The sequence below is a fragment of the Oncorhynchus tshawytscha genome, linkage group LG16, assembly GCF_018296145.1.
Source record: "Oncorhynchus tshawytscha isolate Ot180627B linkage group LG16, Otsh_v2.0, whole genome shotgun sequence".
In the NCBI taxonomy this organism is placed as follows: domain Eukaryota; kingdom Metazoa; phylum Chordata; class Actinopteri; order Salmoniformes; family Salmonidae; genus Oncorhynchus; species Oncorhynchus tshawytscha.
Genome location: NC_056444.1, coordinates 73,666,892 through 73,809,038, shown reverse-complemented (window position 1 = coordinate 73,809,038; position 142,147 = coordinate 73,666,892). Strand labels below are relative to the sequence as shown.

General features: G+C 42.0%; 5 protein-coding genes, 2 long non-coding RNA genes and 1 pseudogene across 14 annotated transcripts; 5 read left to right on the top strand and 3 right to left on the bottom strand.

Annotated features, from left to right (window-relative positions):
• Positions 1–735: 735 nt before the first annotated feature.
• LOC112216336 (E3 ubiquitin-protein ligase MARCHF9-like) lies at positions 736–21,330 on the top strand. Its single transcript, XM_024376247.1, has 4 exons — positions 736–2,544; positions 18,600–18,755; positions 19,255–19,447; positions 19,893–21,330. Exons 1-4 carry the CDS (start codon positions 2,221–2,223, stop codon positions 20,219–20,221), a joined length of 1,002 nt encoding a protein of 333 aa, XP_024232015.1. The 5' UTR covers positions 736–2,220; the 3' UTR covers positions 20,222–21,330.
• A 3,816-nt stretch (positions 21,331–25,146) lies between these two features.
• On the top strand, positions 25,147–45,545 carry LOC112215231 (annotated as a pseudogene).
• Positions 45,546–50,995: 5,450 nt separating this feature from the next.
• LOC112216335 (carboxy-terminal domain RNA polymerase II polypeptide A small phosphatase 2) lies at positions 50,996–65,880 on the top strand. The gene is made up of 7 exons (XM_024376246.2): positions 50,996–51,574; positions 60,168–60,322; positions 62,089–62,193; positions 62,445–62,501; positions 63,149–63,241; positions 63,617–63,802; positions 64,036–65,880. Exons 1-7 carry the CDS (start codon positions 51,514–51,516, stop codon positions 64,159–64,161), a joined length of 783 nt encoding a protein of 260 aa, XP_024232014.1. The 5' UTR covers positions 50,996–51,513; the 3' UTR covers positions 64,162–65,880.
• A 214-nt stretch (positions 65,881–66,094) lies between these two features.
• On the top strand, positions 66,095–73,628 carry LOC112216334 (probable Bax inhibitor 1). Its single transcript, XM_024376245.2, has 10 exons — positions 66,095–66,227; positions 66,405–66,491; positions 67,087–67,195; positions 71,796–71,916; positions 72,192–72,240; positions 72,367–72,464; positions 72,680–72,759; positions 72,903–73,003; positions 73,122–73,197; positions 73,311–73,628. The coding sequence occupies exons 2-10, from the start codon at positions 66,436–66,438 to the stop codon at positions 73,332–73,334; spliced, it is 714 nt and encodes a 237-aa protein (XP_024232013.1). The 5' UTR covers positions 66,095–66,227; positions 66,405–66,435; the 3' UTR covers positions 73,335–73,628.
• LOC121839635 lies at positions 67,202–70,942 on the top strand. Its single transcript, XR_006079110.1, has 3 exons — positions 67,202–67,755; positions 67,924–68,097; positions 68,243–70,942. It is a non-coding gene; the product is annotated as an uncharacterized LOC121839635 (long non-coding RNA).
• A 618-nt stretch (positions 73,629–74,246) lies between the features above and the next one.
• On the bottom strand, positions 74,247–104,959 carry LOC112216333 (nck-associated protein 5-like). 6 transcript variants are annotated; one of them, XM_024376244.2, is made up of 13 exons: positions 104,789–104,959; positions 93,445–93,548; positions 85,205–85,361; positions 84,636–84,743; positions 84,384–84,503; positions 84,123–84,185; positions 81,123–83,786; positions 80,559–80,971; positions 80,073–80,187; positions 79,830–79,905; positions 79,392–79,685; positions 76,413–76,561; positions 74,247–76,267 (listed from the first exon to the last, which is right to left on the bottom strand). In XM_024376244.2, the coding sequence occupies exons 3-13, from the start codon at positions 85,340–85,342 to the stop codon at positions 76,004–76,006; spliced, it is 4,404 nt and encodes a 1,467-aa protein (XP_024232012.1). In that variant the 5' UTR covers positions 85,343–85,361; positions 93,445–93,548; positions 104,789–104,959; the 3' UTR covers positions 74,247–76,003. The 6 variants fall into 6 exon arrangements, with proteins under 6 accessions (XP_024232012.1, XP_024232008.1, XP_024232010.1 ...); XM_024376240.2 differs by having other exon boundaries at positions 84,087–84,185; positions 104,789–104,958; XM_024376242.2 differs by having other exon boundaries at positions 84,087–84,185; positions 85,205–85,334; positions 104,789–104,958.
• Positions 104,960–108,029: 3,070 nt separating this feature from the next.
• On the bottom strand, positions 108,030–121,775 carry LOC112216332. 2 transcript variants are annotated; one of them, XR_002948305.2, is made up of 5 exons: positions 120,948–121,775; positions 115,356–115,533; positions 113,316–113,505; positions 111,704–111,867; positions 108,030–108,201 (listed from the first exon to the last, which is right to left on the bottom strand). It is a non-coding gene; the product is annotated as an uncharacterized LOC112216332 (long non-coding RNA). The 2 variants fall into 2 exon arrangements; XR_002948304.2 differs by having other exon boundaries at positions 113,316–113,575; positions 115,437–115,533.
• Positions 121,776–126,319: 4,544 nt separating this feature from the next.
• Positions 126,320–138,508, bottom strand: LOC112216331 (cyclin-T1). 2 transcript variants are annotated; one of them, XM_024376238.2, is made up of 9 exons: positions 137,683–138,508; positions 136,216–136,297; positions 135,941–136,069; positions 132,337–132,397; positions 131,559–131,621; positions 131,322–131,367; positions 130,922–131,085; positions 130,694–130,764; positions 126,320–130,584 (listed from the first exon to the last, which is right to left on the bottom strand). In XM_024376238.2, exons 1-9 carry the CDS (start codon positions 137,850–137,852, stop codon positions 129,301–129,303), a joined length of 2,070 nt encoding a protein of 689 aa, XP_024232006.1. In that variant the 5' UTR covers positions 137,853–138,508; the 3' UTR covers positions 126,320–129,300. The 2 variants fall into 2 exon arrangements, with proteins under 2 accessions (XP_024232006.1, XP_024232005.1); XM_024376237.2 differs by having other exon boundaries at positions 131,322–131,376; positions 137,683–137,916.
• Positions 138,509–142,147: the final 3,639 nt, after the last annotated feature.

Here is a 142,147-nt window from a genome sequence, read left to right as displayed (position 1 = left end):
TGAGCATGGAGGAACTACCTGGACCAGAGCTAATATGATCTGTGAGAGGCAATGAGAATTATGGTAATAATGGTATGTAAAATAAACATCCACATATCATAAATACCTAACATAGTTCTAATACAGTATCAGCTTCCTCCACGATTTATGGAGACTTCACATAGTAGCCTACCCATGGCACTGCCTCTCAAGCCAGGCTCCATGTCGAAAAATGTACAAGTGCAAAGAGTATGTGTGAAAAATCCATTCCAATCAATTCTGTGCAGGGTGGCAGGGCATTGCTATGGGTTCAGAATGTTGAATGTGGGGGCCGGCCAGTGGTCAAACAACCACCAATAATTGAGTGTGTGTGTGTGTGTGGCTTTCTCAGTACTTTTTCCGTCACCATGACACTATGAATCTCAAATCAAATCAAATCAAATTGTATTTGTCACATACACATGGTTAGCAGATGTTAATGCGAATGTAGTGAAATGCTTGTGCTTCTAGTTTCCGACAGTGCAGTAATATTACAGAGAAAGAAAGAAAGAAAGAAAGAAAGAAAGAAAGAAAGAAAGAAAGAAAGAAAGAAAGAAAGAAAGAAAGAAAGAAAGAAAGAAAGAAAGAAAGAAAGAAACGCTCAGACAGGCATCGCCCTTTATATTTCCCGGGCGTGTAGTAGTCCATGTGGCACTGTGACTGTATACGTCACTAGGCGAGATCAGCACCTTGGACAGCGACAGCGTCTCCTGTCACTACAACAGCCGAACGAAATCTGCCCTCCCCATCCCTAACTACAGGGATACAGAGAGGGTGCATCCATATCATACAGAGGAAACAGACTAATAACTGTAGAGTAGAAAATGGGAAGTGTCATACAGTTTTTCATTCTAGAAGGCTAGAATTCATTCCGGAAGTATAGGTCCTGCGTTGATTCATTATCAAAGTCGACCATTTCGAGGAGAAATCAGGCAGCGAAATCGAGCAGTAGGCTATCATCCTCATCGTCACCATCTGAGAGGCTAGCCTACCATATCAACGGCATTACTGCTGTAATTGCCCTCTCGGATGTGTAGACATCTCTATCTATGCGTCTGTAATTAAAAGATTGCAGCAACTGTTGTTTTGAATTCTGGTCTGTTATTCTGAAATTTCGGTGCACCATATTTTCAACGCAAAGATAAAAGACACAGAAGAGAAATGCTGATGGGTATCGAATGAAGATGAGATGTATCGCTGTTTTGGGTGGCTGTATTTACAGCTACTTAACATGCAAATGCACTGGATTGTAAATTGGATCCACTCTGTGTGGACGTCGGGTGCAATGGGGTGGATCATTCTTGATGGCTCAATCCGAAACATTACCGAGGAATAGAATATAAAATAATTATCATGATCTGACCGCTGGGATGCTACTTAAGAACAATAAAAAGACGATATAATCACACGCCTTCACCTAACTTCCATTACATCGTCTTTCGGCACCCTTTTGGATTATGATTCTTGACAACAGTCTCAGATATGACTGTGTGACTGGTAATGGAATGTTTTTCACACCTCGCTCTACATTCTATTATGGCTCTACGTCACCCCGTTCTACATTTTATTATGGCTCTATGTTGCTCTCTCTTCCGCTAGTCATACTCTGTCTGTCTTCTGCTTTGGGTAGCAAAACATGGATTTTTGCTGCAAACCCCAAGTGCAATGCATTTGACGATGTGTAGAATTTAGATCGATAGTGCAAGCAATGGACTCTGACATTGTACGTTATAGGCCTGTCACGCAATTGTGGTGGTAGGGGTGGAGGAAACATCTCACTAGACTGCATTCGCAGAGTTGTTCGGTAATGAATATTGAGAGTGTCTCGAGCTTCTCAAGAGAAAAATCTCCCATCCGCATTGTTTTAGACACACATGCCATCAGAGACAACAACCAAGACGTGGTCATTTATGTCTTACCATTTGACAGCACATTTACAGTAGGGTAGGCCTAATCTACAAGTTTGTTAAGCTCATCGGCAATGTTATTCAGAAGATGTATTGGTGAAAATTTGTCAAAGTTTATGTAGTAAAATAATTGGCTAAAAATAATAATACCAAAATTAATAATACCAATAACCACAATAATATTATTATTAACAATAATAACATTTTTAAATCAACGGCATATTTTATATTTGATTGAGACCACATTATTGTCAAATAGGTTTCATTCCCTTCCTAAGAATTCATGTAGCCAAAAATGTTCAAATATCGGATCCGAATGTTTTTCAACGAACTGAAAGTGTTGGTTTTTATGCGAGACGATTCGAGACAGCCCGACAGATCCGAAGCAGATAGACCGTCCAGCATGCGGGGTCTAGGGATGGGCGGCTGCGGCTGGCCTCCCTTTGTGGACTGCTCTTCCCGGGATGACGAGGAGGAGTATTACGGGACGGAACCTCGACCTCGGAGCCTGGGCTTTGAGGAGAAGGACCCCAAACTGCAAGTGGGCATGGACACCGTGTCGCTCACCAGCACCGCAAGCAGCCTGCGTTGTCGTATCTGCTTCCAGGGCCCAGAACAGGTACTGTCCGAGATAGATACATGCTCCTTCACGTTGTCCTGCTTTTCGCGCCACAACACAACACTGCTCAATTGAACCATAGGCAATAGCCCTATGCTGTCCATGGTGCTGAATGTTAGTGCACCTATAGGCCTATAGTTAAACCTAAATGCCCTGGCTATATTTTGACCAGTTGCGAGTTGGTGTGTTCTGTGTTGACAAAATGATTTGGTTGAGAAAATACTGACAACTATTATTTGTATTGTAGTACTCACTGTGGATTATTGCATGACTGATGTCACGGTCCACGTGTGCACTTGAATAATAATTGGCCTGGCAATGAACTTGTAACGAATGGCAGAAGAGCATAAAAAGACTGGCACGCAGGCTTGTTTGTGGGCCTATAAGCCAAGGAAAGTATAGGCATGCAGAACAATGAACGAATCTTTGGTCCTCAGCCAAAACTTGACACAACAGATGTGCATAACCAGTACAGCCTGGCTGAGCTGGATAATCATGGTCTTGAGATAATTATATATGGTGTACGTGCCACTGGAGCACAGATGGAAATCACCACTTAATCACTTTATAAGATTTGATGTTTGCCATAGTGTTAATACAATATACAATAGGTGCTAATTTATAGCATCTGTAAATTCAATGGGATGTTGCAGAAATGAGAAACCATAGAAAAGAACAGGCCGTTTTTTTACACCTGTAATTTAACCTTAAAGGCCCAGTGATTTATATATAAACTGAGGGTACAAAACAGTAAGAACACCTGCTCTTTACATGACAGACTGACCAGGTGAATTCAATATTAGGAAGATGTTCCTAATGTTTTATACACTCAGTTTATTTCCACACTTATGATCATGCTCTTTTAGTGTAAGAGCTGTTTGAAAAGACTGCTTGAAATTTCCGTCTGTTTTGGTGGGATGAAATGTGGGCCTGCCTGTTGCCATCACCAGTCAATGAATTACTTAATGGACCAATAAGAAAGAGAGTTCCAAACCTCTCTGCCAATAACAGCACATTTTCTATTAACCCCTCCCCACTCAGACCCTTCCCAGACAGTCCTATAGCAAAATTATTGCTTGAGAAATTGCTCTTTGCTAAGAAGCTGTTTTTGTTTCTTTTCACCATTTTAATTGAAAACAATCACAGTAAGTACTATATTGTTACCCAAGAATGATTTGATATTGAGAAAAAAACATCTTTAATAAGTATTAAAGACACATTTATCTGTTACCTGACTCTGGCCAGTTGTACCACATTGTCTGGTTCTCAGGCTAGTTGATCGGGCCTTCAGTGAATAGACTATGAAGCACAGGCAAACAAACATATTCAGAAAACATTTAAACGTGATTTAAAAGTAGCATCAATCTTCTTTAGATTGACATGATATTAACCTCTCTTTCAGAACCGCTTTCTACCACTTCGATTGAATGATTACTTGGAGGATCACTGGAAAGTCCATGATCAGATGAATTGAGGCTTTTCTGAGAGCAAACTCCATATTAGGAAGGAGTATGTTAAAAGCACTGTGTGTCTAAGCACTGTGTGTTCCACTGCATTTTTTTAGTAAGATGCCCAAATAATAATTTCTAGGTGAATGAGACAAGATGAGCTAATATTAAGTTGAATTTTTGCCTACATTTTCTCCAAGTTAGAGATTGGGCCAACTATTTTTGTTGTTGTTCAGGTAACCGAAGTTGAGTAAACATTAAAAAAGGATGTGGAACCAGTTACTTAAAAATAATTAGTTGAAACAACTAGATCATTTTTTTTACAGTGATGACCTATTATCTTAGACCCAGCAACTTTGTCATTTAATTGTTATTTCATTATTTAAGTGGTCACAACAGGGGACAGAGTCATGTCCCTGTCAGATAGTCTGGGTAGCCATTTGATTAGATGTTCAGGAGTCTTATGGGTTGGGGTTAGAAGCTGTTTAGAAGCCTCTTGGACCTAGACATGGTGCTCCGGTACCACTTGCTATATGGTAGCAGAGAGAACAGTCTATGACTAGAGGGGCTGGAGTCTTTGACAATTTTTAGGGCCTTCTTCTGAAACCACCTGGTATAGAGGTCCTGGATAGGAGGAAGCTTAGCCCCTGTGATGTACTGGGCCGTACGCACTACCCTCTGTAGTGCCTTGCGGTCGGAGGCCGAGCAGTTGTCATACCAGGCAGTGATGCAACCAGTCAGGATGCTCTCGATGGTGCAGCTGTAGAACATTTTGAGGATCTGAGGACCCATGCCAGATCTTCTCAGCCTCCTGAGGGGGAATAGGTTTTGTCGTGCCCTCTTCACGACTGTCTTGGTGTGTTTGGACCATGTTAGTTTATTGGTGATGTGGACACCAAGGAACTTGAAGCTCTCAACCTGCTCCACTACAGCCCTGCCGATGAGAATGGGGGCATGCTTGGTCCTTCTTTTCCTGTAGTCCACAATCATCTCCTTAGTCTTGATCACGTTGAGGGGGAGGTTGTTGTCCTGGCACCACACGGCCAGGTCTCTGACCTCCTCCCTATAGACTGTTTCATTGTTGTCGGTGATCAGGCCTACCACTGTTGTGTCATTTGCAAACTTAATGATGGTGTTGGAGTTGTGCCTGGCCGTGCAGTCATGAGTGAAGGGGGCTGAGCACGTACCCCTGAGGGGCTCCCGTCTTGAGGATCAACGTGGCGGATGTGTTGTTACCTACCCTTACCACCTGGCAGCGACCCGTCAGGAAGTCCAGGATCCAGTTGCAGAGGGAGGTGTTTAGTCCCAGGGTCCTTAGCTTAGTAATGAACTTTGAGGGCACTATGGTGTTGAACGCTGAGCTGTAGTCAATGAATACCATTCTCTCGTAGAAATTCCCATTCAAGTCAATATGGGTGATGGGTGAAGGGGTATGAGGCAGAGAAATATAATCTAGTTCTGTGGTCTGAGGAGCTATGCCCGTTCTAGTAATTCTATTTCTATGTGTGCACCACCACCAACCATTCCACTTGACTCACTGGCGTACACAGCTAGCTTCAGTATTGGCTGTGTCAGAGTCTTATATTTTGAAAAGAAGCCAAATTTAAGGCTCTGGACAAAGCCTGGCAGCATTTACTTCAAACTGGATGGGTGCCTGGATGGATGGGTTGGGTGTGTGTGGGGGAGGATGGATGGATGGGTGGTTCGGCATACTGGATTACTTTTACCTGGATTGACGTTTTACTGTAAAACAAGTGTTTGTATAAGTTTTATTCAGTTCCTCATATTCTGCTGATATTATTTTAATGTCTTTATAATGTCAGCCCAGTTATTATAACTTCTTCATAATGTCAGCCCAGTTCTTATAACTTCTTCATAATGTCAGCCCAGTTCTTATAACGTATTTATAATGTCAGCCAAGTTATTATAACGTATTTATAATGTCAGCCAAGTTATTATAACTTCTTTATAATGTCAGACCAGTTATTATAACTTCTTTACCATGTCAGCCCAGTTATTATAACGTATTTATAATGTCAGCCAAGTTATTATAACGTATTTATAATGTCAGCCAAGTTATTATAACTTCTTTATAATGTCAGACCAGTTATTATAACTTCTTTACCATGTCAGCCCAGTTCTTATAACTTCTTTATAATGTCAGCCCAGTTATTATAACGTATTTATAATGTCAGCCATGTTATTATAACTTCTTTATAATGTCAGACCAGTTATTATAACTTCTTTACCAGGTCAGCCCAGTTCTTATAACTTCTTTATAATGTCATCCCAGTTATTATAACTTCTTTATAATGTCAGCCCAATTATTACAATGTATTTATAATGTCAGCCCAGTTATAATAATGTTTTTATAATGTCAGCCCAGTTATTATAACATCTTTATAATGTCAGCCCAGTTATTATAACTTCTTTAGCATGTCAGCCCAGTTCTTATAACTTCTTTATAATGTCATCCCAGTTATTATAATGTCTTAATAATGTCAGCCCAATTATTATAATGTATTTATAATGTCAGCCCAGTTATTACGTTTTTATAATGTCAGCCCAATTATTATAACATCTTTATAATGTCAGCCCAGTTATTAGAATGTCTTATAATGTCAACCCAGTTATTATAACGTCTTTATAATGTCAACCAAGTTATTATAACTTCTTTATAATGTCAGCCCAGTTATTATAACTTCTTTATAATGTAAACCAAGTTATTATAACTTCTTTATAATGTCAGCCCAGTCATTATAATGTTTTTATAATGGCAGCCCAGTTATTATAAATTCTTTATGATGTCAGCCCAGTTATTATAAGTTATTTATAATGTCAGCCCAGTTATTATAACTTCTTTATAATGTCAGACCAGTTATTATAACTTCTTTATCATGTCAGCCCAGTTATTATAACTTCTTTATAATGTCAACCCAGTTATTATAACTTCTTTATAATGTCTGCCCAGTTATTATAAGTTATTTATAATGTCAGCCCAGTTATTATACCTTCTTTATAATGTCAGCCCAGTTATTATAACTTCTTTATAATGTCTTCCCAGTTATTATAACTTCCTTATGATGTCAGCCCAGTTATTATAACTTCTTTATAGTGTCAACCCAGTTATTATAACTTCTTTATAGTGTCAACCCAGTTATTATAACTTCTTTATAATGTCAGCCCAGTTATTATAAGTTATTTATAATGTCAGTCCAGTTATTATAACTTCTTTATAATGTCAGCCCAGTTATAATAATGTTTTTATAATGTCAGCCCAGTTATTATTACTTTTTATAATGTCAGCCCAGTTATTATAACTTCTTTATAATGTCAGCCCAGTTATTATAACTTCTTTATAATGTCAGCCCAGTTATTATAACTTTATTCAGCCCTTTATAATGTCAGCCCAGTTATTATAACTTCTTTTAATGTCAGTTATTTATAATGTCAGCCCAGTTATTATAACTTCTTTATAATGTCAGCCCAGTTATTATAACTTTTTATAATGTCTTTATAATGTCCCAGTTTTATATTAGTTATTATAACTTCTTTATAATGTCAGCCCAGTTATTATAACAGTTATTTTTTTTTATAATGTCAGCCCAGTTATTATAACTTCTTTATAATGTCAGCCCCCTTTATAAGTTATTATAACTTTTTTATAATGTCAGCCCAGTTATTATAACTTCTTTATAATGTCAGCCCAGTTATTATAACTTCTTTATAATGTCAGCCCAGTTATTATAACTTCTTTATAATGTCAGCCCAGTTATTATAACTTCTTTATAATGTCAGCCCAGTTATTATAACTTCTTTATAATGTCAGCCCAGTTATTATAACTTCTTTATAATGTCAGCCCAGTTATTATAACTTATTTATAATGTCAGCCCAGTTATTATATGTCAGCCCAGTTATTATAACTTCTTTATAATGTCAGCCCAGTTATTATAACTTCTTTATAATGTCAGCCCAGTTATTATAACTTCTTTATAATGTCAGCCCAGTTATTATAACTTTTTTATAATGTCAGCCCAGTTATTATAACTTCTTTATAATGTCAGCCCAGTTATTATAACTTCTTTATAATGTCAGCCCAGTTATTATAATGTTTTTATAATGTCAGCCCAGTTATTATAACTTCTTTATAATGTCAGCCCAGTTATTATAACTTCTTTATAATGTCAGCCCAGTTATTATAACTTCTTTATAATGTCAGCCCAGTTATTATAACTTCTTTATAATGTCAGCCCAGTTATTATAACTTCTTTGTAATGTCAGCCCAGTTATTATAACTTCTTTATAATGTCAGCCCAGTTATTATGATGTTTTTATAATGTCATCCCAGTTATTAGGATGTTTTTATAATGTCACCCCAGTTATTATAACTTCTTCTTAATGTCAGCCCAGTTATTATATCTTCTTTATCATGTCAGCCCAGTTATTATAACATCTTTATAATGTCAGCCGAGTTAGTTTGACTTATTTATAATGTCAGCCCAGTTATTATAACTTCTTTATAATGTCAGGCCAGTTATTATAACTTCTTTATAATGTCAGCCCAGTTATTATAACTTCTTTATAATGTCAGCCCAGTTATTATAATGTTTTTATAATGTCAGCCCAGTTATTATAACTTCTTTATAATGTCAGCCCAGTTATTATAACTTCTTTATAATGTCAGCTCAGTTATTATAATGTTTTATAATGTCAGCCCAGTTCTTATAACTTCTTTATAATGTCAGCCCAGTTATTATAACTTCTTTATAATGTCAGCGCAGTTATTTTAAATTCTTTATAATGTCAGCCCAGTTATTATAACTTTTTGATAATGTCAGCCCAGTTATTATAACTTCTTTATAATGTCAGCCCCGTTATTATAACTTCTTTATAATGGCGGCCCAGTCATTATAACTTTTTGATAATGTCAGCCCAGTTCTTATAACTTCTTTATAATGTCAGCCCAGTTATTATAACTTCTTTATAATGTCAGCCCAGTTATTATAACTTCTTTATAATGTCAGACCAGTTATTATAACTTCTTTATAATGTCAGCCCAGTTATTATAACTTCTTTATAATGTCAGCCCAGTTATTATAACTTCTTTATAATGTCAGCCCAGTTATTATAACTTCTTTATAATGTCAGCCCAGTTATTATAACTTCTTTATAATGTCAGCCCAGTTATTATAACTTCTTTATAATGTCAGCCCAGTTATTATAACTTCTTTATAATGTCAGCCCAGTTATTATAATGTCTTTATAATGTCAGCCCAGTTATTATAACTTCTTTATAATGTCAGCCCAGTTATTATAACTTCTTTATAATGTCAGCCCAGTTATTATAACTTCTTTATAATGTCAGCCCAGTTATTATAACTTCTTTATAATGTCAGCCTTTATAATGTGGTTATTATAACTTATTTATAATGTCAGCCCAGTTATTATAACTTCTTTATATGTCAGCCCAGTTATTATAACTTCTTTATAATGTCAGCCCAGTTATTATAACTTGTTTTATAATGTCAGCCCAGTTATTATAACTTCTTTATAATGTCAGCCCAGTTATTATTACTTCTTTTTAATGTCAGCCCAGTTATTATAACTTCTTTATAATGTCAGCCCAGTTATTATAATGTCTTTATAATGTCAGCCCAGTTATTATAACTTCTTTATAATGTCAGCCCAGTTATTATAACTTCTTTATAATGTCAGCCCAGTTATTATAATGTCTTTATAATGTCAGCCCAGTTATTATAATGTTTTTATAATGTCAGCCCAGTTATTATAACATCTTTATAATGTCAGCCCAGTTATTATAACTTCTTTAGCATGTCAGCCCAGTTCTTATAACTTCTTTATAATGTCATCCCAGTTATTATAATGTCTTAATAATGTCAGCCCAATTATTATAATGTATTTATAATGTCAGCCCAGTTATTATAATGTTTTTATAATGTCAGCCCAATTATTATAACATCTTTATAATGTCAGCCCAGTTATTAGAATGTCTTATAATGTCAGCCCAGTTATTATAATGTATTTATAATGTCAGCCCAGTTATTATAATGTTTTTATAATGTCAGCCCAATTATTATAACATCTTTATAATGTCAGCCCAGTTATTAGAATGTCTTATAATGTCAACCCAGTTATTATAACGTCTTTATAATGTCAACCAAGTTATTATAACTTCTTTATAATGTCAGCCCAGTTATTATAACTTCTTTATAATGTAAACCAAGTTATTATAACTTCTTTATAATGTCAGCCCAGTCATTATAATGTTTTTATAATGTCAGCCCAGTTATTATAAATTCTTTATAATGTCAGCCCAGTTATTATAAGTTATTTATAATGTCAGCCCAGTTATTATAACTTCTTTATAATGTCAGACCAGTTATTATAACTTCTTTATCATGTCAGCCCAGTTATTATAACTTCTTTATAATGTCAACCCAGTTATTATAACTTCTTTATAATGTCTGCCCAGTTATTAGAAGTTATTGATAATGTCAGCCCAGTTATTATACCTTCTTTATAATGTCATCCCAGTTATTATAACTTCTTTATAATGTCTTCCCAGTTATTATAACTTCCTTATGATGTCAGCCCAGTTATTATAACTTCTTTATAGTGTCAACCCAGTTATTATAACTTCTTTATAGTGTCAACCCAGTTATTATAACTTCTTTATAATGTCAGCCCAGTTATTATAAGTTATTTATAATGTCAGTCCAGTTATTATAACTTCTTTATAATGTCAGCCCAGTTTTTATAACTTCTTTATAATGTCAGCCCAGTTATTATTACTTCTTTTTAAAGTCAGCCCAGTTATTATAACTTCTTTATAATGTCAGCCCAGTTATTATAACTTCTTTGTAATGTCAGCCCAGTTATTATAACTTCTTTATAATGTCAGCCCAGTTATTATGATGTTTTTATAATGTCATCCCAGTTATTAGGATGTTTTTATAATGTCACCCCAGTTATTATAACTTCTTCTTAATGTCAGCCCAGTTATTATAATGTTCTTTATAATGTCAGCCCAGTTATTATAACTTCTTTATAATGTCAGCCCAGTTATTATAAGTTATTAGTTATGTTTCTTTATAATGTCAGCCCAGTTATTATAACTTCTTTATAATGTCAGCCCAGTTATTTATAAGTTCTTTCTTTATAATGTTCAGTTATTATAATGTTTTATAATGTCAGCCCAGTTATTATAACTTCTTTATAATGTCAGCCCAGTTATTATAACTTCTTTATAATGTCAGCCCAGTTATTTTAATTCTTTATAATGTCAGCCCAGTTATTATAACTTTTTATAATGTCAGCCCAGTTATTATAACTTCTTTATAATGTCAGCCCAGTTATTATAACTTCTTTTTATAATGGCGGCCCAGTCATTATAACTTCTTTATAATGGCAGCCCAGTTATTTATGTTTTTATAATGGCAGCCCAGTTATTATAACTTCTTTATAATGTCAGACCAGTTATTATAACTTCTTTATCATGTCAGCCCAGTTATTATAACTTCTTTATAATGTCAACCCAGTTATTATAACTTCTTTATAATGTCAGCCTAGTTATTAGAAGTTATTTATAATGTCAGCCCAGTTATTATAACTTCTTTATAGTGTCAACCCAGTTATTATAACTTCTTTATAGTGTCAACCCAGTTATTGTAACTTCTTTATAATGTCAGCCCAGTTATTATAACTTTTTATAATGTCAGCCCAGTTATTATAACTTCTTTATAATGTCAGCCCAGTTATTATAACTTCTTTATAATGTCAGCCCAGTTATTATAAGTTATTTATAATGTCAGTCCAGTTATTATAACTTCTTTATAATGTCAGCCCAGTTTTTATAAATTCTTTATAATGTCAGCCCAGTTATTATTACTTCTTTTTAAAGTCAGCCCAGTTATTATAACTTCTTTATAATGTCAGCCCAGTTATTATAACTTCTTTGTAATGTCAGCCCAGTTATTATAACTTCTTTATAATGTCAGCCCAGTTATTATGATGTTTTTATAATGTCACCCCAGTTATTATAACTTCTTCTTAATGTCAGCCCAGTTATTATATCTTCTTTATCATGTCAGCCCAGTTATTATAACATCTTTATAATGTCAGCCGAGTTAGTTTGACTTATTTATAATGTCAGCCCAGTTATTATAACTTCTTTATAATGTCAGGCCAGTTATTATAACTTCTTTATATTGTCAGGCCAGTTATTATAACTTCTTTATAATGTCAGGCCAGTTATTATAATGTTTTTATAATGTCAGCCCAGTTATTATAACTTCTTTATAATGTCAGCCCAGTTATTTTAACTTCTTTATAATGTCAGCTCAGTTATTATAATGTTTTATAATGTCAGCCCAGTTCTTATAACTTCTTTATAATGTCAGCCCAGTTATTATAACTTCTTTATAATGTCAGCCCAGTTATTTTAAATTCTTTATAATGTCAGCCCAGTTATTATAACTTTTTATAATGTCAGCCCAGTTATTATAACTTCTTTATGATGTCAGCCCCGTTATTATAACTTCTTTATAATGGCGGCCCAGTCATTATAACTTCTTTATAATGGCAGCCCAGTTATTATAATGTTTTTATAATGGCAGCCCAGTTATTATAACTTCTTTATAATGTCAGACCAGTTATTATAACTTCTTTATCATGTCAGCCCAGTTATTATAACTTCTTTATAATGTCAACCCAGTTATTATAACTTCTTTATAATGTCAGCCCAGTTATTATAAGTTATTTATAATGTCAGCCCAGTTATTATAAGTTATTTATAATGTCAGCCCAGTTATTATAACTTCTTTATAATGTCAGCCCAGTTATTTTAAATTCTTTATAATGGCAGCCCAGTTATTATAACTTTTTGATAATGTCAGCCCAGTTATTATAACTTCTTTATAATGTCAGCCCAGTTATTATAACTTCTTTATAATGTCAGCCCAGTTATTATAACTTCTTTATAATGGCGGCCCAGTCATTATAACTTCTTTATAATGGCGGCCCAGTCATTATAACTTCTTTATAATGTCAGGCCAGTTATTATAACTTATTTTGAATGTCAGCCCAGTTATTATAACTTCTTTATAATGTCAACCCAGTTATTATAACTTCTTTATATTGTCAGGCCAGTTATTATAACTTCTTTATAATGTCAGGCCAGTTATTATAACTTATTTTGAATGTCGGCCCAGTTATTATAACTTCTTTGTAATGTCAGCCCAGTTATTATAACTTCTTTATAATGCCAGCCCAGTTATTATAACTTCTTTATAATGTCAGCCCAGTTATTATAATGTTTTTATAATGTCAGCCCAGTTATTATAACTTCTTTATAATGTCAGCCCAGTTATTATAACTTCTTCTTAATGTCAGCTCAGTTATTATAACTTCTTTATAATGTCAGCCCAGTTATTATAATGTTTTTATAATGTCACCCCAGTTATTATAACTTCTTTGTAATGTCAGCCCAGTTATTATAACTTCTTTGTAATGTCAGCCCAGTTATTATAACTTCTTCTTAATGTCAGCCCAGTTATTATATCTTCTTTTAATGTCAGCCCAGTTATTATATCTTCTTTATCATGTCAGCCCAGTTATTATAACATCTTTATAATGTCAGCCCAGTTAGTATAACTTATTTATAATGTCAGACCAGTTATTATAACTTCTTTATAATGTCAGGCCAGTTATTATAACTTCTTTATAATGTCAGGCCAGTTATTATAACTTATTTTGAATGTCGGCCCAGTTATTATAACTTCTTTGTAATGTCAGCCCAGTTATTATAACTTCTTTATAATGCCAGCCCAGTTATTATAACTTCTTTATAATGTCAGCCCAGTTATTATAATGTTTTTATAATGTCAGCCCAGTTATTATAACTTCTTTATAATGTCAGCCCAGTTATTATAACGTCTTTATAATGTCAGCTAAGTTATTATAATGTTTTATAATGTCAGCCCAGTTCTTATAACTTCTTTATAATGTCAGCGCAGTTATTTTAAATTCTTTATAATGTCAGCCCAGTTATTATAACTTTTTGATAATGTCAGCCCAGTTATTATAACTTCTTTATAATGCCAGCCCAGTTATTATAACTTCTTTATAATGGCGGCCCAGTTATTATAACTTCTTTATAATGGCAGCCCAGTTATTATAATGTTTTTATAATGGCAGCCCAGTTATTATAACTTCTTTATAATGTCAACCCAGTTATTATAACTTCTTTATAATGTCAACCCAGTTATTATAACTTCTTTATAATGTCAGCCCAGTTATTATAAGTTATTTATAATGTCAGCCCAGTTATTATACCTTCTTTATAATGTCAGCCTAGTTATTATAACTTCTTTATAATGTCTTCCCAGTTATTATAACTTCCTTATAATGTCAGCCCAGTTATTATAATGTTTTATAATGTCAGCCCAGTTCTTATAACTTCTTTATAATGTCATCCCAGTTATTATAACTTCTTTATAATGTCAGCGCAGTTATTTTAAATTCTTTATAATGTCAGCCCAGTTATTATAACCTTTTGATAATGTCAGCCCAGTTATTATAACTTCTTTATAATGTCAGCCCAGTTATTATAACTTCTTTATAATGGCGGCCCAGTTATTATAACTTCTTTATAATGTCAGCCCATTTATTATAATGTTTTTATAATGTCAGCCCATTTATTATAACGTCTTTGTAGTGTCAGACCAGTTATTATAATGTCTTTATAATGTCTGACCAGTTATTATTTCTTTACAAGGTCAGCCCAGTTACTATAATGTTTTTATAATGTCAGCCCAGTTATTATAACATCTTTATCATTTCAGCTCGTTTAATATAACGTTCATGACTGACGGGCAAGTAGCTCCTCTCCCCCACTCAAATCAGTATGTGGTTAGTCAATGAATGTATCTTATAATAACACGTTTTTAACAAGCGAGACAGGGGGGAATTCAATGTTGAAGGTACAATACAGCTGTTTTTATCTCAATATCAAATTATTTCTGGGTAACAATGAAGTACCTTACTGTGATTTTTTCCCCATTAAAATGGTCAAAAATATAGCTAGTACTGTCTGGGACAGTTGTGGCTGCTGAGGAGAGGATGGCTCATAATAATGGCTGGAACGGAGCAAATTGAAAGGCATCAAACACATAGAAGCCATGTGTCTAATGTGTTTGATACCATTCCACATGTACTGAAATTTCAGGTGGTCTTTCCAAGAGCTCTTACACTAAAAGGACATTATCATAATTTTCACAATTTCACAGTATTATTCCAACCTCCTCGTGTGGAAATATATACATCACACAGGAAAATCACTTATTTGATATCACTGGGCATTTAAAACTGGAAAATATTGTTTTGTCTCATTGTCGTTCTCCTGTCAAGAAACAGGGTTCCTGGTTACTTAGGGAGGAATAAACATGGTTTAAATGATCCACTGTGCTCCATTTGTGATTGGAAATAAAGAAAAGGATTTGGGATGTAATTATTTCTGCAGTGAGTGTAGTTTCTAATATTGCACTATTAAATATAATTTTCATGAGTCATCAGGGACTATGGCCTTATCTCAATTTAATTTGATCAACTCCTTACCGTCCTCTCTCGTCTCCTTTTGAAAAATGTCAAAGGTAATCGAGGAGAGGTGTTGAGGAGAGGGAAAGTGGACAAAATAGTGCTTGTATGAAATTAGACCGTCTCCACGCCTTATCCAAGAAGAATAGCTGCTGCCTCTGCAAAAGCTAGTGGGAAATCCAAATAAACAAATAACCACTCACACATCGTCAGGCAAATTACGTTTACAGGGGTGGATCCCAAAATAAGTGTGTAAAGTAATAAAAACACAGCCCTTCATGTGCTCGCCAGAGGTAGGCTGACTGCCATTAGGTACCGAGATGAGATCCTCAGACCCCTTGTGAGACCATATGCTGGTGCGGTTGGCCTTGGGTTCCTCATAATGCAAGACAATGCTAGACCTCATGTGGCTGGAGTGTGTCAGCAGTTCCTGCAAGAGGAAGGCATTGATGCTATGGACTGGCCCTCCCGTTCCCCAGACCTGAATCCAATTGAGCACATCTGGGACATCATGTCTCGCTCCATCCACCAACGCCACGTTGCACCACAGACTGTCCAGGAGTTGGCGGATGCTTTAGTCCAGGTCTGGGAGGATAACCCTCAGGAGACCATCCGCCACCTCATCAGGAGCATGCCCAGGCGTTGTAGGGAGGTCATACAGGCACGTGGAGGCCACACACACTACTGAGCCTCATTTTGACTTGTTTTAAGGACATTACATTAAAGTTGGATCAGCCTGTAGTGTGGTTTTCTACTTTCTTTTTGAGTGTGACTCCAAATCCAGACCTCCATTGGTTGATAAATTTGATTTATATTGATAATTCTTGTGTGATTTTGTTGTCAGCACATTCAACTATGTAAAGAAAAAAGTATTTACTAAGATTATTTCATTCATTCAGATCTAGGATGTGTTATTTTAGTGTTCCCTTTATTTTTCTGAGCAGTGAATAAAAAAGGAAAAACAGGGGAAACAGAATTTTGGCTGCACTGGGACTTTAACTTCAGCCCTTTTAGATGTGTGTAAATAGGCACATACATAACTGTTTAAACGTTTCTACAATGCTCAACATTCTCCCTATTCCTCAAGAGTCAGTCTGTTTAAAGGGCAATGTTTGCCGTAGGTGCTGCAGTAGGGCCTGTATTGATTGAGTTCACTGAGAGTCTGTCTCTGCATCCCAAATGGAAACCTATTCCCTACATAGTGCAATACTTTTGACCAGAATCCTATGTGTCCTAGTCAAAAGTTGTGTACTATAAAGGGAATAGACCGCCAATTTGAGACACGTTCTATGTTAACAGTAGGATTTGAATGGCTCACCTCCCATTCACCTGCCTGCACTTCAAATCTCTGTGCACCCCTGCCAATGTTGCTAGGTCCTAATAGGCTCGTTCTGGCCAACAGGCCACAATCAAGATGGGTGCATGCATTGATCTACTAATGATTCCTAGATATGAATCATTTTAGCACTAATGATTCCTAGACATGAATCATTTAGCAATAATGATTCCTAGATATGAATCATTTGAGAACTAATGATTCCTAGACATTCATAATTTTAGCACAAATTATTCCTAGACATTAATCATTTGGCCTCTAATGATTCCTAGACATTAATCGTTTGACCTCTAATGATTCCTAGACATTCATAATTTTAGCACTAATGATTCCTAGACATTCATAATTTTAGCACTAATGATTCCAAGACATTCATAATTTCAGCACTAATGATTCCTAGACATTCATCATTTTAGCACTAATGATTCCTAGATATGAATTGTTCTAGCATGAATGATTCCTAGACATGAATCATTTGTGCACTAGTGATTCCTAGACATTAATCATTTGACCTCTAATGATTCCTAGACATTCATCATTTTAGCACTAATGATTCCTAGACATGAATCATTTTAGCACAAATGATTCCTAGACATGAATCATTTGTGCACTAGTGATTCCTAGACATTAATCATTTGACCTTTAATGATTCCTAGACATTCATCATTTTAGCACTAATGATTCCTAGACATGCATAATTTTAGCTTAATGATTCCTAGACATCAATCATTTTAGCACTAATGATTCCTTCACAGGCATAATTTTAGCACTAATGATTCCTAGACATTAATCATTTGACCTCTAATGATTCCTAGACATTCATAATTTTAGCACTAATGATTCCTAGACATTCATAATTTTAGCACTAATGATTCCAAGACATTCATAATTTCAGCACTAATGATTCCTAGACATTCATCATTTTAGCACTAATGATTCCTAGACATGAATCATTTTAGCACAAATGATTCCTAGACATGAATCATTTGTGCACTAGTGATTCCTAGACATTAATCATTTGACCTCTAATGATTCCTAGACATTCATAATTTTAGCACTAATGATTCCTAGACATTGATAATTTTAGCACTAATGATTCCTAGACATGCATAATTTTAGCTTAATGATTCCTAGACACCAATCATTTTAGCACTATTGATTCCTTCACAGGCATAATTTTAGCACTAATGATTCCAAGACATTAATCATTTTAGCATTGATGAGGAGTAATAAAACAACCTTGGCATTTAGCTACAATACAGACGTTATCAGCATTTACAAGGAAGTTAGCCAACATTTACTAAGGTGGAAATCGTGGAAGAGGAGGAAGATACTCTATTTAATAATGAATAGGTCATTCATAGTTGCTTTCCGACAGTTTCAAAGTCTACATTAAGTGGGAGGATTGTGATGTTGAGTTAAGGTCCCACAACCTGTGTGGGACCATCGTCCTCTTCCTGAGTGTGCCAGACAGACATACACCAAACCAGTAGCTTCGGAGAGACATTGAAGGCTATCCATAATCCAATATTGTTTTTGTTTTTTTAATATTTTCAATTCAGAAATAACTTATGGTATGTTATGCCACGTCAGAACATTGACTTGAATAGGAATATCTGTTCTAGTAATTCTGTTTCTACCCCTCTGTCTCCTGCAGGGAGAGCTGCTGAGCCCGTGTCGCTGTAAGGGCTCTGTGCGCTGCACCCACCAGCCCTGCCTCATCCGCTGGATCAGCGAGAGAGGCTCCTGGAGCTGTGAGCTGTGCTACTTTAAGTACCATGTTCTGGCCATCAGCACCAAGAACCCACTGCAGGTACCTTTCCTCAGCCTGTCCAACCCCTCATTCTCTGGGACTTACGCTCTGGCCAGAATCAGAGCCTATCTCCTAGGTACTTCATGCGGTACAATACGGTAGTAGCTACACCTTGCCAACTGCATGATATTCGCCATATTGCTCACACCTATCCTTTCAGATCTACACAAGTGTCTAAGGGGTAGAGGCTAGGGGTCTGTCTCATCCACTCCAGTCGTATTTTCATTGTGCACAAGGTCTACTCTTATCTCAAATTAATTAATATTTTTTCTAGTAGCCACAGATCTTATCTCACAGTTTTCTGCTGATGCATCGATTTAAACAATGCACAATAAGGAGTATGCAGTGCTCTGCTCAGGTGCACCAGTCTAGGCATTACAGTTACTCACTTTGCTAGAACAAATCGTGGGCACTCACAATGATGGTGTGAGGACTGGACTTCACCATATTGTCCCTTTCTTACTGTCCCTGTCTTGGCCCTTGTGGCTGTTCTGTTCAGTGGCAGGCCATCTCCCTGACGGTGATTGAGAAGGTCCAGATTGCTGCCATCATCCTGGGCTCCCTGTTCCTCATCGCCAGCATCTCCTGGCTCATCTGGTCGTCCCTCAGCCCCTCGGCCAAGTGGCAGCGTCAGGACCTGCTCTTCCAGATCTGCTACGGCATGTACGGCTTCATGGACATCGTGTGCATCGGTGAGGGGGATGAATCATGTGAAACTGGACCGTTGGCATAGTCACACAAATTCTCATACACAGGCCCATGAACACATACACATGCACGCAGGCAGGCAGGCAGGCAGGTAGGCATGCACAAAGATGCATGCAGGCAGGCATGCACACACATGCACTCAGGCAGGCAGGCATGCATGCACAGGCACAGACACGCACACACATAAATCTTTGTAGATAGATTTGTTTTATGTAAAATGGTGCATTGCCAACCTGAAAGCAGATGGTACTAGCTTTGTATCTGCACTGTGTGGTTATGCCAAATGCCAGTTATATATACTAGTGCTATAGTATTTGGCTGATTCTTACATATTAGTTGCTGGAAGTATGTCATGCAAAAGCCTTTAAAATCATTAGATATCTTGCCTTTCCCATATCTGTAAAAAATAAAAACTCTCTCTCTTCCCAGGCCTTATAATCCACGAGGGCTCATCAGTGTACCGAATATTTAAGCGATGGCAGGCTGTCAATCAGCAGTGGAAAGTATTGAACTATATAAAAGCCAATGACTTGGGGGACCCGCTGAGTAGCAGTAAGGGTGGGGGTCGGGGCTCACGAAGTAACTCCCATGGCCTGGGTAGTGGCAGCAGTGGGAGACGGAACCGGAGGTTCAGGACTATTCTGGACCACCACTGTGGCTACACCATCCTGCACATCCTCAGCCAGCTACGGCCCCACAACCCACGCTTTGGCTCCACGGCCAACCGGGAGGTGGTGATGAGGGTGACAACGGTATGAGACTGAACGTGGAAGGGCTGGAAGAAAAGACTAAAGCTGGGTATCGTGTTTTCTTTTTTAATCTGGCCAGTTCTTTCAAGTGATTCTGTCAACACCATTGAGGAACTGGATTTCAATACCCAGCCCAGGGAAGGACATGTACAGACAAGACCATGTCTCGCACTGCAGTCAAGCTACTGTTATATTGTAATGACCATTGCCATGCTAGGCTCATCATGATTCCTCCCAAGTGGATTTATCCTACTGGAGCAGTGGTTTGCCCTGAAACAACAACAGACAGAACATGCTGAACTATGAGGATCTTTCCAGGAGTTTGTTTAGAGGTGCACATTTGTAATAATTGAAGAACTGATATTATGAGCTACGTTAAACATGCAAGGCTTTATAACAACGCAATCCAAGGTGAGAACAGAGAACAGATATTTTTCGGGACAATTTCAGGATGCACAAAGATTATTTTATCTTTAATGTATTTTCTCCTGCGTTTTTTGGTATGATTTCCATTTTACTCATTTCTATTTTTTTTGTGGCAGTATGATTTAAAGAGATACCTGAAACTCCTTATGCCACGCCAAACATTAACAAACTCTGAATAATAATTAATTTAGAAGTTTTGCAGTTCTGAAATATTGCTGTAGATAATGATGATTAGGCTACAGACCAGAGAACAACAAATACATCATATCGAAGACATCATATGAAAACAGCAGTTATTACTGCAAACAATAAATACAGGGATCAATGGATAGACTACAAAATGAAGATTATTTATTTATTAACATTAAAATTACTCCTAGTCCTATTTTCTCTGCAATAAGGATATCTGTACATTTCACGGTGAATTTTGCATGGGTATATAATTTTTTTATGCAGCATCATCATTACATAACATTTAAGCACTTCTTCAAATTTGCTCATTCAGAATGGTGCTTTTCAGAAAAGCTTTTTATTCATCTGGTTTCATTGCACCAAACTGTTTTTTGAATCTGTCAAATAGCAGTGTGTTATTTCAGCTAAAACAAAGATGACTGACTCGCTGCTGTGTGCTGATGATTCAGATTTGGATTAAAGATGGAGATCTATGTAATCTCTTGCTATTCACTATCTCACTCCTGTGTCATTGTTTTTCTTTATATCTACTTATACAGTTAGAAATGACTGCCTCATTCTTATTATTATTAAAACTGCCCTCTTGCAAGTTGTATCTTGCTTCATGGTGTAAATACAATTACATACACACTACCATTCAAAAGTTTGGGGTCACTTGGAAATGTCTTTGTTTTTATGAAGAAAAGCAATTTTTTTGTCCATTAAAATAACATGAAATGAATCAGAAATACAGTAGACATCGTAATTGCAAAAGGGTTTTCTAATGATCAATTAACTTTTTAAAATTATAAACTTTTATTAGCTAACACAACGTGCCATTGGAACGCAGGAGTGATGGTTGCTGATAATGGGCCTCTGTACGTCTATGTAGATATTCCATAAAATATCTGCCATTTCCAGTCATTTACAACATTAACAATGTCTACATTGTATTTTTGATCAATTTGATGTTATTTTAATGGACAAAAAAATGCTTTTCTTTCAAAAACAAGGATATTTCGAAAGGACCCCAAACTTTTGAATGGTAGTGTAGGTAGGTAATTTATGGACATTAGAAGTTTTGTCATCGGCCCATTATTACATTAGAAGTTCTATCAAAAGCCCATTATCACATTAGAAGTTCTGTCAAAGGCCATTTATTACATTAGAAGGTCTGTCAAAAGCCCATTATTACATTGAAGTTCTGTCGTAGGCCCATTATTACACTAGAATCTCTGTCATAGGCCCATTATTACAATGTAATAAACTGTAGTATGATCTCTGCATACTGTGGAAAGGACGCCTCCTAGACGGAAAGGACGCCTCCCTGAAAGGACGCCTCCTTTGTCACCTCCGAGAGACCTAACCACCTAATTCTCTCTTCATAATGTAGTCTAATTCAGGTGTATGGCCTAATCATTCTGCTAGATGGCGCCCCAATGCCATACATTCATTGTTACCTCAACGGCTCTAGTCCTAGGGTTTTGTCTAGAAGGGATACAGCTTTTGTCAAAATTGACTTTTTGGAGCAGGTTTAGGATAACTTAAGCAGCAGGTTAGGAGAATGAACGTAGCAAGTTAGGAGAATTAGGTTTAGGTTAGGAAAAGACTTAGGGTTAAGGTTAGCTAAAATGCTAAAATAAATAAACTTTTGACTTCAAATTTGACAAAAGCTGTAATCATACTAGACATGACCTAGTCCTAAGGTTCGGACAAAGCCAGCCAGGTAGGCCGGGCACGTGATATAAATACTGCACATTCAAATCAAACACTGCCAAATGTGACTTTGCCCTCTCTCTTTTGATCTTTTTTGACTAATTGATATTTTGACCAATCAGATCAGCTCTGAAAAAGAGCTGATGTAAAAAGATGTGATGTGATTGGTCAAAAGACCAATTAGTGGAAAAAAGATCAAAATGTGCATGCCTTTGTAAACACACCTTTACTGGCCTCCTCTCACCCTCAATGGCTCAGACACCAGTGGACTAGATAAGTTGCAACACGGTGCAACTATGATTTGAATGGATGGATGAGGTGTAAACTCACGAAGTTGGCTATTTTAAAACAGTAAGGCACACTATTTTCCTGAATACCTGATCGTGGATGAGGACTTATAAATGGACAGGTAGCCTACCTTTCGCTTTGAAGACGAGGATGAAGAGCTTCAGTTAAAACATCTTCTCTTTTCTGACGACAGGTAATGTGCCAGTAGGGTTGTAATATTGAGTGCTTTAGAGGAAAATGCAGACCTCTGTAGCGACACCATTTGATTTGTTACATTGACTATTAAAACGTGTGTACTGTACTGTACAGGTTGTGTTCAATGCATTATCATGCTATTTCCATATTCAGTGCATGAAGTATAAAACATATTTCCATTGTCACCATGTTTGAGGGCAATATGTATTAACTGGCACCATAATACAATGAATTGTTGACAGCTAAAATGTGCATGCTTATTATTTGACTCAGTCAGTTCAATTGTTTGTGTGTGGCCTTTTTCAGCAAGACCCTGTAATGTGCAGTTTGTGGAAAGTCCCAGTTCTCTTTACATGGGTTGGATTAGTTTTGTGTATACAGTAAGCTATGGTATCTTTTGTGTAGCCTACCACACCACAACCTACCCTACATTAACACTTTGTGTTTGCAGAGAGAAACCCCCAGCCTGAGAACATCCACATCTCTTCTCTACCTCCCAGTCTTCCCACAGGCCAGGAGCCAACGCATGGAGAAGGTAAGGGAGCACTAGAAATAGAACAGTAAAGTGTACTATGATAGGAGCAGGTTTGGTTACGTTGGCTGGTTGTTTCAGCTGGAGTCCAAAAGACAACACAGAAGTTAGGGTTTGCATGACAAACACATCTCAGAAACCAAACCAGTTATCATGTGCAGACTGTGTGAAGTAACAATGTTTATTGTAACCACAAGGGCAGGCAAAAGACAGGTCAAGGCAGGCAGGGGTCGACATTCCAGAACAGAGGTACAGGTACAGGACGGCCAAGGTACAGGACGCTGGGACTCAGAGATGAGGGCTGGGTCTAGTGGAGACCCAGGACCTCTCTTCCTGGCCATACCCCTCCCAGTCAACCATGTACCTCCTACCTCCTAATTGTCCCTAGAATTTTTAAGCAAACAGCTGGAGGCAGGGCTTTCTCCTATAGAGCTCCATTTTTATGGAACGGTCTGTCTACCCATGTCAGAGACGCAAACTCGGTCTCAACCTTTAAGTCTTTACTGAAGACCCATCTCTTCAGTGGGTCATATGATTGAGTGTAGTGTGTGGGAAGGTGAACGGAAAGGCTCTGGAGCAACGAACCGCCCTTGCTGTCTCTGCCTGGCCGGTTCCCCTCTTTCCACTGGGATTCTCTGCCTCTAACCCTATTACAGGGGCTGAGTCACTGGCTTACTGGGGCTCTCTCATGCCATCCCTGGAAGGGGTGCGTCACCTGAGTGGGTTGATTCACTGATGTGATCATCCTGTCTGGGTTGGCGCCCCCCCTTGGGTTGTGCCATGGCGGAGATCTTTGTGGGCTATACTCAGCCTTGTCTCAGGATGGTAAGTTGGTGGTTGAAGATATCCCTCTAGTGGTGTGGGGGCTGTGCTTTGGCAAAGTGGGTGGGGTTATATCCTTCCTGTTTGGCCCTGTCCGGGGTGTCCTCAGATGGGGCCACAGTGTCTCCTGACCCCTCCTGTCTCAGCCTCCAGTATTTATGCTGCAGTAGTTTATGTGTCGGGGGGCTAGGGTCAGTTTGTTATATCTGGAGTACTTCTCCTGTCCTATTCGGTGTCCTGTGTGAATCTAAGTGTGCATTCTCTAATTCTCTCCTTCTCTCTTTCTTTCTCTCTCTCGGAGGACCTGAGCCCTAGGACCATGCCCCAGGACTACCTGACATGATGACTCCTTGCTGTCCCCAGTCCACCTGGCCGTGCTGCTGCTCCAGTTTCAACTGTTCTGCCTTATTATTATTCGACCATGCTGGTCATTTATGAACATTTGAACATCTTGGCCATGTTCTGTTATAATCTCCACCCGGCACAGCCAGAAGAGGACTGGCCACCCCACATAGCCTGGTTCCTCTCTAGGTTTCTTCCTAGGTTTTGGCCTTTCTAGGGAGTTTTTCCTAGCCACCGTGCTTCTACACCTGCATTGCTTGCTGTTTGGGGTTTTAGGCTGGGTTTCTGTACAGCACTTTGAGATATCAGCTGATGTACGAAGGGCTATATAAATAAATTTGATTTGATGTACTGGAATCCCCTGCCCAGAGGTCGAACATTCTGGAGGCGTCTCACCATGTATGCCAGTCGGCCGTTGATGAGATGAGGGAGAGGCGTGGGCATGGAAACAGGAGACAAGGGGCAGTTAGACATGGTTTTAACTCCAGACACAGAAAAGGTAGGAAAAATACGGCGGGTACGGGGCAACAGAGGACGAACAGCAGAGGGGCTATTGATCTTGGAGCAGGGGGAAAAGGTCTCGGCTTCTGGGGTAGTAGCCACGGCACTATAGCTTGACCTTCTTGGATACCGGTCGGTGCTGCTGAAGAGAAGTGGCCCGGGCCTTACTGAACCCCTCCCGGAGGTCCTGGTACTCTGCGGAGCATGGTCCGGGGAAATTTCCAAGCCCCCAGGAAGTTGTCCTGGGGCAGGCAGAGCTGACTTCAGGCAATGAGAGTGGCAGGACAGGTTCCAGCCCATGTTGGCACCAGTAGCCCAGTCAATGGAGGGATTGTGTTGCTGGAGCCAAGAGAATCCCAATACCATGGGAACCTGCGGAGACTTAACCAGCAGGAATTGGATCGTCTCGCTGTGGTTCCCCGACACTCGTAGGTTTACGGGGGTGGTCTGGTGGGTGACCCGACCTATGGAGCCATCCAGGACTCTAACACCCATGGAAATGGAGAGGGGTTGAGTGGGGATGTCCAGCTCGGACACCCCGAGTCGATGAGTACCTGGAGAGACTTGGAATGGCCGCCCCACAGCAGGGTGGCATGGAGAGGTGGGCGAGTAAGGGGAGAAGAATAATTCTCTTTAAGACCCACCAGAGTACTCACTCCAATGAATGAGCTGGGTCTCTTGAAGGGACAGGTAGACACATAATGACTGAAAGTACCGCAATACAGACAACTCTAGGTGTTCAGTCTGCGTACGCATTCGGCTGGAGGCAGCCTAGCCCTTGCCGAGCTGCATCGGCTTGGGAAGAGGCAACTCGGCGGTCTTCGGAGTCTTTTGGAGGAACTCGGGTAAGCTCGGATCCTCTCGGGAATTCTGGAGTTCATCAGATGCAAGGTGGGATCCTTGAGTGAGCGATTGGGACCGTGATCAGACCACTTCTCCCTACTACATTCCCATAACCATTCATGGATCTGGAAGTTTAAGGGGATGAATGAGTTGAGATCCATCGGTAGTTCCCGGGCTGCAAGCTCGTCCTTTACCCCCGCCGATAATCTGTGCAGGAACGCGTCGAACAGCGCTTCTGGGTTCCAGGTACCCTCCGCTGCACCGCATAGAGCCTCAAACTTCTCACCTTCCTCACAAATACCTCCAGACTGAGCAGGCAACGTATTATTGCTCCCACACCGCCATGGCCCAGGCGAGTGCCCTACCGGACTTCAGCATAATAATGTACGCTATCTTTGAGCGGTACGAGGGGAACAAAGAAGGCTGCAGCTCGAAAAGGAGGGAGCATTGGGAGCGAAAGGCCTGGCAGGTTCTGGAATCTCCATCGTAGCACTCCGGGAAACCGGGGTGACGGCGCTGCTATCAGCCGGGTTACTGTGGGGCTTGGAGGTTCCCATCATTGTAAGCTGCCTAGTAGGCAAGCCAAGGAATTGCTCCCGCAAAGCATCTAATGCTAGGTCGTGACGTCCGGCCACGTCCTGGAACCCTTCCATCAGACCACGAAGCATCTCCTTGTGTCTACCAATGAGGGCTCCTTGCGAGGAGATGTCATTGCAGAGCTGGTCCAACACAGGTATAAATACACAAGGGACAATGGGGAAGATGGCCAACACCTGGAGGGGGGTGGAGACAAGCACAAGGACAATAATCACCAATCTTATGTACATTACAATGTAACCTGCCTGCCTTGTAGCAGTGATTATAAACTCAGCAAAAAAAGAAATGTCCTCTCACAGTCAACTGTGTTAATTTTCAGCAAACTTAACATGTGTAAATATTTGTATGAACATACAAGATTCAATAACTGAGACATAAACAGACATGTGACTAATAGAAATGGAAAAATGTGTCCCTGAACAAAGGGGGTGGGTCAAAATCAAAAGTTACAGTCAGTATCTGGTGTGGCCACTAGCTGCATTAAGCACTGCAGTGCCTCTCCTCCTCATGGACTGCACCAGATTTGCCAGTTCTTGCTGTGAGATGTTACCACATTCTTCCACCAAGGCACCTGCAAGTTCCTGGACATTTCTGGGGGGAATGGCCCTAGCCCTCACCCTCCGATCCAACAGGTCCCAGACGTGCTCAATGGGATTGAGATCCGGGGTCTTCGCTGGCCATGGTAGAACACTGACATTCCTGTCTTGCAGGAAATCACACACAGAACGAGCAGTATGGCTGGTGACATTATCATGCTGGAGGGTCATGTCAGGATGAGCCTGCAGGAAGGGTACCACATGAGGGAGGAGGATGTCTTCCCTGTAACGCACAGCGTTGAGATTGCCTGCAATGACAACATGCTCAGTCTGATGATGCTGTGACACACCGCCCCAGACCATGACGGACCCTCCACCTTCAAATCGATCCTGTTCCAGAGTACAGGCCTCGGTGTAACGCTCATTCCTTTGACAATAAACGCGAATCCGACCATCAACCTTGGTGAGACAAAACCGCGACTCGTCAGTGAAGAGCACTTTTTGCCAGCCCTGTCTGGTCCAGCGACGGTGGATTTGTGCCCATAGGCAACGTTGTTGCCGGTGATGTCTGGTAAGGACCATCCTTGCAACAGGCCTACAAGCCCTCAGTCCAGCCTCTCTCAGCCTATTGAGGACAGTCTGAGCACTGATTGAGGGACTGTGCATTCCTTGTGTAACTCGGGCAGTTGTTGCCATCCTGTGCCTGTCCCGCAGGTGTGATGTTCGGATATACTGATCCTGTGCAGGTGTTGTTACACGTGGTCTGCCACTGCAAGGATGATCAGCTGTCTGTCCTGTCTCCCTGTAGTGCTGTCTTAGGTGTCTCACAGTACGAACATTGCAATTTATTGCCCTGGCCACATCTGCAGTCCTCATGCCTCCTTGCAGCATGCCTAAGGCACGTTCACACAAATGAGCAGGGACTCTGGGCATCTTTCTTTTGGTGCTTTTCAGAGTCAGTAGATAGGCCTCTTTAGTGTCCCAAGTTTTCATAACTGTGACCTTAATTTCCTACCGTCTGTAATCTGTTTGTGTCTTAACAACCGTTCCACAGGTGCATGTTCATTCATTGTTTATGGTTCATTGAACAAGCATGGGAAACAGTGTTTAAACCCTTTACAATGAAGATCTGTGAAGTTATGTTTATTTGTATGAATATGAATGAATGAGTTCTTGCACAATCCTCCATGACAAACTATCCTGAGTAGGTCCCAGTCATGGTTGTCCTGAAAGACAGGGTCCTGAAAAAGGGATGTTTCTTTTTTTCTGAGTTTATATGTGCTCTCTGAGTGGATAAACATTGTAGTGCCCTCTGTTTGTTCAGGGACAAGTTGTAGTGCCCCCCCCCCTTTGTTCAGGGACACATTATTCAATTTATGTTGGTCACATGTGACACGCCCTGACCATAGAGAGCTGTTTATTCTCTGTGTTGGTTCGGGCGTGACAGTGACTAAGGCGGGTTATCTAGGTGATTATTGATCTATGTTGGCCTGGTATGGTTCCCAATCAGAGACAGCTGTTTATCGTTGTCTCTGATTGGGGATCATATTTTGGCAGCCATTTTCCCATTGTGCTTTGTGGGATCTTGTCTAGGTATACTTGCCAGTGAACATTATATCAGCGTCACGGTTCATTTGTGAGCTTTATTGTTTTTGTTCTTTGAGTTTTTCTCTTCCTAATTAAAAGGATGGAAACATACCACGCTGCATCTTGGTCCACTCCTTATAATGATCATGACGACATGTCTGTGGAACTTGTTCAGTTTATGTCTCAGTTGTTGAATATTGTTATGTTCATATAAATATTTACACATGTTAAGTTTGCTGAAAATAAACGCAGTTGACAGTGAGAGGATGTTTCTTTTTTTGCTGAGTTTATTTTATTTCAATGCTGTGTTGCTTCTAGACATTGTTGTTGACGTTATTATCATGTCTTGTGGCTCTTTATTTCAGCATGAAGTCTGTAAATCAACACACATTCCTCATCTAGATCTGTTCCTGTTGAACAATTAGACACTGCAGGTGAACATCTTCAAAGGGTTAAGGCTGCCCTTTCACCCTCAGGCGGAATGCCAACATTCGGGTTTTTCCTGGTGTAGGCACATTGTCTTAAGTCAGAGAGCGTGTTGATTCCACCTGCACTGATCGTTTAAGGGATGAGCGTCGCGTAGGAGTGACGCGATCTGATGTAAGACAATGAATGGGTGTAGGCTAGGTGTGTTCTAGCCTGGGACAACCATGACTGGGACCTACTCAGGATAGTTTGTCATGGAGGATTGTGCAAGAACTCATTCATTTATTAATTCAAGGTCAATTGAATTGAGAGATGAGATCCTCTTAGACTCACCTATAACTCTGCCCTATTTACAAGTCAACCCCTGGATCAATTAGATGTATTGATCTGTTAATTGCTTTAACTGTCTGTCGATGACTAAATAATACCAGGTATCAGTCTGTGGAGCGTTTGTGATGGTAAGAAGATCAAATGACAGTGGCTCAGCTCTCTCATCACCACTAACATCATATAAAACCTTACAGTAGCTAAATGAAAATCAGAGTTAAAGATTTTGAACCCAGTCTCGTCCCTACAGAGCTTTCTGAACCTACACTTGTCCCATTTCTCTCGGGTGTTGCTGACCCGCTCCATCGCCATCACGCCCACCCTTCTGGTAGCCATCTTCAAGGACGTCACCCATGAACAACTTCCTCAACGTGTTGCAGAGCATGCAGGTTGTTTTGTTTAAAAATAAATACATTTCTTTAAGCAGATGAGTCAGGTCAGACAGCAGATCCCCTTTATCTAGTTTCATGTCCACACCCCAGCTCAACCCTTACTCTATCCTCAACCCTAACCCTCAACCCTAACCCTAATCCTAACCCCCCCATGCTTACACTAGGGTGACCACATGTCCCACATTGTGTGGGGAAGTCCTGCATTTTGTCCCTTTGTCCTGTGTCCTGCAACCAAACAATCATATCCCGCATTTGATCAACATATTCAAACATCACTACTTTAGAAAAAAAGGTTGATTTGTCCCGTATTTCAGTCAGACATTCCAACCAGTCTCTTGCAGTCACGTTTGGCTTTATGAAAGGATATACACTGCTCAAAAAAATAAAGGGAACACTTAGCCAACACAATGTAAATCAAAGTCAATCACACTTCTGTTAAATCAAACTGTCCACTTAGGAAGCAACACTGATTGATAATACATTTCACATGCTGTTGTGCAAATGGAATAGACAACAGGTGGAAATTCTAGGCAATTAGCAAGACACCCCGAATAAAGGAGTGGTTCTGCAGGTGGTGACCACAGACCACTTCTCAGTTCCTTTGCTTCCTGGCTGATGTTTTGGTCACTTTTGAATGCTGGCGGTGCTTTCACTCTAGTGGTAGCATGAGACGGAGTCCCACACAAGTGGCTCAGGTAGTGCAGCTCATCCAGGATGGCACATCAATGCGAGCTGTGGCAAGAAGGTTTGCTGTGTCTGTCAGCGTAGTGTCCAGAGCTTGGAGGCGCTACCAGGAGACAGGCCAGTACATCAGGAGACGTGGAGGAGGCCGTAGGAGGGCAACAACCTAGCAGCAGGACCGCTACCTCCGCCTTTGTGCAAGGAGGAGCACGAGGAGCACTGCCAGAGCCCTGCAAAATGACCTCCAGCAGGCCACAAATGTGCATGTGTCTGCTCAAACGGTCAGAAACAGACTCCATGAGGGTGGAATGAGGGCCCGCCGTCCACAGGTGGGGGTTGTGCTTACAGCTCAACACCGTGCAGGACGTTTGGCATTTGCCAGAGAACACCAAGATTGGCAAATTCGCCACTGGCGCCCTGTGCTCTTCACAGATGAAAGCAGGTTCAAACTCAGCACATGTGACAGACGTGACAGAGTCTGGAGACGCCGTGGAGAATGTTCTGCTGCCTGCAACATCCTCCAGCATGACCGGTTTGGCAGTGGGTCAGTAATGGTGTGGGTTGGCATTTCTTTGGGGGGCCGCACAGCCCTTCATGTGCTCGCCAGAGGTAGGCTGACTGCCATTAGGTACCGAGATTAGATCCTCAGACCCCTTGTGAGACCATATGCTGGTGCGGTTGGCCCTGGGTTCCTCCTAATGCAAGACAATGCTAGACCTCATGTGGCTGGAGTGTGTTAGCAGTTCCTGCAAGAGGAAGGCATTGATGCTATGGACTGGCCCGCCCATTCCCCAGACCTGAATCCAATTGAGCACATCTGGGACATCATGTCTCGCTCCATCCACCAACGCCACGTTGCACCACAGACTGTCCAGGAGTTGGCGGATGCTTTAGTCCAGGTCTGGGAGGAGATCCCTCAGGAGACCATCCACCACCTCATCAGGAGCATGCCCAGGCATTGTAGGGAGGTCATACAGGCACGTGGAGGCCACACACACTACTGAGCCTCATTTTGACTTGTTTTAAGGACATTACATCAAAGTTGGATCAGCCTGTAGTGTGGTTTTCCACTTTAATTTTGAGTGTGACTCCAAATCCAGACCTCCATGGGTTGATAAATTTGATTTCCATTGATCATTTTTGTGTGATTTTGTTGTCAGCACATTCAACAAGTATTTAATAAGAATATTTCATTCATTCAGATCTAGGATGTGTTATTTTAGTGTTCCCTTAATTTTTTGGAGCAGTGTATATCATAAGGATATGGTACTGGTGATGTTAAACACTTCTTCAATCGTTGTTGAGATCTGACATTCTTCGCAGCGCAAGACGAGTTATGTCATAGACCTATCATCAACCAATCACGTTTCTCAAATCCTTTCTGGATAAATACCAGCTAAACTTGGAGAGGACAGTTATGCATAACTACTAAAAAAAGCGTGCTTCTGACGAGGAGCTAGAAAAGTAAGTAAATAGTCAGATTAGACTGAAAGATAGGTGATTTAGTCAAATTTGTGAGGCTCTCCAGACTCCATGCTCCATGATTTCTTCCGGCGCCGACAGAGATGGCCGCCTCGCTTTCTCGTTCCTAGGAAACTATGCAGTATTTTGTTTTTTACGTGTTCTTTCTTACATTGGTACCCCAGGTAATCTTAGGTTTCATTACATACAATCGGGAGGAAATACTGAATATAAGAGCAACGTCAACTCACCATCATTACGACCAGGAATATGACTCTCCCAAAGCGGATCCTGTGTTTTGCCTTCCACCCAGGACAATGGATTGGATCCCAGCCAGCGACCCTAAACAACGATGCCGTAAAAGGGGCAAACGAGGCGGTCTTCTGGCAAGGCTCCGGAGACAGGAACATCGCGCACCACTCTCTAGCATACTACTCGCCAATGTCCAGTCTCTTGACAACAAGATTGATGAAATCCGAGCAAGGGTAGCATTCCAGAGAGACATCAGAGACTGTAACGTTCTTTGCTTCACGGAAACATGGCTCACTCGAGAGACGCTAACGGAGTTGGTGCACCCAGCTGGTTTCTTCACTCATCGCGCCGACAGAAACAAGCATCTTTCTGGTAAGAAGAGGGGCGGGGGGTATACCTTATGATTAACGAGACGTGGCGTGATCATAACAACATACAGGAACTCAAGTCCTTCTGTTCACCTGATTTCGAATTCCTCACAATCAAATGTCGACCGCATTATCTACCAAGGGAATTCTATTTGATTATAATCACAGCCGTATGGAAACCACATTTCCTGAGGCTGCATTCATTGTAGCTGGGGATTTTAACAAGGCTAATCTGAAAACGAGACTCCCTAAATTCTATCAGCAAATCGATTGCGCAAACCCTGAATCATTGTTATTCTAACTTCCGAGACGCATATAAAGCCCTCCCCCGCCCTCCTTTCGGAAAAGCTGACTACGACTCCATTTTGTTTCTTCCAGCCTACAGATAGAGACTAAAACAAGAAGCTCCCTCGCTCAGGTCTGTTCAACGCTGGTTCGACCAATCTGATTCCACGCTTCAAAACTGCTTCGATCACGTGGATTGGGATATGTTCCGCATTGTGTCCAACAACAACATTGACGAATACGCTGATTCGGTGAGCGAGTTCATTAGAAAGTGCATTGACGATGTTATACCCACAGCAACGATTAAAACATTCCCAAACCAGAAACCGTGGATTGATGGCAGCATTCGCGCGAAACTGAAAGCATGAACCACTGCTTTTAACCAGGGCAAGGTGACCGGAAACATGACCGAATACAAACAGTGTAGCTATTCCCGCCGCAAGGCAATCAAACAAGCTAAGCATAGTATAGAGACAAAGTAGAGTCGCAATTCAACGGCTCAGACACAAGAGGTATTTGGCAGGGTCTACAGTCAATCACGGATTACAAAAAGAAAACCAGCCCCTTCGCGGACCAGGATGTCTTGCTCCCAGACAGACTAAATAACTGTTTTGCCAGCTTTGAGGACAATACAGTGCCACTTACACGGCCCGCTACCAAAACCTGCGGACTCTCCTTCACTGCAGCCGATGTGAGTAAAACATTTGAACTTGTTATCTCTCGCAAGGCTGCAGTCCCAGACGGCATCTCCAGCTGCGTCCTCAAAGCATGCACAGACCAGCTGGCTGGTGTATTTACGGACATATTCAATCAATCCTTATCCCAGTCTGCTGTTCCCACATGCTTCAAGAGGGCCACCATTGTTCCTGTTCCCAAGAAAGCTAAGGTAACTGAGCTAAACGACTACCGCCCCGTAGCACTCACTTCCGTCATCATGAAGTGCTTTGAGAGACTAGTCAAGGACCATATCACCTCCACCCTACCTGACACCCTAGACCCACTTCAATTTGCTTACCGCCCCAATAGGTCCACAGACGACGCAATCGCAACCACACTGCACACTGCCCTAACCCATCTGGGAAAGAGGAATACCTATGTGAGAATGCTGTTCCTCGACTACAGCTCAGCATTTAACACCATAGTACCCTCCAAACTCGTCATCAAGCTCGAGACCCTAGGTCTCAACCCCGCCCTGTGCAACTGGGTACTGGACTTCCTGATGGGCCGTCCCCAGGTGGTGAGGGTAGGTAACAACATCTCCACCCCGCTGATCCTCAACACTGGGGCCCCACACGGGTGCGTTCTGAGCCCTCTCCTGTACTCCCTGTTCACCCACGACTGGCCATGCACGCCTCCAACTCAATCATCAAGTTTGCGGACGACACTACAGTGGTAGGCTTGATTACCAACAATGACGAGACGGCCTACAGGGAGCAGGTGAGGGCCCTCGGAGTGTGGTGTCAGGAAAATAACCTCACACTCAACGTCAACAAAACAAAGGAGATGATTGTGGACTTCAGGAAACAGCAGAGGGAGCACCCCCCTATCCACATAGACGGGACAGTATTGGAGAGGATCGTAAGTTTTAAGTTCCTTGGCGTACACATCACAGACAAACTGAATTGGTCCACCCACACAGACAGCGTTGTGAAGAAGGCGCAGCTGAAGAAATTTGGCTTGTCACCAAAAGCACTCACAAACTTCACCAGATGCATGATCGAGAGCATACTGTCGGGCTGTATCACCGCCTGGTACGGCAACTGCTCCACCCACAACCGTAAGGCTCTCCAGAGGGTAGTGAGGTCTGCACAACGCATCACCGGGGGCAAACTACCTGCCCTCCAGGACACCTACACCACCTGATGTCACAGGAAGGCCATAAAGATCATCAAGGACAACAACCACCCGAGCCACTGCCTGTTCACCCCGCTATCATCCAGAAGGCGAGGTCAGTACAGGTGCATCAAAGCAAGGACCGAGAGACTGAAAAACAGCTTCTATCTCAAGGCCATCAGACTGTTAAACAGCCACCATTAACATTGAGTGGCTGCTGCCAACACACTGACTCAACTCCAGCCACTTTAATAATGGAAATTTATGGGAATTTATGTAAAAATGTATCACTAGCCACTTTAAACAATGCCACGTAATTTCATGTTTACATACCCTACATTACTCATCTCATATGTATATACTGTACTTGTCACGCCCTGGTCGAAGTATTTTGTGTTTATCTTCATGTATTTGGTCAGGCCAGGGTGTGGCATGGGTTTTTGTATGTGGTGTGTATGTATTGGGATTGTAGCTAGTGGGGTGTTCTAGTTAAGTCTATGGCTGTCTGAAGTGGTTCTCAATCAGAGGCAGGTGTTTATCGTTGTCTCTGATTGGGAACCATATTTAGGCAGCCATATTCTTTGAGTTTTTCGTGGGTGATTGTCCTTAGTGTCCTTGTTCCTGTCTCTGTGTTAGTTTACACTAGTATAGGCTGTTTCGGTTTTCGTTTCGTTTATTGTTTTGTAGTGTTTGTATTTAGATTCGTGTTACGTTTGTTCATTAAACATGGATCGCAATCTACACGCTGCATTTTGGTCCGACTCTCCTTCACCACATGAAAACCGTTACAGAATCACCCACCACAAAAGGACCAAGCAGCGTGTCAACAGGCAGGAGCAGCCCAAAGAGGAGATGCGTAATAAGGATTTCTGGACATGGGAGGAAATCCTCGACGGGAAAGGACCCTGGGCTAAACCAGGGGAGTGTAGCCGCCCAAAGGTGCAGCAGGAGAAGAGGCAACAGGAGCAGCCCAAAGAGGAGTACAGTATGGACTATACTTCTTGGGAGGAGATAGACAGGTGGGCGGTCGACCCAGGGAGAGTGCCGTTGCCCGCCTGGGATTCGATGGAGCAGTGCGCGGAAGGTTATCGGAGAATGGAGTTGGCGAAGCAAGCACGGCGGTGCGGACGGAAGCCCAAGAGTCAGCCCCAAAAATGTATTGGGGGGGGGGGCTCACAGGGAGTATGGCTACGCCAGGTAGGAGACCTGCGCAAACTCCCTGTGCTTACCGGGGAGCTAGAGAGACCGGGCAGGCACCGTGTTATGCAGTGGTGCGCACGGTGTCCCCAGTGCGGGTGCATAGCCCGGTGCAGTATATTCCAGCTCCGCGTATCGGCCGGGCTAGAGTGGGCATCGAGCCAGGTAAGGTTGGGCAGGCTCGGTGCTCAAGATCTCCAGTGCGCCTGCACGGTCCGGTCTATCCAGTACCACCTCCACACACCAGCCCTCCGGTGGCAGCTCCCCGCACCAGGCTTCCTGTGCGTGTCCTCGGTCCAGTACCACCAGTACCAGCACACGCATCAGGCCTACAGTGCGCCTCGCCTCTCCAGCGCTGTCAGAGCCTTTCTCCTCTCCTGCGCTGCCGGAGTCTCCCGCCTGTTCAGCGCAGCCAGAGCCTTCCTCCTCTACAGCGCTGCTGGAGTCTCCCGCCTGTTCAGCGCAGCCAGAGCTGCCAGTCTGCATGGAGCAGCCAGAGCTGTCAGTCTGCATGGAGCAGCCAGAGCTGCCAGTCTGCATGAAGCAGCCAGAGCTGTCAGTCTGCATGGAGCAGCCAGAGCTGTCAGTCTGCATGAAGCAGCCAGAGCTGTCAGTCTGCATGGAGCAGCCAGAGCTGTCAGTCTGCAAGGAGCTGCCAGTCTGCAAGGAGCTGCCAGTCTGCAAGGAGCTGCCAGTCTGCAAGGAGCTGTCAGTCTGCAAGGAGCTGCCAGTCTGCAAGGAGCTGCCAGTCTGCAAGGAACTGCCAGTCTGCACGGAGCTGCCAGTCTGCACGGAGCTGCCAGTTTGCACGGAGCTGCCAGTCTGCAAGGAGCTGCCAGTCTGTAATGAGCTGCCAGGCTGCACGGAGCCGCCAGAGCTGCCAGTCTGTAAGAAGCCGCCAGAGCTGTCAGCCTACATGGAGCAGCCAGAGCCGCCAGTCAGCGTGGAGCAGCCAGAGCCGCCAGTCAGCATGGAGCAGCCAGATCTTTCAGTCTGCCAGGATCCACCAGTCAGCCAGACTCTTCCAGATCTGCCAGTCAGCCAGACTCTTCCAGATCCTCCAGTCAGCCAGACCCTTCCAGATCTGCTAGTCAACCAGACTCTTCCAGATCTGCCAGTCAACCAGACTCTTCCAGATCTGCCAGTCAACCAGACTCTTCCAGATCTGCCAGTCAGCCAGACTCTTCCAGATCCGCCAGTCAGCCAGACTCTTCCAGATCTGCCAGTCAACCAGACTCCTCCAGATCTGCTAGTCAACCAGACTCTTCCAGATCTGCTAGTCAACCAGACTCTTCCAGATCTACCAGTCAACCAGACTCTTCCAGATCTGCCAGTCAACCAGACTCTTCCAGATCTGCCAGTCAACCAGACTCTTCCAGATCTGCCAGTCAGCCACTCTTCCAGATCTGCCAGTCAACCAGACTCTTCCAGATCTGCCAGTCAACCAGACTCTTCCAGATCTGCCAGTCAACCAGACTTTTCCAGATCTGCCAGTCAACCAGACTCTTCAAGATCTGCCAGTCAACCAGACTCCTCAAGATCTGCCAGTCAACCAGACTCTTCCAGATCTGCCAGTCAACCAGACTTTTCCAGATCTGCCAGTCAACCAGACTCTTCCAGATCTGCCAGTCAACCAGACTCTTCAAGATCTGCCAGTCAACCAGACTCTTCTAGATCTGCCAGTCAACCAGACTCTTCCAGATCTGCCAGTCAACCAGACTCTTCCAGATCTGCCAGTCAACCAGACTCTTCCAGAACTGCCAGTCGGCCAGGATCTGCCAGTCGGCCAGGATCCGCCAGTCGGCCAGGATCCGCCAGTCGGCCAGGATCCGCCAGTCAGCCAGGATCTGCCAGTCAGCCAGGATCTGCTGAAACCACCAGCCAGTCAGGATCTGGTAGATCTACCTACCTGCCTGAGCTTTCTCTCACTCCTGAGCTTTCTCTCACTCCCGAGCTTTCTCTCACTCCCGAGCTTTCTCTCACTCCCGAGCTTTCTCTCACTCCCGAGCTTTCTCTCACTCCCGAGCTTCCCCTCAGTCCCGAGCTGCCTCAGTCCCGAGCTGTCCTTCAGTCCCGATCTGCTCCTCAGTCCAGTGGGTTTCTGGGTGAGGACTACTAGGCCATGGTCGGCGGCGAGGGTGGACTATCCAGGGACGCGAGGAGAGGGGACTAAGACATTAACTGAGTGGGTTCCACGTCCCGCGCCGGAGCCGCCACCATGGACAGACGCCCACCCGGACCCTCCCTATTGTTTTGAGGTGCGTTCAGGAGTCCGCACCTTAGGGGGGTTCTGTCACACCCTGGTCTAAGTATTTTGTGTTTTTCTTCATGTATTGGGTCAGGCCAGGGTGTGGCATGGGGTTTTTGTATTGTGGTGTGTTTTGTCTTGGGGTTCTGGTGTGTTTGTATTGGGATTGTAGCTAGTGGGGTTATCTAGCAAAGTCTATGGCTGTCTGGAGTGGTTCTCAATCAGAGGCAGGTGTTTATCGTTGTCTCTGATTGGGAACCATATTTAGGCAGCCATATTCTTTGAGTTTGTCGTGGGTGATTGTCCTTAGTGTATTTGGTCCTGTCTCTGTGTTAGTTTATGCAAGTATAGGCTGTTTCGGTTTTCGTTACTTTATTTGTTTTATAGTGTTTGTATTTAGATTCGTGTTACGTTTGTTGAATAAACATGGATCGCAATCTACACGCTGCATTTTGGTCCGACTCTCCTTCACACCTAGAAAACCGTTACAGATTCTATGTAATAATGATATGGAAATAATAATGCATTTTATTTTGTAGTGATTTCTTGCATTACACAACACAAAAACATTTTCAGTCACCTCCTTATCTGCCTTATCTGTAGGATAAACAGGTTAATGTCAAGCCCTGTATGTTTTTTTCAAAAGTCTCATGGAATGTACAGTCGTGGCCAAAAGTTTTGAGAATGACACACATATTAAGTTTGCTACCTCAGTTTGTATGATGGCAATTTGCCTATACTCCAGAATGTTATGAAGAGTGATCAGATGAATTGCAATTAATTGCAAAGTCCCTCTTTGCCATGCAAATGAACTGAATCCCCAAAACACATTTCCACTGCATTTCAGCCCTGCCACAAAAGGAGCATTCTCTCGTTAACACAGGTGTGAGTGTTGACGAGGACAAATCTGGAGATCACTCTGTCATGCTGATTAAGTTTGAATAACAGACTGGAAGCTTCAAAAGGAGGGTGGTGCTTGCAATCATTGTTCTTCCTCTGTCAATCATGGTTAACTGCAAGGAAATACATGCTGTCATCATTGCTTTGCACAAAAATGGCTTCACAGGCAAGGATATAAATGCCAGTAAGATTTCACCTAAATCAACCATTTATTGGATCATCAAGAACTTCAAGGAGAGCGGTTCAATTGTTGTGAAGAAGGCTTCAGGGCGCCCAAGAAAGTCCAGCAAGCACCAGGACCGTCTCCTCTAGTTGATTCAGCTGCGGGATCGGGGAACCACCAGTACAGAGCTTGCTCAGGAATGGCAGCAGGCAGGTGTGAGTGCATCTGCACGTACAGTGAGGCGAAGACTTTTGGAGGATGGCCTGGTGTCAAGAAGGGCAGCAAAGAAGCCACTTCTCTCCAGGAAAAACATCAGGGACAGACTGATATTCTGCAAAAGGTACAGGGATTGGACAGCTGAGGACTGGGGTAAAGTCATTTTCTCTGATGAATCTCCTTTCCATTGTTTGGGGCATCCGGAAAAAAGCTTGTCCGGAGAAGACAAGGTGAGCGCATCAGTCCTGTGTCATGCCAACAGTAAAGCATCCCGAGACCATTCATGTGTGGGGTTGCTTCTCAGCCAAGGGAGTGGGCTCACTCACAAATTTGCCAAAGAACACAGCCATAAGGCAAAAGTGATAACTAAGTGGCTTGGGGAACAAAACATTGATATTTTGGGTCCATGGCCAGGAAACTCCCCAGACCTTAATCCCATTGAGAATTTGTGTTCTATCCTCAAGAGGCGAGTAGACAAACAAAAACCCACAAATTCTGACAAACTCCAAGCATTGATTATGCAAGAATGGGCTGCCTTCAGTCAGAATGTGGCACAGAAGTTAATTGACAGCATGCCAGGACGGATTGCAGATGTCTTGAAAAAGAAGGGTCAACACTGCAAATATTGACTCTTTGCATCAACTTCATGTAATTGTCAATAAAAACCTTTGACACCTATGAAATGCTTGTAATTATACTTCAGTATTCCATAGTAACATCTGACAAAAATATGTAAGACACTGAAGCAGCAAACTTTGTGGAAATTAATATTTGTGTCATTCTCAAAACTTTTTGCCACGACTGTAGGCCTACATTGAACACCACACATTGGCTGCTAATGTAGGTTGAATGATAGAACAGCAATTTCCATGTTAAAATGTTATGGGACGCATTTTATCCATATTTTTTTATGGGGACACCAACATTATGATCAAATAGCCACAGTAGCCTACTTGGCCAAGGTTAAAACTGTACTTGGAAGTGGGTACATTCTCAGTGTTTACAGAATTGTCACAACTTTGAAGTTTGCGCTCAAGAACATTGGTGCTGACCATTTTTGTTCATGTTTTACATTTTTAAATGTAACCTTTATTTAACTAGCCAAGTCAGTTAAGAACAAATTCTTATTTACAATGACGGCCTACAGCGGCCAAACCTGGACGACTTGCGCCACCCTATGGAACTCCCAATCAGCCTGGATTCGACAAGGGAGTCTGTAGTGACGCCTACTAGCACTGAGATGCATTGTCTTAGACCTCTGTGCCACTCGAGAGCCCGTGTGGGCTACAATATCCGGTGAATGTCTTGCAAAATCATCCTATTGTTCCGCATTTTGGGTATTTTAAGCGTGGACACATTAGACCACACCCCAGCTCAATCCTAACCCTAGCCTCAACCCTAACCCTACCTTCATGTCCACAACCCAGTTCCACCCTAACTCTAGCCTCAACCCTAACCATAACCCCAACCCTAGTTGTATCTCCACAGCCTGGTTCAACCCTAGCCTTTATCCTAACCTTAGCTTCATGTCCACAACCCGGTCCAACCCTAACCCCTGTCTCAACCACAAACCTAGCTCTAGCTTCAGCTCCACACCACGGCTCAACCCTAACCCTAATCCCAGGCAAGCTGTTGCATTCCAACAGAGTAGTTGGTTGATGATTTCTGTTTCTGTCACTCAGCTGCCATTCCAACAGAGTAGTTGGTTAATGCTTTCTGTTTCTCTCTCTCAGCTGCCATTCCAACAGAGTAGTTGGTTAATGCTTTCTGTTTCTCTCTCTCAGCTGCCATTCCAACAGAGTAGTTGGTTAATGCTTTCTGTTTCTCTCACTCAGCTCCCATTTACTTTGATTCCCATCCTCACTTTCACCAGTTTGTCATCCCTCATGACTGAATTAGCCAATGGATTGTAAGTATACTGTGAATATGCTGAAAACGTTACAATTTTAGCTACATTAAATGTTATATTTTAAAGAACATCATACGATAATATGAGAAGATTCAACTTACAATTTTTTGGATCCGAATGATTTCTGTTGCTATCACCATTCTTTCAGATTTTGGAAGATTGGGGAGGAGTTGTGATCCTGCTGGTGTGTTGTATCAACATGTACTTTGTGGTCATCTATGTGACCGTTTTGGACAGCGTGTGGCTATATGTGCTGGCTGCTTTTCTTTGCATAGGATATTTGGGATTTGTAGGTTACCTGGTAAGTATTTATTTTAGTTTAGGCTGTTTATTTATTACTGAAAGCTTTGTGTGGTCAGTTTAAAAGTTTTTTCACTCTTTGATTTATATGTTGTGCAATGCATACTAAACTAAATTGGTAATATAGAGGACCACTTTAATCTTCAACCACTGAGTCAGTTATTAATCATTTGACAAACTTTGCATGAGGCCAGTTATATGTGTGAGAATGCCCTCCTGGCAGTAGAATGATTATACATTGTACTGAATCTCTCACACCCCTTTCTCCCCTCTGTCTCTCCGTCCCTTTCTCCCTCTCTCTAGGTGTTGTTTAGTCTGATAGCATTAGGTGTGTCCTGTCTGGATGTCAACGGCAGGGTCAGGAACGACACCACAGTTCTGATACAGCAGCTGTGTGTGTGCGTGTGCGTGTGTGTGTGTGTGTGTGTGCGTGTGCGTGTGCATGTGTGTGTGTGTGTGTGTGTGGCTATGTGAGGATCCTTGGGATATTTTTAAGTTAATTGACATATTAATGGTAATAGGACTTGGTTTGTGATGAGTCTAGAAAATTATTGTGAAATGGTACTGTAAATGTCAATATATTATTTATTCACTTAGTGACTGAATTACATCTTGAAATGGTTAACTCAAATAGATTCTCCTATTTTTTTGTATGTGGTGGTCAATGAGATCTACCATAGAAAAATGGTAAATGGTTTCATAATGTCGGTGCTTGACAGAAGCCTAGCATTCCTCAACTCCTGAAACTATTTTTCCATTAGATGTCATTGACCATCACATAAACATTAGGGCCATCTATTTGATGTGCTATGAGATCAGTGTTTGCCCTCTACCTGTTTGTTTGTTTGTCTTGTCTGTATAATCTTTAAAAATATCAAATAAAAAAAACTTGATTACATTTTTTTATCGTAAAGTCTGTACAGTCGCACCTCCAGCTTTGGGCCAGTAACCGAAAGGTTGCTGGATCGAATCCCAGAGCTGACAATCTGTCGTTCTTCCCCTGAGCAAGGCAGTTAACCCACTGTTCCCCAGGCACCGATGACATGGTTGTCGATTAAGGCAGCCCCCCGCACCTCTCTAATTCAGAGGTACTGCGTTAAATGCAGAATACATTTCAGTTGAATGCATTCAGTTGTACAAGGGACAAGATATCTCCCTTTCCAAATATCACCTTCAAGGCTCATTGCATAGCCTCACAGCACATGTTTCATAATGCACGTGCTTGACAGAAGCCTAGCATTCTGCCACAGGGAGGCACTGTTGACTAAAACTCATGGTAATGTTTAAAAGTACCAGACTACCAGTACTGTAGTCTGAACAACAAACATTTAATGCCATGAGTTTTTACATATTGTGAAAGTGCATCACTTTATTTTTATTTGTACATCCACCATGTTCACCTTATTTCACCTCAAATATAAGACTTGATTGCTTCTGGATGCAATTGCTACCGTGTATAGCTAATGTTGTTGATTGGAATTCTTATGCTAGTATGCACAATTGTGTCATTACATTTCCTGTAGAAGACTGGTAGAGTCATTGTTATAGGAGTTTCGCATATTTCAGTCCTCAAGTGCCGTGCTGAGACTGTGAAATAGAGCGCCAAACAGGTTTTCTTTGCATTGTGGTGGCTGGGAACGTTTTCCTGTCATTGAGGCAGCAGCCTTATGTAAGGAGGAGTTTTTGTTTTTCTCTATGAGCCAATCTTTCCCTGCATAGGCCTCTCTCACAGCCTGTCCAGCAGGCCCCTTTCCTGGAAACATAGCCCAGCAGAGGCCACTAAGGGGCAGGGGAAGGAGGAGGGAGGGGAGGGGAGGTGGGCTTCCAGCAAATCACATGATCCTAGACCTAAAGTCCCAGTCCTACATAAAGCTCAGATGTGATCTTCATAGTCGCCATAGCCAAGTATGGAGGGGGCAGACATTGAACATGTATGCTAGATTTACAGAGTCTGATTGGAGATACAGTTGAAGTCGGAAGTTTACATACACCTTAGCCAAATACATTTAAAGTCAGTTTTTCACAATTCCTGACATTTAATCCTAGTAATAATTCCCTGTTTTAGGTCAGTTAGGATCACCACTTTATTTAAAGAATGTGAAATGTCAGAATAATAGTAGAGAGAATTATTTATTTCAGCTTTTATTTCTTTCATCACATTCCCAGCGGGTCAGAAGTTTACATACACTCAATTATGATTTGGTAGCATTGCCTTCAAATTGTTTACCTTGGGTCAAACGTTTCGGGTAGCTTTCCACACGCTTCCCACAATAAGTTGGGTGAATTTTGGCCCATTCCTCCTGACAGAGCTGGTGTAACTGAGTCAGGTTTGTAGGCCTCCTTGCTAGCACACGCTTTTTCAGTTCTGCCCACAAATTTTCCATAGCATTGAGGTCAGGGCTTTGTGATGGCCACTCCAATACCTTGACTTTGTTGTCCTTAAGCCATTTTGCCACAACTTTGGAAGTATGCTTGGGGTCATTGTCCATTTGGAAGACACATTTGCGACCAAGCTTTAACTTCCTGACTGATGTCTTGAGATGTTGCTTCAATATAGCCACATCATTTTCATTCCTTATGATGCCATCTATTTTGTGAAGTGCACCAGTCCCTCCTGCAGCATAGCACCCCCACAACATGATGCTGCCACCCCCGTGCTTCACGATTGGGATGGTGTTCTTTGGCTTGCAAGCCTCCCCCTTTCTCCTCCAAACATAACGATGGTTATTATGGCCAAACAGTTCTATTTTTTGTTTCATCAGACCAGAGGACATTTCTCCAAAAAGTACAATCTTTGTCCCCATGTGCAGTTGCAAACCGTAGTCTGGCTTTTTTATGGCGGTTTTGGAGCAGTGGCTTCTTCCTTGCCATTCAGGTTATGTTGATATAGGACTTGTTTTACTGTGGATATAGATACTTTTGTACCTTTTTCCTCCAGCATCTTCACAAGGTCCTTTGCTGTTGTTCTGGGATTGATTTGCACCTATTGCACTAAAGTACGTTCATCTCTAGGAGACAGATCGCGTCTCCTTCCTGAGCGGTAAGACGGCTGCGTGGTCCCATGGTGTTTATACTTGCATACTATTGTTTGTACAGATGAACGTGGTACCTTCAGGCATTCGGAAATTCCTCCCAAGGATGAACCAGACTTGTGGAGTTCTACAAAAAACAATTCTGGGGTCTTGGCTGATTTCTTTGGATTTTCCCATAATGTCAAGCAAAGAGGCACTGAGTTTGAAGGTCGGCCTTGAAATACATCCACAGGTACACCTCCAATAGACTCAAATGATGTCAATTACCCTATCAGAAGCTTCTAAAGCCATGACATCATTTTCTGAAATTTTCCAAGCTGTTTAAAGGCACAGTCAACTTAGTGTATGTAAACTTCTGACCCACTGGAATTGTGATACAGTGAAATAATTTGTCTGTAAACAATTGTTGGAAAAATTACTTGTGTCATGCGCAACGTAGATGTGCTAACCGATTTGCCAAAACTGTAGTTTGTTAACAACAAATTTGTGGAAGTTGTAAAACGAGTTTTATTGACTCCAACTTAAGTGTATGTAAACTTCTGACTTCAACTGTATGTAATATGGTTAATTACATGTTCAGGTTAATGTTTAATTTAAACAGTGTATTCCCAAATTAATATTGTGTTGATATTGTGTCATATTTTTTTTTTTACAGAATTTAATAAGATGAAGTTTGATGGTGAATGATAACTATCTGCACATTTGTATTGTTTTGAACAAAGATTGATAGATCCTGATTCTCTGACCTTGCTCTTTTCAGATAACTAAGATTGGAACTAAAGAATAAGATAGGACATTTGAAATTACTTTGTCTAATTATTTATTTAAAAAAAGCTTTCCTTGAAACTTCTCATCATGTTTATAACACAATTTTATAACAAAAAATGTTCAACTCAATTATCTTTCAGTGATTATTTGGGAAATCAAATGCTGCTGTTGTCACGTTCGTCGTACGAAGGAGACCAAGGTGCAGCGTGGTAAGCGTACATTCTTCTTTATTATAAGAACGAACACTGAACAAACAAACAAAAATAACAAAACGAACCGTGAAGCTAATATGAGTAGTGCAGACCGGCAACTAAACATAGAACAAGAATCCACAAACACAAAAGGGAAAATGGCTACCTAAATATGACCCCCAATCAGAGACAACGATCAACAGCTGCTTATGATTGGGAACCATATCTGGCCACCATAGACATACATACTACCTAGACCTACAAAACCCCTAGACAATACAAAAACTAGCATACCCACCCTAGTCACACCCTGACCTAACCAAAATAATAAAGATAACAGAGATATCTCAGGTCAGGGCGTGACAGTACCCCCAAAGGTGCGGACTCCCGGCCGCAAACCTGAACCTATAGGGGAGGATCTGGGTGGGCATCTACCCTCGGGGCGGCTCTGGTTCTGGACGCCGGATCGCCGCTGGAGGCTCCGGACTGTGGCCCACCGCTGGAGGCTCCGGACTGTGGCCCGCCACTGGAGGCTCCGGACTGTGGCCCGTCGTTGGAGGTTCCGGACTGTGGCCCGTCGTTGGAGGTTCCGGACTGTGGCCCGTCGTTGGAGGTTCCGGACTGTGGCCCGTCGCCGGAAGCTCTGGACTGGGAACTGTTGCCGGAAGCTCTGGACTGGGAACTGTCGCCGGAAGCTCTGGATTGGGTACTGTCGCCGGAAGCTCTGGACTGCGGAGGCGCACTGGATATCTGGTGCATGGTGCCGGCACTGGTGGTACCCGGGCTGGGAACACGCACCTAAGGGCGAGTGCGAGGAGCAGGCACAGGACGTACTGAACTGTGGAGGCACACCGGAGGCCTGGTGCATGGTGCCGGCACTGGTGATACCGGGCTGGAGACACGCACCTCAGGGCGCAGGATATCCTGGTCCAAGGAGGTGTACTGGAGACCAGGAGCTCTGAGCCGACACCATCCTTCCTGGCTGGATGCCCATTCTAGTCCGGCAAATGCGAGTAGCTGGAATAGAGCGCACCGGGCTATGAATGCGAACTGGAGACACCGTGCGCATCACTGCATATAACGGTGCCTGACCAGTCACACGCTCCCCATGGTAAGCACGAGGAGTTGGCTCAGGTATCCAACCTGACTCAGCCAATCTCGTCTCCTCGTCTGCTTCTCGGGCTTGTCTCGTCGGTACAACTCCTCGTAATATCTCCGTTCCGCTTTCGCTGCCTCTATCTCCTCCTTAGGAAGGCGATACTCCCCCACCTGCGTCCAAGGTCCTGCTCCATCCAGTATCTCCTCCCAGGTCCATTGCTCCTGAACACGCTGCTTGGTCCTTTTATGGAGGGTTCTTCTGTCACGTTCGTCGTACGAAGGAGACCAAGGTGCAGCGTGGTAAGCGTACATTCTTCTTTATTATAAGAACGAACACTGAACAAACTAACAAAATAACAAAACGAACCGTGAAGCTAATATGAGTAGTGCAGACAGGCAACTAAACATAGAACAAGAACCCACAAACACAAAAGGGAAAATGGCTACCTAAATATGATCCCCAATCAGAGACAACGATCAACAGCTGCCTCTGATTGGGAACCATATCAGGCCACCATAGACATACATACTACCTAGACCTACAAAACCCCTATACATACAAAACCCCTAGACGATACAAAAACTAGCATACCCACCCTAGTCACACCCTGACCTAACCAAAATAATAAAGAAACCAGAGATATCTCAGGTCAGGGTGTGACAGCTGTGCTGTTTTGCAACATCATGTAGGCTACTTGTATATTAGTTGCAGTATAAGTGTGCCACCATAATGGTTAATTTGTAATCTACATAATTTGATTTAATATTAATAATAAAAACATGATTTAAAGCAATGTCGCATGATGATTTGAATTACTCTTCACTTTTTCTTCATTGTCCTTAATCCTCTCTCTCTCTACTCCACTTCTAATGTTTGTTTGGTGAATTTTTGTCAGGTCTCACCAAGTTGTGTAGTTTATTTCCCACAGGTAGAACACTACTCTCTTTCACTAGTTAACAATTGGGTTTCATCTTTTGAAATGAAGATGCCAAATTGATAGATACACTACTGCTGCTAAATATGGAAACGATAGCATGTCATCTGAGTGTTGTAAACCTGAGCTCTTCCATTACTTCTCCATTCCATTACACACGCGTGTGTCACTTTGCAATTCATAGTCAAAACAGGGCATCAGCATCAGCTGCCCTTCTCTCTCTTTCTCCATCTTTGTAGTTCTCTCTTTCTCAGTCCCTCTCTCTGTCTCTCTCTTTCTCAGTCCCTCTCTCTGTCTCTCTCTTTCTCAGTCCCTTTCTATGCCTCTCTCTGTCTCTCTCTTTCTCATTCCCTCTCTGTCTCTCTCTCTTTCTCAGTCCCTTGCTCTCTCTCTCAGCTCTTATAGCTCAGAGGAATGCAAAGACAACAGGACCAGGAGAGAGACACTTTAAAAACAGACAGACCAGATAACAAGCACAGAGAAACAATTTCAAGTTTAATTTGTGTCATCAGTGGCCTCATTTTTTTACATTGAGCCTCATGACATTTTCGAGGCCATCCAGTTGATGCTAATTTGACATATATTCACAATGCATCTGTGTTGCTGTGTAAAAACAGTCCGAAAGCAGGAATGCAAACAGCTGTGCCATTCTTGTTTATGCTTTAGTTTTGTGGTTGGCGTTTTGATCCGGATCCATGATTTTGGTAGTATGGCCCCAGAGTTTCTCTCTCTCTGCTCCAGTGTTGTTAGTTGGGTTAGTCATAAAGAAACAACATCTTCCGTCTTTTGAGTCCTCTGCTCAGTGCTCCTGTTAGAATACACAGGTTGGCTTCCAAAACATGCTGCATCCAAAAGAGATGCAGAATTCCGTGATGTATGTCCCTCTCTCTGTGTGCATGTCCATAAGCATTTCATCAATGTGTTACCTTATTTCCATTTATTTCCAGTCACAGTATACACCTGCCTCACATCACACAGAGTCAGTCAGAGCACTCAGCCCTTACTGCACTACAGGTGTGTTCTGAAATTCACCCTCTGTTGCTGTTGAAGGTGTTATTGTTTCACATTATTTCAGCGTCAAAAGCATTTAAAAATGATAAGAAACACTTTTGTTCATCCATTTCAGTGTGTTCTGTGGAGCTGGTGAAATGTATTTTTAGACAACAATCAAAAATAAAAATGCACCTCAGGAGGTACAGTGCATTCGGAAAGTATTCAGACCTTTCACTTTTTCCACATTTTGTTACGTTACAGTCTTATTCTAAAATGGATGTAATTATTTTTCCCCTCATCAATCTACACACAATACCCCATAATGACAAGGTGAAAAAAGTTTTTTTCAAAATTGAGCTCAGGTGCATCCTGTTTGCATTGATCATCCTTGAGATATTTCTACAACTTGATTGGAGTCCACCTGTGGTAAATTCAATTGATTGGACATGATTTGGAAAGGCACACACCTCTCTATATAAGGTCCCACAGCTGACAGTGCATGTCAGAGCAAAAACCAAGCCATGAAGTCAAAGGAATTGTCCATAGAGCTTTGAAACAAGATTGTGTCGATGCACAGATCTGGGGAAGGTTACCAACAAATGTATGCAGCATTGAAGGCCCCCAAGTACACAGTGGCTTCCATCATTCTTAAATTGAAGAAGAAGAACTCTTCCTAGAGCTGGCCGCCCAGCCAAACTGAGCAATCGGGGGAGAAGGGCCTTGGTCAGGTTGGTGACCAAGAACTCGATGGTCAATCTGACAGAGCTCCAGAGTTCCTCTGTGGAGATGGGAGAACCTTCCAGAAGGACAACCACCTCTACAGCACTCCACCAATCAGGCCTTTAAGGTAGAGTGGCCAGACGGAAGCCACTCCTCAGTAAAGGCACATGACAGCCCACTTGGAGTTTGCCACCTAAAGGACTCTCAGACCATGAGAAACAAGATTTTCTGGTCCGATAAAACCAAGATGGCCTGAATGCCAAGCGTCACATCTGGAGGATACCAGGCACTATTCATCGCCTGGCTAATACCATCCCTACGGTGAAGCATTATGCTGCAGGGATTTTTTTCAGAGGAAGGGACTGGGAGACTACTCAAGATCGAGGGAAAGATGAACAAAGGAAAGTACATAGAGATCCTTGATGAAAACTTGCTCCAGAGCACTCAGGACCTCAGAATGGGGCTAAGGTTCACCTTCCAACAGGACAACGACCCTAAGCACACAGCCAAGACAACGCAGGAGTGGCTTCGGGACAAGTCTCTGAATGTCGCTGAGTTGCTCAGCCAGAGCCCAGACTTGAACCCGATCGAACATCTCTGGAGAGACCTGAAAATAGCTGTGCAGCGACGCTCCACATCCAGCCTGACAGAGCATGAGAGGATCTGCAGAGAAGAATGGGAGAAACTCCCCAAATACATGTGTGCCAAGCTTGTAGCGTCATACCCAACAAGACTTGAGGCTGTAATCGCTGCCAAAGGAGCTTCAACAAAGCACTGAGTAAAGGGTCTGAATACTTATGTAAATGTGATATTTCAGTTTTTGCTTTGTCATAATGGGGTATTGTGTGTAGATTGGTGAGGAAAACAAAAATGTAATCAATTTTAGAATAAGGCTGTAAAGTAACAAAATGTGGAAAAAGTGAAGGGGTCTGAATACTTTTTGAATGCACTGTATGTGTTGTGTGCAGCACTGCATTTTACAAAAAAGACTTAGCTAGCTACCTCTTCCTTCATCTGTATATGATGAAGTGTTGTCATGTTGGAGTGCTGGAAAATTACAACAAATCAACTAAACAGATTACCATTAGTTATGATGGACATAAACATTATATTTAGCAAAAATTGTATATTTATTTGTAAGGAAACAATCATATACTGTGGATAAACTTGAATGCTTAAGTTCTGTTTTTTCTTAGTCATTACTGCAATTACTGAAGTCCTGTGTCTCAATTAACTAAAGATGTATAATATTATCAATGACAATATCAATAAAAACATTATTATTATAATGATGATATATTGAAGGAAAAAAATTGCTTAATTTACTAATCCAATTTATTACAATCATGAATGCACACTCAGTCGTAACAAAACCAGCTCTGGAACGTATTTGGTGTGGAGTGTGCAGAATGGAGAGGAATGCCTTTGCAACTCCCACTTTGAAAAGATCCAATCCGAAACGAGCAACGGTTTCAAGGCGCCCTTGGTGTCCCATTCGAAGAAAAACAAAGCCCAGAAAAAAAAAATACATCTCACATTTAAAATCGAATTATATTCATAACCAATTCTCTTTTTGAGAAATATGTCCGCCGATGTAATCTGTTTTATTTTCCTCCTCTCGGTAATATCAATTTGACGGTGTTGTTTATCTGTAGTAAGGGGAACTTGAAACCGCCCCTTGCCCCATTTCCTCGGTTGTTTTTCTTCTTTCGCCTGTAATTCTCCATGTTGTTGGAGCGAAAAGTGAGGTCTTCGCAGAGACAGGAAGGGGCCGTTCGGTTCCGAAATATACTAGCGATAAAGTAAACCGAGAAGCGCAGCCGAGGAAAACGCAAAGACGAAAACATATCCAAGCGCCCTGCCCCTCCCAGAAGAAGCAAGAAATAAAGAAGCATTGTTGGTGATGAATTGTAGCGTCTTCCATATCCAACAAAGCCACGGATGACAGTTATCAGGGCAATCATTTAGTAACTTGTCAATATAACCTAATGAAGGCTGCTTATCTCTGTTTGGGGAACGGATTGGATTTTGAGGGCTCTGTGCTTGTCAGATGGAAAGTTCTATCATCACTCAAGTGCAAAAAGAAGACATTCAATTGTCACCGAAAACAGGTAAGAATATGATATGCTCCGGTTTTTATTGTTTGTTCTGATTAATCATGGGTTTAACTAGAAGGGTAAAGGTTAGTTTGATTTGGAGGAGCTTCGTTAAGTAATCAAATGAAAGCACTCTATAACGTTGATGCAAACATGTTCCCAGCGCGTCCATTTGACAGTTCCAACGTCGCGGATATTGCGCGCGACATTCTAGAGCTCACTGTTTTTCTTCACGTTCGGATATGTACACATTGGATTAATCTGGCATATAAATAGACTACGTTGAATATTAATATTATATTTCATGATGATTCAAGCCGCCACATGCAACTGATGCTGAACATGGATTGGTTTTCAAAGGTATTATGGAACACCTGCATAATTGGAAGGGGAAAACCCCTCTGGTACAAACACATTTTTGACAATGTAAGAGTAAAGGCTATTTGAAAAACCGTATCGCATTACATGTCTTTTGTCATCACGAATTCAAGGTTGCCAATAATATTCAGTCACTGTTTGTTGCCTACTGTAAACAATTCAAATCAATATTTATTTCCCATTTCCCATTTTACATGACCAATCAAATGATTCAGTTGTTGATGCTACAGTATTTCTATCGATCAAAACAAGGCTACAACATCCAATACCAAATTATTATTATTATTAGCCAATAATTATAATTTCATTAATTGACAGACAAATAATTTTGCGTGTAAAATGTTCAACCAAACCAACCCCAAATTTAGCCTACCCTGTGTTTTTCATATATCTGTCCAGCTGTTGTATGTCGCCGTTCCATTTATTACTTTGTCACATATGTCTCTAGGCAGCCATACACACAGCACAGCCATGTCTTGTTTTTGTTCGCAGGATCAGGCTGGAGACACATCAAGGCAGATCAATGCGCGCAGGGTGGCACGCTATCCTAATGTTATTATAAAAATACCACATCACAGGCTTATACAATACAAAGATTGGCAGGTGTATGATATACAATTTGCTGTTGGAAATTAAACCAACAACGGTTGCGGATGAACAACATAACCGTAGAAATGCCAGGTGCCGCGGTCGATATTGACAGTGGAATGCACAAGCACACCCCTCAGCACACGCCCTCCGCCGCCCATTGTAAAGCGCGGTTTCAAAGAATCTTTGTTTTCATGCTTCAGGCATTCCGGTTTGAATTGGAGGGTAGGGTACTGCTCTATGGTTATGGTTGATTTACAATACCTGATTATGTGTGATAGGATAACCCTGCTGCTCCTATGTTTGCTCAACAGATACAAATCTAATAGATTAGATTATTTGATTATTATAGATTGTTTTTTCTCTCTCATTTATTAGAATTTTGTTTCGATATATTCAGGAATAGGGTATCCCACCCTTTAAAATGACTTTTTGGCACTAGCATGTTATGTTTGTGTTTATAAAGGAAATCCACAACAACAATCATGTTTACAGTTAAGTAAGCTGTAAGCTGCTGGGTAATATGCCTGTACATGTCAGCCCTAAACGATTTTGGTAACACTTTATTTGAAGGGTACCTACATAAGGGAGACTTCATAACACATTAATAATGCTTTCATAAACAATACATGAGCATTTCATAGATGCATATGCCAACAACCACATGAATTAGGGATGGGCATTTTACTTTTTTTGACCGTTCAAGTACTCACATTATTATTTTTTTCCCAAGATCTCCAATGGAAAAAAGTATATTTTTAGAACACAAGGCCTGCACTGGAAAAACATATGTGCACATTTATCTATAAGTTTATGCCAACAGTGTGCAACAATGCTTCATTTATCATAACCGTTACAGATAACAAATCCTAATTGCTAAATTGCCATATTCAGTCAATAAAAAAGCAAGTGCCATTTAAGATTAACTTATTGAAACCATACTATCAACTGGTTATATTATATTGTGGAAAACAATCTTTTTAAAAAGACACACATTTTATTGTAAAAAAAAACATGATGTTATATAACAGAATAAAATATATCCGAATATTTTTCCAAATGAAAAAGTTGCCAGTGCAAGTGATGCGCATCTCGAGTCTGGGAAAGTTATTCTCAAAGAGTGTTCATTTGAAACGGGGATCAATTTGGCCAGTTAGAATAGAATTTTCTAAAATTCATTGAACACTGCATGGTAATGAATGCTTAATGATTCTGGTGAAAATATATGTCTTTATCAAACTAATGTTTTTGCATATTTTCAGTGTGGAACCTGTCTATATTAGGGGGGTTATAGCCTCGGCTAACTCATTCTAAATGGCACTAGCAGTTTGCAAAGTAGCCTAAGTGGAAACTAGATGGGACACAATTATTCCTAATCTGCAGCTCATTGTTGGAATGCATATTTTCCTACATCAATAAACCAGTCCATTTTGAATTTGTGATAAAACTGTCATCATCTGGCAAGGAGTATATAGCTTGTGTATCCCATCAGTTAGATACATTTTTATAGAAAGTTATTTCTATAGGAGCTTGTGTGCACACTCAGCACGCAGCACGCGGTCGGAAGGCAATTGAGTGAATGACACAAGGAGGGGAAAGGGAATTTAGGGAGAAGAACTGTGCGATGCTTGGGTTGGTTTCTTTTTTTGTTGTGCTCCGCAAATGCAGATGTGCAATTGGAACACTAGAGTAAAAGCAAATTGTCAACATTTTTCGGGACAATTTCACTTGCCTGTTTGGGCAGCCACAAAGCACAGTCCACCAAATAGTTTTATGTTATTTGAAGAAAATGTATCTCTGGTTAAAGATCAAGCTTTGACGTCCGTTCAAGTACTTATGCCCATCTCTAACATGAATACTGCAGATTTCAACTTGTGGTTGTTGACAATGACATTACTGAAATGCTAAAGAGCTTCTTTATGAATGTGTTAAGATGCTTACAGACGGGCAGTGGTAAGCTCCAAAGGTGTCATAGACTTCAATGGGAGTAGGGCATGGCGGGCGGCGAAACGCAAGCAGTTTTGCAAGCAGTGTGGTTCCTGGTGCTCGCTCCCATAAGCGGCGCCGCTGGCCCTGCTCTTGAGGGACCAAAAGATGAAATTAGCTGAAGTCTTGAGCGGCCGATGCACAAGGTTGACCAATGAGCAGAGTTCATCTTGTCAACCATTGTTTTAATGACAACATTTGAGCTGACAACAACCAGGACCGCTGGTCTGTACTAGAGGTCGACCGATTATGATTTTTCAATACCGATACCGACTATTGGGGGAAGAAAAAAAGCAGATACCGATTAATCGGCCGATTTTTAATTAATTTATTTGTAATAATGACAATTACAACAATACTGAATGAACACCTATTTCAACTTAATATAATTCATCAATAAAATCAATTTAGCCTCAAATAAATAATGAAACATGTTCAATTTGGTTTAAATAATGCAAAAATAAAGTGTTGGAGAAGAATGTAAAAGTGCAATATGTGCCATGTAAGAAAGCTAATGTTTAAGTTCCTTGCTCAGAACATGAGAACATATGAAAGCTGGTAGTTCCTTTTAACATGAATCTTCAATATTCCAGGTAAGTAGTTTTAGGTTGTAGTTATTATAGGACTATTTCTCTCTATATCATTTGTATTTCATTAACCTTTGACTATTGGATGTTCTTATAGGCACTTTAGTATTGCCAGTGTAACAGTATAGCTTCAGTCCCTCTCCTCGCTCCTACCTGGGCTCGAACCAGGAACACATCGACAACAGCCACCCTCGAAGCAGCGTTACCCATCGCTCCACAAAAGCCGCGGCCCTTGCAGAGCAAGGGAAACAACCACTCCAAGTCTCAGAGCGAGTGACGTTTGAAACATATTAGCGCGCACCCAGCTAACCAGCTAGCCATTTCACATCGGTCAGACTGCTCTATCAAACCATAGACTTAGTTATAACATGATAACACACAGAAATACCAGCCTTAAGTCATTAATATTGTCGAATCTGGAAACTATTATCTCGAAAAAACAAGGCGTTTATTCTTTCAGTGAAACACGGAACCGTTCCGTAATTTATCTAACGGGTGGCATCCAGTCTAAATATTCCTGTTACATTGCACAACCTTCAATGTTATGTCATAATTACGTAAAATTCTGGCCTATTAGGCGGCCCAAACTGTTGCATATACACTGACTCTGCGTGCAATGAACGCAAGAGAAGTGACACAATTTCACCTGGTTAATATTGCCTGCTAACCTGGATTTCCTTTAGCTAAATATGCAGGTTTAAAAATGTATACTTCTATGTATTGATTTTAAGAAAGGCATTAATGTTTATGGTTAGGTACACATTGGAGCAACGATACGCACCGCATCGATTATATGCAACGCAGGACACGCTAGATACACTAGTAATATCATCAACCATGTGTAGTTAACTAGTGATTATGATTGATTGATTGTTTTTTATAAGATAAGTTTTTAATGTTAGCTAGCAACTTACCTTTGGTTACTGCATTCGCATAACAGGCAGGCACCTCAGCTGTAAGTGCTGTTATTGTGAAGTGGAAATGTCTAGGAGCAACAATGGCTCAGCCGTGAAGTGGTAGGCCACACAAGCTCACAGAACGGGATTACGAGTGCTTAGGCGTGTAGTGCGTAAAAATCAACTGTCCTCGTACGCAACACTCGCTACCGAGTTCTAAACTGCCTCTGGAAGCAACGTCAGCACAATAACTGTTCGTTGTGAGCTTCATGTAATGGGTTTCCATGGCAGAGCAGCAGCACACAAGCCCAAGATCACCATGCGCAATGCCTAGCGTCAGTTGGAGTGGTGTAAAGCTTGCCGCCATTGAACTCTGGAGCAGTGGAAACACATTCTCTGGAGGGATGAATCATGCTTCACCATCTGGCAGTCCAACGGACAAATCTGGGTTTGATGGATGCCAGGACAAAGCTACCTGCCCAAATGCATAGTGCCAACTGTAATGTTTGATGGTGGAGGAATAATGGTCTGGGGCAGATTTTTAATGGTTCGGGCTAGACCCCTTAATTCCAGTGAAGGGAAATCTTAAACCTACAGCATACAATTACATTGTAGACGATTCTGTGCTTCCAACTTTGGCATCGGTTTGGGGAATGCCCTATCCTGTTTCATACAGAAATGGTTTGTTGAGATCGGTGTGGGAGATCTTGACTGGCCTACACAGGCCAGGCCCTGACCTCAACCCCATCGAACAACTTTGGGATGAATTGGAACGCAGACTGCGAGCCAGATCTAATCGCCCAACATCAGTGCCTGACCTCATTAATGCTCTTGTGGCTGAATGAAAGCAAGTCCCCTCAGCGATGCTCCAACATCTAGTGGAAAGCCTTCTCAGAAGTGGAGGCTATTATAGCAGCAAAGGGGAGACCAACTCCATATTTGATGCCCATGATTTTGGAATGAGATGTTCGACGAGCAGGTGTCCCCACATACACTACAAAAGTATCATCATTCCAATTGCTGCAGATGCCCCCCAAAGATGAAAGGAAGAGAATGATAGGTGGGAAATTAAAAGTTAGTATCAAGGCTTGAGGTTATGAATCAGGAGAGAGTCTCATAACTAACACTACTTCACAAAATATGACAAGCATGATGAGTGTTGTCGTGATGTGACTATCATTAATCCGATTAATATTTTATCAAACTGTTTTAATTGATATTCTATTAAATTAGTCATGTAACAATTAACTCAGTAGGAATTTGGGGCACCACAGGAAAAGTTATTTAATGAGTTACTATCTCCTGACTTAAACTCTAAAGATATACAGATATCTCTTACATTGGGGCGGCAGTGTAGCCTAGTGGTTAGAGCATTGGACTAGTAACCGAAAGGTTGCAAGTTCAAATCCCCGAGCTGCCAGGGTACAAAATCTGTCGTTCTGCCCCTGAACAGGCAGTTAACCCACTGTTCCTAGGCCATCATTGAAAATAAGAATTTGTTCTTAACTGACTTGCCTAGTAAAATAAAGGTAAAAAAAATAATAAAAAAAAAAACAGTCAATTATTAATTATTACCTCATCAGTTGCAATATCCCTGGATCTGCATCCCTTTGAATATTCAGTACTACACAAATTGATTTAATTATTTGATTTATTAACTAACTAAATAATAACACAGAATACCATACACACTTACATGAGATAAAAGTCCCTAGTGGACAGATATGGTATGACTGCTTGTTACACAATGGAAAGGGGGTGGGGAAAGATAAAGAGAGTGAACATATCGTACATACATTTGGAAGCTGTACTCACGGAAATATGAATACTTTGCACATGAACGACTGCTCATTCAAATAAGAAAGGCAATGTATATATTTATGCGTAGATGTCTTTGTCGTCTCTCTGTTGAAACCACTAAGTCTGTCTATGGGGTGTGGTTCGATGTAAGTCTCTAGTTGTCCACCAGAGGTCACAATCTCCTTATGCTTATTTGATCTTGGAGTGTTTGTTAGTGTAGATACTTCAGACATACCTACGGTGGTCAGAGGGACCTATTCTTCCCCCACGTGTTGAGAGTTAAATGTCCTAGAACCACTTTTACATGCACAGCTGCAGACTGTGAGTATTCTGGTCTAGACTTTACCTTCTTCACTCGTGTTGAGGGTTTCAGGTCTTCTAACCCTTTCGTAATGTGTAGCCACCGCTCCACACTGTCTGGTCTTGTAGTTTTAACCATTCGCGATGCCCGGTTTACACCGTCCGTCTGCTTGATCCCTAGTTGATTATTAAGGGTTCAGCTCCCGACCACTTTACACGCCAAAATTCCAAAATTTCTAACCATTTCAACGTGTGGACCGCAGCCTCACATTCTCTAGTCTAGTTTTCATAGGTTCCAACCATTTCAAAATGTTCAGCTCACGCTGTCTGTCACGCTGGTCTGATGTAAATTTCGTTAGCGAGTCCTTTTAAGCACTCTGGTCGGAAAGGCGGTTCCATCACACTGACACGAACTCTGAGCTCACTTGGGCGTGGCTACTGATGGCATAATTTTGCATGGAAAAACAATTATCATTTAGAATGCTAAAATCACATTGCTTTCTTCACAAAAGTATTCTCATATTTAATCCAATTTTTTTTACAACGTTTAGATGTTAACCTGATATGCACAGTGTACAAGCTCTTCAAGTTACAATGTTTCCGTTATAACGTTTATCTATCCATTTTAATGACATCACCATATTCCATCTCGCATCATTCCCATCGTTCGGATGTTGAAATATATTGTCCAATTGTTCATTGTTTGATGTTGAAGTTTTGGGTGGCCACTCTTCTGTAACACAACGACATTCCATTCTCCCAAACTAGAGACCAGAAAGCAGTTGGTCTGCTGCATTACAATTTACGATCGACGTGAGGTGTCATAAAACCCACACATCAATCCCCCCCTCTGCTCTGTAGAGCTGATCCACTGTAACCAGATCTTTGGATCCTCACAGGAGAGTCAGTGTTCAGATGTGTGAATCACACTTTTTCTTTTTAAATCAGTTTTTTATTAATCCCTTTGATAGCTTTAGTCAGTACAGCCATCTGTGTTTTGTATATCAGAGCCATCCATGCATTAGATTTTTATATACTATTACCAGCGGTGCTATGCATATCCAATGCTATTTGCCTCCTCTGGTGTAACCTTTGTGAACTATGACACATTTTTACATTGACTGATCAAAGGGGCTTGGAGCATTGAGGTGTGACTGGCTTCAGCTCGCTCCACTCCAACCAGAGATCTTGTTCCAGGAGAGTCAGTGAAACGGTTGGAATGTTTTCTGTCTGTCTTTTTTTTTTATACAGCAGAAGTTACCGACTGTATCCTAAATGACACACTACTCTCTATATAGTGCACTACTTTTGACATGTGCCCTGTGGGGATTAGGGTGCCATTTGAGACTCAGTCACTGCCTGGTGAAGAGTGTGGGTTTTCCCGCACTCTCAACGATTATATAACATGTACCAACCTCTTCCAACTTCCAGCAGCAGCAGCAACCTCATTAAAGGCAGATTTTTATTTGTGTGTGTTTGTCCAACTGTGCTTGTGTCCGTGCGTGCGTGTTCAGGCTGGCTGGCATCTCTGTAGTGTAGAGGGAAGCCTTTCGTGAAGGGAGCACAGAGTTCATTCTACATGTGTGCAGTAACTATGTCTCTCAAAATGGGGGAAATCCTCCTAACTACTTTATGGCAAAATCTTGAGAAATTCACATCATACATTTCCCTAACATCTACAGATGTAGGGTCTTAACTTGAGCCGGTTTGCTACAGCAGGAAGATAATCCTGCAACAAAAAGAAATGTGGATGAAATTCATGGAAGGGTTAATACATTTTTTCGTAAGGGAAAATCAAGTCTGAAATGTCAAAGTGGAAATTACAAACTTGAAAAGCCTTTTTAAATTTAAAATATTCTCCAAGTTTTAAAAGTTATCCTGCTACAGGGGGATCAAATAAAAATCCTACATCTGTACCTGGATTATAAGAACCTTCATTGCAGGTGGAATCACCATAATGTGTTGGTGAATAGCATTTTCATTTGGGACAAATCCATATATCACTCAGAGTTTTGATCAAAAGCTTGGTTGTGTCATAGGCCTACAGCATTCTTCTTTTTGGTCTTGTGACAGGCGAGGTGAGCAGCTCTTCTCTGAAGAAGCCTAGGAGCTGTAACATCTTCAAAGCACTCTTCTGTTGCCTCAGAGGAGCACAGGATGCCCGGAATCCACCATCTCCTTCACAAGATGCCTTGCTGGGGCCACAGGACAATGGGGACGTTGTCAAGGTAACATAATATATTATTGTCAACATCTCGGCTACATTGTTGTAATTATCCATATAGCGTGTATGGGCTGTAAGTTTACTGTATTTCAACCAAGTGTGGGACTACTATGTAGCCTAAAGTGTCCTTTTTGCATTTTGCTATGTTTGCAAACTTGTTTGGACCGCTTAAGCAGATTACAAATTAATAGTTTTAACCACAATGTTTCACACATTGTAATTTGGCTAGTCTTATACTTTTTTTTATAGGACATGAATCTTGTGTATACAGTTTAGCTAAGTATTTTTAAACCCAAACAACGGTCAGGCTTAGCTCAGCTTTCTTTTTATTTTACAACTGTCAACTTCCTCATCAAGTGTTTAACAACTCTGCCATGCTTATTACAGGAAAATAATATATAAGCAGACAATAACTACACAAGTGATTGCTTTCCTATCTTGAGCAATACCCTGTGAGAATTTGTGGGATTATTGCCCGTTGATGTTATAACAGCATGATGCAATATAAAATGGCTGCTGCACCTGTTGTGAACTTGTTGACTGTTGGCGGATACAGAGTAGTTTAGGTCTGTTCATATTGATCTCCTATGATGATAAGACAGCTGAGTGCCTTGCAATCCACTAAGGCGAAACAGTGGTGCTGTGGGCCTACAAAGAGTGGATAATGTGATGTGCATGTTAGTTCATGTTGGAGATATTAGATATGTACAGTATTTTGTACCTGGTACGTCATAACCGAAGTGTACAGAAGAATGACAAGTTGTGTGTTGCCCACAAGCCACTAGTGAGGCTGTCAGTGTAGGGGCGCTAGCGCCATGTAAAGGTGTCCTCATGCTTCCCATCCCAAACAGTTCCTGCATATATTAAAACAACATTTTGTGATGTTTTGGTCTTCGGCAAGGGTTTATCGGCCGTTCGTGCGCACAAAAAGTTTTTCTGACGCAAGCCGAAGCTCAGTAGCCAAAGTATACACTCCTTCGTCAGTAATTGGTCAACAGTAGAAATTCTTCAGTCAATTGTTTTGTCGTCATTCAACGAGAAACGACTCGGTTTTCATGCAAATATTTCCACTTGAGATATACTGCACCAACATCTTAGATGTAAAATTGCGTGACTAAGACCACCTCGGCAAAAAACGTAAAAATGAATGACATATCTGGAGTTATCTTAATTAATTCGGACTGTATTGAAGAAATGGCTTCGGCATCTCAAGAGGGACAAACAGTACAATTGCCGCTTCTTTTTGTTCACATTGCCTCCAGGCAGCGCTGTAGCTGTTGTGAAGCATGGGTATTGTTTGGGTCTTTGAATTTAATCTGATATTCTATTATTACAGTATTATTACACTGTTAGAGCTCTTTTACCCCTACCTACATGTACATTTTACCTCAACTACCTCGAAACCCTGCAGATTAACATGGTACCGGTTGTTAATTTATTGTGTTCGTATTTCCTTTTTTAATTTAGCAAATTTTTCTTACTTTTTAACTCTGCATTGTTGGTAAAGGGCTCGTAAGTAAGCATTTCACATTAAAGTCTACACCTGCTGCATTCCGCGCATGTGACATAACATTTGATTTAATTTCAACTGCAGTTATTCCCTGTGCTTGTAGAGTGAGGCACTGTGTTTACTAAGCATAAGAAAAGCCTAGTAAAAAGGGTAAGATGTGGTGTTCTCTGCACAGTCCTGTACTGTACTCTGTAGTACTGGCTGGAGATTGTGTCAGCTATAGTGACCCTGTATGTCCCCTGTTTTCTCTTCTGCCACAGCTGTCATCAGGGCCCAGCCTGCTGCCTGAGATGACACCCCAGGACCAGGGGAAGATATGTGTGGTCATAGACCTGGATGAGACACTGGTGCATAGCTCATTCAAGGTAGCTACCGCTTTTCCACCCACTCACTGTTACATGTGGTTTTGTAAGGGGTGTGTGTATGCAATGCAAATGTAAAATATATTTCATGAAATTAATTATAAATTTGAATTACATTAAAAAAAAGTGAATGGTTTGATTTATAGTTTAGCGTTTCATTTAGTGATTTGATCATATGTAATTACATACAGTATAACTGTAAAGCCCAGGAGCATCATAACAACAATCTTCCACGGTGTTCCTTCTCTCCTCAGCCTATCAGTAATGCAGATTTCATAGTGCCTGTGGAGATTGAGGGGACCACACACCAGGTAAAATCTCTCAACTGAATATATTATCTGTGTGCTTGTAGAGGTGAGTGGGTTGGTATTGTGTGTGTGTTATGGTCAGTGTTTGCCGAGGTTAAAATGGGATGTGTCTCAGGACAGATGTTTGTTATGGGCGCTGTATGAGCCCTCTACTGGACAAAAGTTGAATGGGAAAGGAAGTAAACAGTTCAATTCAGCTTAGTCAGTTCACTTAATTTTGCTCACCAATGCAATGCACCAGACATAATATTTAAACTCTATATATTGAAATGTACTGGAGTCTGCTGTAAATGCAAAACTACATGCAAAACTTGCACTTCAGGTCAACATGAGAACTGTTGTGGTGTTTGGAATTCTTCTCCATGGGCCTCTGCCTGGTTCAAGTAATCCAGGATAGGCTGGTTAACACCTGCACGGCCTATTCTTGATTACTTGTTTCAGGAACCAGCCACCAGCAACTGAGATGGGAACAAAATGGACACAGCAGAGGAAGAAAAGAGTTAATGTTACCTTCCAAATATTTTCTTCCAGATACTTTATTACTGTTCATTTATAAAGCAATTGCTAAAATACTTCGTAACAAGCAGAAATGTCTGTTACTACACAGGTAAAAGAGCTACCAAAGCTTCATGCCAGGTGTTTGTTTTCAGGTATACGTGCTGAAGAGGCCTTATGTGGATGAGTTTCTACAACGAATGGGAGAGCTGTTTGAGTGTATTCTGTTCACTGCCAGTCTTGCCAAGGTAAGCTGAAAAGACCTAACGAAACCTTATCTTGTCTTGACATTTGGCCTATTTATTTGTTGTTCTTCATGAAAAAACCTCTTGTATTTTAGTTTAGAAAGTCTTACTACTTTTTTCTCTTTCACAATCCTCCGTAGCCTTTTCCCCATGCACTAGGTGACCTTTGTAGTACCAAAGACTGCTTTGTACATTTGCATATTATGAGCTAGCATACATTCCATAATCTAACCCATAGTTACATTATTAGTAGCTTTGGTGCCTTGATGACACCTTGTTAGTCCTGACCAAACTCCCTTTCCTTCTTCCTCTTGCCATTTCCTCCCTTCCCTGATCCTGGTCTTCCTCCTTTTCCCCCTTTTCTTTGCCTGCCCCCAGTATGCAGATCCAGTGACTGACCTGTTGGATCAGTGCGGGGTATTCCGGGCACGGTTGTTCCGGGAGTCCTGTGTGTTCCACCAGGGATGCTACGTCAAAGATCTCAGCCTGCTGGGCCGAGAGCTCCATAAGACCCTCATCCTAGACAACTCTCCTGCCTCCTACATCTTCCACCCAGAGAATGCTGTGAGTTTGAGTTTCATTCAACTTCTGTCAACTCAAATGTGACCTCTTTCAGGATTCAAAGTGATTATTAATAGGATACTAGTTCTGATTCTACTGCATTCTGATTCTATTCTAACCTTATATTCCACTTAACTTTTGGATTTAGTAGTTATATACGACAAGAATATACAGTTGTCAATACTGCAAAGAAAGCATTAGTAAGTGAGTGAATAGTTTCTCTGATGCTCCCTCAGGTTCCTGTGGTGTCCTGGTTTGATGATGTGGAGGATGCTGAGCTGCTCCACCTGCTGCCTGTGTTTGAGGACCTGAGTCAGGCAGAGGATGTCTACACCAGACTGGGGGAGCTACGAGCACCATGATGGAGGGACCCTGCTGATGAGCACTTCATGACATTCTAACGCCTTTTCTCTGACTCTGAGTATCTCTCTGTATGTCAACCACTGTCTGATAGTTCTGAGCGAGAACTACCAAAATACTGTAGAGTACTACAGTCATTCCAAATGAATATGAATAAAGTGGTTATTTTTTTCAAACCAGAAGCCTGCATGGCCTGATCTGACTCAGGACACTTGTATCTTTGTGCCTTTTTCGTAAACAAACACAAAAAGCAAGCAGCTCAAACTATTTTTATTAGCATTTTGTAAAATAAATAAATAATAATCTTCCAATCTCGCTATGCAATCCTCTTCTGTAATCATGATAAACTTCAGTGCTACTTGTTATACGGTTCACAGTCAAATCCAGAATGCCAACAGAATGTAACCTTACATGTTCCATGATATATGACCAGTTAGTATATGCTCACATACTAGATGTTTAACTGATACATATGTAAATGTTTGTATTATTAACTGTAAAATGGCCAACAAAGCAAAATGCCACTCCATTTAAGTACTGAATATATTAGAATAAATAAAGTCTTCATAAAGTTTGAGACTTTATATACATTATATCAATGTATTTTTCTGAATACCATTAATATCATGCATACAGTGATGTTATAAAGCTTCTTGAGTTGATCATTTGGGACCACGTTTTTTAAGATTAATTCCTTTATGGTCACTTGAATGCAGACATACTGTATGCATGGCTACTCAGCAAAAGTATATTATATTGTCGCTCTTAGAATATTTGGTCCAGTCTAACACGTTTTTCTGTTTTTCTTGGAATACTAAATGACAAAATTGCACTTGTTGTTTTATAAGTAAGACTGTGCTAAAAAGTGACAACTGTACCTTTCAAATTCAGTCAGAGACATCATGCACTGCCTGTGCAGATATATGCACCCTAATGCCATGCTGGATGTGGTCAAATACTGTATTAAAAAAAGGATATGTAGTTGTGGTACTCTTAATTCTGAAATGATATCCCTTTTTTTTAAATACATTTTGTGTATTCGTTTGTGTATTATTTGCCCACCACAAGTGAGGGTATAGAAACAACAATATTCAAAACATCTGCCAAATTATAATTGGTGCCTAGAGTTTTTGGATCATGTAAACAAGTTAATCAAACACCACAGATTATTTTCCTCCCAAGAGTGCCTTTCAAACATCTCTTAACCTTCCAATGCCTCCTCATATCATCATAGATGATACCAACGACATTGGCTTATCCAAAAAGCAATAACCAAGTTCAGGGTGTAGATCAATGACAAATAACTAGCAAAATCTGGATTATTTTATGTAAGTACAATCAAGTATGTTTTTAGAATGTTAAATATCTGTTTTTATTGTCAAGCTACATGTTGACCACTAAAGAAATGTCCAATCCTAATGAATAACCAAAGCTATCTGGTTGTTGATATTGTGTAGATTAAGTTGTCCTCATTGATATTGTTATAATCAAACAAAATAAAGTGTACAAAATGTACATTTTAAATCAGTAACACATATTAGGCCAGATCATTGTGTTTAGTGCTAGGGTAAAAACCAAAACGTGCACCCTTTGGGATCCCCAGGACCGAGTTTGAGATACAATGTTGCTACTTTCAATAATATTGGACTATTTTTTTTAAAGAAATACATGTATTTTGGAGCCAAACTGGTCAAACGTTGCCAAATAAAAGTTTGATTATATTTCCTTGTCGGTGTGTGTTTTTGTGGAATAGTCAATTGTTTATGTATTAGGAAATTACGATATTTTCATAATTTGGGCTATCTGGCATCCTTAGGGCGTCCATATCCTAAACCCTAACTTTAACCATTTTAAACGTCAACTTCGATGCGGGTATGGACGTCCCAATGATTCCGGATGGCACCGACAATAGAATAAATATCAATGAGTTTTTTTGCAATGTGATGATGTCACTACGTTGCGACGCTCAATCGAATGACACGTACAGTTAGTAAACAAGGATAGATAGAAAGTTGTCGAAGGAAATAAAAGACAAGGAATAAAGCTAGCTGGCTAACTACTGTGCCAAGTACGTTATTATTACAATTTTTTTCGTTAACGTTTTATGCTGCTTTAGCTAACGTAACTCTTAGAGTTACAATTCTGGCTAAGTAATGTTAGCTAGCTAGTGTAGCTAGTTAACTAACGAACAGTCAATAATCGTTGGTTACGTTAAAATTAATCTTTGTAATTTCCTTGTTTTTAGATCTGCCAAGATCTCAGAAACCTGTCTCAATATGAACGTGTTTGACCGCAGCATCAAATTGGATGTTCTCCTCAAGTTCTCCCAAATGTAAGCAGCACTCTTCTGTCAAATTTCTAATGCAGATAAAAATGCTCTGTATAATGCAGAGACATACCAATAAATTAATCTGTCGTTTTCAATGGGAATAAATGAAACACAGTGGATAGAACAAGTAGGGAGCTGGGCAGAGCCAAGCACCAGCTAGCGAGGTCGTATTGGCGCGTTCTAGCATGTATTTGCATATTTCCTTTAGCAAAAAATAATTCCGTGAAGTGCGTGTGTAATAACTCAATTCGCCCATACACTCCTAAAGAACGCACATTTGAAACTTTGACAAAAGGTCACGTTTACAAAACTTGGTGCACTTTTTAGTTTTGGAAAAATAACTATAGGGAGATCTGGCTTTGCTTTGATGAGAAAATCAGCTGAATGCCTGCCCAGTTCCATCTCGCTCCATACTCTCAAACTGCCAGACACTGACTGGGCTTCATCTTCTCACCATATTTGGTGGGAAATGGAAATTCCAACTGGATGCTTCAGAATTATATACATCCGGTGAAACATTTGACAACTTGTTCTGTCCATACTTATGGTAGCTAGCTAAATGACTAACGTAACATGGTTAACACAATGCTTTTCCCAGTTCCCAATCTACCCAGTTACACCTGAAGAATGTCTACTCCAGTTTGGCAGTTTGCATGTTCGTGGCTGCAGCAGGCTCCTACGTCCATGTTGTCACACGGATCTTTCAGGTAAACAGTAAGCACACTACCCGATAATAGACACATTGATAAATACTTGGGGTGAAACGGTATGTCTATTCGTATTGAACCGTTCTGTACAGGGTGCACGGTTCGGTACGCACTGCGAACCGAACAATACATGAATCATATTATAGCTAGGAAAATATATATCATTGTAAAAAATATATTATTGCATAAACCAATAGCGTATAAATTAACGTGGGAAAAATATCCACATAGTAATAAAGTTGTTATAGTTGTCGGCAGCTCAGCTCATTAGTTATTTCACTCCAGCGAGAACAGAGCTGAGAGACCGTCGTAGCAGCATTTCGTTTATGAAGGAATTAGCAGCTAGCTAAATGCAAAGGAGCAACATGGCAAGCTTTGGCGAGCCAGAACTAGAAGACGCCCCAGTATCATGCATGTCTGCCGTCTGGGAACATTTCAGGTTCCCTGTAAACAATAACGGGGATTTCCGACGAGTGGTGGATAAAACTTCTACAACATGTAGGCTCTGTTCATTACTGATAGCCTATTAGAGTGGTGGATAAAACTTCTACAACATGTAGGTTCTGTTCATTACTGATAGCCTATTAGAGTGGTGGATAAAACTTCTACAACATGTAGGTTCTGTTCATTACTGATAGCCTATTAGAGTGGTGGATAAAACTTCTACATGTAGGCTCTGTTCATTACTGATAGCCTATTAGAGTGGTGGATAAAACTTCTACATGTAGGTTCTGTTCATTACTGATAGCCTATTAGAGTGGTGGATAAAACTTCTACAACATGTAGGTTCTGTTCATTACTGATAGCCTATTAGAGTGGTGGATAAAACTTCTACAACATGTAGGTTCTGTTCATTACTGATAGCCTATTAGAGTGGTGGATAAAACTTCTACAACATGTAGGTTCTGTTCATTACTGATAGCCTATTAGAGTGGTGGATATTACTGATAGCCTATTAGAGTGGTGGATAAAACTTCTACAACATGTAGCCTCTGTTCATTACTGATAGCCTATTAGAGTGGTGGATAAAACTTCTACAACATGTAGGTTCTGTTCATTACTGATAGCCTATTAGAGTGGTGGATAAAACTTCTACAACATGTAGGTTCTGTTCATTGCCGATAGCATATTCGAGTGGCAATACGAGTAACATGACTACTCATTTGGGCCGACATCACCCCGAAATGCCAATCGGTGGGACTAGGCGAAAAAAAATAAACGGCAACCACTTCTCCCCACACAGCCTCTGGCAACAATATGCGTCCGGTAGGGCTAAAGAAATCAAGCAAAATTCATAGCGGCAGATATGATACCCTTCTCTGTGGTAGAGAATGCGGGGTTCAGAAACATGTTTAAATTGGTCGAGCCGCGCTTCACTATTCCTTCCCCGTACACATTTTGCCCAGACATGAATACCTGTCCTATACAAAAAAAACACCAAAAAAAACAACTTGAGAGAGAGTTGTCAGAAACGCTGTCTGTTACTCTAACAACAGACAATTGGACGTCTAGAGCTATCTTACTGTAACGGCTAATTTCATTATGGCATAGTGAGAGATAAAAAGCCACGTCCTTTAAACACGTCCTCTTGAGAGTAGTCACACCAGGGAAAACTTTGGGGAAGAGCTAAGGGAAGTAGTTGCAGTGTGGATGTTGGAGAGGGATAGTGATTCCTGTGACCACTGACAAAGCTAGAAATATTGTAAATACAGTTGCACTAGCTGGATTGAGGCCACAAATAGGATGCTTTGCTCACATTATTAATCTAGCATCTCAAAAAGCAGTATCACCTCCTGTTTTCAAGACAAAACAGGAGCTGTTGGAGCTGCCAAACTACAAACTAATCCAAGATGCCACTACTTGATGGAATTCAAGCCATGACATGGTTGAGAGATACCTTGAGCAGAAAGTCACAGTGTATTCTACACTGACTGATCAAGCTGTGAGGAAGAATGTCAAAGATATTGTGACTTTGTTTGAAAATGACCTAAGACTAGCAGAGGAAGTTATCAAAGTGTGCCTCTCAAAACAGTCACAACACTTATATGCACTGAGAGCATTCCATCAGTTTCCGGTCTATGAAAACAATGATCCTGAAATCAATGGTGGCATCTGATGAAGATGAACCCGCAGTAAGGGATGTCAAGACTGCTATCAGAGTTAACCTGGAGCCTAGATATGCTGACCCTGGTGTCCAAGACTTCTTACACAAGAGCACCGCTTTGCTGCTCGTCTGAGAGTCTACAATGAACTCACAGCAGAGATGGTGACCAATATACAACAGGTATTGTATTTATTTTGTTAATGTGACATTTATTATTTTATTAATTAGTGATTTTACAATTAATTATAAAGTAGTAATTGTCATAGTTGACGCAAGAGCACAAAAAAGAGCTTTGAGGACACCTCACCCTGGGTGAACTTGATGGAAGATTTGGGTTTAGATGATGCATAGACACAGCCACCAGAAGCACTGCAACTAATAATAGCACTGCCACCTCACGACACAACCACCCGAAGCACAGCAACTAGCAACTCGCACTGAAGTGCCGCTTTAAAAATAAAATTCAGAGCATGGGCTGACTTGGTCCTGGAGAAAGAGTATATAAGAAGCATGCTTTCAATGGAAAGGCATGATAGTGCTACTTGACTTTTCACCGACAGATAGCTCGTGATACTTCAACTATCATCAACCTAAAAGGTAAATATCTGACTTTCATACTCTAGAACAATTGTATCTCTTGACTTCTGATTTCTGAATGAGACATACTGAGACTGCTACCCAGTACACTCCTTGTGCTGAATACATCTACCTCCTAAACTGAGTGGATAAATAGCAACAGTGGTGTTACAAAGGGTCTTGATCTCGAACCGTTCTCTTCACTAATCACTAAATCATAGTACAAACTTCTAGTAGGAGAAACAGATACTGAGTGATTGGATAAGCCTCTAGAACAATTGTGAGTGGAAGAACATACTCTTTGGAGACCAACCAGGTCAACCTACACTAAGGTAATTAACCGCTTGTTGTAATACATATATAAGGTAATTAACAGCTTGTTGTAATACATATATAAGGCATTAATAGTAGTAAGTGTTTTGACGATGTTTGATGTTATAGATTAAGGACCAGAAAGAAACTGTAATAACGTGTACAACTGTGTGAACTGCAAACATTGAATAAAAAGTAGAAACTAGACCCAAAACCCTAGGGGAGAGAACAGCTCTGACACTCCCAATCTAGGGAAACAAGTCTAGTTTCTACACTAAAGACAATATGATGGTTTGGACAGAATAATCATTTTATTGTAACAGGTATCCTCTATATTAATACTCAAGTAGTATTAGTCGACGGACATAGACTGTAACTCGTAACCAAGGTATAGCTTACGTGAGTCTGGATATAAGAGCATACAAAGGGAAAGTAAAGCAAGAGGTACTCTAAGTCTGATTGATATTATCTAAGATAATCCCGAAACCAGCCTAACGGCATCACACAAGGCTGATCTCTGAATAAAGGGCAGGATACATAACCAGGTCAGTCCGGCGGATCTAACAGTCACCTGTTAGCCGGGTGACATTAGAACTTGAGTGAGAAGACTTGTATCAATCTCGACGGGGGTACCTTAACGGTCCTATAGCAAAATCCCCTACCGCGACACAGTGTCTGATATATATATATATTTCTAACAACAAATCATATTTTGAAAGCCACTTCAGAGATAGTAATTCTCATCTAATTTAATTCTTCAGGGCTAAGCCACAGATACCACAGGAGCCAACCCCTCTCCAGAGACCAGACGACAGGGGTTCTCCTCCAGAAAAGAAGTCTGCCATGGCTGAGCTTTTTGGGGAGTTGTTCACGACCCAGGAGCAGGGAACCAAGTCAAAGGTCAAGGTCATAGAGGAGGAGGTGACCTCATACAGGAAAGTGGACTGTATTAACCTGGATCCACTTACATGGTGGAAGACCAAAGAGTTAATATACCCTCATGTTGTCATGTTAGCAAGGTGCTACCTGGCTGTGCCTGGGACCTCTGTCCCTAGCGAGAGGGTGTTCTCCACAGCGGCTGACATTTTCACAGTAAGCCTATCTGTGCTCACTGCAGATAATGTGGATAGACTAATCTTAAAGAAAAACTTGAACATTTGATAAAAATGTTTTGTGTTTTGTTTTTTCTCGAGTAATGTCTCAAGTGGTCCTATTTTGTTGAAGGCACTGCTATGTGACTTAATGTTGATATATGCTGCTGGACTATGCACTCTTGTTGAAGTTCTGTTTTAAATTACTATTTTATTTCATGTGACAAGGCAGACACTGCTGTTTTTTGTTTCCGTCTGCTCCTGGGAATTCAAGCTGCCCTGTTTACTATTATAATACATGGAAAATCTAAATAGAAATGACATATTTCTCAGGCATTTATTTTGCCGATGTATCAAAACCGTATCGAACCATGACACCACTGTACTGTATCGTACCAAACCGTGAGTTTTGTGAACCGTTTCACCCCTAGTAAATACAGTAATGTTCAGATAGATTTTAGGCAATGTTGAAGCTATAACTACTAAAAATACTTCGGGCTTTATCCTATTCCTCTAGGGTGGGTTGCTGACTCTTCTGGGTTCCCTGGGCATGGTGGTTTGGTTGTCCATGACACCACACAACCCAGAGACCGAGAAGAAGAGACTGGCTATCCTTGCAGGGTTTGCTTTCTTCACAGGTAAACTCAGGGCTTTAGACAGACAATTTTGGCTGTTATTGACTGTTAATTTGTCAGTCATTGGAGGGGAAAAAAACTCATTATTAAACAAGTTGAATCCTGGATGCTGATTAGTTGATAGCAGGGAGTTAGTTATTCACCACAATCCCCAGGTAATGTCTGTTAACAGTTACATTTTAAATGTATTAATGCGCATCCACTGTCCCATGGCACAGCCAGGCAATTCATCAACTTTGTCTCCCCTGCAGTCAAATTGACTTTTTCTTTCTCACCAGGTGTTGGTCTTGGACCAGCAATGGACTTTGTCATCATCATTAACCCAAGGTAGAACATTGAAGCCTATGTGCTATTAAATATTTTTGGAAATAATTTCTTAGGAATATTTGTTATTCAATTGAGTCAAGAAGACTGTCCTTAAATTGTGTGTATATCTATCTGGTCTCTCTCTAGCATCATTGTGACAGCCTTCCTTGGAACCTCAATCATCTTTGTCTGCTTCACTCTCAGTGCCCTGTATGCCAAGCGCAGGAGCTTCCTCTTCCTAGGAGGTACAAAGATGTAATACGCTATTCAGTAGCATAGTTATTTATCTGTTCTGGTCATAATATCTTAACTTACTTGAATAAACACTTTTGCTCCTTGAGAAGCACAAGTCATTCACAAATTTCACAGAATTTGTGTTAATTTAGTCAAGATATAACCCCCCAAAAATCTTGAAACGATGTGTGATTTTTCCTCTTTGACATGTTTGTTGTCTTCTCAGGTATTCTGATGTCTGGCTTGTCTGTCTTGTTCCTGGTGTCTGTGGTGAACATGTTCTTTGGATCAGCGATACTCTTCAAGGTAGCCTAAATATTTAGAGCCATCTCTTACTACTTGGATGTGAAGTGATTCCACTCGTAAATTTGGAAGTGTATAATATAATTGTGTGAGGAGGTCTCAGCAAGGTGACTCAGATGTAACATGGCTCTTCTCTTCACTAACAGGCTCACATGTACCTGGGTCTGGTCATTATGTGTGGCTTTGTTCTGTTCGACACTCAGCTCATCATTGAGAAAGCAGAGAACGGAGACAAGGACTACATCTGGTAAAGCTTTATAACATTTCACCAAATAAGCAGTTGTAAAACTTTTTACTTGCTGATGTATTAGAATGAAAGATAATATAACGTCAATGAAATTAAGTCATTGTTTTTCTTTTGAAAGGCATTGCGTGGACCTGTTCCTCGACTTTGTGACCATTTTCAGAAAACTCATGATTCTCCTTGCCATGAATGAGAAGGTAATTTTGTTTTATTTTCCCCCAAAGACAGATTATTAATCTCATGTAATGTTTACTTTTTCTCATACTAGCACATTTCACAATATGCAAATGGTAATATTTTATATTTTCAGGACAAGAAGAAAGAAAAGAAGTAGATTAAATAAATCCAGTTGAAGTTTCAAATGAAAAACGATCTGTGACAAGGAACAGAACCAGCAACAAAGCCTCTGTCTGCAGTGCTGTTGGTGCTTTCACTATTTGTCATTCTTGGTACTTTTTGTCCATTGATTTGAGCTTGCAAGAGGTTATAAGGTTGTATTTTAGGCTACTGCTGCAGTGAGAATGCTTGTCCTGTAGGGGGAGTGGTTGTTCTATGAAGATCTACATAACAGAACTGAACTCTTTGTGCCATTAAAAATAAAAATAAAATAAAAAACATTTTTTCAGAAGGCCGTTTGAGCTTTTGGAGATTAATCATAGTTTTATGTTCTAATATATGGATTTGTTAATGCTATTCCTCTAATCTGTTTAGTTTAGGGAAGGGATGTGACAGACATCCTGACCTGTTACATCTTTATCAAATCACATTTTGTCACATGCACCGAATACAACAGGTGTAGTAGACCTTACCGTGAAATGCTTACTTACAAGCCCTTATTAACCAACAATGCAGTTCAATAAATAGTTAAGAAAATATTTACTAAATAAAACATAAGAAAATAACAATAACGAGGCTATATACAGGGGGGTGACGGTCCCGAGTCACAACTTCTCATTTTCCTCTTATTTACTACTTCACTGTGTTACGTTGAAGAAGAACGTATTGGTAATTCGGCTGACCTTTCATGAAGATGTACATTTGCATTTTATGGTCAGTTTGTGCGCCACAAAAAGGACTGGTCAAGGCTGTAGAATAAATGGATCAACTGCCGATGCGTTCTCGTAATATTTTTGTTATCTGAAAAGGCCTACTGTGAAAAACATACTTTACCAGTGATAACTTTGAATACATTTATCAAATTAGGTTAACTAAATGCAGTTTTCATTGCAGATATACATTTCAAGAGCAAGGTATATAGTATAATTTTATTTGTGCTTCAGTGAGAACACATGAACAAGAAATAATCAAAAACCTTTTTAAAAGAATGTTGACATCTTAGCTGTTCAAGATTATGACATCCAAAGTTAAACAATCTATTTTAGCCAGGTGACTGCATTTACAAGTTAACAAATAAAATGGACAATTACAAATATGCAGTTGATTTAACATAAAACATAAATACATAATTAATTGGACAATATTATTGCTGGCATATTACCTTCAAAGAATGGTCGGCTAAACTAAACGCTTTCTTGGCAGTTAGAGAAAATCTTAACCCCATCAACAAATAATTTGACATAAAATGAAATGTATTCAATAGTGAAAAATGAAGATCAAGATGAAGGATTCAGTACATTGGGTGTGCTGATAAAGATACGGATTTATTGGTAATGAGTCCTTGCATGTTCAGTGTTCCAGCGCTCTGTAGGTGAAGGTTGGAGTAAGACTTAATTAACAAGACATTCAATTTCAACATAAAATATTTTTTTTGTGTGGGAATGTTCGATATTGTCATCATGTGTATTACCTATTACTAAGCGATTAACTGAAATGTTAGTTATTTTTGTTTTCAAATGGACTGACATCCGTTCAATTATTTGAATTCCATTTAGTTGTTTTCTGACCTCAATGTCCACATTGCGCAGTTTCTCTAGCGATAAATCGGTTCAAGCCCGAACTGTGCAATGTAGTAGGGAGTTGTAGAATATTGAACTGTTGGAAAGTACATAATTTCGCGCTGAAACCGTGGTAATTAACTACAATGACCATAATACATTGCGCAGGTACTTGGCCGGTCTGCTTCTTTTAGGCATGCTACCTTAGGTTAGTGTGAGGCAGACAGAAGAATGCGCGATAGGGATAGAGAGCAGTTGCTTCCTGAGGTGTCTACATACATTATCTAAGTGATTGATAGTTGGTATTCAGCGGTCATAAAAATATGCCTTATTTATTTTGAACTTCTAAAATAGGGATTTTGTCAGCATAGGCAGCAGCTCAATAGAGATGAGATGACTTGGAATGGAATAATAAGGTAATATACACAACTGGAATATTTGATTAAATACATGTGAATACATGGTGCAGTAATGGGCAGTCACTTTCAAATGTAACTACCATAATTGGACTTTGTTTTATTCTGTGTTACAGCATTTAATTAGCAAAATAAATAATTGAAATCAAACTGGTATTATTTTTTAGTAATTGAACCAAAAAGACCTCAAAGTCCTAATCGCTCAGCACACTATTTCCATAATCCTACAATTATATAAATAGCTATTTTGGTTAGCAGTGTGTTTGTCCAATTCTCTCCTGTCATAAAACAGTGTTATTGTGAATAGTCTATCCTTTGGGTTGTAGTTATCCTGAGGAGAGGTTTGTCTTTCCAGTTAACCTTGAAACATACAGTAGCTGGTGAGAAAGCAAACATGAAAGTCTTAAGGGGACACCATCTTATCACAGTCCATATTCCTCTAAGGATGGTCAGCATCACTTGTACCCTTTTCACACTACTGAGACAAACTAAGCTGGGTCGGACCAAGCTGTATCCGGCTGGCCTGGTTACGCATCCGCCATAGTAGTTAGAACCATTCTGAAATGAACATTTTGGAATTGGAGCCAGCCCAATTTGGTTCAGGTTGGTACGATAGTGTGAAATGGGTATATCTTAGCACAGTCCATATTCCACTAAGGTGGGTCAGTTGGCACCATAGTAAGATCTGCAAGTCATCCCTGGCTGCCACAGGAAGAGAGGCTGTCGTAGAGAGAGTCACTGAGTGACTCGGGGGTCTCTAGGACCTGCGGGCGGCTGGGAGAGAGGGCTTCCTCAGGCCTCTCCCTCACCAGCTCCAGGCTTGTCTCCCGGCCAAGGCCCATCTCTGGGGCACTGGGCGCACTGCGGATCTTCCCCCGTCGGCTCAGCCCTGTCTGGGCCGGCACCGGCAGACTGCTGGGGTCCATGTTACGAGATCCAGAGGTACCACAGGCCTTCTATAAGGTAGAGAGGGAAGAGGAGGGAGAAGAGAGACTCAATAGTAACATGTCACAAATCCACAATACATTTTTAATAATCCTATTATAAATTAATTACATATGCAAAAATGGTTAGTCTGAAATGATCATGCTTTCAACCAACCCCTCTGAATGGGGATCCATAGGGGGCCGTCTCCACCTCTTCTTCCACAGCCAGGTACATCTCAGTGGGCCCTGCAGGGGTCTTCAGGTTGGGGAAGGTCCAGGTCTTGGAGCGGGGGGACAGCATGTGAGCTCCATAGGCTTCTGTGTCTGCAAAGGTTACAAAGTACATTTGATTCAGGATTATACTCAATGAAAGTCCATACATAAAGTACATTGTTAATGTATAAAAGTAATTTCAAGGAGAAATTTGCATTTTTTAAACCAAATCTATTTTTGATGTAAAAATGTTTTGAGAAACTTAGCCCAACCAGCGATGAACTTCCTCATCCTCGTTGTGCAGTATGGGGCTCTGGAAAAAAACATTAACAAATGCTGCAAAATCACCCATATATGTCCTTTTAGAAACAGAAATGCTCTCAGTATAGTGATGCAGATTTTTAGATGTTGTACACATGAAATTGTGTCATTCCGAACTTTATCCGCAACATTATATTCCATGTGCGACTCAAGCCATTTCCCCTACCCAGCTGTTCCATCTAAAAAATGACTCCACTATTATTATAAAAGCTGCCGACAAGGGAGGTGCAATAGTGATGCAGAGACTATGAAAATGAAATTCTAAGAACTCCGTGATTATGAATTTTACAAGACTCCCCAGGGATCCTAATAATCAATTAAAGTCTCTGATCTGTGATAAACTGTCAAAGTTATTGAATGAAGGGGAAATTGCAAAGACAGAATGAGTACATGCAAGTTGACTGCCAAAACACATCTGTCATATACACTCTCCCCAAAATTCACAAGAGCATGACGCCACCTATACCAGGCTGGCCCATTGTGAGTAGTAACAGATCTCTGACAGAAAACATTTCTACCTTTGTAGACCATTTCATGAAACCCTGGGTGTCCTCTCTCCCCACCTACACCAGAGACTATTTATTTTATACATCTTCTGAAAGCTGTGGACCACATACCAGAAAATTATATTCTGTGTACTTTTGATGTTACCAGTCTATATACTAACATCCCCTACCAGGGTGGCCTAGAGGCCCTCAAGTTCTGCCTCAGTGAACTTCCCCCTAATGCTCTACCCAGCACCAACTGTATTGTGGACTTGGCTGAACTGGTACTAACCTCCAACTATTTTCTCTTCAGAAGATACTTTTCTTACAGACCAAATTAACAGCGATAGGGAGCACTGTGGCTCCTAATTATGCTAAACTACAGTGCATTCTTAAAGTATTCAGACCCCATGACTTTTTCCACATTTTGTTACGTTAAAGCCTTATTAGAATTAAGTAGTTTTTTCCCCCTCATCAATTTACACAAAATACACTATAATGACAAAGCAAAAGCAGGTTTTTAGATTTTTAATTATAATATATATATATATTTTTTTACAAATATCACATTTATGTAAGTATTCAGACCCTTTACCCAGTACTTTGTTGAGGCACCTTTGTCAGCGATTACAGCCTTGAGTCTTCTTGGGTATGACGCTACAAGCTTGGCACACCTGTATTTGGATAGTTTTTCCCATTCTCTGCAGATCCTCTCAAGCGCTGTCAGGTTGGATGGGGAGTGTCACTGCACAGCTATTTTCAGGTCTCTCAAGGACATTCAGAGACTTGTCCCGAAGCCACTCCTGCGTTGTCTTGGCTGTGTGCTTAGGGTCGTTGTCCTGTTAGAAGGTGAACCTTCACCCCAGTCTGAGGTCCTGAGCGCTCTGGAGCAGGTTTTCATCAAGGATCTCTCTGTACTTTGCTCCGTTCATCTTTCCCTCGATCCTGACTAGTCTCCCAGTCCCTGCTGCTGAAAAACATCCCCACAGCATGATGCTGCCACCACCATGCTTCACTGTAGGGATGATGCCCGGGTTTCCTCCAGACTTGATTCTTGGCATTCAGGCCAAAGAGTTCAGTCTTGGCTTCATCAGACCAGAGACTTGTTTCTCATGGTCAGAATCCTTTAAGTGCTTTTTACAGAAGAGTGTCTTCCGTCTGGCCATTCTACCATAAAGGCCTGATTGGTGGAGTGCTGCAGAGATGGTTGTCCTTCTGGAAGGTTCTCTGAATGCCAAGAGTGTGCAAAGCTGTTATCAAGGGAAAGGGTGGCTACTTTGAAGTATCTCAAATATAATATAATTTTGATTTGTTTAACACTTTTTTTGGTTACTACATGATTCCATATATGTTATTTCATAGTTGATGTCTTCACTATTATTTTACAATGTAGAAAATAGTAAAAATAAAGAAAAACCTTGGAATGAGTGTCCAAACTTTTGACTAGTACTGTACATTTTTTGTATATATTGAATGTTGATATTGTGAACCGATATGATATATTTTTACCTCCTGTTTCAGGAAGTGATGTCACTCAGCACTGCCCCTATATATAGAACCTTCCACATGGGATATGGATGCCTTATGAAGACCTAAGGGTCGAAACAGAACAATATCACCTGGGAGCATGAACAGCAGTGTGCAGCGTTTTCCTTTTTATTTTTAATTGTTTGTGTAGCCTGCTGCTAGAATGGACAGAGGTATTGCTCGAGTCACAACAAAATGGAATATAACGTTGAGGATAAAATTCAGAATAACACAATTTGATGTGTACAACATCTAAAGACCTGCATCACTATAATGAGAGCTCTTCAGTTTCTTAAAGGACGTATTTGTTTTTTTTTCAGAGCCCCCGTACTGCACAACGAGGATGAGGAAAGTGAATCGCTGTTTGGAGTACGTTTCTCAAAAACAAGTGAAGTCATATAAAATAAAAAAAAGGTTTTGGGCCCTTCTAAAACATGCCATTTACATCAAAAATAGAGATTTGGTTGTATAAAAGCTCCAGTTTTTCTTCATTATACCAAATCATCAGATTGCTATACGTATTACGGGTATATGTTTGATTTAGAGAATTGTGATGTACAGTAGTTGATATTATGAACTTATGTATGCAGTATTTCTCAGTATTGTACCTTCATGAATGACCCCAGCTGTTTGCCTGGGCATGCCTTTCCCCTCCAGTACAGACCCGTATATTACCGGGGCAGTCATCTCTCTGTGAGACTGATAGCACTGCTCCATGGATGAGGGCTCTCTGTCCAGGGTCCTAGCCCTCCTCCCTGCCCGGCCAGGAGAACCAGAGGAGCCATGCTCAGCTCCAGCCCCCCACACCTTAGACAGGCTTCTCCCAGGCGTACCACTACAGTAGTTAGGCAGAGGGAAGGTGCCAATGCCACTGTCCAGGGTGTAGGTGGAGACACCAGAAGCTAGGAGAGAGAACAGGGACAATCAGACTGATTCAATTTAAAACCTTCTCTAATTTGATTATTGATTAGATTTGGTAAGGATTAACACAATCTGAGATACTCAATGCCTCCATGAAAAATGATGAATCTGATCAGTTTTCTTACCTGCGCAATGATGAGATTGAACTGGGTCAGCTAAATTGTCATCTGAGGGGACGTTGCTGATCAGATGTTCTGAACCCTGAGTAAGTAAAAAAAACAATCTCAAAACGCACATTTACACATACAGAATAAAGTGGAAATACTCACCTTCTCCATTCACACACAGAATAAAGTGGAAATACTCACCTTCTCCATTCACACACAGAATAAAGAAAAATATTAAATCACAATTAATCTGTAGTTTACCTTCTGCATGTCCTCCCCGCTGGTGGTGTGTCTGCTGAACGGTCTGGAGGTTTTACAGTCAAAGGAGAGGCGTCTCTGAGCCACACTGATGCCACTGAAGTCCTTCCCATCCACCCTGTAGTCACACAGACACAACACAGAGGTAATATGTTGTTCAAAAGAGGAAAGGCAACAAACATTTGACTTTATCTTTGTACAAAATTCACATTTTAGATCCAGCGATAAAAAAACAGCAAACTTCATAGAGTAAGTTATTCAAGGAGTTAGTCTCATGATGCCCTCTGATGTCATCGGCCACCACCTTGCTTGAAGCACAATAGAGGAGCAATAGAGAACAAAAGAGGAACAGCCCCTCCCTTCAGATAGAGCTTGGCGATAGTTAATTAAAAAGATATCAACTTAAGTTGTATTACTTCAAACAAAAGCAATACAAAACAATCCTAACTGACTAAACATATAATCCCATAGCTTAAATCTATTCGTCACCTGTACAGTAGCTGCTGCATGAAGTTGTCTGAGCGCGCTCCCCTGTACATCACAGCCAGCTGGCCCTGTGATTGGTCCATCACCACCTGACAGGAGTGGCCCCTTCCAGACCGGTCCATCCCGACCCCCCCAACCCCTTTTACATAGGCCCTCTCCTCCTCCAGAGCTCTCCTCAGACCCTCCGCCTTCTCCATCAGCATCGAGATATTTAGGCTCTCCACCCCCACCCCCTCTCCTTTAGACTTAGACCCCGCCATTTTGGAAGGGATATTCAGCCTCCACTCTCCACCTTTCTTCTCGTCTTTGAACTTAGGTGGTATGTCTGGTTTGCGGCTGAGAGCTGGGAGTTTGCTCTTCTTCAGGCCAAACCAGCTGGCGATCCCGTTAGAGGCCTTCAGTTTGACCTCAGTAACCTGTTCAAAGTCTTTATTTATGAAATTGCTGACAGCAAACACTGAAATACTTTATATTAACAAACAAATTCCAGCTCCAAGAAAAAATGAGACATGTCACTAATAAATAATGCCTAAAAAAATATATCACAGAAAAAACAAACATTTATACCTGTCCTCTGTCCTGTTCTGCCAGCTTCAGCATGTTCTCCTCAATACCTTTCATCACCTTCTCCTCAATGGCTGACGTGGGGCCAAGTGTGGGGCTGGAGACAATAGGGAGAAGGTGTCTCTTCTCCTCTTCCTGCTGCTGCGGTTCTGGCATTGGGAGCGGGGGAGGAAGGCTGTCACCGTACACTGTGGTGTTTCTCTTGTTTGCGTTGAGTTTGCTCCTGTCCTCTGACTTGGAGGAGTACCGGGGGACCAGGGCTGGTGCCTCCAGGGTGGGCTTCCCAGTTCCAGCTGAGGGAGCCAGGCCCTGGCACGGTTTAGACGGGGACTTAGGAGGGACCTTGCTGGGGCTGCTGCTGCTGTAAGGGATGCTGGGTGCAGGTTGTTTACCATGGTAAGACAGGTTCAGAGAAGCCGGGCATTTCATGTTGTTGCGTAAAACTATGGGAGTGTCAGTGTTTGGAGACGGGAGTCCCAGTTTACCTTTGGGGCTGTCCGTCTTAGCCACACCCACTCTGGATGAGAGCGTCTCCAGCTCTGCCTTGGCAACTGAAGAGCCAAAGAGAGACGTAGCTGCTGGATCATAGGACTGACAGCCACCTGGGAAATTCAAAGCAACGCTACCAGGAATAACTTTAAGCTTACCGTCCAGAGAGTCTGTATATTTCGAGTGTCTCTGCTCCTCTAAATTACCATCCACAGGGCTCTCCTCTGTCTTATTCCTGTCATCGTTAAAATAGACTATACTCTCCTCACTCTGAGGCTCTGGCTTGTCTACTGGCAGGAGCACATTGATTTGTAAGTCCTCTGAGCTCCTCAGCTTGCCAAGTGCAGCCAGCCTGTATTTGAATGTGTGACTAGACTCGGCTGGCTGACTCCCTGACCCTGCTACCCCAGAAGGCCTCTTGGGAATGGACGAGGGATCATGTCTCTTGGCTGGGAGAACTGGAGGCTGGGACTGGGAGAGATCAGAGTTCTGTATTGTGGCCTCTCTAGTATCCTGGTCCTGTGATCCTCTGTCTTTCATGCTGGCATAGTGAGCTGGGCTGCTCTGAGACTGAGCTGCTCTGAGGGCAGAGGGGTTGGGCAGACTGTGGTGGCCGTGCCAGACTGGGCTCTCTGTGTTGCCATCCTGATTGGACGAAGATGAGGAGGACGAGGAAGAGGATGAGGAGTCCGAAGCAGAGGACAAATGCTGCTGCTGGAGAAACAGGACATTGTCTTTTTGTAGTAGTGAATTAATTTGCTTCCTGTCACTTTCTGTTATGGTATGAGAGAAAGATGATATGTTTACGTTCTCTGGGACCTTGGATTCTTCTACCTGAGCCGAGGTGGAAAGTTCCAACATGTTCTCATAGTACGGGACCTTCTGCGAAGAGGCCCTGGGTGTGTGAGAAGTGCCAGGGGCCAGTGGATCAGGGACACCATTGCTGGTCTTGGGGGCTAAGAGGCTCCTGTAGCAAAGCTCCTTGGCTGGAGGGGAGCAGGTGTCCTCAGGCTGAGGCGGGGAGGTGGGGGCTGAGGCTGAGTGCGTAGTGGCTGGGTAGGACTCGGACCTGGCGGGTGGAGGAGGAGGCTGCCTGGCCCTTTCTGTGGTAGCGGCTCTGCGTGAGGGGACAGGGGAGTGGTACACCTCATAGTTGTTAGTGCGACAGGGGATCTTCGATGTGCGGGTGAGCTGGGGGCTCAGACGGACAGGGCTGGCCCCTGCCTGGGTCCTCTCTGCCATTGTAGGGATCTTTAGGAACTTGAGGACCCTGGACGGGGAATTGATGGCAGCGGCTTTGACGTCGCTGAGACATGATGAAGGGATGGGGCTGAGGGCCACGTTGGCTCTCCCAGAGAAATCCCCCTCCTCTGCTGGGCCACCGTCTTTCTCTGGAATAACTACATCACTCAACACGTTATCACTGTCATTGGAAGAGAAGATAAACCCATTGGTTTCCAGCTCACAGTATGCTAGCTGAGGGTTGTCCTTCACTCCAGGGACAGGCAGCTGGGAGGTAAACAAACTACCATCCTCATCAGACTTCCCTTTAAGACAGCTCTCCTTCTCTGTGTCCTGGACCTGCCCAGTCTTTAATCCAGCCTCTGGGCCCTGATTGGCTGGACTAGTCTGATCTACAACTGTGATTGACAAGTAAGAGTTAGGACCTGCTGGTTGCTGGTGGTCATTCATTGTCTGTTGTTTCTCCACTGATGTGCTCTTGATGTGGAATTCACTGATAGCAGCTGTGGTGGATGTGCCTTTGACATGGTTCGGAGTCAGGTTGAGCTTTGCAGTACTACCACAAACATAGTTACATTTGACTGGACTGTCTGTGCTCTTTTTGAGGTGCGTAGGACATAACTGCCCTTCACCATTCATGTGCTGCTGTTGTTGCATGTCGGAGTCTGAGCAGGAGCAGAGTGTCTGGTGCTTCTTACACAGGTCTCCAGCAGCCAGGACAGCCTCTGTGGACATCAGGACCTGGCTGTAGTCACAGAAGGTGATGCTGCCTGCAGAGGGGTGGAACTTGAGGGGGTCTGTCTCCTCCATCTTTCGAAGGACCTCCAGAATGTGTGCTTTCTTCTTGAAGAATGGGGACAGGGCATCCATGGATGCGGCTGGGCCTCTGGGGGGAGTTGCTGGGGCCTGTGGCAGTGTGCGGTGAAACCCATTTCCCTGTGGAGAGAAAGATTGTCAGGTTGTTATTATAGAAGTGAGTGTGTTCTCAATAACCTTACTGGTTAAATACAATCTCTCAAATCACTTAATTCAACAATTCCAAGACTGCAGCCTCATTGTTAAACAGAGATTAGAACATCAAGGTCTCTTGAATACAATAGTGAAATAGAAAGAAAATGCCATTTCATCTGAGAAACCTTGGAACCCACTGAATATGTCATGACAGCTAATGTTGGAGGAATGCTGGAGACTACAGCCATGTCTTAGGGTGAAGTGCTAACAGTGCTCTGTCCACACCTTGGCTTGTGCGTCGCTCTGTGACTGTGACCCCACCTGCTTGTCAGAGACATTGTGCAGCAGCTGTGTATTGTATACTGGGAGGGGTCCTGGCTGCACCTGTAACATGAGATTCAATGCAATCATGTACACCACTTTAAGCACAGCATTGTTATAGGAATCTATACATTACAACAACATGAATCAAGAGGTATAACAGCTGAGAGATTCATTTAAAATACTCAGCAGATGTAGAGCCTCCAATGCCATAGGAGTCTGCAGCCATGTCTCAGGGCAAATTGTGACGTTACTTCATACCTGGTCCTGAGAGCTTGACTGGTTGGGTAGCTTCTGTTGGAAGAGTTCACACAACACTCTGTTCTGTCTCTCCAGGTCAAACACATGCATCTTCAGCTTGATGCACTCCTCTCGCAGATCCTGCAAAGACACACAGAACACACACACAATGTATAGCACAACTATAAGTTAACCACGATGACAACCCATGCCTTAACTGCTTGTGGTTCAAAATTGTGTTTTGTCAATGGTGGGTTGTTTGTTGCAAATTACTTTTTGGTTGAGGAGGGCTTGGACCACATGGTTGGCCACCTCATCCAGACATCTCTCATATGCTTCTCTTTGATTCTCATTGGCCAACAAAAGAGCTGAGTTTTCTGCCTGTCAACAGGAAGACAATAGATTATTCCTAAATGTTAGTATATTTTTCATATGTTAAAACAAAAGAGGGAGTGGTTCTTCAAATTAGGGCTATTTGGAGAAGCTGTTCAAAAGAGGACATTGTATTGTTTCTTTGTACTCCCTGACGAAGGCCATGCAGCCGAAACGCGTCGGATTTTTTAAACTTTGGGTCTATTGAACACGAGATACAAATAAAGGCATTTTAATTAATTATATGAAGAGTGCCTTGGTCCTCCTTTCTTTTTGATGACCAATTCACCCGTTTTACCAAAGAGCCCCTTCTGTCTACCAATATATACTATTGTAACCTTAGTAGCGCTTCCCTTCCTCCTCTTCTACAGAAATAAAAGCACTGAATGTGGTATAATTATATAATATTTAAAACATGATATAATTTGAGATGTCTTGTATTCATTTAATTGTGATGGTGGTTGGCTCACCTCCAGCTCTCTGAGTCGGTCCATCAGTTCTCCGTTGTTCTCCTCTTCCTCCAGGTAGTCCTCAACATCTCCCTCGTCTGACTCCAGGTTTTCATCACACATCCTCGGTTCTGTCTCATCAGACATGGTTCTCATCATGAACACAAGAAGGCGGTTCCTAATGTTACAATCGTCTCACTTTACTCACAAAACCACAATGCACTACGTAACCACAAGCATAAGTCTACCCTTGCCTTGGGACATGGCTGTAGACTCCTATGGCATCTAACAGCTAGACCATAGGAGACATAACAGCCTCATCTCAGGGAAATAATCTACAGTTGAAGTTGGAAGCTTACATACACTTGGGTTGGAGTCATTAAAACTCGTTTTTCAAAAACTCCACAAATTTCTTGTTAGCAAACAATAGTTTTGGCAAGTCGGGTAGGATATCTACTTTGTGCTTCACACAAGTAATTTTTCCAACAATTGTTTACAGACAGATTATTTCACTTATAAATTACTGTATCACAATTCCAGTGGTTCAGAAGTTTACATACACTAAGTTGACTGTGCCTTTAAACAGCTTGGAAAATTCCAGAAAATGATGTCATGTCTTTAGAAGCTTCTGATACACTAATTGACATAATTTGAGTCAATTGGAGGTGTACCTGTGGATGTATTTCAAGGCCTACCTTCAAACTCAGTGCCTCTTTGCTTGACATCATGGGAAAATCAAAAGAAATCAGCCAAAACCTAAAAAAAAAGATTGTAGACCTCCACAAGTCTGGTTCATCCTTGGGAGCAATTTCCAAACGCCTGAAGGTACCACGTTCATCTGTACAAACAATAGTATGCAAGTATAAACACCCTGGGCCCACGCAGCCGTCATACAACTCAGGAAGGAGAGATGAACGTATTTTGCGAAAAGTGCAAATCAATCCCAGAACAGCAGCAAAGGACCTTGTGAAGATGCTGGAGAAAACAGGTACAAAAGTATCTATATCCACAGTAAAACGAGTCCTATATCAACATAACCTGAAAGGCCGCTCAGCAAGGAAGAAGCCACTGCGCCAAAACCACCATAAAAAAAGCCAGACTACGGTTTGCAACTGCACATGGAGACAAAGATCGTATGTTTTGGAGAAATGTCCTCTGGTCTGATGAAACAAAAATAGAACTCTTTGGCCATAATGACCATCGTTATAGTTGGAGGAAAAGGGGGGACGCTTGCAAGCCGAAGAACACCATCCCAATCGTGAAGCACGGGGGTGGCAGCATCATGTTGTGGGGGTGCTACAAACCTGACTCCGTTACACCAGCTCTGTCAGGAGGAATGGGCCAAAATTCACCCAACTTATTATGGGAAGCTTGTGGAAGGCTACCCGAAATATTTTACCCAAGTTAAACAATTTAAAGGCAATGCTACCAAATACTAATTGGGTGTATGAAAACTTCTGACCCGCTGGGAATGTGATGAAAGAAATAAGAGCTGAAATAAATCACTCTCTCTACTATTATTCTGACATTTCACATTCTTAAAATAAAGTGGTGATCCTAACTGACCTAAGAAAGGGAATTTTTACTAGGATTAAATGTCAGGAATTGTGAAAAACTGAGTTTAAATGTATTTGGCTAAGGTGTATGTAAAACTTCCGACTTCAACTGTACCTCAAATAACAGGGAGTGTTTAGCGATAAAGACATTCTCTTCTGAGAATGGAACAGTAAATCCCTCGTGTCAGGTTCTTGATGATGGAGAGATGTAACACTATTCTGCCATGTTAGACTGGATGTGCTGGATCAGATAAATGTATAACTGGTGTATCCATCTGTTTGCTGGCTTTAGCTAGATAACTGAGGAATCTATAGTAATCTATAGCACACTGGGATTCTTTTGTCAAAGCCTATAGGAGCAGAACATATGGTCAATGCTAGTGTTAGGGTTCAGGGACAGCTGTAAGTAGAGGGAAGGTACTGAAATCATCCCCTCCAACGAGACCTAAACAGACAGTGCTAGACAGGTCACTTAAAGTAAACCATACAGTAGGTAACAAACACAAACATACTGTCAGAATGATTCCATTCTAGAACGTACTGTCGGGATGAGTCCATTCTAGATCCTCTCTCTCATCCTCCCTTCCCCACCTCCTCCTGATCCTCCCTTCCACATCTCTCTCCTCCACCCTCATCCTCTCTCCCCAACCCTCATCCTCTCTCCTCCACCTCACCCTGATCCTCTCTCCTCCACCCATATCCTCCCTTCCCCACCCTCATCTCTCCCCCTCCCCCCACCCTCATCCTCCCTCCCCACCCTCATTCTTTCACCCACCCTCATCCTCTCACCCAACCCTCCCCTCCCTCCTCTCTCCTCCACCCTCAACCTCTCACCCCACCCTCATAATCCCTTCCCCCACCTCTCACCTCACCCTCATCCTCTCATCCTCCCTCCCCCACCTCCACAAAATCCTTAAATCCTCTTTCCCCCGCTCACCCTCATCCTCTCGCCCCACCCTCCCCACCTCTCTCCAAGCCACCCTCTCCTCCACCTACCCTCATCCTCTTTCCCCCGCCCCACCCTCATCTGCTCCCCCTGCCCCACCCTCATCCTTTCCCCCACCCTCATCCTCTTTCCCCCAACCTCACCCTTTTCCCTCCATCCCAATCCTCTTTCCCCCACCCTCTCCTCCATCCCAATCCTCATTCCCCCACCCTTCCCTCATCCTCTTTCCTCCACCCTCATCTGCCCCCACCCTCATCCTCTTTCCCCCGCCCCACCATCATCTGCTCCCCCAACCTCTCCTCCAACCACACCCTCATCCTCTTTCCCCCACCCCACCCTCATCCTCTTTCCCCAACCCACCCTCATCTGCTACCCCACCCCTCTTCTCCTCCTCTTTTCCCCACCCTACCCTCATCCTTTCCCCCACCCTCATCCTCTTTCCCCCAACTTCATCCTTTCCCCCACCCTCATCCTATTTCCCCCAACTTCATCCTTTCCCCCATCCTCTCCTCCATCCCAATCCTCTTTCCCCGCACCTCATCCCCACCCTCATCCTCTTTCCTCCACCCTCATCCATCCTCTTCTCCACCCCAATCCTCTTTCCCCCACCCTCATCCTTTTCACCCCACCCAAACTCATCCTCTTTCCTCCACCCACCCTCATCCTCTTTCCCCCACCCCACCCTCATCCTTTTCCCCCATGCCCCTCTTTCCCACCCACCCTCATCCTCTTTCCCCCATCCCATTCTCCACCCTCCCACCCTCCTTCCCCCACCTTCTCTTCCACCCCAATCCTCTTTCCACCACCCACCCTCATCCTTTTTCCCCCACCCTCATCCTCTTTCATCCACCCACCCTCATCCTTTTCCCCCACCCTCATCCTCTTTCATCCACCCTCCTTCCCCCACCCTCATCCTCTTTCATCCACCCTCCTTCCCCCACCCTCATCCACCCTCTTCTCCACCCATATCCCCTTTCCTCCACCGTCATCCTTTTCCCCCACCCACCCACCCTCCCTCATCCTCTTTCCTCCCACCCTCTCCTCCTCTCCACCACCCCACCCTCATTTCCCCCCCACCGCTCCCCCACCCCCACCCTCATTCTCTTTCCCCCACCCTCATTCTCTTTCCCCCACCCTCATCCTCCTTACCCCACCCTCTCCTCACTCTAATCCTTTTTCTCCCACACTCAACCCCACCCTCCTTTTCCCCCCGCCCCATTCCCTCATCCTCTTTCCCCCACCCATCACCTCCACCCTCACTCTTTCCCCCACCCACATCCTTTTTCTCCCACCTCCATCCTCTTTCCCCTACCCATCACCTCCACCCTCTTTCCCCACCCATCACCTCCACCCACCCTCACTCCTTCCCCCACCCTCTCCTCCACCCCATCCACCCATCCTCTCCTCCATCCCAATCCGCTTCACCCTCATCCTTTTCTTATTCTTTTCCCACCCACATCCCTTCTTCCCCCACCCATCATCTCCACCCTCACTCTTTCCCCCACCCCCTCCTCCACCCCAAACCTCTTTCCCCACCATCATCTTCCCACCCCCACCCTCATTCCCTCATCCTCTTTCTCCCACCCATAACCTCCACCCTCACTCTTTCCCTCCCACCCTCATCCTCTTTCCCCACCCTCATTCCCTCATCCTCTTTCCCCCACCCATCACCTCCACCCTCATCTTCTTTCCCCACCCTCATTGCCACATTCATCCTTCCCCCCACCCTCTTTCCCCCCACCCATCATCTCCACCCTCACTTTCCAGCACCCATCCACCCCCTCCTCTTTCCCCCACCCATCACCTCCACCATCACTCTTTTCTCCCCACCCTCATTCCCTCATCCTCTTTCCTCACCCTCTTTCTCCCACCCATCACCTCCACCCTCATCCTCTTTCCCCTACCCTCATCTCCACATTCATCCTTTTCCCCCACACCCACCCTCACCTTCTTTCCCCTTTCACCCCACCCCACCCTCTTTCCCCTACCCCACCCTCACTCCCCCTAGCCTACCCTCACCCTCTTTTCCCTTTCCACCCCACCCTCTTTCCCCACCTTCATTCCCTCATCCTCTTTCCCCACCCTCATTCCCTCATCCTCTTTCCCCACCCTCATTCCCTCATCCTCTTTCCCCACCCATCACCTCCACCATCACTCTTTTCTCCCCACCCTCATTCCCTCATCCTCTTTCCCCCACCCGCATTCCCTCATCTTTCCCCACCCATCACCTCCACCCTCATACTCTTTCCCACACCCTCATCTCCACATTCATCCTTTTCTCTTCCACCCTCATTCGCCCCCATCCTACCCTCTTTCCCCTACCACACCCTCACCTCCCCCTATCCCACCCTCACCCTCTTTCCCCCTACCCTCACCCTCTTCTCCTACCCCACCCTCTTCTCCTACCCCACCCTCACTTCCACCCTCATCGCCCTACCCCACCCTCTTTCCACCCACCACACCCTCACCTCCCCCTATCCCACCCTCACCCTCTTTCCCCCTACCCTCACCCTCTTCTCCTACCCCACCCTCTTCTCCTACCCCACCCTCACTTCCACCCTCATCCCCCTACCCCACCCTCTTTCCACCCCACCCTCATCCTCTTTCCTCTACCCCACCCCACCCCACCCTCACCTCCACCCCACCCTCATCCTCTTTCCTCTACCCCACCCTCACCTCCACCCCACCCTCATCCTCTTTCCTCTACCCCACCCTCATCCCCTTCCACCCCACCCTCATCCTCTTTCCACCCCACCCTCATTCCCTCATCCTCTTTCTCCCACCCTCATTCCCTGATCCTCTTTCCCCCACCCTCATTGTCATCCTCTTTCCCCACCCAACACCCCCACCCTCACCCTCTTTCCCACCCCACCCTCTTTCTCCAACCCACCCCGCCCTCACCCCTTTCCCCCAACCCCACCCTCATCCTCTTCACCCTACCCCACCCTCACCACCCTCATCCTCTTTCCCCCCACCCTCATTCCCTCATCCTCTTCCACACCCTCATCTCCACATTCATCCTTTTCTCCCCCACCCTCATTCGCCCCCACCCTCATCCCCTTCCACCCCACCCTCTTTCCCCTACCACACCCTCACCTCCCCCTATCCCACCCTCACCCTCTTTCCCCCTACCCTCACCCCCACCCTCTTCTCCTACCCCACCCTCACTTCCACCCTCATCCCCCTATCCCACCCTCTTTCCACCCCACCCTCATCCTCTATCCCCACCCTCATTCCCTCATCCTCATTCCCCACCCTCATTCCCTCATCCTCTTTCCCCACCCATCACCTCCACCCTCATACTCTTTCCCCCACCCATCACCTCCACCCTCATACTCTTTCCCCCACCCATCACCTCCACCCTCAAACTCTTTCCCCCACCCATCACCTCCACCCTCATACTATTTCCCACACCCATCACCTCCACCCTCATACTCTTTCCCACACCCTCATCTCCACATTCATCCTTTTCTTCCCCACCCTCATTCGCCCCCACCCTCATCCCCTTCCACCCCACCCTACCCTCTTTCCCCTACCACACCCTCACCTCCCCTTTCCCACCCTCACCCTCTTCCCCCTACTCCCACCCCCACCCTCTTCTCCTACCCCACCCTCACTTCCACCCTCATCCCCCTACCCCACCCTCTTTCCACCCCACCCTCACCCTCTTTCCACCCCACCCTCATTCTCTTTCCCCTTTCCTTTCCACCCCACCCTCATCCTCTTTCCTCTACCCCACCCTCACCTCCACCCCACCCTCATCCTCTACCCCACCCTCATCCTCTTTCCTCTACCCCACCCTCACCTCATCCTCTTTCCACCCCACCCTCATTCACTCATCCTCTTTCTCCCACCCTCATTCCCTGATCCTCTTTCTCCCACCCTCATTCCGTCATCCTCTTTCCCCCACCCATCACCCCCACCCTCTTTCCACCCCACCCTCTTTCCCCTTTCCACCCCACCCTCATCCTCTTTCCCCTACCCCACCCTCATCCTCTTTCCCCCTACCCTCATTCCCTCATCCTCTTTCTCCCACCCATCACCCCCATCCCCACCCTCACCCTCTTTCCATCCCACCCTCACTCCACCCCACCCTCTTTCCCCTTTCCACCCCACCCTCATCCTCTTTCCCCTACCCCACCCTCACCCTCTTTTCCCCCCTATCCCACCCTCACCCCCCACCCACCCTCATCCCCCACCCTCTTTCCCCTATCCCACCCTCACCCTCTTCCCCACCTCCACCCTCATCCCCCACCCTCTTCCCCTTCCCCACCTCCACCCTCATCCCCCACCCCACCCTCTTTTCCCCCATCCCACCCTCTTCCCCTTCCCCACCTCCACCCTCATCCCCCACCCTCTTTCCCCTTTCCTCCACCCTCATCCGCTCCCCCACCCTCATCCGCTCCCCCTTCCCCCACCCTCATCCGCTCCTACACCCTCATCCGCTCCCCCCCACCCTCCTCTTTCCCCCACCCTCATCCGCTCCCCCACCCTCATCCTCCACCCTCCTCTTTACCCCACCCTCATCTGCTCCTACACCCTCATCCGCTCCCCCACCCTCATCCCTCCCCACCCTCATCCTCCACCCTCCTCTTTCCCCCCACCCTCATCCTCCACCCTCCTCTTTCCCCCCACCCAGCGAGTGAGTGATATGGAGGAGAGAGATTCCCTGCTACAGAAATGGGCTGATATGAGCAGCCATAGAGAAGCGCTGCATACAAAAAGGAGTTTGTGTACAAGGAGGACGGCCATATTGCCGCTTCCCTATTTTCCTCATTGTAGAATGACACTCAGGGAAAATGTACGTCACCCAAACAATTTACAATATCCCCGGATAAAAATACATGCTTTATTACAATCTGCAGTCTGATATTTATGAATCATATTGTACATACTTCCTTCATCTCCCCCTTCTCTCTGCATTGTGAGACAAAGAGAACCCTGACTGTGATTCCAATGTTTATTAGCTACTGTAGATAATGGGTGTCTGCCTGTGAGATGCATAGAACGGAACAGTCACCCCTCATCCCTTTAGTGCCTGATCACTTATAACCCTGATATTTGACTGACATACAGGAGGATCTATAAAGAGAACTTCTAAAGAGCAAATTGTATTTTACACCACCATCAATAAAATATCTAAACACAGTATCTCCCTTTGTTTACTATTCAAATGCCACAAAACTAAAGCGAGGACACTGAGAATCTGACAATGGCCAAAAGGACATGAAGAGAAGGCAGAGAGTGAAATACACAGATAACAAAAGGGTAACCCTGAACACCATAAGGTAGACATAGCTATTTCAGCAGCACTGCTTGTTTTCAATGATGTTCCCACCTCCACTGCGCTTTCCCCATAATACATCCACAGAAAACAAAGAGTACATGAAGTACAATGACACACAGTTTCCCAATTTAAATGTAGAGAACAAGATATATCACGTCATCTCTGGGCTGGAACACATAACAGCTGTTTTCTCTAAAACGGTTGTAAAATGGATACCTGCTATAAAAAAAAGTATGCTTGAGGACATGTGATGTGCTTTTATAAAGGAGACAAAAATCTGTAACATTACGCCATAAGAAAACAAATGTGTCATGCACCAGAAGTAAATTGCCAAGCAGGGGGTCTCCCCAAAAGGTATTATCCAGCCAGAAGCTATTGCAAGGGGGGCAGTTTTCATGGGTGGAACATACAAGACAAAGAACATGGAAAAGAACTGTCGACTAGAACAGAGTCATCTGGAACAGACAGTCACCTGTGATGTCAGCTCTCCTTAGAGCAGAGCACTCAGTCCTACTCCTCGGTGTGTAAACCACCTCTCTCTCGCTCTAGTCTTCTCCCAATGTCAGAGCCAAAAAGCTGAGGAAAAACAAAGTTACATCTTGTTATCATCTGTCATCCTCGCAACTGTTCTCTCATCCCTCCTTTTCCACCACTCACAGTATTCAGTTAGATTTGCTGACATCAAACATTATTTTGATATAGTCTATGACATCAAGGCCATCTTGCTTCCTCTTGGTTTCCCAGATGCACACTCAGAAAAAACATCTCCAGAGAGGGGCTTCAAAGTGGTTTTAGCATGTGTGGACCTTAGAGAAATAGCATGTCTGTCATTATCAGGACCCGTATTCATAAAGTGTCTGAGACTGTTGATCTAGGATCAGTCTAGCCTTTTGGATTAAAATAAGATTATATGGTCAGCGAGATCCTAGATCAGCACTTCAAGGCGATTTGTGAATACGGACCCAGAGCAATGTCATGTCACCATCAGGACTGGGCCTGGTATGGACTTCCTGTCCTCCCAGACAGTCCAAGACCACAATCTGCCTCTCGCTCTCATCTTGCCTTCTTTTCATCTGAGTCATTGTAAAGTGTAATGAAAGAAAGATGAATAATTTAGCAGATAAACCCAGTAGCCTTTAAGAAATCCCCTTTCATGTTCCAGTGATAATGCCTGCATACCATGTCATGCAGGCTGCAGACACGCAGTATTAAAATCACTGTATTGAACATCAATGTAACCAGTCTGCAATCTGGGATTCCCCATTACTGTACTGTCATCGGTAGTTATGTTCAGTTTCCACAAGACTTGCCCTCATAGCTAAATGTGAACACACTCCGATGCTCTCTGTCATAGGCTGAGTCCCATGTGGCACCCTATTCCCTATGTAGTGCACTACTTTTGACCAGGGCCCATAAGCATTATTTAGGGAAGAGGGTGTCATTTGGAAGGTTGCCTTGTCCTCATACTGTAGCTTGCTAAATAGGAGCATGCTTAGTCACTGCCATAGGCTTCAGATTCAGAGTCAGTCTAGTCTGGCTGCGTTCCTTCAGACAAGATGAGTTTAGATAAAGAGCTACAGTATTAGCTCTTCACTCCCAAGCAGCCCACAAGGGAAACCAAAGCTGATCCTTTAGATCTTGTCAACTTCCAATGTGATTAGCATCGGCCTTTCCCACTTTGGGTTTCCAGCTGCAGATCAAACAGAGCAGAGCATTCTGCATACCTGTCTCAGTCAGAACACACCGGTTCCATTTGTGAAAATCCTGACCTGTGATCTGTTGTTGTGCGACAAAAACAACAACTGGTGTTAGAGATTATTCTTATGATCCACTTGCCATAGCCAAATAGTGTTATTGGGTGCACACACACCTGATCACATCCAAGAAACTGTGAAAAATGGCACTTCTTGAGCAATGATTTTCTTGAGAATGTGTTTTGCTTGTGGAGGTTGGTAACATTGATATTTATATCATGCGGTGTGTGTGAGGTAATCTGAATGGAGCTCAGAGTTCAAAGTGTCTCGATCTGGTGTGATGCCACAAGGAATGAGCCGACTTGCAGACTACACTCTATATTCATGGAATGGGGGCAAGGCTACAGTATGAATCAAAGACAACTCAGCAGAGCCAAACCCCTTCAAGCTCCTTAAATCATGTCAGTCAGTCACACACTTGGGGATTTGGCTGCTGCCGGGCAGAGGCTGTCTCAGGTTATATCAAACAGTACCCTTCCCCATCTGCCAATCTGGGATGGCACAGATTGAAGTTCTCTCAGTGTGAACAATCAAAGTGTGTCAACAGGTGATGTAAACAGCATTGAAGACTCAGGCAGACAAATTGAACAGGATCTTAAAAAGAGAAATCACGACCCGTAGGAATAAATCTGAATAAACATGACTATCAACACTGTCAGTAGCCTAAAATACAGTATGTCACTGTAGATACACATTTAGACAGTGACATAGATCATATTCAGACTATTAGATTCATTTGTTACTGTGGCTTCTGATGTTTAGACAAAATAACAGTGAGATTAGTCATCCAATAACAAGATTTTGACTGAAAGTACAGGGGAGAGAGAGGGAATAACAGATCGGGGGAGGGGCGGAGGGACGATTCCCAAAAGAACCCAGAGGTTGGATCAATGCCATGTCTGAGACTAATCAACCTGAGTGGTGCAGGCCTCACGGGGATATTTCTAAATATTTGCCAGGCAACCCCACCCTCCGTCGTCCCTACAGGAACTGCATTATAAGACTGCCAGTCCCGATACAGCAAGACCCGGGGAGGCTTTGTCATAATTGGGCACACTAAACAGCAAACCACATGTTTACACATGCCCCTCTCTTATGATCTATAAAACAAACTAAATCAACCCCAATCAAACGCAGCCATGTTGGGTTGAACAATGAAATTACTAAACATGGGTCTGAGTGCTTAGCGTTGCTCCAAAAATTGTCCACTGATGCTGCAACAGTGTCATACGTGTTCATAATAACATAGAGGTTACATAGACCTGCCTGTGGGCGTCTGATCTCTGCTTCCCAAGTTCATCTGTCGCCACAGCTAATACGTCATATGGTGTGGTTCTGTCACCTCACCTGTCACATCAACTCTACATCTCATATCTACACAATCAATGAAATCTAAACACAGCCATAACGGCACAAAATGGACAAATAGTCTAGACTACATTGTCAGTCCTAACAATAAAAACGTTTCACTATATATGTTCAGATCTGCTTGTCCTAAAATGCCCACCCAGTCTCACCTTGCTTCATATCCTAGCATCCACTCAAAGCACCCGAGAGAGCCCCAGTCTAAAGAAAATCAGTCGTAAAAAAAGCCCCACAATGTAAGTATTTTCCAGTTGAAGAAAGGATTTATCCACAAGGTGATGCCCTCTCCTCTAATAAGGAACTGTTTCCTCTAAACTACTGATAGAAAAAGGCCCGTCTTCGCGCATGTGAATTGTGTGCATCTCTCGCCGGCTGCCCTGTGCTGTGCCGTCTGCCTGCAATATCTCCCATTGTTCCAGGGCGAGTGAGGAGGCAGGCTTCCTGCCCCAATAGACCCTGCCTACTACAATAACTGTAGACTTGCCCCCACCTCTCTCCTCCTCCTCTCCCCTCCAACTACTGCTAAACATTAACCCTGCAGCTGCTGGTCAGGCAAGGCCATAAAGGAGCGAGACAGAAGGAAAAGGGTGTTATGTTTCCAAAGAAACCCCACTATGTAACAGACAAAAGCGTGGACCCAGAGAAGATATCCAACAGTCTGGCTAGTTGGTTTGTTTAGTAATGGAGTTATCCAGCCAGGGCTATTCAACTGCTTGTATAAAGAACATGAGTTCTGTGCTAAGAGGATTTTATCCTGAATCAGACCATTAATGACTATTATTAATATGCAACAGAGGGAAAGACAAAGAGTGAATTAATAACCATACATGAACAACCAATACATAAGCTAATAATTAGAATATGCTGTTTGATTTGTAATAGCATTATTCATTTGTGAATTGATTAAGCAGCTAATGATGCTTTCAAATAACAGCTTTAATAAATGCCGTACACCAGTATGCCTAATTGTTTAGTATTTTCTAGTAAATATCACATCATTACTAATAGAAAGTTGGGTGTATCCTTTCTTCATTGACCCTAATTGACTTGACAGAGGCCTGAGCTGAATGTACTGTACTTCAGCCTTCCGGAACGCAAAATAAAAAGCCTTTTGGTTCTTTCCTGAATGTCAGTGTCTGCAGGCTCTCTCACTCTTGGAATTTATATTTAACCTAAGCAGCTTGCCAGTGGTGCCACATTCTGACAAGCTTTTAAACCTCTGCCGATTCATCCGCGGCATTGGATAAAAATCATTGTATTGCCACATATTGTATTGAGAACAATTCAGCCATACCTACATCTAAAATGGCACTAGGTTGAGGTGTATCCTCTTCCTGCTATCAAAGAGACATAATCAATGCAGGGCAACAATAGCGAGACAGAAATTGCTGTCTGTCCACCTAGTGGTTGGAAGTGAGAATAAACTGTTTCCATCTCCATCCAAAGTTATATAAATGGTGGATGAATCTGGCTGGAGACCATTAATGCATCCCAAATGGCACCCTATTCCCTATATAGGGAATATAATGCCATTTGGGACTCAGTCAATGCCTCTGCTCTGTCAGTCATTAATCCACATGGGCATCTATCTCTATGGGATGGATGTAATGAATGGAACAGTCACAGAACCAGTCCCCTCTGAGGGTCAGATAGGCTGCCATGGCCCATAGTCACCCATAAAATATCCACTTTTTCGAGGATCATGACCCACAAACAGAATACTAATGTTATGTTACTGATAGGAGTTAGCGACTGTAAGCTATAGGTAATGGATTTATGATCGAGGTAGAGTAAAATCAGAATACTGGTAGTTAAAAATCTCACATTTCTTAACTTAGTTTTATTTATCAGTGCTTACTGGTAAACTGCAGTAACAGTACATTGTGACATTCAGATTGAGTCACGAGTGACATGCTGACAGACCCGGCCACCACGGAGCACTGTTCAACGTGGCACCTTAACAGATGTGCGAAGACATAGCAGGACATTTGACTTAAGCACAATGCAAACAGTATGAAAACCAAGTCCATTCTATAAGACTGGCTTTCTCTATAAAAATACAAAATCCTCAAGGTTCTACCTGTCCTGGACCTGTATGACTAAAAAGGCACAAAAATACACTGCATCCAACCTTCAAATCAATATATCCCTAACACAATAAAGAAATTCAGCTATACATTGACACGTTGTCCATCTGACTGACACATTCTTCTTCCTCGTTGAGCAGTTGGTTGGTTTGCAAAGCGAGCCTTGTTGCTGTCAAAGGGGATTAGGGTGTTAAATTAGACTCCTGAGGTAAAAAACCCTATTGAGAGGCAGACAGTTTAATGGCCTGTAATAGGCTCAGCTTCATGGGAGGTGGAGCTAATCCACCTATAAGAAATGTGACACTGGCTGCTTCTGTGCTCTGCTGGGAGACACACACACACACACGTGCGCATGTAGGCATAAGTACCAACGCACACACACACACACACACACACACACACAATCATGCACAAGTGCATGCACCCACACACACACACTCTACTGGGAGATGGGTAGGGTGGGTCCACAGCTGGGGCTATAAAAGGGGAATGGTGGCCTCTATGGTAATTTCCATGAAGCTTCAGCGAATCCTTAGCTAAGACCATGAAGTCTAGAATCATACTATCCATTCCAGAGACATCCCCGGCATGTACTATAGCTTCTGCATTGCCGATTTTAACTATTCATGTGGCGGACACAAAGACATTCCTTTAAAATGCATAAAAAGACCAGATCCACCACAGAAAAACATTATTCTGTAGCCAGAATAACAATACATTTCTTCCAGGTAAAAATATTTGATTAATGTTCAATAAAAATGTAATGCATTGTTCTTCTTACATTTCACTAAACATTAAACTCAAGTCATTTTATAACATGTCTTGCCTATTTTTTACAGACAGGTTTTATACAGCTGCAAATAGTACAATGACAACTGGAGTCCTCTTAGTAACAACCGGTGTGACATGCTGACAGACCCGGCCACCACGGAGCACTGTTCAACGTGGCACCTTACAGATGTGCGAAGACATAGCAGGACATTTGACTTAAGCACAAAGCAAACAGTATGAAAACCAAGTCCATTCTATAAGACTGGCTTTCTCTATAAAAATACAAAATACTCAAGGTTCTACCTGCCCTGGACCTGTATGACTAAAAAGGCACAAAAATACACTGCATCCAACCTTCAAATCAATATATCCCTAACACAATAAAGAAATTCAGCTATACATTGACAGATTGTGTCAGTCAGATGGACATTCTTCTTCCTCGTTGAGTGGTTGGTTAGTGTGCAAAGTGAACCTCACTGCTGTCAATGGGGATTAGGGTTTTAAATTAGATTTTGAGTTAAGGTGTGTGTGTGTGTGTGTGTGTGTGTGTGTGTGTGTGTGTGAGTGTGTGTCCGAAAACATTCCACAGGGATGCTGGCCCATGTTGACTCCAATCTTTCCCACAGTTGTTCAAGTTGGCTGTATGTCCTTTGGGTTGTGGACCATTCTTGATACACACAGGAAACAGTTAAGTATGAAAAACCCAGCAGCATTGCAATTCTTGACAAACCAGTCCGCCTGGCACCTACTGTACTACCATACCCCGTTCAAAGCCACATATCTTTCGTCTTGCCCATTTACCCTCTAAATGGCACGCAAACATAATCAATGTCTCAATTGTCTCAAGGTTTAAAAATCCTTCTTTAAAATCGGTCTCCTCCCCTTCTTCTACACGGACTGAAGTGGATTTAACAAGTGACATCAAAAAAGGATCATAACTTTCACCTGGCCAGTCTGTCATGTACTTAATGTTTTTGTATACTCAGTGTATATTGCACCCTTAAGGTTCTATATAGCAACCCTGAGGTTCTGATCAATGAACCCTTTGGTTCTATCCAGAACCTTTTTTTCTAAGAGTGCAGCCTTCCTTACTGAACAAATTCAGGTAATAACTCACTGTTTCACCAGCTCAAAACATTTTTGTTTCTGTGTTGTAACTATTGGACACAACCCCGGACCCCTGCAATGTTCCAATGTTTGCCTACTGATTGTGGTTCTGGCTATAGAAGAGCAGGGTGGTTCTCAGGGCCAGAGAGGTGCAGGGACCATTAACATGTGGGCAGGCACACAGCCAGCCGCTAACATCTGGACACCAGGCATCGTGGGCGCGTCCTACACGGCACTCTATTCCCTATATAGTGCACTACTTTAGACCAGAGCCAATAGGGCTCTAGTCAAAAGTAGTACACTATGTTGAAAATAGGGTGCCGTTTGAGACGCAGCCCGTGTCAGTCAGTACAGACGCCCACAGAACCAGCTCAGCTGAAGCCAAGCATGTTCTCACATCCCAACATCCACATCCTTTGTTCTCATGTCTGGCCAGACCCAGAAAGACTTATTCATAGAATAAAATATATATAATTGAAGCCCATTGACATTACAAAGAGGTTACTATATGGTTGGAAACTCCATACAGCTTTTATTTTGACTGTCTGAGATGACCAAGAGCCATCTCTTTATCAAAACAATTGATCATACAGATGCCAGAGGGTAGCTAGCTATATATAATGTCCATGGTATGTCCAAGTATCTTCATGTGTTTCTAGTGCATTGAGAAATTAGATTGATGGTAGCGGTTTTAAGTAGGAGAGCCTGAATTTTAAACATACCAGCAACAAGGCATATCCTAAGCTTACTAAGCCGCTTGTAGGAGTGATGTACTGATTTTTCACTAAGCCGCTTGTAGGAGTGATGTACTGATTTTTCACTAAGCCGCTTGTAGGAGTGATGTACTGATTTTCACTAAGCCGCTTGTAGGAGTGATGTACTGATTTTTCACTAAGCCACTTGTAGGAGTGATGTACTGATTTTCACTAAGCCGCTTGTAGGAGTGATGTACTGTTTTTTTACTAAGCCCCTTGTAGGAGTGACGTATTGATTTTTTAAAAAGGGCAGTACCCTAATAATGCACCATTTTAAGCACAAAGGAGCACTATTTTGGATGGCAATCCATGAGTGAATTTCTCAGAGCAATATCACTGGGATTTTCTGAGACCATGCGGCAAACAAGTTATAGCCTTTTACAAGCATGTTGTAACAATTTTTTTGATTTCTGTCACTTCATGCTCTTTCAGATCAGGTTTTCACAATCACGACCAACCATTTAACATGTCATTGGCCAAACCGGATGTGTGCCATTGACCTGGCTTGCTTGAATTGATTAAAGTCGCTACATCGCAAGCCATATATCCTCTGGTTGAGGCGATGAATTGGATGTTTGTTACAGCTGCTTTGTGGAGGTGTGTTAACCAACTGCAATATTTGTGTGACCGCAGATTCCATTTTAGGGTGGATTTTGAACGAGTTTTAGTCCTTTACACTTTGAGGAACACTCACAGATGAATGAATTGTTGCAGTATAGGCCTATATCTAAGCCCAAAAGGCTATTGTTATTTTCTACCAAGCAAATTATTTGATACAGTTTATATTAGTAGACAAATACCAGGGGAATAGTTTAAGCGGTTCTTAATGACCCCTAAATAATGTTCTGCCTTTAGCAGAACATTCCAGTTGACTGACACACAGGCACCAACTCTTCTGATTCTGTGGTTTGTGTTTTTTTAAGAAAAGGAGAAACAAAAAGGCTGCTGGGTAAAACAATGCAGATGAGGGAAATGTTCTTTCATCCAAATTTCTGCAGTGTATTTGGAAACAGTAGTGATGTCTCGGGAGACCTTGGTCCTGCCTCCTGCTTCGAGCTCGGTCATATCATTCCAGCTACACAGGGTAATTTATGAATATTTGTACATGCCAATGTGATGCAGCTCCAGAAGCGCCTCGGCTGGTGCGGCTGCATAACCATGGTAACTACCTGCATGCAGCAGACGGCGAGGGTGCAGAGGGAATTAGAGGAAAAACTGATAAGACGAGACGGAAGTGGGGGTAGTCTGGCTGACACCTAACTCAAAGTCACATGGGTCGCGTCAGCAAGGCTAGAGAGGGGTAGCCCAGCCCAGCACATCTTCAAAGGATGCTGATGAGGCATATGCACCGAGGGGAAGCAGCAGGTTTAAGAAAGGTAGGCCTCCTATGGCCTAGTGACAATGTGACCTATCTGTGGAAGGCATTCAATAACAGCACTGTAGAAGCGTGTCTGAATGGAGCCCTGTGCAGACGTAACTGTTATCAATAGTCTAATTCAGGGCTCTCCAACCCTGTTCCTGGAGAGCTACCGTCCTGTAGATTTTTACTCCAACCCTAATTTAGCGAACCCGATATGAATGGTTGACAAGCTGAATTAGGTTAACTACACTAGAGCAGTCAACACAACCAGGAACAACATAGTGACCGCTAGGGAATTAATTACCTTGACTTTAGAGGTTCTAATCTAAAAATATTTAAAAAATGTTACATTTAAAAAAGTATGAAATTAGGCCTATTCCATGAGTAGGAGCCCAAGGAATAGTCCAACACTAAGTCTACCTCTAGTCTTGGTCTAAAATGTTATGGCTGATGTCTTCTGTGAGTATTTGGATATTGTAATGATTTTGTCAGACTCAGAACACAATGGATACATGGAAGCTTGATGATCAAAGGCCAAATAAACACATATTTTGGTCATGTGCTACTATTTCAGATGTAACATGATTTGCATATTTTAAAGGCAGTCTTGTTGCAATTAAGGGAAGTATATAATTTGTTTTTTATCTCAATGGATCCAATATTCATCATGTTTTAAGCTTGTAAATCATTCAAAAATATATGCAACAATCCCAATCTTATAACATGATGACATATAGCAACTGTGTCTCACAGACATACACTACTGTTCAAAAGTTTGGGGTCACTTAGAAATGTCCTAACATCAAATTGATCAGAAATTCAGTGTAGACATTAGTCATTTACAACATTAACAATGTAGCTGGAAATGGCTAATTATTTATTCAATATCAACATAGGTGTACAGAGGCCCATTATCAGCAACCATCACTCCTGTGTTCCAATGGCACATTGTGTTAGCTAATCCAAGTTTATCATTTAAAAAAGGCTAATTGATCATTAGAAAACCCTTTTGCAATTATGTTAGCACAGCTGAAAACTGTCGTCCTGATTAAAGAAGCAATACAACTGGACTTCTTTGGACTATTTGAGTATCTGGAGCATCAGAATTTGGGAGTTTGATTACAGGCTCAAAATGGCCAGTAATAAATGTGTACTACTCCCTTCACAGAACAGAGCAAACTGTCTCTAACCAGAATATACAGAGGAGTGGGAGGCCCCAGTGCACAACTGAGCAAGAGGACAAGTACATTAGAGTATCTAGGTTGAGAAACAGACGCCTCACAAGTCCTCAACTTGCAGCTTCATTAAATAGTATCCGCAAAACGCCAGTCTCAACGTCAACAGTGAAGAGGCAACTCCGGGATGCTGGCCTTCTAGGCAGAGTTCCTCTGTCCAGTGTCTGTTCTTTTTCCCATCTTAATATTTTCTTTTTATTGGCCAGTCTGAGATTTGGCTTTTTCATTGAAACTCTGCCTAGAATGCCAGCATCCTGGAGTTGCCGCTTCACTGTTGACGTTGAGACTGGTGTTTTGCGGGTACTATTTAATGAAGCTCCTAGTTGAGGACTTGTGAGGCATCCGTTTCTCAAACTAGACACTAATGTACTTGTCCTCCTGCTCAGTTGTGCACCGGGGCCTCCTACTCCTCTTTCTATTCTGGTTAGCGCCAGTTTGTGCTGCTCTGTGAAGGTAGTACACAGCGTTGTACAAGATCTTCAGTTTCTTGGCAATTTCTTGCATGGAATAGCCTTCATTTCTCAGAACAAGAATAGTTTCATTGGGATCTGCTTCTGGCCATTTTGAGCCAGTAATCAAACCCACAAATGCTGATGCTCCAGATACTCAACTAGTCTAAAGGGCAGTTTTATTGCTGATTTAAATCAGGACAACAGTTTTCAGTTGTGCTAATATAATTGCAAAAGGGTTTTCTAATCATCAATTAGCCTTTTAAAATGATATACTTGGATTAGCTAACAACATGCCATTGGAACAAAGGAGTGATGTTTGCAGATAATGGGCCTCTGTATGACTATGCAGATATTACATTAAAAATCAGCCGTTTCCAGCTACAATAGTCAGTTACAACATTACCAATGTCTACAATGTATTTTTGATAAATGTTGTTTCTTTCAAAAACAAGGACATTTCTAAGTGACCCCAAACTTTTGAACGGTAGTGTATGTGACACAAAAGGCATGCAAAAACATCTGTAAACAATTAGAGCCAGGGTGAGGGAGTGCTTCTACCACCCATTACACTTGAATTAGTCACTGCTGTTCATGGTGTAAGTGAGCACATTTTGGTAACAATGCTTAAGTCTAATGGCCTAGATTCCATACTGAACTGAAATCTAGGGGTTCCCCATAGTCAAGGTGGTGTGTTAACCCAAAGGTGAAATGCTATCCCAAACTGAATTGCAAGATCAATTCATTCAAATGTGACTTGATCTCACTTGCACTCGCTTCGTTTTATTTTTCTGAAAGCTAAAACAAATCTGTCGACATTTAGACAAATTTCATTACATCAATAACACGACTGCCTATTTTACCTATTTCGCTTGTCACATTGGTGCGACAACACACGCGCGAGTCGAATCGATACATTGAAATCAAACTCACCTCATTTGTAGTTTTGGTGGGTCCTGCTGAAAACTGATCATTCAGTAATGTATTGGCCCAAATATACTCAATGGCTAAGTTATACAATAACCTTTATATAAAGCGGTGTATTGAGAGACCACCCCTGTCTTGTCTTGGGCCGTTTTATCCCTTCGTCTGCATGGGTGTTTTCATTACGCAGATTCTGTTGCAAAACGTTTTCCAACAGAAACTGTTTACCCCAAACGGAAATGGTTAACAAAAACGAGTTTCTATTGCACAAATTCAGGTAGGCTCCTCCCCGTTTCGTTCGGTTCTTAAAAGGCAAACTGTTTCCATTGCTAGAGGCAATGAATACACCCCAGGTTGCCTCGGCTTATTTGCAGCGTTTGACTTCTCGGACTGGGTAAGGGAAAGTGATGTCATCAAATTAAATTGTATTATCCACCCCAATTTCAGGTCAGGCTGTGTTCCATGTTGCCAAGTACGACTTTTTAATGTCACTTTGTCGTCTCAAAAGTTCCACTGATGATGCTTTGGAGAATAATATTTTTTTCATTGAAAAAGGCAAATCAAGATGCAAGCATTTTCAGAAAGTACATTAAGGCTGCATTTAGACAGGCAGCCCATTTCTGATCTTTTTTCCCACTAATTGGTCTTAGACCAATCACATCAGATCTTTTCACAACAGCTTTTTTTCAGAGCCTATTGTAATTGGTCAAAAGACCAATTAGGGGAAAAATATCAGAATTGGGCTGCCTGTGTAAATGCAGCCTAAGTGCGGTACAAATGTAAATGGGCTGCACACACAAAATAGAAAAGCTGAAGAGCTTATGTACATCCAGGAACTTCTTTGCAGTTGCTGGAATTACAGGTGAACTCATGAAAATTTAAAGGAAAACGCTGCACACTGCTGTTCATGAGATTTTAATTGACAAAGTTTCAACCCTGAGGTCTTCATCAAGAATCCACATCCCAGGTGGATGTGGAAGGTCCTTTATATTAGAGGCAGTGCTCAGTGACATCACTTCCCGTTTTAAAGGTGCACTGTGCAGAAATCGCTCCGCCATTTCCTGGTTGCTAAAATTCAAATACTTTACCTTAGTTTGTGAAAAAACAAGCAAGTATAGAGTAGAGAATCATTGTACCATCTGAACCTCTATCTTCTTCATAAACAAAAATATTGCATTTTCAGTTGTTTGAAGCTGGTGTTCAAAAGTAAAAGACACAAAAAGGAAACTTAAGAACGGGAAACATAGAAATAGCGCACATATTACAGATCTACCACTTTTAAAACTCACACTTCTTTGTGAATTTGCTCAGGTCACCCAAAAAGTTACATATTGCAGCTTTAAGGGGTTGCCCCTGCCTCAGAAAGTGATGTTACTGAGCTCTGCTCCTATATAAATAACCTTCCAACCCATCTGGGATATGGTTGCCATGGTGCCTAGAGGCAGCCGTAGTAGTTTACTCCTTCAAATTATTATAAACTTTTCTATGCACATTGTTTTTAAGTCAACCTTTAGTTTTTTTGATAGCTTATCAAGATCATAGGAATATTTTGTATTTTGATCATTAACATTAAGAGGAGTTAGCATATGTGGCTACTTCTCCAACCTCACCAATCAACTAGCAAAATGTCTGAATTCAAATGTCAGCCTAGCTAAATCTTCCTTGATCCTCATCTCATCTACCATGTACGAGTCCAAAGGCAGGACCAAAACATGCAGAAATGGCAGCAACCTTTATTCATTATACAGAAGGATTCCTTGGAAGTCTTGCACAGATTAAAACCAACCCTGTGTAAGGAACTCAAGAACAGCCTCTTTCAATACAAGCTCCTATGGAAAACATGCAGGCGGCGAGGTGGTAGGAGACTAATTAACAAACCAACGTCTATTGTGTGCACTCGTAATGAGTGCAGTACAACATGCCCACCGGACTTGGACAATAAAGGACACCAGCCATTTCTGCAGACTGACCCTCAGGCAAATGACATCACCCACTCCAAGCCAATACAGTCCATACAGAGCACAGTGGATCAACCAAAAATTAATGAAAGTTTCCACCAATGCCTCCACAAGTTTTGCAATCTACAATATCCAATACTTAACAAGTCCTCTTTTGTATGAGTTTCTCAGACAATGACTGACATGATCTGAAACATGGCTCAAAGAGGGGACTTTTACCATCAAAATGAGGCAGCGCCGCCTGGATATACATACTCGGAAAGTATTCAGACCCCTTCCCTTGACTTTTTCCAAATGTTATGTTACAGCCTTATTCTAAAATGGATGAAATTGTTTTCCCCCCTCAATCTACACAAAATACCCCATAATGACAAAGCAAAAACAGGTTTTTAGAAATGTTTAAAATGTATAAAAAAATTAATTAAATGTGATATTTCAGTTTCATAAGTATTCAGAACCTTTAGCGATTACAGCCTCGATTCTTCTGTTGGGTATGACTCTACATGACTCTACAAGCTTGGCACACCTGTATTTGGGGAGTTTCTCCCATTCTTCTCTGCAGAACCTCTCGCTCTGTCAGGTTGGCTAGGAAGTGTTGCTGCACAGCTATTTTCAGGTCTCTCCAGAGATATTCGAGTTCAAGTCCGGGCTCAGGCCAAAGAGTTCAATCTTGGTTTCATCAGGCCAGAGATTCTTGTTTCTCAAGGTCTGAGTCGTTTAGGTGCCTTTTGGCAAACTCTAAGCATGATTTCATGTGCCTTTTACTAGGGAGTGGGTTCTGTCTGGCCACTCTACCATAAAGGTCTGATTGGTGGAGTACTGTAGAGATGGTTGTCCTTCTGGAAGGGTCTCCCATCTCCCCAGAAGAACTCTGGAGCTCTGTCGGAGTGACCATCAGTTTCTTGGTCAAATCCCTAACCAAGGACATTCTCCCCCGATTGCTCAGTTTGGCCGGGCAGCCAGCTCTAGGAAGTTTTGGTGTGTTTCTTCCATTTAAGAATGATGGCGGCCACTGTGTTCTTGGGGACCTTTAAGGTTGCAGAAATGTTTTGGTACCCTTCCCCAGATATGTGCCTCAACACAATCCTGTCTCGGAGCTCTATGGACAATTCCATTGACATTACGGCTTGGTTTTTTTCTCTGACAATTGTGGGACCTTATAGACAGTTGTGTGCCTTTCCAATCATGTCCAAATTAAATTTACCACAGGTGGACTCCAATAAAGTTGTAAACATCAAGGATAATCAATGGAAACAGAATGTACCAGACAACTCTCATTTGCAAACATTTTTTTTTAAACTGTATTTTCTTCGTCATTATGGGGTATTGTGTGTAGATTGATGAGGAAAAACATTTATTTAATCCACTTTAGAACATAGGTTGAGGTAAATATCTTCTCATCTGCAGCAACATGGTCCAGTTCTGTTGAGTTTTCTGTAGGTTCCCCATCACCTCCATGACAATCTGGAGAGAACAAGAAGAAATGCAGTTCAGACAAATTACATAGTCTGTTCCTATGGTGTTGAAATATTTTCTTCAACATACAGTGTTTTGGAAAGTATTCAGACCCCTTCCCCTTTTCCACATTTTGTTACAGCCTTATTCAAAAATTGATTAAATAAAAAATAAATCATCAATATCACAATGACAAAGCAAAAAAATAAATAAAAAGTTTAGAAATGTGTGCAAATGTATTCAAAATTAAAAACAGTTACCCTACTGGTCAAAAGTTTTAGAACACCTACTCATTCAAGGGTTTTTCTTTATTTTGACTATTTTCCACATTGTAGAATAATAGTGAAGACGTCTAAACATATGGAATCATGTAGTAGCAAAAAAAAAAAGTGTTAAATCAAAACTTACTTTATATTTGAGATTCTTCAAACAGCCACCCTATGCCTTTGCAAAGCTGTCACACTCTCTTAGCATTCTCTCAACCAGCTTAATGAGGTAGTCACCTGGAATCTATTTCAATTAACAGGTGTGCCTGGTTAAAAGTTAATTTGTAGAATTTATTTCCTTCTTAATGCGTTTGAGCCAATCAGTTGTGTTGTGACAAGATATGGGGGATATACAGAAGACTGCCCTATTTGGTAAAAGTCCAAGTCCATATTATGGCAACAGCAGCTCAAATAAGCAAAGAGAAACGACAGTCCATCATTACTTTAAGACATGAAGGTCAGTCAATGCGGAAAATTAAGAACTTTGAAAGTTCTTCAAGTGCAGTCGCAAAAAACATCAAGCGCTATGATGAAACTGGACCGCCACAGGACTGGAAGATCCAGAGTTACCTCTGCTGTCATTAGACTTGCCAGCCTCAGAAATTGCAGCCCAAATAAATGCTTCAGAGTTCAAGTAACAGACATCAACAGTTCAGAGGAGACGGAGTCAGGCCTTCATGGTCGAGTTTCTGCATAGAAACCACTAAAGTACACCAATTAGAAGAGACTTGCTTGGGCAAGAAACACGAGCAAAGGACATTTGCTTCAATTTGTCCTTTGTTCTGATGATCCAAATTGGAGATTTATTGTTCCAATCGCCGTGTGGGTATCGCTTTGTGAGACGCGGTGTGGGTAAACGGATGATCTCCGCACTTTTATTTCCCACCGTAAAGCATGGAGGAGGAGGTGTTATGGTGTGGGGGTACTTTGCTGGTGACACTGTCTGTGATTTATTTAGAATTCAAGGCACACTTAACCAGCATGGCCACCACAGCATTCTGCAGCGATACGCCATCCCATCTGGTTTGGGCTTAGTGGGACTATCATTTGTTTTCCAACAGGACAATGACCCAACACACCTCCTGGCTGTGTAAGGGCTATTTGACCAAGGAGAGTGATGGAGTGCTGCATCAGGTGACCTGGCCTCCACAATCCCCCCCAACCTCAACCCAATTGAGATGGTTTGGAATGATTCGGAGCGCAGAGTGAAGGAAAAGCAGCCAACAAGTGCTCCACATATGTGGGAACTCCTTCAAGGCTGTTGGAAAAGCATTCCAGGTGAAGCTGGTTGAGGGAATGCCAAGAGTGTGCAAAGCTGTCAAAGGCAAAGGGTGGCTATTTGAATTCTCAAATCTAAAATGTATTTTGAATTTGTTTAACACTTGATTTTATGTGTTATTTCATAGTTTTGATGTCTTCTATTATTCTACAATGTAGAAAATAGTAAAATAAAGAAAAACCCTTGAATGAGTAGGTGATCTAAAACTTTTGACAGGTAGTGTATCTTATTTACATAAGTATTCAGAATATTTAAGACTCGATATTGAGCTCAGATGCCTCCGGTTTCCATTGATCATCCTTGATGTTTCTACAACTTGATGGGAGTCCACCTGTGGTAAATTCAATTGATTGGACATGATTTGGAAAGACACACACACCTGTCTAAGGTCCCACAGATGACAGTGCATGTCAGAGCAAAAACCAAGCCATTAGGTTGAAGGAATTGCCGTAGACCTCTGAGACAGGATTGTGTCGAGGCACAGATCTGGGGAAGGGTACCACAATATTTCTGCAGCATTGAAGGTCCAAGAACACACTGTTAAATGGAAGAAGTTTGGGGTTCCAAAGACTCTTCATAGAGCTGGCCGCCTGGCCAAACTGAGCAATCAGGGGAGAAGGGCCTTGGTCAGGGAGGTGACCAAGAACCTGATGGTCACTGACAGAGCTCCAGAGTTCCAGAAGGACAACCATCTATGCAGCACTCCACCAATCAGGCCTTTATGGTAGAGTGGCCAGACGGATGCCAATCCTCAGTAAAAGACAACAGCCCACTTGGAGTTTGCCAAAAGGCACCAAAATGACTCTCAGACCATGAGAAACAAGACTCTCTGGCCTGATGAAACCAAGATTGAACTCTTGCCCTGAATGCCAAGCGTCATGTCCGGAGGTGAAGCACGGTGGTGGCAGCATCCTGCTGTGGATATTTTTTATCAGAGGCAGGGACTGGGAGACTCAGGACCTCAGACTCGGGCGAAAATTCACCTTCCAACAGGACAAAGACCCTAAGCACACAGCCAGAACAACACAGGAGTGGCTTCAGGACAAGTCTCTGAATGTCCTTGAGTGGCCCAGCCAGAGCCCGGACTTGAACCCAATCGAACATCTCTGGAGAGACCTGAAAATAGCAGTACAGCGACACTCCCCAGCCAACCTGACAAGAACTTGAGAGATTCTGCAGAGGAGAAAAACGCTTCAACAAAGTACTGAGAAAAGGGTATGAATACTTATGTCAATGTCATGTTTCCATTTATTTTATACATTAGATACATTTTAGAAAAATCTGTTTTTGCTTTGTCATTCAGGTAGTGTAGATTGAGGGGGGAAAAAACTATTTAATCAATTTTAGAATAAGGCTGTGGAAAAACTCAGTGTCTGAAAATTTTCTGAATGCACTGTATAGTAACTAAGACTATGACTAAGAGCAATGTACTGTTCTATGGAGTACGGTTACTTTTACAATGTACAATTATTGTTGTGCTGGTAGCCTAGCAGTTAAGAATGTTGGGCCAGTAACCGTAGGGTCCCTGGTTCGAATCACCGAGCCAACTAGGTGAAAATTCTGTTGATGTGCCCTTCAGCAAGGCACTTAACCCTACTTGGGAAAGGGGGATAACCTAGTCAGTTGTACAATTGAATGCATTCAACTGAAATGTGTCTTCCGAATTTAACCCAACCCTAATTGCTCCTGTAAGTCGCTCTGGACAAGAGCGTCTGCTAAATGACTCAAATGCCAATGTATAAATAACAGCTTTGACAGTGCTGCAGCTAAAGAGGGTTGATGCAGAGTACCATAATAAAATGGTAGACAAACACCTATATAGGGCTCTGGTCCACTAGCCACGTAGGACCAGCCTGATTTTTGCGCTCCCCATTCCATTTAACAAGAGTGAGCTATAGACAGGTCTGGCTGGTTCACAAGGCTACTGGTCCACAATCATTATCAAGAATTAAACATGACATCTCACCTGGTCCTCTATAGACCATCTCTCTCTCACAGAGCTCCATGTCAGCCGAGTCGTCGTGTCCAGCTCAGCCCCGGTCAGGAAGTCCTTTGGGGCCTCAGCAATGGCCCTGATAGCCTGGTTCTCCAGGGCCAAGGCTGTGTGACACGTCAGAATGGACTTAGGACCTGGATGTAGTGGGGTGTCCAACAGGAAATTAACAGATGGGGGGGAGGACATACGCTGCAAGAAGTTTATATTCCTCAAAGTAGATTAATACAGCTAAATAGGCTGCAGGGAGAGTAAAAGGCAGATTTTTGTGAGAATGTACAGCCAAACTGTAAGCCTTGTTAACGCTGTTCTAGGAGGTGTGTGTAGCAAAGTGTTGTTTTAGTATCAAAGTATTTTAGAAGCTATTTTGGTATCAAAGACCCATCATTTAAGTTTGTATTCATGCCTTAAAAAAAAGCCTGAACTTTTATATTGGGTTTTGTCTGGCATCCCAGGAAATCAAGTGAGAAATCATGTGCAAATCCTGGAGACGGTCATGGTTAATTTATTAACACATTCTTACATGCTGACTAGACTGGGCATGTTGATTTTGTCCATCCACACCAGACGAGATCAGGACACGCAGGTTGAAATATCAAAACGAACTCTGAACCAACTAGATTAATTTGAGGAAAGGTCATGCACATTTAGCTAGCTAGCTTGCTGTTGTTAGCTAATTTGTCCTGGAATATAAACATTGGGTTGTTATTTTCTGGATCTTTGTAGAATTTTGACCCCTTTTGAGTCACAAAAAAAGCGTGTTCCCTACTCTTGACAATTAAATTGACAGATTAAAGGGGAAACCTAGTTAGTTTCTAGTAATCTCTCCTCCTTCAGTCTTCTTCTGTGGACTTTATATGGCAGTTGGCAACTAACTTTAAAGGTGCATTACCACCACCAACTGGACTTGAGTGTGGACCTCAGTTCATCTTTGAATCCCCCACGCGGGTATATGCTCCTAAAACCCAATGAGGAGATGGGAGAGGACGAACTTGCAGCGCACAAATATAAAAAATAGAACCAAGTAATATATTAGTGCCTGGCTACGCAGATGCTAATTGATGCGGGCGAGCAGTTTGGATAAAATTGTAAAATAGAATGTACACATACATGTTATTCAACGCTCGCAACGCTGGCAGTGTGGTCAGCACGTTAGACAGCTGTGTTGCAAAGGCAGGAAGTAGCTTTGAGCAGAGGTTTGCATTTTCAGTGCAGTTGCACTCATGCACATTCCCCACCAGAGTATAACACTTAAAACATATGGGAGTCAAAACATGCAACATTTTAGACAGTTTGGGGGTGAACATTTGAGGAATAAAGGCGTTTATTCCTTCCAACTGAATTGACTATCCCCTTTGTTAATATGGGGGAAAACCAACAGACCATAAGAAGAGGTTAACATTGTCCCGGTTTGGATCTGAACAGCTACAACAAGCTGCCAGACTTGATTAGGGAGAGTGTAAATTAATATTTGGGGTGAAAATCAGTTGAAAAAAAATTCTGGGTATATTAGCCATGGGTTAATCATTATATTATGGATATATCATAAGAGCAGGAAACTTGGTGGGAGTCAGACTTTACGTACGTCGCTGAGCTCTAGTGGCAGGCTCTCCGTGGGCTGTAACGCTGCAGCACTCAGGTACATGTCTCTGGGTAGTACTGCATCTAGCTGCTCTGGGGCCAGGGTTGTTTGCTGTTCAGGCTGGTACATGGGGGGCGGCAGGCAGAGATGCAGGAGGCAGCGAGGCTCCTCAGACTGGCCCATGTGGACCGGCCTATCACACGGAACATCTTTTAGCCCCGGACACATGTTAAACAGTACCTGGTTACTGTCCTTGTAGATGTCTTAGTCTTATGGTCAAGGATAAACACTTAATTAAATAAAGTATTAGATTGCATCTTTGTGGAAAACACCATCATACCGTGACTATTAGATCTAGGATATTAAGTCTATAGGATGTTATTGCATTTCCATAGAAGCATATGGCATTAAGAAGTTAAACAGAAACAAACATCTACCAGTTAGGAACACATATAACATGGAGATTATCAGGGTTACTACAATTACCACATACCAATAAACTTAATATAATTACACTATGAATTAGACTTATGCAGCGATTACCAGCGTTACGTCACACAAGCTCACTACAAAGCTGGAAGGTGCAAATTATTTACAAGGTTGTTTGGTTTTGTACAACGATACTCTGTACCTCATTTACAATAGCTTTACTTTGAATTAAATCAGGGTTTATTGATTCTTGGAAAAACATGCTAAATCAACAGCTGAATCACTTGCTACATCAGTCATTATGTTCAGCTTACTCTTGGTGACTATACAGTGCATTCAGAAAGTATTCAGACCCCTTGACTTTTCCACACATTTTGTTACATTACAGCCTTATTCTAAAGTTGATTAAACTACTGTTGTCTCATCAATCTACACACAATACCCCATAGTGACAAAGCGAAAACGGGTTTAGATATTTTTGCAAATTTATAAAAAAATACAATACAGAAATACCTTATTTACATAAGTGTTCAGACCCTTTGCTATGAGTCTCGAAAATGAGCTCAGGTGCATCCTGTTTCCGTTGATTATCCTTGATGTTTCTACAACTTGATTGGAGTCCACCTGTGGTAAATTCAATTAACTGGACATGATTTGGAAAGGCACACACCTGTCTATATCACGTCCGACAGTTGACAGTGCATGCCAAGGAAAAAACCAAGCCATGAGGTCGAAGAAATTGTCCATAGAGCTCCGAGACAGGATTGTGTCGAGGCACAGATCTGGGGAAGGGTACCAAAAAATGTCTGCAGCATTGAAGGTCCCCAAGAACACCATGGCCTCAATCATTCTTAATTGGAAGGAGTTTGGAACCACCAAGATATTTTACAGCAGCAGGGACTGAGACTAGTCAGGATCGAGGGAAAGATGAGCAGAGCAAAGTACAGAAAGATCCTTGATGAAAACCTACTCTAGAGTGCTAAGGACCTCAGACTGGGGTGAAGGTTCACCTTCCAACAGGACAACAATCCTAAGCACACAGCCAAGACAACACAGGAGTGACTTCGGGACAAGTCTCTGAATGTCCTTGAGTGGCCCAGCCAGAGCCCGGATTTGAATCCAATCGATTGAGGGGAAAAAAACGATTTAATCAATTTTAGAATAAGGCTGTAACGTAATAAAATGTGGAAAAAGTCAAGTGGTATGAATACTTTCTGAATGCACTGTAAGCAGGTTACGTTTGAAAACATTGTTGGATGTATGCATCTGCTTGAAATAATGATATTATCATTTGTTAAGGAGAAAAGGAGGTGTTTGTTCCTTCCAACTGAATTGACTATCCCCTTTGCTAGAATGGGGGAAAACCAACAGACCATGGGAAGAGGTTAATGTTGCCCTGGTTTGGATCTGGACAGCTACAACAAGCTGCCAAACTTGATTTAAGGCCACGTTCACAATAAGAGGGAGTGTGAAAATGCAGGTGCATCTTCTTCAGTTCAAGCACATGTAAGAATTTGAAGGGCACAAATGTCCAAGTAGCGAGGCTGGCTGGTTAACATGGCAACATCCAAGCTTATGTTGTATGTTTTGCCACAAAGAGCATTAATAACTTACATAAGTCCATGTAAGTTATTGTACTCGTGCACATTTTAAAATCAACCCATGATGGATCATAGTATGATCTATGACGGATACAACAGATGCAGTGTCGTGTCATTGGGATAAAATGGTTAGAGCAGCGGGTCCCCTCCACGTAGAAGACACACCTCTGGTTGGATCTCACTGTACGGACCTGTAGAGAGAACACACAATAACAGGGCAAAAAATATTAAAATCTTCAAACAAAAACTTCAGCTTCAAGTTTAACACAAAATACATATTGAACAGAGGTTTCACATGCATTTGCTAAGAAGTTATTCACAAAATATGGCAAACTATCTGTGCAGTCTGCAGCAAAATATCACACTGTGCCCTCTGCTGGCACTGTATTGTACATGGAAGGTCAAGCAGAGTGGTTTTACGGTGCTATAGACGGGTTGGTTATTTAACAACAAAACCGATGCAAGCAGAACATTGGGGCAAAACGGACAGGGTTGGCTTAGATTGTTAACAAACTATATTTAGTCTCCAAATCTTTATTAAAAACATATATACATTTGCACAATGAGCACCCATCTCTCAAATAAATTGTTAGTAAGTTAGCTAGCATAGAAGTGAAATCAGTCGAAACACCTCAAAACAAGACATCAAATCAAACGTTATGTCACATGCGCTGAATACACGTGTAGACCTTACAGTGAAGTGCTTACTTACAAGCCCTTAACCAACAATGCAGTAAAGGAAATACTTTATAAATAAACACTTTTTTTAAAACAATAAAATACCAACTTTAGAAGCTTCTGATAGGCTAATTGACATCATCTGAGTCAATTGGAGGTATACCTGTGGATGTATTTCAAGGCCTACCTTCAAACTCAGTGCCTCTTTGCTTGACATCATGGGAAAATCTAAATAAATCAGCCAAGACCTCAGAAAAAACAATTGTAGACCTCCACAAGTCTGGTTCATCCTTGGGAGCAATTTCCAAACGCCTGAAGGCACCATGTTCATCTGTACAAACAATAGTATGCAAGTATAAACACCATGGGACCACGCAGCCATCTTACCGCTCAGGAGAAAGGCGCATTCTGTGTCCTAGAGACGAACGTACTTTGGTGCGAACAGTGCAAATCAATCCCAGAACAACAGCAAAGGACCTCGTGAAGATGCTGGAGGAAACAGGTACAAAAGTATCTATATCCACAGTAAAACGAGTCCTACATCGACATAACCTGAAAAGCCACTCAGCGAGGAAGAAGCCACTGCTCCAAAACCGCCATAAAAAAAGCCAAACTACGGTTTGCAACTGCACATGGAGACAAAGATCATACATTTTGGAGAAATGTCCTCTGGGATGAAACAAAAATAGAATGGTTTGGCCATAATGACCATCGTTATGTTTGGAGGAAAAAGGGGGAGACTTGCAAGCCGAAGAACACCATCCCAACCATGATGCACGGGGGTGGCAAAATGGCTTAAGGACAACAAAGTCAAGGTATTGGAATGGCTATCACAAAGCCCTGACCTCAATCCTATAAAAAAACGTTGTGGGCAGAACTGAAAAAGTGTGTGCGAGCAAGGAGGCCTACAAACCTGACTCAGTTACATCAGACGGAATGGGCCAAAATTCACCCAACTTATTGTGGGAAGCTTGTGGAAGGCTACCCGAAGGCTACTATCATTCTTACATTTCACATTCTTAAAATAAAGTGGTGATCCTAACGGACCTAATTAAGGAAATTTTACTAGGATTAATTGTCAGGAATTGTGAAAAACTGAGTTTAATGTATTTGGCTAAGGTTTATGTAAACTTCCGACAAACTATACAAGTCAGTGAAGAACAAATTCTTATTTACAGTGACGGCCTACCCCAACCAAACCCGGATGACGCTGGGCCAATTGTGCGCCGCCCTATGGGACTCCCCATCACGGCCGGATGTGATACAGCCCTTGAGCTACCTAGCTAGCTAGACATCTGATTGAAATATCAGCGACTTTTTACCAGTTGTATACTCGTTCTCCAAGAGTCAGGGGGGTTTTGTTTGGGGGATGTCTGTTGTCACGGCAGGAGTTGAGGGATGTGAAAAAAAATCCCACTGTCAGCAGCGTCTCTGCCATTTGCCACTAAAAGTCTGGTTTGAAGTAGTTTGTTTCACCTCTCGGCCTATGTCGTGGTCTACTCGCATAGGTAGGCGAGATTAGAACTCAGATCAAGAAGCCTTCTGAGCATTGATCAACACTGGGAAGGCAATAATATGTGGATAAACGATAATTAAAATAAAAAAGGCGAGTAAATGCCATTTCACAAATGTACATTTTAATCATTTAGCAGACACTCTTCTCCAGAGTGATGTACAGTAGTGACTGCATACATTTTAGTACTGGTGCCCAGTGGAAATCGAACCCACAACCCTGGCATTGCAAGCGCCATGCTGTACCAACTGAGCTACACAGGATTATTAAAAAAATAGCGTAAACGCTATTTACCCTCCACTACGTCGCTGGATGGGTCTGGCAAAGTCATTCCTAAACATCAATATCCTGCAAGGCAGAACTGAATCTGCATTTGCCCTGCATTTTAGCTAACAATGTGATGATTGGAGGCGCCTAATCAGTCAGTTCTGTACCTGCCTGGCTAACACTGAACCCACACCAGCTGTGCACGTGCGCCATCATGCATACATTTATTTTGTCCCCCTACACCAAACACGATCACAACATGCAGGTTAAAATATAAAAACAAACTGAACCAATTACATTCATTTGGGGACAGCTTGAAAAGCATGACACATTTATGGCAATTTAGCTAGTTAGCTTGCACTTGCTAGCTAATTTGTCATATTTAGCTAGCTTGCTGTTGCTAGCTAATTTGTCCTGGGATATAAACAGTGAGTTGTTATTTGACCTGAAATGCACAAGGTCCTCTACTCCGACAATTAATCCACACATAAAACAGTCAACCGAATCGTTTCTAGTCATCTCTCCTCCTTCCAGGCTTTTTCATCTTTGAACTTATATGGTGATTGGCATCTAAACTAATAGTACTACCACAACGACCTGCAACACAGTTCATCTTTCAATCACCCACATGGGTATAACCAATGAGGAGATGGCACGTGGGTACCTGCTTCTATAAACCAATGAGGAGATGGGAGAGGCAGGACTTGCAGCGTGATCTGCGTCAGAAATAGAAAGGACTTCTATTTTAGTCCTTGGCAACGCAGACGCTCATTGACGCGGACGAGCAGTATGGGTGCAATAATAGGCTCTATGCATTATACCGCCCCCAACGTTCTAATTTACTTCTGACCGGGTTGATGACTTCCGGAGCAAGTTCTGCTATTGTTTTTATCATTAGCTTACTAGCTATCGTCGATGCATTTCTGACTGAAATCGTTCGCAATGACTACGTTTAAATTACAGTCCAGCAAAGGAGGTGCTAATGAACATTGTTCAGTGCCTCTGTGTTCAGTTTCTTCCAAATGTAATGGTATTGTGAGCTTCCATTGTTTCCCAGTCAAAGTAGAGCTCAGAAAAAGGTGGTTGGTGGCAGTACGTTTTGACAACTTTACGGTCACCAAACACAAAGGTGTGTAGAACACATTTTTTCAAAAGTGACTTAGTTGAGGGAAAAATTGGGGGGGGGGGCCTGGTGTTTGGGAAAGAAGACAGAAACCTCCTGCTCCGACTGAGGGGGATGAAGAACAAGGTGCGCTGCCTATGGACTATGCCGTCTCTGATGGGGTCCAGACCCATGATTACTTTGCAGTCCCTGAACCCGCAGCCCTGGACAAGAGAAATTGAGGAGCTTCGAGCCAAGCTGGAGAAACTGACCACCCAACGCGGCTTTGGTCTACAGCGATTTGCTGGTTCTGACGAGGATATACGTTTTTACACAAGGTACAGTAATGGTTTATTATTATCCAGCATTACTATTGTTTTATTTACTATTAATTATTAGTATTATTATCCCAAAGTCCATCTTACCTTTAAGTACATGTTCATTGTTATTTGAAACTAGGCTAGCATATCTTAGCCTAAGTAGGCACATTGAATGTATATTGTCCTTACATTAGTTTTCAGTTAACCCCCAAAAATGCTCCCAGGTCGTTGCTTCAAATAAGATTTGGTTCTTAGTCCACTTTCGATGTTAAATAACAGAACATTTAAAACAAATTCACTGCTGTGTTGATAGCTGCTGTGAATTACAGTACGAATTGCAGTAACAAGAAACGAGGCTACAATAGCAGCTAGGTCATGTCTAGTGCTTAGAGAAGATGGGCAATAACAGTAATGAGCTTTTTTGGTATTCAAATACTCTGGGTCCATCTTTAGATTTGCAAGCTACACCCACCTGATGGCCTTCTGGCACTTGATTGAGCGGGCAGCAGAGACCAAGTTTATAAGAGTCACAAGCACCAATCCATCTGAAACAAGTGTTACTCGAAGAAAACCGGTAAGGGACAACTTCATTAAATACTTGAGTATATTATTTGTTCTTACTGTAATTGTTAAACATGATTTACTTTTTGTTATGGACCGAATATAAGGACTATTGTACTAAAATGGGTTTCTTTAAGTTCAGACACTGCCATCAATCGACGAGTTCTTCTTGTTTATCTGTCGCTAGGTCTGAAGCAGAAGGATTTAGCCCATCGGTTCAGCATCCACCAATCGACAGTGAGCCGGATTATCATCTCTTGGGCCAACTTCCTCTACTGTCTGCTTGGATGAGCAGATATGGATCCCCAAGAAAACCGTAAAAGCCCACCTGCCACCTGAGTTCAAGGACTATCCAGACACCCAGATAGTGATCGACTGCACTGAACTCTGCTGCCAGACACCATCTTCACTACTACTGCAGAGTGAGGTGTTTTCTTCCTACAATTCACACTGTACCTTTAAGGGCATGTTGGGAATGTCACCACATGGAGCTGTCACTTTTGTGTCATTGTTGTATGCTGAATCTGTGAGTGACGTGGAGATCTTCAAGCAGTCTGGAATTCTTTCCTTACTCACCCCTGACATGGCCATTATGGTGGATAAGGGATTTCTCGTAGATTATTGTTCTGTGCAAGGTCTACCGGCCAGCCTTTATGTCAAGACGCACACAGATGCCAGCGCATGAGGTTAGGGAGACCCAATCCATTGCCAGGCTGAGAGTGCATGTTGAAAGAATGATCCGCAGAGTAAAGGAGCACAAGCTGTTTGACACAGTCATCCCCCTGACCATCTCAGGCAGCATCAACCAATTATTTGCAGTGGCGTGCCTGTTGGTCAACTATCAAAACGGACCTTTGGTCAGAGCATGGGCCAAGCCAGTGTAAATGTACCTGTTTATTTTCTAGCAGAAAAATAATTTGTTTATCTATGACATGTATCAATCATTTGTGTTGTAGTGAATATCAGTTTGTGTGGAGCTTGTATTGGCTTTAATTAGGCAATGAGTAACAGGGGTGGGGGGAAGAAATCAGGTAAACACAGAATAACCAGAATGCAAGATTGAATACGATGTTGAAGATGTGCAATTGATTAACTGAACTGTTGAACATTTTTTAAACAAATCTATTCTACTGTAGATTTCTTCACAAGAACATCAATACTTACTTTTCATAAAACCACTAAATATGGCACCCATGCAGGGGATCCATTCAGGTGCGAGAGACACTTCTGCAAGTAGTGGTAAAAATAAAAGTGGTCAACCTTCTCTCTTATAGTTTTTGAAACCTGTAGATCTTAATATATCCTTTCAACTAGGATGTCCTCCTGTGCACAGCTGACAAAGTCACACCAGCTACAACCTGTGAGAAGGATTTGACCTTGCACCTGCCAGTAGTAAGCATGAGATCTCAACTTCAGCTCTCCATTCTGTATCTTCAGGTAAGGGCAGTCAACATAACTTGGTACATTTGGGCACTTGACCTCTAAGAGTCCAAAGTGTGGTCTTACACTGGGATCAAATATGATTCCATCTGGAGAGGATCCTAACCACGGAGCATTTGGGTGCACTACGAAGCCACACGGAAAGAAGTTAACATTCTTCAGTGTGCAGTACTCCTATACAGCCACTGGCTCCATGGCTAGCCCCCTCTTCATCTCCATGGTCTGCATACACATAACACTTCCTGCAACACAGGAGTAGTGGCTTTGGACCACTATCACTGGTACGGAGTGCTTTAACACCATCTCTGAAGATAAGTGTGATGAAAGACTAAAGTGAGAATAAATAACAATAAACATAGTAGTGTCTAGTCTTCTTAACTAGGGGCTCATTTAACTATACAGGAATACATTGTGTTTCAGTAACAAAACTACCAAACACTGCATCAACAGATCTTTAGTGCTGCCTTTGATACCGTTGATCACCACATTCTTTTGGAGAGATTGGAAACCCAAATTGGTCTACATGGACAAGTTCTGGCCTGGTTTAGATCTTATCTGTCGAAAAGATATCAGTTTGTCTCTGTGGATGGTTTGTCCTCTGACAAATCAACTGTAAATTCTGGTGTTCCTCAAGGTTCCGTTTTAGGACCACAATTGTTTTCAATATATATTTTACCTCTTGGGGATGTCATTCGAAAACATAATGTTAACTTTCACTGCTATGCGGATGACACACAGCTGTACATTTCAATTAAACATGGTGAAGCCCCAAAATTGCCCTCGCTAGAAGCCTGTGTTTCATACATAAGGAAGTGGATGGCTGCAAACTTTCTACTTTTAAACTCGGACAAAACAGAGATGCTTGTTCTAGGTCCCAAGAAACAAAGAGATCTTCTGTTGAATCTGACAATTAATCTTGATGGCGTTACTCTGGACCCTGATCACTCTTTTGACCAACATATCAAGACTGTTTCAAGGACAGCTTTTTTCCATCTACGTAACATTGCAAAAATCAGAAACTTTCTGTCCAAAAATGATGCAGAAAAATGAATCCATGTTTCTTACTTCTAGGTTAGACTACTGTAATGCTCTACTTTCAGGCTACCTGGATAAAGCACTAAATAAACTTCAGTTAGTGCTAAATACGGCTGCTAGAATCCGGACTGAAAAATGTGATCATATTACTCCAGTGCTAGCCTCCCTACACCGGCTTCCTGTTAAGGCAAGGGCTGATTTCAAGGTTTTACTGCTAACCTACAAAGCATTACATGGGCTTGCTCCTACCCATCTTTCAGATTTGGTCCTGCCGTACATACCTACATGTACGCTACAGTCACAAGACGCAGGCCTCCTAGTTGTCCCTAGAATTTCTAAGCAAACAGCTGGAGGCAGGGCTTTCTCCTATAGAGCTCCATTTTATTGGAATGGTCTGCCTACCCATGTGAGAGATGCAGACTCAGCCTCAACCTTTAAGTCTTTACTGAAGACTCATCTCTTCAGTGGGTCATATGATTGAGTGTAGTCTGCCCCGGGAGTGTGAAGGTGAACGGAAAGACTCTGGAGCAACGAACCGCCCTTGCTGTCTCTGCCTTGCCGGTTCCCCTCTCTCCACTGGGATTCTCTGCCTCTAACCCTATTACAGGGGCTGAATCACTGGCTTACTGGTGCTCTTTCATGCTGTCCCTAGGAGGGGTGAGTCACTTGAGTGGGTTGAGTCACTGACGTGATCTTCCTGTCTGGGTTGGCGCCCCCCCTTGGGTTGATCTTTGTGGGCTATAATCGGCCATTGTCTCAGGATGGTAAGTTGGTGGTTGAAGATATCCCTCTAATGGTGTGGGGGCTGTGCTTTGGCAAAGTGGGTGGGGTTATATCCTTCCTGTTTGTCCTGTCCGGGGGTATCATCGGATGGGGCCACAGTGTCTCCTGACCCCTCCTGGCTCAGCCTCCAGTATTTATGCTGCAGTAGTTTGTCGGGGGGCTAGGGTTAGTTTGTTATATCTGGAGTATTTCACCTGTCTTATCCGGTGTCCTGTGTGAATTTAAGTATGCTCTCTCTAATTCCCTTTCTTTCTCTCGGAGGACCTGAGCCCTAGGACCATGCCTCAGGACTACCTGGCATGATGACTCCTTGCTGTCCCCAGTCCACCTGGCCGTGCTGCTGCTCCAGTTTCAACTGTTCTGCCTGCGGCTATGGAACCCTGACCTGTTCACCGGATGTGCTACCTGTCCCAGACCTGCTGTTTTCAACTCTCTAGAGACAGCAGGAGCGGTAGAGATAATCTTAATGATCGGCTATGAAAAGCCAACTGACATTTACTCCTGAGGTGCTGAACTGTTGCACCCTCGACAACTACTGTGATTATTATTATTTGACCATGCTGGTCATTTATGAACATTTGAACATCTTGGCCATGTTCTGTTATAATCGCCACCTGGCACAGCCAGAAGAGGACTGGCCACCCCTCATAGCCTGGTTCCTCTCTAGGTTTCTTCCTAGGTGTTGGCCTTTCTAGGGAGTTTTTTCTAGCCACAGTGCTTCTACACCTGCATTGCTTGCTGTTTGGGGTTTTAGGCTGGGTTTCTGTACAGCACTTTGATATATCAGCTGATGTAAGAAGGGCTATATAAATCAATTTGATTTACCAAATAACCTGTTAAATGGGCAATTCTAAATTGGGATTGGGACCCATCATTAAAATCGATCTACTGATAAGATTAAACATTGACACCGTCTGCAACACATTTTGACCATGATGACAGTGTCTCACAGGAGATGTTTAACAAGGTCCCTAGAAGCGATCTATAACCTTTCCCTACTCTCATGCTGTGCAGCTTCTCACTCTTCCTCATGGACCTGTGGCAGGCAGCCCTGTGGCAGGTGATCTCCCCTGTCAATGTATCTTTGTTAGATACTGTGTAGAAGACATGAATAACAATTATTTTAAGCTAGCAAATATAGCTAGCAAGCATAACTTAACCAAGCTAACGAAAATATACACATTCTCAGGTAGATTGTCAAACTTACGTCATTTTACGAAGTAACTAGCTAGCTACAGTTAATAGTTAAATTAGCTAGCTAATGATTGTAGCTAGCTAACGTTATATCACTGACTTGGTACTCACCTTCATAGTTGTCTATGTAGCTTCCTATATACATATTGAACCCCTTTTCATTCTTGCTAGCTGGAGTCTCGGAGGCTGATGTAACAATTCGATGTACATCATTAATATTAATTTGAGGCAAATCCTGAAGACACCTAGTAAAAAACTGCGACATAGTGGTAGTAACGTTGTAATCGTCGATAACAACTAGACTGACCGGAAATTGCCAAACGGATAGGAAGTGTGTTTAGAACGTTCGATCATGGAATGTGCATAAGGGCTATTGAATAACATAGATTTCTACATTTATTTTGCAGCGCACGAGACGCGAGCGGTGTAGTCAGGGTGAGGAGACAGCATAAATGTATGCACGATGCGCATGTGCACAGCCGGTTTGGGTTCGGTGTATGTGGCAGTGTGGGTAGAATGAGCGAGCTTGCCTGGCAGCCAGTGCACAAAACACGTGAGAAAATGAAACTGTCGTCTGCCTGGAAATGTATTCGTAAAACCAATACATTTCTAATATTTTTCAGATTAACATATTTTATCATTTTCTATTCTCTCATTTTAATTCAACTTGAGAAAATGTCTGATTTAAGGTATTCTATTACTTGAATTTCAGAGTGCCAAATCCAAGTACTTTAAGAACCTCAAGCACTTTGTGCGAACCCTGTACATTGACAAAAGTTAAATTCATAAAGTTACTGGTCCCCTCCCATGTCAAACTCTTGGATTCAGGAGGCGGGTTTATTAAGATAGGGTGTTCCACCCTAACACTCATTTTAATACACCAACGGTAACGTAATATTCCCTTACTGAATTTAAATAAGTACCGCCTTGTAACCAATCAGAGAAGGCATGTTTGCAGAGGGGCGTGGTTAATATAGCTATACTGCGGGAGTTGTCATGTCATTGCTGCTGTGAACCACATCACGAGATACCAAATGGGAGATGTATAATAAAATGCAATTTAAAATGTGGTTCGAGTTCTTTTATGCATCATCAGATTTTCTTGAAAATGTATTTAACTGCATCTAAGTTTCTTGACATTGGCGTTTCAAAGAGCTGTCAGTCAAGGCAAGCACAAGAATATAAACTCCCCGCCCACTCAGGGTCATGGCTAGTTACCAAAGCCACAAAGTCATAAACCCTTGCTATTTCTACAAATTCTATTCAAACGTGATTTTAAACCTAATCTTAACTACACTGCTAACCTTAGGCCTAACCATAAATTAAGGTAGTTAGCAATGAGGAAAATGTTTTACTTAAATTGAGCATTTCTATCCGTAACATTTTTTTAAAATGGCTGCTATGTTTGTACCTCAAAGTGCTATTTTACATGGGAATCAGAATGACTGTTCGGGACCTTAATGAGGATCCTGCATAAACCCAATCACGTGCAACATGGAACTGGTCCGCCTCTTTTTTTTAGCCGAAAATTCAGCGAACTGTAGCTTTTTTGTTATCTTGCTAGCCAGCTAGCTTTAGTAGCCATGTTTGTTTAGCGTTCGTTAGCCTCGATGTAGCAAAATAGTTATTTATTCGCTGTCAATGTACAGTTGCTCTCTGATGTAACCAAAATATGTAATGGACAAGAAAAGTAATTTTAAAAAGCATTTTGGTTGATACAACGAGGAGTTTACCGTGTCGTTACCTAAGCAGTTATCGAAGGCAACTGCGCCTTTTCCCCCCCGCACACCCTGAGTTGAGAAGATACCCGCCCCATTTGAGTTTTGATTGGTGTAGACTTGTGGGTGTGACATACACGATTGTTTGAAAGACCTCTCTGTCAAATTAGAGAACCCACATCTGAGCAAGCGGAGATATTTAATGCATCTAGCCTAAGAACAACCCACCACACCCCCTCGGACCATATTGCCTAAATATACAAAACATTAGGAACGTATTCCTAATATTGAGTTGCACCCCCCTCAGTGTAATGTCTGTAAAAACCAAGTTTGTTGCAGGATAAGATACACAAGAACATTTAGAAAGGGGTTTTTCTTCAAACATTTATTGACATGGGATTATATCAAACACATTTAAAAAAAATAACCGTGTTCACAACAAAACAATGCAGACTTTTAGATACATTTTAAACAAAAGATAGCCCAAACATTCCTATTCCAGACCTGAGTTTGTGGTACCACGACAACATTAACAAGATGTGACAATAGGTACAAACTGATACAACTTTTGGAAAATTTTATGAAGTAGATGAGTAGAAGTGACTTTGCACTTGGTTGCATGTCTTCCTTCTATTTTCATATCAGTGTTATTTTGTAGTCATTCATGTTCAACAAGCATTCACACAAGACAGACTGCATACAGTTATCCATGTATCAGTCCCAGTCGATCCTTAACTAAATATAGTACGATAGTGTGTCTTATCTTATAATACAAAACACAGAATGGAAGCATAATGCTCTTGGTAATACAAAATACAATTTCCTCAGTTTTAACAATAAAAAATCTGTTTGATTACAATCTTGCTGGGATAGAGATTCAGTGCATTTTAAAGTATATCCATGTGTTTCTCTTCATATATCATCATAAAGGCTTACCTGAGTGACAAGAATCAATGGTTGGGCTCAAGTACTGTAGAAACTGAGCAGACTGTAGAAACAGTAGAACCGTACACCTGTTCCCTTAATGCATCAGTTAAAGTACTAGAAAACAGCTCCCATAATGTCAACTCGTTCCATTATATACAAAACCAATCAATAGCAAAATACCACATCAAATCAGTATGCCACAGCTGTGTTACATGATTTCTAGCTGCATTGTTACAGTCCATTGGCAGCTTATAGATTGGTTGGTTGTTAAGCAACAAAAGCGATGTGTGCACAACTATGGGGCAAAACAGACAGTGTTGGCTTAAATTGTTGACATGTAAACTATATTTAGTCTCCAATGTTTATTGAAAACATAAATACATTTGCACAATGAGCACTTGTCTCTCAAATACATTGTTACAGTTGTTGGTTAGCTAGCTTGTGAAGTTTAGCCATATTAGCAAAGATGTGACATCAGTCAAAACACCTAAAAACAAGACATGGTATCAAGAACAAGAAAACTAACTGAAATGAGCAGCCTCTTATATTGGTTCTAGCCATCTGGCCATCCAGAATCACAACACACAGACGTCTGCCCCATTCAAACATGTGCATCGTTTTTGTGACGTTGTCAGCTAACCCATCCATTGGACAAAGAGAGTTCTGTTAAACGGTCTGAAACATGTCAGAGCTAAGTTCAAGCCCATTTCCTCTATCATACAATTTTAAACATGATTTAAGGAGAAAGACTATACCAGTTTGTTCATAAGCATGACAAACAGCAAGTCTGGAACATGAAGGGAAAGATTATCTTAATTGAACAGGTCATTCTCACTGAAATTAAATGTAGACAGTGATGGTTGACACAGTGGTACCGGAGATGTTATGTTAAAACCTCTAAAAAGTCCCTCAGTTGAGCATGTGTGATCGCCACAAGCAACCACATGGTGTGATTGCCACAAGCAACCATATGGTGTGGCATGAAACCAGAAAAACAAATGATCTAAATAATATAGACAAATGATTATGCACCTTATCAAAATCTCACAAAAATACAATTTCAGTTGCATTCAAAATGTACGAGTGAAGACATCAGTTATCGTTAAAACAGTAGTGGAAGCAACACTATGAATTCTGTTCAAAGCACTAAGACAAAAATCAGTCCATTATCAAAATGTGTAGGAATATGTAGATAAGTACTGTAGTATAAACTCTGTACGTTAGTGTAATTATTTGAGTATTATGACTAACATTTTACAACCATTTAAAACAATGACTGCAACACATTCAAATCTAGAAACTAAAATACAAGCCTTAAGGAAAATAAAAAAATATATTTTTTAAAGTCAACTTCATATTTGTCATGTCCAGCATCCACCCAAAATCAACATGTGAAAATGGCACATTTATGTTTAGTAAAAACATTTAATTTAAAAGAGAGGAAGATAAGTTTTCCTAATATGCACCATTGGATTTAAACCAAATACGGGTTGGCATTGCATTCTCATTGGAAACTTATATTACTCTATTTTTACCACAAAAAAATGCACAATTTTCACATGTTGATGTGGTGCTAGGGATGAATATGAAGTAGAAAAACTGAAATGTTCCTTTTAAATTTCAAGTATTTTTTGCAACTTTTAACTAAATGTGAAAATATTATGTCCACTAAAGTCATTTTACATAATTAATATATAAAGTGTTGCAAATAATGCAGAGGGGAAAAATGTACTATAATAGACAAAATGGGGGAGGGGGTCTAATTCAGTGACTACTTTTTAAACAAAAACATTTCAAACGATGGCTTTGAAGACATGCATTCTCAAATAGACTTGTGTAAGGAGCACTCAACGATCATTCAGTTCAACAGGACACAGCAGAAAGCGCAGGGGAGGCAGTTGGCAAAATGTTCTAATTGCATTCAACACTAATAATAAATACTACATTTAAAAACATTCTGAAAAATACTAATTGTTAGCGAGACATACACAATTTAAGAAGTGAAGCAGACAAGTTTGTTTCTTCTACTGTGCATTCAAAATTACTTAAACAGCCATGTTTAAAGTATCAGGTCCAGTCATTCCATGAAATTGGATTTGAGTTCATATCACAATACAAAAATGAATAACATCAAAAATAGTATTTACATTTTTTTTTATAAATAAATTAATTTTGTTTTCTTTCACATCTGTTATTGCCCCACAGATGTATTGGATATGATGATGTAACAAGGGAGAAACTTCTGTACATGCATCACTGATAAGTATGTATTGGAAGTACATTTCTTTGCTGTCAAGTTGAAAACCACAACATGATTCCTTCAAACACATAAAGGGACCCAAAGTCACAGTGCAAATGTCTTATGGAAGGATGTGGAGGCGTCTACAGATACTGTCAGTAATTCACCCCTTCATCAGGGATCATTTGGGTAAAGGGGGTAGCGGGGGTGGAGGTTCAGCAGGCAGGGGTGGCGGTCGAGAGCCCCCCCTCGACCCTCCACTGTATCTGTACTCCCCGTACTGAGACCGGTAGTCAAACATGGGAGGCTGAGCAGGTTGGACCCCCTGAGCACTCAGTAAAGAGTTCAGCATCTCAAATGTGTCCTGGTACTCATTTGACTGGCTTCCCCCGCCTGCATTGTGTCCGTTAGTGTCAGTCTTGTCCCCCTTGGAGTGAGAGAAGTTTCCCTGGTGGAGGGAGGGGAGACCCAGGGATGGGAGGATCTCAGCAGTTTGCGCCCCCAGGGAGTGTGCACTGGAGGCAGCTAACAGAGCAGGTAGCTGGTAGGCTGAGTTCCTGGAGGACTTAGAGACTTTGGAGGGGTGGGATCCCTGGGACTCAGTGGAGTGTGTCCTCTTTCGAGAAGCAGAGGAAGAGCTCATTCTAGATGAGTCACTGGGGGTCTTTTTGCTACCACTTCCTCCTACAGCTCCAGCAGCACTGGCTGAGTGTTTATGTGACGAGGACGAAGAGACGGAAGCACCGCTCAAAGACGATGATGAATGATGGTGATGGTGGTGATGGTGGTGGTGGGAGCGATCTCGATGCTTGCCCTCCCTACTCTTGCCCCCCTCCTCTCCCGAGCCTGCACTGCGTACTTTCTCAGGCACCCGGATTCTCACTTTGATGTCCTGTTCTCCTCCAGCTCCTCTGTTGCCTCCTCCACTGTGCCCCCCTCCTCCCCCAGTCCCCAGAGGGAGGCGCATCTTCAGGGAGCTGCGCTCGCCCCTCTCCTTTTCCAGGGGGATCTTGAGGATGATGGGCGAGGGGCTGCTGAGGTCAGAGGAGGCTAAGCTGGAATGGTGGGAGCTGGACTGCGGTTGATCATGGTGGTACTTCTCCTTCCTCTGATGTTGGCCTATCAGAGCTTGGGCTGCCGAGGCATACTCCCTCTTCACGCTGGCCTCCATGTTCTCCAGCTTCCTCTTCTGAGCAGCCAGGACATCAGCGTGCTTGGCCCGGTACTCACTCAGTGACACCTTGGCTGGGGCGTGTAGCTCAACGTGGTTGGGCTGGTCGGAGCCACTGCCCAGGGTCGACTTGAGCTCCAGTAGTATGGGAGCCATGGATGAAGAGGAAGGGTTGGAGAGGCTGGCCAGCGTGGTTTCCGAGGACGACATGGAGATCATGCTCATCATACAATCTGTCTGGTCCCCGTCCTCTGGCCCCTTAGACTTCCCTCCCTTCACTGTCTGACCTGCCGCCTGGGACAAGAGACCATTGCGTTAAGGAACAGTATAAGGAAATACCCTGAATGAAATGGAGCTATGAGAATTTAAAATCAGTGCAAGTATGTTACAAACTACAACTTACTTTCCAGTTGCGAATGCGTTTTAATCGGCTTGGTGTCTTCTCCAAGATCTGTAGGAAGTCGTGAGTGAGTTCTGTGGGTAACAAAGTATTACAAGGGGCTCTGCAATTCACTTCCTTACAATATAACCAACATCTGCAGTACATCTCAAAGCAAGTGGCTCAGCTGACAGCCATGAGTTCTTTATCACGTTACATCATCATATCCAACTAAATGAAATTCCAACATACCATCCAGCAGCTCAAGGGTGACAGTATTGTCCACATACTCCCACCAGTGCTTGCCGTCTGTGGAGACAGGGATCTCCCAGTTGGACCACTTGCAAGCCAGGTGGATGCAGACGCAGGCCACTATGGGTGGGCTGTACTGCAGGCAGAATGTGGTCAGGTGTAGGCTACACAGCAGGTTGGGTCCCAGATCAACAATCCAAAGGGGGGGGGGGAGAAGAAGAAACCGATTCAGTTCCAGAATACGATGAAAAAGGACTGTGCATCTCATCAATGGGTGGTGATTTCATTCTAATACAGGTCATAAGAACATCTCCTTTTTCAATTTAGACAATGTTGCATTGCATTTGTATTGAATTGACAAATGTAAAGCTCAAAGTTGAACACAGAGTGAACAGCATACCTGTTGGTAGCCATGAAGTATGAGGTCTGGGCCAAATCCTTACTCGCTGGGACAACAACACGAGAAACAAGAAAATACAATTAAAACCTGCTGCGTTCAAAATAATGCCATTAAATACATGCAATAAAAACACTCATAATACATTTAAATAGGTAAGAACCATTTATGTTATTTGTAAAAGTACTAGGGTTCTCAAACTTCACCAGTAGCCTAGAAAGGGGGGTTGTTGATTCTTACCTCTGACGAGCTGGGTGCACTTGACAACATGAGTATGTGGGTGGTCAATGGTGATTTCAAAAGCTGTAATGAAGGGGGTAGAGTGGAGACAAAAGGTTTCATGAGCAACAGAATTTCTAAGAACACTCTAGAATCTTCTATCCTGATTTATGGGAACCTGAGGGTGTTAAGTCAAAATAGCTTCAGCTCAATAGTTACTGAATTTTCAGTATTCTCACTGTGCGTTAAAATAATTCCCTGAAAACCAAAGTCTTATGAAACTACAGTAAATAGTGAATGAATGCACTGCTTTAGATCTTCAGATGACAGGCCCTGTATAAGACAAATGTAAATGAGTGAGTTGAGAATTAAAGGTTTAGCATTAACATTTAAGCCAGTCATTGAGACAAGGGTTATAGGTGGTGAATGGGCATTTTACTGTGCCATCCAAATTCTATCAATACTGTACTAAATTCATTATCTCTAATGTGATTACAACCAACATATCTTCCATCACAACAATTACGTCACTCAAAAGAATGGCTTAAAGTCAAGAGGTAAAGGTAAAAGAAAGTGCTGCGCTGTAAAGTTAATGAAAACAGCGGGGAACCGAAAATGCAAGACAGTACTGATAAAGTGAGCATGGAAGACTAGATGTGACCTTCCAATGGAATGGGCTGCTACTCAAAGACTGCTGTAGGCAAGAACAAAGAGGTTAATATTATCATTAGGCAAGCATCACATCTCTCTATTTTGGGATGAAATCAAAGACCCCATTCATTTGTCCATCCCAACTTACCCAGGGTCTGGAGTATAATGCTCTCAAGAATGACCAGGTCTTGGGCTTGTTGCAGGTAAGCCTGAGGTTGAGAGGACAGGCAGGAGACAGGCATTACTCACTAGGAGGCATTCTCTCACCCCTCATGTCTCACTCACACCTCTTGCTTTCCCTTTACGCAGTCTTACCTTCAAGGAGGTACAACTGCCTCAGAACACCCAATTTCTTACTTTGTAATAACAATTTAAGCACTTAAAGGAGCATGATGGTAAAGGTAAGATTGAGAAAAAGGAAAACCCCAAAGCGCAGGATAGCTTTAAAATTTCTACAGATCAAAGCAGTGATTATGGATCAGGGGTTGGATCCGGTTAAGGGAACAGAACCGAAAACAATGGCATTTAAGGAACGGAAACAGGAACCTTTAAATACATGAAATGTATTTTAAAATGATCCACTGTTCCAGAACAAAACCATTATTTTAAAAGCATGGGAACCGGTTAATAACACTATTTTATGTTCCAGGCACTTTTTTCCTAGTCCCAAAAAAAAGTCCATGCAACGCCCTCACTCGGTCACTCAAACTTATTCCAGTGTCTGTTTGCAACCTAAAAATCTTTGCCTGTGCCGGTTACCTGCCCTTCCCCCTCTGAAGCATAGGCTACGGTACTGACGTTAGAAGCATTATTCAGAAGATAGGGAGATAGATTTGTAATTGGCTAGAGAAGAATGGATACATTTTTTTCAATGCTAGTTAAGGATACTATAGGCCTAGTTACCTTGATGGATTGGGATAGGGGGCAGCATTGGGAAGTTTGGATGAAAAGCATGCCCAGAGTACTGCCTGTTACTCAGGCCCAGAAGCTAGAATATGCATATAATTAGTAGATTTGGATAGAAAACACTAAAGTTTCCAAAACTGTTAAAATAATGTCTGAGTATAACACAACTCACATGGCAGGCGAAAACCTGAGAACAATCCAACCAGGAAGTGGGAATTCTGAGGTTTGTAGTTTTCAAGTGAATGCCTATCGAATATCCAGTGTCTGTGCGGTCAGATTGCACTTCCTAAAGCTTTCAGTAGATGTCAACAGTCTTTAGAAGTTGTTTCAGGCTTCTATTGTTTAAGGGGAGAGAATAAGACCACTCAAAGCAAGTGGCTCAGCTGAAAGCCATGAGTTGTTTATCACGCGACGTTCTTCCCTTTCCTTTCTAATGAAAACAGTATTGTCCGGTTGAAACAATGAATATTTATGATAAAAACACCAAGGATTGATTAGAAACATTGTTTGACATGTTTCTACAAACTTTAAATGGAACTTATGACTTTTCGTCTGGACTTTGTGCATTTGGATTACTGAACTAAATGCGAACAAAAATTAGGTATTTCTGTAATTTGATGTGGCTCTCTGCAATTTCACCGGATGTTTGTTTGAGACGACGCATTTCTGAACATAACGCGTCAATTTCAAATGAGGGTTTTGGACATAAAGATGAACTTTATCGAACAAAACAAACATTTGTGTAACATGGAGTCCTGGGAGTGCCACTAGATGAAGATCAAAGGTTAGTGATTAATTTTAACGCTATTTCTCACTTTTGTGACACCTCTCCTTGGCTGGAAAATTTTTGTTTTTTTTGTGGCTAGGCTCTGTCCTAACAATCATATGGTGTGGTTCGCCGTAAAGTCTTTTTGAAATCAGACACTGTTTGGATTAACAAGAAGTTTCTTTAAAATGGTGTATAATACTTGTATGTTTGAGGAATGTTAATCAGATTTGTTTGAATTTGGCGCCCTGTAATTTCACTGGCTGTAGGCCAGGTGTTCCGCTAGCAGAACCCCCTTACCAGAAAGGTTAACCTCAGGGATAGGGGCCAGTATTTTCACATCCGGATGAAAAGTGTGCACAAAGTAAACTGCCTGCTACTCAGGCCCAGAAGCTAGGATATGCATATTATTAGTAGATTTGGATAGAAAACACTCTGAAGTTTGTAAAACTGTTTGAATAATGTCTGAGTATAACAGAACTGATTTGGCCCGAAACCCCGAGCACAATCCACCCAGGGAAATGTTTTTTTGAGGTCAATCTGTTTTCCATTAGTTTTCTATGGTAAGCCCTTTTTAATAGGAATCTAGTTGCAGTTCCTATGGCTTCCACTAAGATGTCAAGTCTTTATAAATTGGTTGTTTTTCTTTTGAGAAATTAAGAAGTAGCCCTGTTCTTTCCATGTGTCACTCCAGGTGGACTCTAGTCTTTTGGTGCGCGCTTCACTTTGTTTTCATCTGGTATTGAACACAGTTTATTCTGTGTTAAATTTTATAGATTATTTACGTTTTACGATACCTAAATTTGGATTAGGAACGTTGTTTGAAATGTTTCGACCAAGTTTACAGGTAACTTATTAGATACTTGGGCGAGTTGGAACCGGTGTATTTTCTGAATCAAGTGTGCCAAATGAATGGACATTTTGGGGGTATAAAGAAGGAATTTATCAAACAAAATGACAATTTGTGATGTTTCTAGGACATTTGAGTGCCAACATATTCAAAGGTAAGGCATGAATTATATAGTTATTTCTGAGTTGTGTGTCACACCTGGCTGGTTGAAATGTCCAAAGCATGGTCTGCTTTCGCCATAAAGCCTTTTTGAAATCTGACACTGCGTCTTGGTTAACAAGAAGTTAAGCTTTATTTTGATGTATTATACATGTATGTTTTGTTAATTTCTATTATGAGTATTTCTGTTTTTGAATTTGGAGCGCTGCAATATCACTGGATGTTGACAAATCAATCCCGTTACCGGGATCTGAGCAGGAAGGGATCACATAGAAGTTAAGTATTACTCTGTGGACCTAATTCAGATTATGCACAACAAGATGCCCAGCACGTCAAGCCTCCTCCACTCCCGCAAAATTTCAGTTGCATTTGCATCATAGGCTACACTTGTCTGTCCATCATGCATGTAAAGAACTAGCTTGCCTGCTCAATCTGCACTGATTGGTGAAGAAATTGAATGAGAAAAGTTTTTAAAAATTGATTTCACAGATTAAAAAAGGAACAGAAAGGTATTATATAAACCAGCACTTTTTGTGGGGTTCAAACCAGTCAAAAAAAAAAGTCAGTTCAGAAGAAAATAATTTTGGTTCCAACCCGTTATGGACAGAACTGTTTACAGATCTCCCCGTCTGAAAGGAAGATGGTGAGTGTGTGGAGAATATCAACACCCTCTTTCACAACCTGTGAAAGAGAATGCATTGGAGCTATGTCTTTGTCACAAAAGATATCAAGACCACTTCAAATGTTATCAAGAACTTTAAAGTCAAGTTGCATTAAATGTTATTGCTCCGTTTCTTGCCAGAACTTGTATCAAATAAAGCAATATCTAAATCATTTTTTAAAATGGTTTCATAGAACACCAACAGCCTGCAAGCGGAGAAATCCATGTCAAACAGTTATGATGCAACTACCATCATGCATATTGACACAAAAGTACATACTTTGGGTCTTTAAAAATACCAAAAAAGATAGAGAACACTGGATCTACACTCAATCAGTTTGTGGTCAGAGGATCACACTGCAAGTGTCATAGCGAGTTTGAAGTGGAGTGGTCAGACCATGGACACTTACATCACTGCGGACGTCTGGTGAAGGGTCCTGAGGGTTGAGGCATGCATGGGTCACCTTGATAACATGCTCCAACTTGCGGGGCTGTTCCTCAACCTTTGCAGCCAGGAACAGTGTCGCTGGAGCAATGACCTACAGGTAAACAAACAAAAAAAATAGTACATTTTGATCAAAACTGGTGTCTTGTTAGTGCTACACATTATGCATTTCACAAAAGATTTAATTAACTTCACAAGTCACAATTGTGCAAGGGAGGCTCAGCGTGCAAAAGTACTTACATTTCTGTGGAACCTGGTGAAGGACTGGATCATGTAGAATCGGTGCATATACACAATAGCAGTATTAATTGTTAGCTGGGACCTGATGCATAAGGGTTAAGGATTATAACATGATATCTCTGAGATTTAACTCAAAGTAAATTTTGAGAAATTACAGAAATGTTATGTAACAGCAGCTACCAACTTATTTTCAACTAAACTAGCTAGTTGTGGGTGTAGCTAAGTGATCTGCTGTAACTACTCCTAATGTTGACTGGTGGTACATAGTAGGACATAACTGGCTAGCTAGAACAACATACTAGCTGGCTAGAACAGCATTCTCAACCTGATCTCAGAGTTTGTATGTAAATCCGAGTCAATCCATTTAGCATGTTACATTTGGTATGTTTGGGTGAGGTAAAACGCAAATGTCTAGCAACCCAAAGGTTGCGAGTTCGAATCTCATCACGGACAACTTCAGCATTTTAGCTAATTAGCAACTTTAACTACTTTTTATGTTAGGTTAAAGGGCTATGGGAAGGGTTAGCTAACTCCTAAACGTAACCCTAACCTAGCTAACATTAGTGAGATAGCTAAGCCACATAGCTAGAATTCGTAACATATTGTACGTTTAGCTAAGAATTGTATTTAGTAACATATACAAAATGGATGCACATTAACAAATTAATACATACCATACGAAATGTAACATATCATACTAAATTATGATTATTGGCTTTAGTAACAGAATAATACGAAATGCTCTGAGACCAGTTTGGCATTCTGGGTCAGTTTGTTGTAGTTAAGGAAGTAATTAATAAGTGGCCACGAAGAAGGCAATGACATGGTATCAGAAATAAGAAACTAACAAGCTTTAATACACCGGGGAATTTTTATCACATTGCAGCATTGGACCTCTCACCAATACCATTTATATGTCGTAAACGCCAGTTAACGTTCGCTTGCCCCAGGATGTTTTTAGCCTACTCGCTAGCTAGCTAGCCACTCGTAATAACAGACTGCCAGCTTAGCTCCCATAACAGCGCCACATATCTTTGATTTCACCCTAACACTATGGCCAACAAAACCAATGCTTTTATCAAAATATAAGAACGTGTTTAATACACCTGAACCCCGTTTATAATAAGTAAGTCAAATGGCCCCTGCTCGGCTTTTGTTCTCCACAGGAAGCTTATGCCTAGGCCGCAGAGGCCTACACACAACGTTAGCTAACTGTCTAGGCTAACTATCTAGTTGTGCTAATAGAACGCAATTCCCTGGCACTCGCGAGTCACAGCAGCAAGTCTGGGCTGCTTGTTACAAATAGCTATTAACTACGCCAGTCTGTACACACCACAGATGAATAAATAGGCTAACATGAATACAGTATCCATATAAGATAGCAACTAGCCATGCCGCCAAACCGGCATCAATCTCTATAGCTAGCCGTTAGCAGGCACAAATCGTCCCCGGCCCGACAAAAGATACACATTGAGTCGCTGTCCCATGTCCTGTAGAAGGTTCGCGGCTTGCTGTCTGTAGGATAATTCCTTGTCTGGATCAAGCCCCACACGACGAGAAGGGCTATTCTCGATCTGTTCTCGGGTGAAGTACCATTTGTTGTTTGTTCCAGAAGGAGAAGGGAACGAAGCCGCCATTACTGAGAAGGACAATTTTTTAGACTCGTGGTACGTCACAGGAACTGACGTCAATGATGTGGATGGCGTAAATATGCCATGTGTCCCTAAACATAATTTCTAACATCTGTGGCAAATAAACGAAACCTCTCTGGTATCCATGGCCTGACAGAAAAGTAAATGCGAAGGGCCTACAATCAGCAGACAATGGTGAGTTAATCTATAACATATTCCTGGTTTGGACGTGGGATGCAGAATATCGCCTCGTCTGGGGACTGTTTTTGGATTATTGCAGGTGTGGTGTAGTCTGGTCGCTTTTACAGTCGCGGAATAATCACCCTTCGGTAGTGGATAATTCAGCCTACCAATTGAGGAGGAGCTGTGAACGTCAGACGACCATGTCCCCTATGAAGAACTCCGGGGCTGTGTGAGAATGTAGATGAACTTCAAAGGGACTCTCGCAGGTGGAATCTGAAAATCCAAGGTGTAAAAGAGGTAGAGGGAGAGGATATATATTAGAGAAATAGTCATTAATATCCTGGGAAAAGTGGCACCATGCATCAAAGACAGGCTAAGAGACGTGATTGATTTGGGAAACGAAGATCTGATGGACCCCTCGCAATATCATATTGCGCTTAACTATGCGCCATTACAGGGACATCATATGGAAAATGGCCAAGGGGAACAAGTTTCTGGACGAGAAGAAACTCCGCATCAAAGAAGCTCTGATACCGCAGGATCAGGCTGCCAGAGAGAAACTGTGGCCGTTTATACAGAAGGCGCAACAAGAGGGAAAGAAGGCGGGGTTCAAGGGCCCACACGCGTTTATCGAAGGACGAATGATTACTGGGTAACTCTGTTGACATTAACCAAATTGGAACTGTGAGTACTACCATGCGTACAGTTAATGTACTGCCAATTATACATGTACCGTTCGAACTACAACTGATGAACACTTGCCAAAGAAAAGGGTGTTAATAGATTTGTTATTCTGTTTACCACAGCTACCTCATCTGAGCGTAGTTTTCCGTGGAGTAATCCTCTCAAGATTCACTGTTTGTTTTATTGTTCACATTAATACTTATCTAATTTGTGTTCTTTGTTTTTTAATGCAGGAGTTCGTTTTCAATTCACTCAATATCGTTAGTCTGAATGCTAGGGGTTTGAGAAATCCTACAAAAAGGAAAGCTTTATTTTTATACTGTAAACGCAGTAATGCAGATGTTGTCCTTCTTCGGGAAACTCATTAGGGTGAAAGTGATTTGAAATTTTGGAGAGCACAATGGGGAGATATGGCCTATTTCAGTCATGGATCAAATCATTCTGCTGGTGTTTTGACACTTATTCACAAGTTTAAATGTGACATTCTAGAATCCACATCTTCACAAGTTGGCAGATGGGTCATAGCTGTTAAACTTGACAATGCTATTTTCATCATCTGTAATGTATACGGACATAACTCACATGCTCCTAATAAGACCCTTTTTACCCAATTTACCAGGAAAGTACAGGATTTAAACAACACATACTCGGAGGCTTTTCTAATTATTTCAGGGGATTTTAATGAAACACCTGATGCATCTCCTGATCGTTTTCCTCCTAGAACGAGTCAAAACCCTCAAAATAGTAACATTATCATTACATTATGCAAGGATCTCTGTGTTGAGGATGCCTGGCGTTATTTCAATCCGGATGCTAAGGGTTATGCCTGGACCAACAAAACTGTCACGTAAATCTAGAATAGATTTATTCCCAATTTCCCCTTTTTTGTTACAATTTGTTATAGACGTAGATCATCCGTTGGCTCCCTTTTTTGATCATCACTTGATTTCCCTGAATTTACAAGCTACTAAAACATCAAAAGGTACTCGAGGATATTGGAAATTAAACAATACACTTCTTAAAGATACTGATCTCATTGAAAACATAAAATCTTTAGCTAAAGATATTTTTGGTGGAAAAGACTTGGGTCATGGAAGTAGATGGGAATATTTCAAATATAAAGTCGAGTGGTAGCCATTAAACGCGCCAAAGAGCTGATGCAATTAAAGAACCATAGAGAAAAAGGAGATGATAAGCAAGCTTGACAGTTTTCTAAAGAAAGATAATCTATCTGAAGAAGAGGAGTCTGTGTTCAGGTCTTTACAACTAGAATTAGAACAGAATTACACGGATCTGGCAAAGGGTGCCTTTGTAAGGTCAATAGCAAAATGGATTGAAGAGGGGGAAACAAACACTAGTTACTTTTTTGCACTTGAAAAGAGAAACTACAAAATAAAATCTATAACTGCACTCAAAATTAACGATGCTTTATGCAAAGATCCCATTACAATATCATCATTTGTCAATTCCTTTTATGAAAACCTTTACAGCTCTCAATTTCAGGAAGATAGTTGTGAAAGTTACATTTGCCACATTCAGAATTGTGTCCCTGTAATTGAGGATGATTTCCACTCCGTTTGCGATTCACCTGTGTCAATTGGAGAAATTAGAGAGGCTCTGAATTCAATGAAAAAAGGAAAATCACCTGGCCCTGATGGCCTGTCAGTTGAATTCTATAGACAGTTTTGGGAGTTACGAGAAGACCCGATTTTCAATATGTTTCAAGATTGCATTAAAAATGGCGAAATGGTCTCCACTATGAAACAGGGCCTTATTTCATTGATTCCGAAGCCTGATAAAGACCCTTCTCTCATTGACAATTGGAGACCAATTACTTGATTAAATGTTGATTACAAATGGATTGCTCTGGTTTATGCCAAAAGATTAGAGAAAGGAATAGATACCATTATAAATGAGACTCAAACAGGATTTATGAAGGGCCGTCACATAAACTAACATTCGTTTAGTCTTGGACCTTATAGATTATTTAGATGCATTTGACTCAGATGCGGTTGTTCTATTTCTGGACTTCTGTAAAGCCTTTGACACATTTGAACATTAATTTCTCTTTAGGTCTCTTAAACTTTTTGGATTTGGTGAATATTTTATTAAAGTAATTCGCATGTTTTACAAAGATATACATAGTTCTGTGCTACTAAACCTTAATATTTCCAAAATATTTAGTATCAACAAGTGTACGACAGGGATGCCCAATTTCGCTATTTTTATTCATTTTGGTTGTGGAACTTCTATCTCTAGATATTCTGAATGATGCAAATGTGTATGGCTTAACCATTTTTAACAAAGAAATCAAAATTTCCCAACTGGCTGATGATGCTACTCTTTTCTTAAGAGACAAAGACCAGGTCGCACATGCCTTAATGCTATAACTGCATTTTCTATTGCATCAGGATTAATGCTGAATATTTCTAAATGTGAAATCTTATGTTTATTTGACTCTGATAAAGAAATTGAAAATATTCCTGTAAAGGACTGTGTTAAATATTTAGGAATACATCTGTCAAAAAACCACTTAGTCAGACAACATTTGAATATCTCTCCTAAAATTAAGAGAACTAAAAATATATTTAATAATTGGCTACAAAGATATCTTTCTATACTTGAGAGTACTTCTGTCCAAGGCAGAGGGACTATCTTGTTTTGTGTACCCCTCATTATTGTTATGTGTAAATCCAGCTACTTGTAAAGAGATCAATAAGACCTTTCTTGACTTCATCTGGAAAAACAAGTCTCACAAACTAAAAAAATATGTCCTTTCTAACAAAAGAGCTGAAGGCGGTCTAGAAGTGTTGGATTTTGTTGACATAAATAACACTTGATATACTGGTGGAAAAAATGTTTGCTCGATACTGATTCAATATGGTATTTCATTCCAAATAATGTGTTTAATAAATTGGGAGGTCTTCAGTTTTTACTGAAATGTAATTATTTTCCTGAAAGATTACCTGCTAAATTGGCTAGGTTTCACCAACAAGCTTTACTGGCATGGAAAATATGTTTCCTGCACAATTGTTCCCCTCATAAAGCTCTTTTGTGGAATAATTCAGACAGAACTGTAAGGAATAAGTCATTGTTCTACCCCAGCTGGCATGAGAGGAATATTGACTTTGTTCTTGATATTTTCGACAACAAGGGTAATATTCTCACATATGAACAATTTATAACATTGAAAGAGTTTCCAATACCTTTCAGAGTTTGTGATCAAATCCATTCCCAGTGGTCTAACTACACTTATGAAGTCATCTTAATTTGGGGAATGATCAAAGTTTATCCAGAACTCAGATTGGAATGCGTGGGCTTACTTGAGAAATCTTGTTATAATAAATATATAAGACAAATTCTTCATTTACAAAACCAACTTACACAGAGAAACGTTTTTCTGGAACATGCTTATTCCTGACATTGTCTGGAAA

Bases quoted from the DNA above. Each gene is read 5' to 3' on its own strand.
- LOC112216336 (XM_024376247.1), top strand. From the start codon at position 2,221: ATGTTCAAATATCGGATCCGAATGTTTTTCAACGAACTGAAAGTGTTG. The intron at 2,545-18,599 runs GTACTGTCCGAG...TGTCTCCTGCAG, and splicing joins GCTTCCAGGGCCCAGAACAG to GGAGAGCTGCTGAGCCCGTG. The intron at 18,756-19,254 runs GTACCTTTCCTC...TGTTCTGTTCAG, and splicing joins GCACCAAGAACCCACTGCAG to TGGCAGGCCATCTCCCTGAC.
- LOC112216335 (XM_024376246.2), top strand. From the start codon at position 51,514: ATGGAAAGTTCTATCATCACTCAAGTGCAAAAAGAAGACATTCAATTG. The intron at 62,502-63,148 runs GTAAAATCTCTC...GTTTGTTTTCAG, and splicing joins TTGAGGGGACCACACACCAG to GTATACGTGCTGAAGAGGCC. The intron at 63,242-63,616 runs GTAAGCTGAAAA...GCCTGCCCCCAG, and splicing joins TCACTGCCAGTCTTGCCAAG to TATGCAGATCCAGTGACTGA.
- LOC112216334 (XM_024376245.2), top strand. From the start codon at position 66,436: ATGAACGTGTTTGACCGCAGCATCAAATTGGATGTTCTCCTCAAGTTC. The intron at 71,917-72,191 runs GTAAACTCAGGG...CTTTCTCACCAG, and splicing joins AGGGTTTGCTTTCTTCACAG to GTGTTGGTCTTGGACCAGCA. The intron at 72,241-72,366 runs GTAGAACATTGA...GTCTCTCTCTAG, and splicing joins GTCATCATCATTAACCCAAG to CATCATTGTGACAGCCTTCC.
- LOC112216333 (XM_024376240.2), bottom strand. From the start codon at position 85,342: ATGATGAGAACCATGTCTGATGAGACAGAACCGAGGATGTGTGATGAA. The intron at 84,504-84,635 runs GTAATTTGCAAC...GTGTCTTTGCAG, and splicing joins AAGCCCTCCTCAACCAAAAA to GATCTGCGAGAGGAGTGCAT. The intron at 76,562-79,391 runs GTACAATACTGA...TAACCTTTGCAG, and splicing joins AGCTGGGGTCATTCATGAAG to ACACAGAAGCCTATGGAGCT.
- LOC112216331 (XM_024376237.2), bottom strand. From the start codon at position 137,852: ATGGCGGCTTCGTTCCCTTCTCCTTCTGGAACAAACAACAAATGGTAC. The intron at 136,298-137,682 runs GTATCTTTTGTC...CTTATGCATCAG, and splicing joins ATGGGACAGCGACTCAATGT to GTCCCAGCTAACAATTAATA. The intron at 130,765-130,921 runs GTATGTTGGAAT...TGTTACCCACAG, and splicing joins CACCCTTGAGCTGCTGGATG to AACTCACTCACGACTTCCTA.